Source organism: Falco rusticolus, chromosome 7 (assembly GCF_015220075.1).
Source record: "Falco rusticolus isolate bFalRus1 chromosome 7, bFalRus1.pri, whole genome shotgun sequence".
NCBI classification, from domain to species: Eukaryota; Metazoa; Chordata; class Aves; order Falconiformes; family Falconidae; genus Falco; species Falco rusticolus.
The window spans coordinates 9,895,009-10,036,314 of record NC_051193.1 but is presented as its reverse complement, the minus strand read 5'-3'; the positions used below and the strand labels follow the sequence as shown (position 1 = coordinate 10,036,314).

Sequence of the window (141,306 nt, the reverse complement as noted above, 5' to 3'; positions counted from 1 at the left end):
GATTGAGTTAATATTTTCCATGCTGGGAGTCGGAGCCATAGAACCGATGTGGCACAAGGGAGGGAAGCATGAGTCCGGCTCTGCGGACCGAGGGGGAGGCAGGCAGCAGGGACCAGTAAACCCTTGCAACTGTGGGCAAATTGCTCCCAGTCCAGTGTTTTCCCGGGCGAGGTACCTTCACCTCGGTGGTTGTACTCCTGCTTATAGGATTTTTCAAGGCCCGTGACCCTCTCATTACTGCGGTGGCTTTGAGGGAGCAGGAACTCAGTGCCTGCTCTGCACAATCCATCTTGCATGCTCGCTGAGCCCTGCTTTCCTCGGATTTTTGCTGTTGGGCTTGCTAGCCTTTGAGGTGAAGACATTCCTCCTTGCCAGAAAAATTGCTTGATGGTTGCTCTTTGGTGCTACTGCATAAATACCAGGTCCCACGTGGCAAAGCCCAGAGAGATCCAGGGACAGGAGAAGAGGCACAGAGAGAGGGCAGAGAGAGGAAGGACTCAGAGGAGCCAAGGCAGGCATGGGGAATCCTCATACGATGGCAGAAAATCAGGAATTACAGGAGGAACTGCTCATTGTCCCACTTCTCCACTGCACACTGGGATTCAGGCAGAGATTTGTGGCATGAAGGTTAAATTAGGAGGGCAGCTACAGCCATCTCTCATACCTTCCTTGGGCTGGCTGCTGTCTCCTCTCAGCATCCTGCAGACACCCCCTGGGCTGGCAGCTCACCTCCTTTACCCCCAAACGCAGCCCTGTTTCTTCAGCCCACCATACAGGCAACTGCCCGTACTTATCACTATAGTGTGTGTAAGAAAGAGAAATAATACCTGTATTTACCTTTTACTTTAGAGTATTGTTGCAGGCCCTAAGTAATTAATATCTGAGCAGCTCAGATCCTTGCGTGGCAATCATCACACAAGAGAAAAGTGTTCTTATGAAAAATACAACAAAGCCCTTACATTTAAACCACGGCAGCTTTCTTGTAAGAGACACTCTGTGGCAGGATTCTGCAACATAGCAATCAGTCTCGCTTTAATATACAGGCCAGGGTAATGTAAGAAATACTTGGAGAGCAGCCACAGCTTTCACAGCAGCTGCTGCTACATTTTTGTCAGGATTAAGTTCATTTCAATTATAGAAAAGGCTTGTGATCACCTGCTAGGAGGTTTTCAGCAGTTCAGGAGGCTGAGGGTGTGTATACAGCTATATTTAAATACCAAATGCGTAGCATACTCCGGCACCATCCCATTTGCAGAGCACTCTGCAGACATCCCCTAAGTAAGTGTTTAAGCATAGATTTCTTCTTCCTTTATGGTGTGATATGAGCAGATCTTTTTAAAGATCCACGTAAATCCTCATTTAATTTGGAGACAATGTAAAAGGAAGTGAGGAGAGTGAATAAAATGGACATCATGCCACGCAGCCCTTTGTTCCTGCTGCATTGCTCAGGCTGTGCCAGAAGAGGGCTAAACATTGTACCTTTTGGGGCCGCTTCAAGCCTTCACCTCATTCCATGAAGCCATGAAATGTTCTGTCCCCGTGTAAGTGCACAGATGGCAAGGCAAACCTCAAAAAGGAGAATTTTATTTTGTACGGTGGTCAATAGGCAATGCAGGCAGCAAAAAGGCCGACAAGCCAGTGTGGAAGCTTGGAGCCCCCCCCTGCAACCTCAGAGGGAGAAGAAGAGGCCCAGGAGCTGGGACAGAAAACAAATGTCCAAAAAGTGGTCTTGTTTCACATGGCCCTTCTGCCTGCCACTGACCCCGAAGGTCTCTTCCACAATGTAACTGGGCCCGAGCAGCCAGAGCCTTCCTGGCTTGCAGTGTGAAAGGGAAGAGGCTTACAGGGATTCTTCAAGGTTTTAAGTGAGTGTTTTGCACAGTCCTTGCAGCCTGTGCCATGTCCCTCCCCGCTCCAACCCAGGCACGACTGCAAACACAGACCTCTGGGGCTCCTGAAGTTTAATCGTATCAAGACTTTGCCCTTCCGTGCACCTGCCTGTAGGAGGTTTGCAGCATCAGCAGCAGATGGTCCCACGAGAAATACCAGTATCCCCGTTTGACTGCAGAAGGCAGGCATGGAGAGGGGCACCCATACACCTCCTGGTTTGCCTCCTGCTCCCCATCGAGTGGCCATAAGCAAGGCCAGCACTGATGCTTCCCCTTCCTACCATGCCTGTCTTGTCATTATCAGACCCTGCAATCACTGTGAAGGTGGCAAAAAAGGGACAGAAAACAAAGAGACCAGAGGACTCTGACGGCTCAGGCAGAAGGGAAACCTTCCAGGGAGGCAACAGCAAGGGCTTGGCAGCTGTGGGAAGTGTCTTCTGGTGAGAAGGTCTGGCACCTCATCTTCTGAGAGCAATGCTGGCAGGCAAGGCACATCTATCATCTGACCTGGGGAATGATGTGGTTTAATTGTCCTTTTAAAAATAAATTAGGAAATGGCTAATGCCAATTTTTAAGAAGTGTCAGAACAACAGAAGCTTCCTTGCACTTCCCAATGTGCTGCCAGAAGGTTGTTCTCAAAGGAATTAATTTTGTCTAATTAAATATCTCCACAGAGCTCTCGAAGTACCAAACCAAAACATCAACACACAGCACTTTGCAGACTCATCGGAATCACACTGGAGATGGGCATCATGTGCTGAAGTGTTAACAGATGGAGTGGATGGTCACGGTGGAGGAACGGGAAGGCAAGCTTCCCTTCTTTCCACCTCTGCCCCAAAAGACGCGCTTTATCTCCCACCTAAGCTTACCCATCTGTTAAATGCATGGAGAATAACTCCCATTGCGTGGGTCTACCCAGAGGGCAGGCTAGCTATGGTCACAGAGCGGTGCGGCAGAGGCTTTGAAGGAGCTGAGAGCTTTGGGTTTTTGGGATGAGGTTCAGTTGAGCAGGGGTAGAAGCCCTGGTGGGGTCTGGAGGGTTACATCTCGCTCTGCACTACAGCCGCAGGGCTGCCACTGCTTGCAAACCCTGAGCATTCAGGCCTGCCAGAGGCTGCCTCCCAGATCTCTCCATTTTGTTGTACATTGCAGCAGAGATGGACCGGCGGGTTGAGCTGCATCCTGGAGGCAGAGGGTTAACACCGAGTCCTGCCGTGGAGCATCCTCTTCTTGGATTGCTAACTCACACGAAAAATCAAGCAATTTTGCTTTCAGCCTGGTTCAGGTCCTGAATGGTCCTGGCTCCATTTGGTGAAGTCCCTAGGAAGTGGAAACCTTGTGTGTTACAGCCAGCTCTGTTGCTGCCCCCAAGTTGTTGTTCTCAACTCCTCCTCTTTATCAGAGAACAGTGTGTTTACATCCATGGCCATGTTTTGGCAAGCTGGAGAGATTTTTGACACTTGGAAAATAGAGCTATTTAAAACACTTCATACCTCAACACTTTCCATTTTATAAAACTGGGACTATTCATTACAAATCAGGTTAAATGAAAAAAACATGGGAAACAGCAAAGTCTTCAGAAAAGCATAAACAGCCAGTTGAAGCTGCTGGTGCAGCTTGGTACGCGGCATAACACAGCCATGCAGCAGAGGCTCTGTTATTTCTCAAACCGGTCTGAAAAGCCCACTAGCTTTGCTACCTATTATGGGCATTTATCCTATTTAATAGGAGACATTTCTACACAGTGCAAACTCTGGATGAGATTCGACGTGGTGGCTGCCCGATGGTCCTGGAAAGTCCTCTCTGAGTCAGCTGCTGCAGTTCGAAATGCAAATGTGGTGCCGTAGCACAGCGCAGGATCATCTGCCTGCCCGACAGGAGCATCTCGCCCTCTTTAAAACTGTCAGATTACTGATCCCTTGCAGCAGACAATAAAATTATTCCAGGATCGGGGCTTTTTTTTTTCTTTTTTAGTGAAATGCCAGACACTCAGATGAATCATTTGCATGCTGGATGATTTCTGTTGACAGAGACAATGTGGCTATGGTAGGAAAAACAAAAAATTACATTTTGTTTTGTAAAGCCAGTGCAAGTAATAAAGGAGATGAACGTAAGTTATCAGTGCTGTGCATCTATATCCATTTAAAATTTTTCCATTGATAGAATCGCACACCGCCGCCGGCCTGATCCCCATAAATGCTGGGTGATAGCAACAGGTCTCCCCGGGGTGGGTAGGGGCTAAAGGTGATGCTGAGCAGGAGGGGCAGCTCTCTCTGCACCAGCTGCTGTTTTTTTCAGGCAGAAAAAAAGTCAGGGGAAAAGCTGCGCTCACCATTGTGTCCCTTTACATGATTCCTCCCTCATACGTTTGCAGGAATTCCACAGGCTGTTTAATTGCAGTGATTAGGGTTTATATATATGGTAACGCTCTATAAATATTATAGTAAAACAAACTGCCCTGCAAAGTGTGCTTTCCCTTATGCCAAGGCACGCCTGCTTCGATGCAATGGCTTGAGGGCTTGGTGAAGCTCGGCACAGGAAGGTACCTTGTCACACCGCTCAGAGGTCTGCAGGTGGGAACCTTCCCCTTGTCGTTCCAAGAAGTTTACAGAATGGCAACAGCTGTGCAAGGCACGGCCCCGCTTGGTACCTGAATTTCCTACCTAGAAGTTCCGACCAGGTAAAAGCGTTGCTGCCCTGGGAAGGCGCGGGGCGGGTAATTTCTGTGACCCCGCGCTGTGTGCGCACAAGTGTACGGGACGCTCGCTCCCCGAGCAGCAGCGCCGCAGCAGCCGGGGCAGCTCCCCGCCGGCAGCCCCCCGCCCCCCGCTCCCCCCCGCAGGAACGGGGCCTCCCGCTGCCCGGCGCGTCCCGCCCCCTCCGGCCCGGCCCGGCTCCCGGTGCTCCAGCTGCGCCTCGTCCCCGCCGCGCCGGGCCCTCCCGCCACCAGGGGGCAGCAGCCGGTTTCCAGCGGGGCCGGGGCGGCAGCTCGCACCGCTCCTGCGTTCGCGCCCGGCGGCTGCGGGGCGGCCCCTCCGCGGCCCGGCCCGGCCCGGCCCGGCCTCCCGCCTGCCCGCCCGGCGCTCCGCCCGCCCGCCCGGCCCTCGCTGTCGCGGGGGCGATGTCGCGACAGGAGGCGGGGCGCTGGGGCGGGCTGGGGGCGGGTGTAGCGGGCCCGGGGTGAGGGCTCCTGTGGGGCCCCTGCGCGGATGAGGGGCGCGTTGCTGTATTGTCTCACGGTTGTTGAGCTCCACTGCATCCCGGCCCTCGGAGTGTCAGGCGCCGTTTAATCCCCTGGCTGTTCACACACAGAGCAAGTACGGCAAATTAGCGGCCTTTTCATTTGCCTTCCTAATTACTTTTCTTTTTTCTTTTTTTTTTTTTTTTTTTTTTTTTTGCCTTTGCAATAGCAACGCCTTAACTCACAAGGGAGAATCGGTTTCCAGTGTGCTGTCATGGACAGAGCAGTACAGGGCAGAGGTGCGTTTCCTTTTTGCACACTGTTGCTCTTGGCTGCATTTCAGGCCTGACCACTCCCTGTATGTGGGTGTATAGTAGATGTTCATGCACTGTTGTGGTTGGTGCCAGACAGCAAGCATTGCCAGGCAAGCAGACACCCAGTTCTCTCTTTTGCAAAGGCTTTCTCTTTGGCTCAGAGCTGGAGGGATTTAAGTCTGCTGGTATCAATTTGATTAAGAACACGGAACATTTTTCATCATTTCCTTTTTTGTTTCTTTGTTGGGATATTAGCAAGCCCTAGGAAATTACACAATCTGAATGACTGCTTAACTCATAATTGCAACAACTCATAATTGCAACAGCCTTTGGAGTCACCCTATGCCTGGCTGCTGAAGTAGTTTATTCACCAACAGAATATTTCTGCGTTTAAAGAAGAAAGCCTATGATACGTACTTCTAAAGCCATCACTTGCACTTCAATCTTGTAAGCAGAGGAGACCGTAGGGTTTGTTTTGGTTCTTAGCATAGGAGAGCTATTAACTCACCTCTCAGCTTTGGTCACAAAATCCCTGGCAGAGTAATGGCATTTCAGGACACCGGGGACCTCAGCATTTCACTGAGGACTGAGATGTGGACCCGCCTGTGCAAATCTCCCTCAGGCAGCAGCACATAAGGGTTTTGGGGCTACAGCAGTCCCAGACCCACCTAGAAGAAGGAAATGGGGCCAGGGTACCACATTATTAACCAGTTCCTGGCAAACCCCTCTCAAGAGAGGTCAGTACAACCCCTTCGGCCTCAGTTTCCAAAGGTGCATGTGCAAGACTTGCATTTACACACCCAGGTGAGATGGCAAGGAGACACCACACATCTCATCATAGGCCAGGCTCCAAAGGTGTGTTGGGCAGCAGTGTGCCAAGTGACCGCCTTTCTCTTTAACGGTAACTTTAACAGAAGCTGGAACAGCAGGGATGAAAATCAAAGCAACTTTCCCAGCAGGTCAGTGGTCTCATTAGGTACATATTTAACAGGAGTAAATTCCAGCCCTGAGCCAAACCACAGCATTAGAGGTGAAGTCATAGTCCCCGCAAAACCCAATGTCCTCTGAGTCCTGCTTTAATCTCTCACCTACCTTTGGTATTTACATTAATTTCTTCATTAAAGGGTTTTTGTTCACCTAGGGTAATATGTCATTCTTGCCAGTGGCGCTCAAATTTTAGCCAGGTACAGGTCATGGCAGAACTTTGCCAAACAATGTGCTGCACTGCACTTGATGACACAGGAAAAAACAGTTCTTCAGTGGAAGAGAAGCCCTGGTGCAGCCACGCTAACAGCAGAACGCAGAGATAACTCTGGGATGCCGATGTTTGACCCAGCCTACTGAGGGACCTCCCAATCTTCTAATTCCCTCACGATGGAGGGCATCAGCCAAAATACTGGTTACCCCTTACAGGTGTTCTTGGGGGTGCTACATCGGCATTATGCAAAGGAATATGCGTCCTCTGGTGTATTCCCCCAGATTTACACAATTGAAGCAGACAAGCGGGACATGATTCTCCATGAGCAGGAAGTAAAGCCTCACTCCCTGCAAATTCCTGTCTTGTATTACTAGACTCCACTGCAAAAAAAATCCCCTCCGCATGTCTCCTGTCACACCCACACCAAGCAGAGAGTATATGATATGATGATACGCACACTAATTAGCAGGCTAAAATGCACATGCAGGCTGGCCGGGCAGCTGCCGCCACGCGGGCTGGCAGATGGCCGTGCTTGCAGTCTTCCTACCCCGAGCTCGAGTGTTTGGAGGTCGAGTGGGGGAAGGGGTTCTCAGGAGACACGTAGAAACTTCTCTTTGGTTCTTCTACGCATCTTTCAAGTGTGGTTGGATACAGTAACGGAGCTGAAAGTGTTGTAGGAGGCACTGCCAGATCGTACAGCACAGCGTTCCCATAGGAAGGAGGGATAGCAGGACTGGGGTGGGCTGCACTAGCTGCTGTCCCACCTGATTCCACAAGATCTCTACCTTCCGCATCTCCTAAACATCCTCAACAAGTCTGGAGGTGCAGATGTCACACTAGAACAAGCTCCCATTGGCTGAAGCCTGTAGCAGTTTCCAGTCTCTGCCTTTTCTGGGATAACACAGAAGTACTTGCTGGAGTTAGGAAATGTATAAACAGTGAAACCAGAGTGGCGTAACTTCTTTGTGAAAGAGTTGGTAGGCTTCCTACTGTAGTTCCTCTTCCCAGAGTTCCTCTGTACCTACCTGCCCCTGTAGACAGTCATTTCCTCTGGCATTAAGGCAGTGCAGAGTAAGCTATAGGCTCTTCCTCTTCCCCTGCTGATCTTGCAGTGCACTCGCTGTGTGCTGCCTCGGGAGAGAGAAACCGGCCGAGCCCGGAGCTGTGGCACTACGGGGCTGTTTCAGGGTCAGCCCTGTGCACCCACCCAAGACCTTGGTGCTGCTGGCAGGAGGCATCTTGCGCTCCTCTGTCCCAGTCCTATTCCCACTCTGTGTTCTGGCCCTCGTACTCAGGGACATGATCCAGCTGTAAAGCAGAGAAAAAAGGAAAAATATGGAGTTTGAGTCTGGATGAATTCATGGCTCTGGCTGACAGCATGGCCACTCAATAGCCACAAGAGAAGGGGCCGCTTTTGCTTTGAGCAGCAGCTGATATAGAAGCCAGTTAATAAAAACCATCTTCCATAGGCACAAGCGCTGGTGCCAAGAGCAACCCTGCTTTCCTCCAGCCCTGGCCGCTGTTTCCCAACACCACAGTGCCCTCGCCTCATGCTGCCAGGTGGGTTTAGCCAGTTCTGGGCTGGCTGGAAGCTCCTGGTTAGTTGTCAGCTAAATTAGTTCCCTGACCTAGCACCCTGGGTGGCTGCGTGTGGCCGAGGGTGGTGAGAAGGACATCCGTCTCTCCCATTCAACACTACCACGGATTTGTGCCCAATTAAAATGACTGTTAACTGTGGCCTTCGTTACTAGGATTGACAACGACAACTTTTTAATCAAGCGTTTGGCTTGCGGAAGAGGCGGAGGAGGGAGAGGATCACTTCTGCATTTACCACGGCTATGTTTAAAAAACAAAAACCCTAAAGAAAATTCCCCATGAGTAATTTGAGTGTGATACAGCTGGATTTCAAAATTCAGTATTTAAGCATGGGAGGGATAAAATGTATTTTAAATCCCTACTTTCTCTCCCCATCCAGATGAAGTTTAGCAGGGATCAGGTTAAAGTGGTGACTGTTTTCCATGCTGGCTCTTGAATGTTTCTGCCAGAACTGGATTTTTATGCCCCATTTATAACGGGGCTGGAACAGGGGAAAAGTGCTGTAATGGAAGTGCTGACACCACTTCATTGCACGGCAGCCCTGCTAACGATGCCCACGGAGCCGGAGGTGCTGACTTGGCAGCTTATACGGGGCCAAGCCTGACAGAAAGTCTCTTTGAAAATAACTTACTGCTCTAAAAATAAACACGAAAGGAGTAACCTTCTTTGCACTGAATGGGCGGCAAGATTGCTCTCTGCTTTACTGGAGTCCCATGTTCAGGCTTCCCCAGCCAGCACTGCCACGGGATGGGGTTAATTGCTTGAGGTGTGGTGGGAATTGTTGGGTGTGATTTATTAACACTCTTTATCTAATATAGGAGGTACCTGAAGGAAACTGGAAAAACTAGCTAAACTGGAGCAGCCCTGGCCTTGCTGAGGGTGGAGGTGAAGTAGGGTGCAAGACTAAAGGTGTCTTATTCATGCCACATCCTTCCGTCCCTGTGGGACTGCAGGAGGAGAGCTGCTGGCCACCAAGTGTCCTCCCAGCCTCACACCCCAGCCCTCCAGGACTGTAACAGGCTGGCGTGTCCCTGCTCTGGGCTTCCTCACCCATTTTTCATGACTGTGATGCCTTCTGCTTGTTTGGAGTGGAAATCTGTTCCGAGGGAGGAGGAACAAAGGCTGGGTGTTTTAAGCCACCGTGCTGTGGTCTTCAGGGAGTTTCTGATTATGCTCTTGGAGGAGCTGCCTTTCTCTTCTCTCCCATTGAAATGCACGTTGTGCCACAAACCACAGGGCAAACCGACAGCAGGTGTAGGCAGCAACCGCTCTGCTCAGCGCAGGGTGCACAGCTCCGGGAGGGGTGGTACTACCAAAAAGAAGTTGTTATTTAACACCATGTGAAAGCACTTCAGCTGGAGATGCCACCATTTATCTTGATTTTTCAAGAAACCAAGTCTAAAGCTGAGTTTTGGGCAGAGCTGAACTCAGTTGTTTGCGGTGGGAAGAACTATGCAAAAATCAGGAAGTTCTGAGGCCTGCTGGAGCAGAAACGCTTGTTCAAACTGCAAAATCTAAGGGGAAATGTAAAGCAGCCTGGGGCTTTTAATAAGAAATTGTTCTTTTTACATAATGACAGTTTTTCATAGCAATGCACCAATGTTTCAGGGAGAGGTGACACCTAGCCATCAGGACCCAGAGCACTGGAAATGCAAGGGATATTCAGGAGGTGGGAGGGCAATGGGGACATCACAAGAGCTGGGAAAATTAACTAAAAATGTGTATTTCAAGTGCACTGCTACAGTTTGGAAAAGCATAGCGGTTGCTTGAAAAGCAGGCTATGAACAGATGTTTTAAAATCAAAACATGCTAAGGTGAAAAGCGCCAACACAGCTGTGCTCAGCGAGGCCCCTGGCATGGTGTGGCACATCCCTCACTGCAGTGCACTGCCTCGCTTCTGAAAATGTGTTTATTTAGTGGCAGCTAGTGGCAGTGTTTACTCATTCCCCTGTGACAACTGTGTGGAAACCCAGGTTGCATTAGTAAAGCTAGAAGGCTGACAAAGCCGAGGCACCTTTGCATTCACTCCCTTGTGTGTGTTTACTGAGCTCAAACCCTTTGGCTTTCTTTGTCTCAGACCACAGCCTTGGAAATGCAGTAGAAAATTCCAGCAATTCCCTCCAGCCCAGCAAAGGCTGCCACGTGGGCAGGTCCATGCACAACCACAGGTCCTCTCCACCATCAGATGTCTTTACATAACTCCAGACTCAGTCCCAGATTAGCTTTCACCCGGTGTGCATATTTGCAGTTCTTCCAGGGAGGCTCTGTAGGAGGCCTTGTGTGCTGTTGAAGGGTTTAATTTCATTTCTCTATACAGCTTGTAAAAGGCTTCTTGGAAACCAGATCTTTGCATTTTACTTGAGTTCACTTATCTGCCAAAAGCTGTTTCAAGTTACTCTTTCCAAGCCATATTGAATGAATCCTTAGGCAAGAAGGAGGTAGCAACAACAAGTACTGTATATCTCTGTTGAGAAGTCACCGCTTCTGATTATGTTCCCTCCTTATAAGCTTTAATATCGAGGACTACACAATGAGGTCAACCTCTATTAAATGTAATGACTTTCCCTGTGGAGCTTGCAATGAAAGCAGCTTCACAACAAAGGTTTCTGTTGGGGGGGCGAGTGGGGCATCTATTACAAAGAAGTCCTCTAACTCGGTGCAGGGGCTTCCTTTCCATTTGCTGGCTCCAATAAAATGGAAAGATTTGGGTTGAGACTTTAAGCAGTGCTTATCTGAGAAAAACAGACAGAAGAAGAAGAGTTAAAACACAAAGATGGGAAAGAGCAAAAGCCATGTTGTTGCAGGAGCTGCCTAGAACATGTCTGTCAAGCTACACCTGAAATTGCGGGCAGCTCCAGGGAGGGCAGAAAGCACAGCTGCATTCTTGAGCAACACCAAGGCCATCATGAGCTACAGCTGCATGCAGTGAACAAAAAAGGCTTATAGCAAGAGGGGCAGGTTTGCCTTTCTCTTTTTGCTGCAGGATAGATGCAGTTGGTTGCCCGTAGGTGCCCTGAGGAACAGGCAACGTGGTCTGCTCCTTGAGGAGGTGAAATGAAACTTGTAATGGCTACAGGAGCTAATTTTGAGTTCTGCAAAGAGCGCTGTTTGTGCAGCAGTGCTGTGACCCTCTTGCTGGCCAGCCCTTGTGGCTCTGTGCCTGTCAGGCAGATGTTGCCCTGCCCAACCGGTAAGTTTGCAGATTGCTGATTTTCACATGGCAAAAGTGTAGTAGCTTGAATGGGCTGTTTGGTGCTACTGTAGCTATCTGTATGGCACTTTAGTATTTTAAGCTAGGTAAACGTAATGCTGTCTTAAGAAGGAAGCTTTCCTTTGCACTAGAAACCGGAGGTAAACATGGGCATGATTTTTAAAAATTGCTGTTGCCCCGTTAATAGTCTAACAACTGGCAAAGTAAGTTTGCTCTTTCTTTAAAGGCATTTTTACTTCCTGCAGCCTTGCAGGCAGAAATTTGCCAGGCAGTTGTTAAAACATCATGCCTGCCAAGTGCAAGAGGATTATTTTGGCATCAGCTCTCAGCTAATATTAACTGCGCTGCATTAAGGTCGCCATGTTTGGGGCTGTGTCGAAAGCAGGTTTAGAAAGGCAGCTGCTGGCTCATTCACCTCCTGCCTCTGGCTGCTCAGCCCCCCCCCCCCCCCCCCCCCCCCGCAGCTTAGCTCTCTGTTTTACATTTTTTATCACTGCAGTCAGTTGAAATATCATGCAAATGATATCTGCCTTTATTAACGCCCCGGCGTGCTAGTGACGCACTGCAGCCTTTCTCGCAGGAAATAAAAAATTACCCTGGGGCGAGCTGGGAAGGGGGATGCAGACCAACCTTCTCCACCAACGGAGATTCTCGCCCTTTAAGAAAAAGCCTGCAGTAATTTTCCATTACCCTGCGCGCTCTTGTCTACGTGGCAAGAATTGTTTGTGGAGCTGGAGCATCACGGGTGAGGCGCAAGCCCCAATCTGGCTGCCGTTGCTTGGCTACACGCTCGGCATGCCGGCAGCACGCCAGGCTCCTGGGAAGCACCTTTGTTCCCGAGAAGGGATTTGAGTTGTGTTTTCATGCTGAAGGCAGGGGACAAATGCTGCCTTTCTCAAGCAGCCTGGCAGAACCAAGGTTTCCAAATAGTACAAGCCAGCCAAAATACTCAGTAATAATAATATGCTCGGGGTCCATCTCCTGTGATGGTTTCTCTGCCTTTGCACAAGGAAACATCTTGTTACAGCTTGTGTTGGTTTTCTGCTGTTGTGCTGATCGTAACAGGAACTTAATCAAGGCACCGTGTTGAATTGGGGAGAGCTAATGTCAGCAAAATATTCCCCTGCTTTTGTTGTTTCCATCTAATAAACTAGACTGCTAGCTGCTGTTCTGCAACTTGATAAGCAAGCAGATCTTTATTTTTTTTTATAATGTAAGCTCTGGAGTCCCAAAGGGTAAGTCTCTGCTCTAGTTGAGGATTGTCTGAAATGCCTGAAATATTTCAAATGCCACCAGCAAAATCTGCAGCTGTATGGAGGATCGGGTTTGTGTGCCTTCCCTGCTCGCTGGGGCTAGGCTTCAAATACAACAGCAGCATTACTGCAACAGGCATTTTCATGATGTCTGGAGTGTGGCTTCAGCTCTGAGATGGCTTATTTTATTTGTGTGAGGCTTGATACTTCCATTAATGACACAGATTTGTGTTCTGTTAGCAGCCTGCATTGTCAAGGGCTGTCCCTACACCAGCAACCAAACCCACACCGCTAGCTGTTGAGCGAGAAAGCCGTCCCCGTTAGGTAATGCTGCCATTTGCTTTTTGCAGCAGCTCCAGACACCCTCAGGAGCTGACCCCCAGGAGGAATGAAATGAACATGTTGTTTTGGGGGGTCTGGCTACTGCTGGAAACCTGAGAATTGAAATACGTGGTATAGGGTGGAACACACAGAGTGTCAGACTTCATTTTGCTTCCTGGAGTATGAAGCCAGAAGGGAATTTTACGCTCATAATCTAGCATCTTTCATCACACAGATGAACAAGCCTTACCCAGCAGAGCCCTGGCACAGTTACAGAGGGGACCACCTACCCAGCCCCGCTCCCTGGGGGGGCTCCAGATGAATCGTGGCTTTGAGGCATCCCTCCCTGGGCACTGGCATAGCCCTACCTGCAGCCCTCCCTGTAGCCCTGTCACCCTGCAGTGTTTGCCTCCTAACCACAACCTCTCTGAGGTTTATAGTTTAAAGATGTTGGCTTCCTGTAGTTTCTCTTTAAAATTAGCAATGTTCTCTGCTTTCTGTGCTGCTTTTCCTTTTGGTCCTGTACCCTTACATCCAGCCTTCCTACCACCTCGTTCTCATCCCTGCTGCTGATGGCTCTGTTGCTGCCTCCCAGCAGCTCTGCTGATGCCCCTGCCATCTGGGGACCTGCACAGTGTGCCCCGTGTCCAGGAAAGCCACGCAGGAAGGATGGAGCTGGGCATGTTCAGCAGCTTGGCTACATGTTGTTTGTCACCTGGAATATGCTTGTCCTTCATCAGTGAAGTCTGCCTTGTATATTGGGAATGACTGAGCAGATGTTTGGGATGGCAAATCTCCATATCCCTAGGTCAAATTCTCCCATAGGGATGACTTGATGGTTACCAATGGCACCTTATCCACCTTACACGCTGCTTGGCTCTCTGTTCAGTTAACTTTTTGACTTGTCTTTTCTGTCCTTGGATTGTTTTCTTTGTGTTTTGTTTTTTGTTGTGGTTTTTTTTTTTTAAAAAAAAGTCAACTACTGCCTCAGCAATCTGAGTATCTAAGAAAAAAATGAATTTGGCTCTTGAAAAGCAATTGTTAGTAGTAGCCCTTTTTCTTTTCATTGTGTTTTCCCATGTGAAAAGCAGAACTTCTGAACTCTTAATGTTTTCAAGAAGGCAAGCTAAGGCAGAGGCTTGCAAAAAGGGTCCCTTTCCGAAACACATTTGGCCCTGTGCTGTGTCTATTACAATGTGCCACCGCCACAGCTTGCTTTGGCGTGGGATTTGCTCCTCACAGTAAAATGCAGAGGATCTGGTCTGCCAGGAAGAGGCCTCCCTTGTTTGAGCAGTTCGGAATGTGGGTGAGTCACTGCCTTATTTGAGGAATGAAGCCTTCCATCCCAGTTTCTTATGCCTTTGTTTGCTTTTAGAACTGCAGTGTTGTTGAAGGTAACTCGCACACCCGTGGCTTCTCTGTGGCTCAGTCTTAATATCTGGTTTCACATTTTGTATTTCCTTCTTGAAAGCGCATAGATGAGACTACATCTTTCTACATGTGCTCAGAAATCCATAGGATCCAGCAGACCGTATGAGATCAGAGGAGGCAGCACCGCTTCTGTCCCCAGCGAACAAGGCTCATTTTCAGTACAACCGGTGCAGCAGGGTGTAGTTCTTCTACAGCAATGTCGCTAATTAAAATAGTGGCAGTTTCCAAATACAAATTTAGAACAGTCCTTGAGAACAATGTGTTTCAGGAAGGCAAGAAAAGCAAAGAAGGAAAGAAAGTGTAGGCAAGGCACAAAAAACACAGCACAACCTTCTGACTTTTATAGCTTTCAACTATTTGACTAAGCTTAGGGACCTGTGACCGTTTTGTGAATGAATGATCTGATTTCAGAGGTTTTTTAAATACCTCAAATAATATTACTACCTTTTGAAAATAAGGTCCTTAGTTTATGTGGATGCCTAAGTATGAGTTTAGGCTCTTTCTTTAATGTTTTGCAGATTGAAAAAAGGAGATATTAAAAGACACTTCCTACATAATCGTGCCATTTTCCTTAACTGCAATTTGATAACTAAGGTGGATCTTTTTTCCTTACATAATAGATAGCTTTCATTCTTGAGGGGTTTTTTTGTCTTTGACATAAGTCTGCCAGTTATTCCCAAAAGCTCAGTATTTATATTTATTCCACAGCAAGCATGTGACTCATGTGACTGCATAATTATATCAAAAAGAATTTGGGTTCCTTTTGTAGCAAAATGTTCTAGTGCTACAGATATGATCTGAATGCATGATAAACCCAGAGTATTGAGATTACAGGAAAAACGATCTACAAAATACTATGGATTAAGGTCATGCATGAGATATTTAATTCTCCCTCCTGTGAGGTTCAATTGCAAGATACAGTCTGCTCCCACTGACTTCTTAAAATAAGAAAGCTTGAAAAATTGACCAGATTCTGTCAAATGTGCTTCGCTGCTAGAGAAGATGGAGGTGTTGAAGAAATAGGGAACTGTGAGGAAAGGAAGAAGCAGGGACCAGGAGGGTCAAAATCCCAGCTGGCTCACAGCTTGAGAAGCAAGGAGAGCCACCAAGATCACTCTTTTTACCAGAACTTGATCCTATATAGAATTAACTGTATCAGAAGGACCAGCTCTTCCTCTTCTTTGCTGCTGTGACTGCAGCAGTGTTTTGAGAATGTGGCTGGGACCATGGATCTGTTGTGCCAGGCCAAAGAATATGTGTCCTTGCAAGTAAAAGATGCAAGGCGAGGACAGGAGAGAAGCACAGAGCAGAATGGAGGTCATGGGGGAAGCACCTTAGCCCTGTAGATGTTCAGTCGTAGAGGCTGGATATATGATCAGATGGTATGTCTCAGAGCCTTGACTTGATAGAAGGCAAAACTGGGATTGCTCTCTGTGGGCCAGCCAGTCCCTGAGGTACTGAAGACCACTGCTCACCTCTAAATCTGCCAGGAGCTGATTTGTGGGTTGTTTGTTTTTTTTTTCATAGAAGTGGCCATTCTGCTTTGAATTTGTTCTGAGATCACAGTTCTTTTTTTCCAGAAGCTACTGAAAATTATCTGATGGAAATAACTTCCCGTAACTGATTCTGACATACAAATGGGGTGTATCATTATGGAGAACAAACCACCCTGGTTTTAACAGTTGAATATCGATCCGCTGCACATGCTACTTCTTGAAATAACCTGTAGACGTAACAATTTCACCCTCTTGCAGACGACATTAGTTACTTCTGTCCTTTATGATGCCTGTAACTAGGGCATCGCTGCTGCCTGCCTGCATGTCCCAAGGGAGCCTGGTGGTGTTTGTGCAAACCTGATTGGGCTGAGGAAGGGGTGGAGAAATGCAGCTCTCTGCCCAGGATATATTTAGTGAATGCAGCTGTGGGAGGCAACAGGAACAAGAGAGCCCTTGTATTGCCAGAGCTCTGACAGCTCACATGCCTAAATAATCTGCCACTTTCTTAGCAGTGCATTTGCCGCCCCCCCCCCCCTCCCCCCCATGTTTTTAATTTGAATGGTAAGAATGGTAAATTATACTCTCATGTATTCAGAATTCTTCCTGGAGCTTAAAAGTGGGACGCGTTATGGTGCCAGCCTTGCTGTAGGGCTGCAAGGGGAGCAGCACGCAACTGCCATATGCACTGGACTCTCCTCATGGCAAACAGGGAGATTTAACTCTGTTTCCGTCCATTAGGGAGGTTGGTGGTGTAGGAATATGCCTTTCACGTGCACTGCAGCGCTTGCTCGGACTGGAAGCAGACCTGCAGAGCTAGTATGGCCCCTCCCAAGCAAATAAACCCTGCTTCTTGCTAGGGCTGAGGAACTGGGCAGGAGAGCCCGCTTATGGTATGCCAGGGCACTTCATTGTGCTGTGCAAACTCTGCTGGTCTTCCTGGCATCCCTGAGAGTCCGATCCTGTATTCACTGGTATGCCATGGAATAAAAAAAGAGCACAAAAATAGGTTTGCCGACCTGCCAGGTCAAGTGGGAGCATGTTACTGGGGCTCTGCATTAGGACTAATTTGTCTGTACTCTCTGGCCATGTTCAGGCTTGATTCTGGAGAAAAAGACCAAGGCTGGGAATTCCCCATGCATCTTCTTCCCTGGCTTGTTCTGCAGCACACAAGCCGTGAGCTAGTCTGCCTCAGGCAGTAAAAGTTTATGACAAATTAAACGGCAGAATATAAAAAGAACTTTTTTGGGTGTGTCTTGTTCTAATGCAGTTAAGGTGTTAGAAAAACAAGACTGGTGCAGGGAGGTCCAAAGTACACGTTTGTGTCTGGGCACAGCCTGGGGATGATGGAGACACAACTGTGCCATCATGTTCTTGGAGCTTGCCCCACCTTACAGGGTTTGGTGTTTTTCCATTCTCAGCAGCGTTGCTGGGAGATGCTGCAGTGACACAGCGAGCTCTCCTCTGCCAGGGCAGCACTGTGGTGGGCAGCACGGCTTTGACATTCATGTGGCAGGGACTTGTACCCACCCAAAATCCATATTGGAAATGCAGCTCCTGTGGGTAGCTTTCATGGTTCCACCACAGGCTGGCACAGATGCTGAAACACATCCAGCTTTTATTAAAGTTGTGTGATTATATATGTTCTGGATATAGCTGTCCCACCTTTGCATGGCTGTGACCTAAAGGAGTTTCAGTGGTCAGTTTGTGTGTCAAAAATATTTAGTACTAAAGTAAAAAAATACATCTGTGAACAAATCTGCACTGAGCTTGATGCCACAGGTACCCATGCAGTCTTTTCTGTCCCTAACCTCACCGAGTCTGTCTGAGACTTGAGTTTTTTTCAGCAGTTAAATGGTTAACTTCAGGACTAATTGGCTCTCAGAGCTCCAGTCCTTTGCAACAGATTATTGGCATGCTGGTAAGAGCAGCTCCCTTCCTTCCCTTCCCCCATCATTATAAAAACATGTACTGTAGTGAGAAACCAAATACCACATGGCGCCCTACACGGAGCCCATCAGTGCTCCAGCTCGGTATTTAGCACAAAAAGTCCTTTTATATTTGGGAAGCGGAGGGAGAAAATTCTGGAAACGCAAGATCGCAATGATTCCGGCTGAATCAGCACATTTATTTGCACTGTACTGGGCGCTGGAGTCCAGAGCCCGGAGTACCAGCCCAGCCTGCCTGCACCCAGTCACCCCAGTGCAGCCTGGGGATGAGTCCCGGGTGTTTCCCGAAAGCTGGGGGCAGATGGAAGCAGCTGCTCTCTGCACAAGGAGAGCTATACGTTCCCCATCACTTCTGCGTTTGTCAGGTTACGGCTTTGCGGAGGGCTCTCGGGAGTCCTGGAGGGGCTGAATGTAAAGAGAGAAAAATGAAAGCTTAAAAAAAAAAAATAAAAAAAATGTTGAGTTTCTGATTTCCTGCGGGGATGTGTGCATTTTTAGGCAGCTGTCGACGGAGGCAGTCGCCATTTCGTGAACTGGCATTAATGCAGCAGGAGGAGACATGTTGTGTTCATGGGAGTTTGTATTTCAAGGTTTTTCTCCTTGGTTTTTTAATCAAGAGGCTTATTAATTTCACCTTTCCCCTCCTTTCAGTCCAAAGGCTGTAATTTTTACACTCAAGGTAAAAAAGTAATAATGGCAAGTAAGAAAAATGAGGAAAAAGGGGAAGCATTCTCCTGAGGGGATTGCAGCGTACAACGAAAATCAGGTCTCTCCAGGACACTTAAAAAATTTTAAAGGCGTAACATGGTTCCAAAAATGCCACCAAGCCTGCAGCAAGGATAACCAGGGCGATAACGTGGCTGTGCACTCAGCATCGTGGGGGCATGGCTGAGGTGTTCAGGGAAAGTGTAGTACATCAAGCATGTTTTAAATGGAGTATTTTTCCCAGTATAAAGAGATGTCTGACCGGTCTGTGCACATGTGATACTGGCCCTTTTTGAGTTGCGCAGGGTGACTTGACTTCCAGGTATTGATATACTAGTTTTCATCTAAAATCTCAGACCATCGCTAGTGCTGCTGAACCACTCGTTTGATCAAAACAGAAAATATGGGTTGTGGCAGGAGCGAGGTCAGACCGAATCCCCTTCAGTGCTAAACTCTTTGAGCAAGCAAGAGCCTTTTTAAGGGTCTTTGGTGTTGGAGTTTACTATTTCCACTCCAGGACCTTTCACTTGCAAAACACATTATAAGGCTCGTTTGTTTAACAGATCTCTGGGAGCTGGGAAAGGGAGCATTAACGCTGGTGTTTTGGAATATGAGCGATACTATTGCATTTGATTTTGGTTTCATGTCATTATTTTCTGGTTTCAGAGTCGGGAAAAGCTGCTCATTTATTTTTCATGTAGCTGTATTTTTATCCTGACTTCTTAAGGAGGCAGGGCTTATGAAATCATGCTGTTGGAGGCCTTGAGCTTTTGATCTGATCTTCAGTTTCAACAAATTCCAGTTCTAGAGTTTCTGCACTTCAGGGGAGGCTGCAGGTTACAGAGGCAAATTAGAGCTTCTGCTAAAGGAAAAACTACAGAATGGGTACAAAGGCTATTTTTTCTGCTTTCCTTGCTGAACAAGCAATCAGCATCTATGTGCCAGTTGACTGGTCAGAAATATCGCAGCCTCTGCCTGAATATGGCACCGGAGGGGGGATGCTGCAGTAGCGCAGCGCTAGTTGGGTATGCGACTGTCGACTGTCAGGAGAGCAGGACTCTGTTTCAGCTGCTCACAGTACACCCAATAACTTCTGTGATATTAAAATCCAGACTAGGATCGCAAAAAGTATTAGTCATATTTAAAACCAAGAGGAAGTGCGATTCCTCCATGTTAGCTGCAGCTGAATTGTGCAAGGTCTTTGATCTCCTTGCTCTGGGTCTGAAAGAGAATCTCCTTTTCGAGCCTGTCACCTGCAAAGATTTCTCTGAGACAGTGATTCCTTCGTTACAGAAAAGCAATGTAAAGAAAACTTCTTGCCACCTCAAGATCATTGTTTTCTTCATTGCCCTTTTTTATTTTGCTAAGGTTACATTAAATCCACAGGTCAAAGGTAACCTGGATGCAGTGTGCAGCGACGACAGCAATACATGCAGTACAGAGCTCTAGTATGAAGTTGTGCACATCTTTGATTTGATCATGTAGGAATGTCCATTATAATGATAATAAAAAGCACTAAATAATTTTCGTATGTAAAAGTAACTTTTCCAGCATATACTGATGTGCCCTTCTGAACCTCTTAATTATGCTATATTTTTGCCTAAACTTAATTCCATTTTATTAACAATACTTGAGTAGACTTCAGCTTCATTTTTGGTTCCAATTTTCATTTACTTTAGTGTGTGTGTGTGTATACGTATATAAAAAAAGAGAATCCTTTATTAATCTTTTGAACAGAACAGTTTTCATTCATGCAGTAAAAGTACTGTCCCTGAATGTTCATTATCAGCACCTTACATACTAGCCAGGAGCACAATGTCTTAATAATTGGAGTTTAATAAAAAAGTACCAGTTATTAAAGTCCCAGTGTTTCATTTTTGTTAATATCATGATTATAAATTATTTAAGCTTTTGACTTTACCTCTTACACATACAAACCCGTGTTCCCCATACATTTTTTCCTTCAAAGTGTTCTAAAGTCACCTCCATCTTACACACTAGGTCAGAGTATTCAAACATACTATTTAATACCAGTAATGAGTGGCTTATTACAAGAAAATTTTAGATAGTTTCCCAATTAAAGGTATTTTATTTTGACCTGTTTGGTCTCTTGATAGACAATATTCTGTTTTATGGAAAGGTTTAAAAGGTGTATGGAAGGAGAAATAAGAGGTGAAGTACCCAGAACGATTTAATTTATATTATTCCTTTTGCCATTATTAATAAAAATAGGTAAGATAAAATAAATGTAAGGAAAATACAAGGAACAGTGATGCATTAATACCTGCATGTGCAAAACTATGTGGGCTTGCTCTCATTCTTGAAATTTAGGCCTCTGCTTTTTGTTATCTTTCCCTTCTGCAGAGTGGGTTAGTTCATTCCAGTTGCATTTTCCAAGTACTGACATACATGTTCATTCCTAAATTCACTTCATATGCTTCCAAATCCTTAGGACAACATTTGGTTTAGACACACCAAGAAAAACCTGGAGTGATTCCACTGACCTAAATGTAATTACTCAGTGCTGAATTAAAGGCACAGGCGCATAACTTAAGACCCATGTGTTTGCCGTAACAAGAATAGATCAAAGTCTCAGCTTTTGTCATGAAATTAGACATTTCTAGACCTTACAACAAGACAGATCTGTAGAGAGAGGTAATAGCTTCTTATTAAATTCACTATTGAATCTTGAAGAAAGTAAGTGACGTTTTGGGTATGTCGCACCTTGCTTGGGTCTTCCACTGGGTGAAATTGCAATGGAAGTTGCAGTGAGAGTTTTCAGACAGTGATGAAGTGCTGTGGATGGCTCGCCCAAGGTGTCTTGCATTCCCTCTGCTCCTTTAATCGTACAAAAAGCCATTGACCTCATTTTGTGACAGGCCTGTACCAACAGTGTTTCCTTGGGTTGCTCACATTTTCTTACCAGCTCACCTTCTAATACTAATCTTGGACTAAATATAAAAAAAACCCAATACACTATGAATGCTTTCAAGCTGAGACAAGATTGTCACCATTAACAGCTTGCCCAGAGAGAAAGAGTATTTGTTTCAGCATGCAAATCCGTCGCCTGCAACAGTTAAAGCTGCCAGTTGTGGAGTTTAGATGGACGACATGCCTGACGTACACAAAACTGCTCTAGTCCCTAGGTTGATGAGCTCTCCTAGCTGGATAAAGCCCTGGCAGGAGCCAGTTTATAGTGAGTCGACTGTAGGAAGAAAATATAAAAGCTCTTGGGAAATACCAGTCTGACACAGAAGCTATTTCTGTTTCAGATGACATTCTAATCCAAGTGTGTCCCTGATAAAGTGTCACTCCATCAAAAATTGATGGGACTCCACACCTAACAAGTCTTGACAAATATGAAGAACTTTGTTTTGAGCTACAGATATAAGGGGTCTTCTCTTTTATATATATTTTTACATAATTTTTTTTTACAATAGGGTGATTCAGTGCTTCGTTAGACTGTCTATAAAATAAAAAAAAAGTATACACTTGTAAGATTTCAGAAAAAAAGGCACGCACAGCTTTTCACTGCATGTGACAATTTGCTGAATAATGCATCATTTTGTCAACTATTATACAGCAATCAATAAAATGCCCTATGGTGTTACCTGCACACAGGAGACAAGAATGAGGATTGTTATGGAAACAGGCTTGAAACTTGCTTGAAATTTAAATCCCACTTCTATACTTGCAGTTATGGAGGCCTGGGTTGTTTTTCTTTTCATTCTAGAGTAGCTGTAATTCATCTTGTTCAGTTTGAGTGAAATTCATCATGTTCACAAGGCTAGTATGAATGCCTTTATCTCCAAGGAGATTTACCAAGAAGGTATACTTGCTGTTATGTTCGTCATCTAAACTTTCCAAATGTCCACTAGAACTCAAATGGAGAGTTATTAAAAAATAAAAATTAGAGCTTATAGTTGGGGGTTATTTTTGTCCTTGATTTTGATGTGTAAAATCTCTTTTCCCTTTTCTGATCACATTCCTCAAACACTTAAGCAATCAAGCTTTACTGGCTCATGTTTGCAGCTAATAAATTTCAAGGATGGACAGATGAACGCCTTTGGAAAGCAAACTTTAAATCTGCACAAGGAAGTAATCATGCTAGAATTTTGAATTATCTGACTTTAAAAAACACCCCTAAAATTATTAATTTAATTGTCTAGATCTTCTAAAAATGTGTTCTTCCCTAGCTACATTTAAAATCCAAATATTATGAAGGTATTACTTAAAAGTTATAAAATGTACTCTTCTGAATCTACGTAACAATTGTATAATATATTGTAAAATGGGAGAACAGTATCTTTATTTTGAAACGTAAGACTGGGTATGGCTCTCTTAATCTTGCCAATGCCTTTTTTTTTTTTTTTGAACAGACTTTTGACAAAACAATGACCATCTCCCAGCTCAGCAGAACACTCCTATGACCGTATTTACAGCCAGAATGGTAGCATAACAAACACTGTTCGCAGCTTCTACCTTTCAAAGAGATTTAAAACCTTAGCAATATGTCTTAACCCTTGTGTGTTTCCAAACAGCAGACCTTGTCAGTACAGAGAAGTTAACACGTGGAAGTCAGGTCACAGAACCTGCCTTTGCGCACTGGTAGCTGTGGGTATTAAAGTTCCTGGGAAGGTGCACATTAGTTTCTTACTTGCTTTCAAAGGTGATTTCAGTAATAAACAAGTTCTTCTTTTTCATGAAAGGAGACATGTAATACCTTATTAGCATTTCTATAAATTGTAGTGTCTAAGTAGGTACAGGCAAAATGGTCGATCAGTATTTTTTCTGCTATGTTCAAGCCTCCTATAAAAGTTTGCCAACCCAGGCAGAATAGTTTGTTACCTAAAAGCTGACTTTAAAAGAACAGATCATTTCATACAAGTACCAGAGGTTAAAGAAAGGGGATAAAGGAACAGATTTGTTGTTCCAAGCTCCAATGGCTTACTTTAGGAAGCAATTAAATATGTTATTAAACAGTCACCCAAATTCTGTAAGTTTGAAACAGCCTGCAGTTTTAAACTGGCATGAGATTTTTTTTTCAAAATAAGGGCTACTGTATCTTCCCATTTTTCTTCTATCTCTAAGACTGCTATTTCAGGCAATCACTTATTATGGTTAAATATTGACCAAATACAGCGTAAGTCCCTTGACTGAAATCATTAAAATTTCTTACAGTCAAGCTGGCAACAAGGGATAACTTGAAGCTGATATGTTATAATAACAAGGAAGTTCAAGTTTCAAACCTTCTTAAGATAAGTGGACTTGATTTTCTCAAGAAAAATACACGTATATTCCTTAGTCATGTAAATATAAAGCACAATAATTAATCCTCTCACTAGACTATAGTTACTGGTCTTTTATTTGCCTCATTGTATACAGGAACTCATGCAAAACTGAAATAGCGAGGTGGGTAGGTTGTTCAGGAGCTCTTAGATCTAAAATTTGAGCTCAGGCCGCAAGATCACATGTACAGAAACAGTACTGCGTTGTGACCGACAAGTTAAAAATTTGTTTAGGAAAGACTGTTAAATCCCAGAAAAGATATTGGTTCCATTTCTCACTTCCATTACGTCTTTGTACTTTTTATTGATAACTTATTTTTCTTTGAAAAGAGAAATAAAAAGAGTGAATTGTGGTTAAAATTGCTTCATTTTGAATATACTGAAAAAGCACTGTAGTTTGGCTTAGCAGACTGGAAGATTCTTTACCATATGTTTGTGCCATTGATAAGAATTTGTTTCTAATTATTTTTGGTAATAAATCTTTTTTTTCTTGCTGCTCACAAGGTTCATCGTTCTAAACATGAGCACCAAAAAAGTGCTAGCAAAACCACCACATTAACATAATCTTAGTTTTCAGTGTTAAATCACGGAAATAAAAAGGGCATATGTAAAAGTTCTCTCCATGTGTGTAGATGTGCTTGCAATTATTCATTATAGGTTGGAACAAAAGTCTGGATTTGAATTCCAGTTCCAGACCCAGAGCAGAATGAACAGCACAAGCTGGTTGCTGGAAGTGTATTTTATCCTTGCTGCTGCTGCTGTTATCGCTTGTCTTGTGACAGGAGCAAAAAACTTTAGCTAGGATCAATAGACCCTCGTCGTCTTCAGCAGTCACACAGGGAAGCTGGTTCTGTGCTTAAAGAACTTTGTCTTTATTTATGTTTCTGTCTGTTGATGTTACTCTGTGTCACTGCTATGAGAAGGCCACAGATGACAGCAGTGCGGGCATAGCTGTACTCTTGCAGTGTCTCTGTGCACGTTGCTCCAAAATCCCAGGTTTTCAGAAGTGTGATAGAAGGTAGTTTTTATCTGCCTGTACAATTACTGTGATTTTAATAGTGAACTGCTAAGGAAGGAAACAGAAAGGAAAAAAAAAAAAAAAAAAGATTGTTTTAGCAACATGTTACAGGTTACATAGAAAAAAAGAAAATAGAGCTATACTTTATTCAGGACACTGTGACAATTTCTGTGAGCACCCAGTGCGCAGGAAGTTAAATGCCTACCACAGAACAGCTTGCTGTGTTCAAAGGGCATTTGGTATCCTGTTTGCATATTCTCTATCGAAATAATCCAAACTATTATGTTTGGCTTAGGGCCTAGAAAATTGTTATTGATTTCTCCTGAAAAGCGATAGAGTTTTGGTTGAAGAAAGGTTTGGTGACATTGCACATCTCTCAGTCTTGTTTAGACTCCTGTTTTCCACTTCAAAAGGCAGATACAATACTTAACCATTTTGTCAAATATCAGTGTCAGGTCTCCGGCCTTTCTACAGTACTTGTGTCTCCAAAGAGCTGTACGCTACATTTGCACCTCATGTGTTGCAACAAGCAAGCTGCTTCACCAACTTTTTGGTACCCTCTGGTACTGAGGGCATGTTGGAGCAGGCAGGGAAAGGGACACTGCCCTGTGAAATTAAAGTGTGCTTTTGCATGCTGTCCCTAAGGGATGATAACAATCTTCGTGGGAGCTGGGGGGAAGGAAAAAAGGTTGTAGAAGAAAATAGTTTGGGTGAGTACCAGAAAGTGAGATTGTGTGCCTCCATCTGGAATTCTAGCCGCAGATGCAGTCTCAGAAAATAGTTCCCAAATTAGTAATGGAAACATTAAGTTGTCTCATTATTATCAGACATGTGGTTCATAAAACATGGCTGAAGTATCTGGCCTAATGCTACACAAAGCAGGAAGCCTGTCATCTAAAAGAGAAGAAATAAATTGTATGAAGGACTTTGCAGTTGTGTAGAAATGCTGAATTTAGAAGGAAAAATAAAATGGGGTAACTGCAGAGGCAGTAGGAATGAGAATGTTGTATTTATACAGAGAGGACCATGGGAGATAAAAAACGTGAAAAAGGAGACTAGCACCGTTCTGCTGTTCATTAGGCAGGAAGAATGCAAACAGGTAGACTGTGACTGGTACAGGAACAGCAAAGTTGTGTGATGAGTGCTGCAGCTCTGGAGAGAGTGACTGTACTTAGGTTCACATACGTACAACTCACTTGAATCCAAGAAACGGAAGAGGTGATGGATACTTGTGCAAGCTTTTTTTGGAGCTGCTTTAGGCCTTGGTAGCCAGGAAGCAAAACAGCAGCACTGAAAATATTTAATGAGGATATTGGACTTCCAGTAATTTTTTGGTTACATGTAACAGCAATACAGTAAGTGACTTTCAAAAACATTTCTGTCTGTAAATGTACAGGATTAATTTTTTTTTAAAGAGGAATAGTCTAGTATACTAGACAGTTTGGTATAGCTAGAGAAAAGTAAATACAACCTTAAACTCTTCTGGCTGGAATCATATGACTCTTAAAGAGTGCAATTATGTCTTGGATGCCTGATCTCTTTTCTCCCTTTCATGCGGTTATTACAAGTGATCACACTTAATATAATTTTTCTAGAAATGTACTTGTGTTCTGGAAAGAAGCAATAGAAAGGCTGGAAATTGTACTCTGAACTTCTAATCTTGGTCCTTGCTGTGAAGTCATACCTTGTAGTTGGCTGAAAATGCCGACATAAGTAGAAGTGCTTTTGCTGCACCCTACTTTCATCTAGTTCCTGCCTTATCCTTGGTTGCCTTTCCCCTTTCTTCACTGTTGGTAGTTTTCTAAGGAGGACAGCATCTGGGTTCTGTTCATGCAAGCACCTTTATGCACAGTTATGTGTGAGTGGTTCCACCGAGAGCAAGAGGATTAGCCTTTGCAGGAATCAGAACGGGAATGAAGTTGCAGACCAGGCTTCCTGCTCTCCGTAGGCTCTGTAGACCAGAACTTCATTTCTTCTTCTTGTGGGAAAACAAACCCAAAGGCCTTTTTGCCCTTTTTCCCAGCTGAGAAGCAGTATCTGCAGTTTTGCTCCACCGTTAATTCCTTAGCTGGAGGCTCCCATGCTGAGGTACCTTTATGCCACTATCCTTTTTTGAAGACTGTAACCATCTTATCACCACTGTCTACAAGTCAGTAGGTATGTTTGTTCCTCCCCTGCTATCCTGTACAAGGAGGTCAGCTTTTCTCTGTATTTTGAAAGGAAGTACATCTCAAACTCAACGTGGTTTTTCCTCAAGGGCGTTAGTTGACTGATTCTTTTCAGCTGACCAGCTGCTTCTGGCTTTTCCAGGACCCAGCTCAGGAGATGGCTGCTGAAGTCCAACTGCACAACTTCAAGCGCCAGGCTAGCTGCTGAGGCCTTCCATTATGATTTTAAACATTGTTGGTTTAATTGCTGCCATAACTGCCCACATGCTTTGTATAAAAAAGGAAGATCGGGACCCCTTTCTCTCTGCTTTTAGCGGAGTAAGCTGTGCGAATGAAAAAGGAGAAAGGCATGTGTATCATTCAAAGTGACTGCTGAAGTATGTAAATATTAATTACGCTGTTCAGTCGTGTTTGCTGGGTGTGCCTCTTCAGAGGAACATCCTAACCCACTGGCTGGGGACAGGCATTTATGACAAGTGACCAAAAATGTGGGGGATGCCCCTCAATCCTGCTGATATCTGAATTGGTTTCCATGGCAGTAGTCAAAATAGGAGACAATGTCCTGTTGAGGTTGGCATACAAGACAGTTTCTATGGAGTCGGCTAAAAAAAGCACCATACCTAGTTTTATTTGGGTGTCTGTGGTGCTTTTGAGAGGTACTAATGAGGACTGGGACTACAGGCAGGTAGCACGGTGGTGCTGGCTCTTCCCACCAGCGGGGTCAGGAGCAGGTTGAGGGCGCACGGGCCGTGGGCCGTACGCAGGTCAAGGGAGCCAAGGGCTTTGCGGCACCACGTTCTGCGGTGAGGTGGAGCTGGTGCCCAGGCCTGCCCGGTGGATGGGCAGCGCCAGGGCCCAGGCCAGGCTGCTGCATAGGTACTGTGAGAGAAACGAGGTGCTTATCGTGGGAATGGCAGCACAGGGTGCAACAGCAAACCGGGCCGTTGGGCGAGGGGCTCCTAACGAGCCAGGCCAGGGGGGCTGCGCCTCGCTGTAGGCGGCCACAGGTTAGCGAGGGGCGCCCTAGGCACCCCGAGGGATGACGGGACTTCTGAAGCGGGGGTTAGCAGCGAAGGCGGCGCTCGGACGAAGCGGGGTCACTGCTGCCACGAGGCGGGGTGTGCCTCTTCAGAGGAACATCCTAACCCCGGCCAGGTGGGGCTGGGGAGGGGGTGGCAGCGGGGCCCGGGGCCGCCGGCGGGGCGGGAGCTGCGGGGCGGGAGCGCCGGCCCAGCTCCCCGCCGCCCTCCACCCCCTGAGGGGCAGCTTGTGCGCACTGGGCGCGAGCCCGCGGCGGGCGGGGCGGGCGCGCGAGGAGCCGGGCGGGAGCCAATGGGGAGCGGCCGGCCGCCGCTCGCCAATACTCGGCGGCGGGCGCTGAGGCGGGGAGCGCAGCCAATGGGAGGCCGCGGCCGCGGTGCGCGCGGGCCCGGGGTGGGGAGGTCGAAGGAGGGCGCGGCGCGGCCAATAGGAGCGGGGCGCGCGCGCTCGGGCCTGGCGGGGAGGGCGCGGCGTGGCCAATGGGGAGCGGCGCGCGGCGCGCGCGCAGCCGAGGGCGGGCCGGGAGGGGGGGCGCAGCGCGCCGCGGGTAGGGGGCAGGGGCCCGGGCCCGCCCCTTCCTCGCCGCAGTGAGTAGTAAGCGGGCGGCCATGTTGTGCGGGGGGGAGGGGAGGAAGGAGTTGAGAGGAGACGGGAGAGACTCTCACACATACGGCACAAGATGGCCGGGGAAGCAGCCGCAGCTGCAGCCGTGCTCCCGGGCGCTCTCCCCGCGGCTCGGAGCGGGGACGCCCGGCGAGCGCCCCGTGTGCCGGTCTCGGGAGCCAAGTCGGGCCCGGCACTCTGGGGGTTCCGGGGCGACGGAGGGCGGCGAGCTGGGCTGCCGTGCGGGGCTGCCGACGGGCGGAGGGCAATGGCGCCGGGCGACGAAGCGCTGCCCGCGCCTCTCCCTTGCCGGGCGGGCGCGGGGCCGTCCATCGCCGCCGGCAGGGCGAGGAGGGGAGCAGCGTCCCGTTCTCAGGGCCCCCGTTGCCAGCCAGCGGGCTGCTCTTCGCTGGGTAAGTGCCTGAGTCTCCTCGCTTCTCATTGTCCTTTGTCCTTGGGAGGAAAAACAAAATGTCCTTGGAGCCGGGAGGGGGAGGGGGCGCCTGCCTCTCCCTGCCCCCCCTCGCCGCTCCCTGAGGGGAGCCTCGGGGACCCCCGCTCGTCTCCGTGACCCCTTTTGGGTGCGGGGGGAGCCGCGGGGTTCGGGGAGGGAGCGGCGGGAGAAGGGGTGCCGCAGAGGGAGCCCGGCTCGGCGGCCGCCCCGGTGACACTCGTCGGCTCCTGGGCTGCAGAGCGCTCCCCCTCCCCCCTGCTCATGCAGCACCGAGGGGGCTCCGCACACCCCGGCCCCCGATGCAGCACGGAGGATGGGGGGAGCTGCAGACGGGTTCCCCAGTGCAGCAGTGAGGAGAGGGGGGGCTGCAGACCTGTTCCCCTCAGCGCAGCATGGAAGGGGGGCATCTGCAAACCAGCTTATAACTCCAATGCAGCAGTAAAGGGGGGGGGGGGGTGGTGGTGGGGGGAGAGGTGAAGACTGTACTACATCATCAGTTAAATGTTTAGCCCCAAGCCCGTACCTGTTCAAAGAGCGTTTGGTGCCCGTTGCTGCTCAGATGGGGATATGTTTTCGTAGTTTGTAAGAACAAAGACGCCATGTCCTTTTCTCTTAAAAATAAAACTTGGTGGTTTTTTTGTGGGGTGTTGGCTTTTAACTCTTTCTAAACCAGTAAGAAAAAACAGGCTGCGGATGAGACAGCTTAGTACTTTACTGAAACAATAGATAGAAATTTACTTCACTTGAAAAACAGCAGTTCAGGTGCAGAACTTTAAGGAAAAGTCTTAAGAATTAGATACGATATGATTTTTGCAATTAAAACAACAATACAAAAACTTAACAAGCTTAAAAAAACAAAGCTCGGTCATGCCAAGTCTACAGTTTAAAGTTGGCAAAATACTACAGTTGTGATTTAGAAGGCACTACGGGAAGAAAAGGTAGTTACTTAAATATGAATTACACGACAAGGAAGCGAATGGGCTTGTGTGTGACATTAAAAGCTTTTAAAAATAATTAATTGGGTGTCAGTTTTGTTTTTAGTATTCAGTTTATGCATTTTTCAGGGAACTCGCAGTCATTTCTGTTCATGTAGCATTTTTATCGTTCTTTTCGATGGTTAATAATTTAGAAGTTGTACGACGCTATTGCAGGACTCTAAAAACGCAAGTTTAAATGGAATGCCTGATGTTTGTTTTGCGCTGGCTCGCATTCAGCAATTACCAATTTAAGGGTGAAGTTGTAATTCCAATTGTATTAAAAGTCACTGTAGTAGGGCAAGAGGTAAATATTAAGAACTTCAGTTTTAATTTGAGATTGTGTGTAGCCATATTAGTTGGATTTATCTGGTGCACACTTGTACAGGATCATAAAACTCCGTGCAGGTTTTAAATACTGCCATTGGAGGTAAATCAACATTTTTCGGTACTTCCTCTGCACATATAAATCTGTCATTACAACAATGAAAGCTGGCTTTTGTTGGAAATAAAAATACAAGTTTCAGCAACCATTGGACTTCTATCACCTCTGTGCAAAGTCTTCGGTATCTTTATGTTAGATTTGGATTATGGTGGTTTTATAACCTCAGCAACAGTTCTGCAGTGTAGAACAGGTTCTGACATACACACTTTGCTGAAAAGAAAGTTCTAGCTTTAGGTGGGTGTCTGCTGTATTTTTCTTTTTTTAATATATTGGGTGATAATTTTTAAATAGCTTTGACTTGTTTCTTTCAGCTACTGAAAATGAAATAGCTAAGTTTCTGAAAATTAACTGCTCTTAATTTTTATCATATTTATTCAATGATTCTGCGTTTTTATGTATATAAGATGTAGGAATTTCATTTATGTTTAGTATCTTTTAATGTAATGTTAAAATGTTTTTTTTTTAATTACCCACGTATTTACAGAATGATTCCAGACTTCTGCTAGAGTATGAAATAGTGGTGATAAATGTAACTGGTGCAAAATAGAACGTTAAGCCTTTTCACAAAAGGCAAGAAAAGTTGGCTAGAGGTAGTGCAAATATGGTGTTCCTTGTGTTAAAGAGCATAGTTTGGGATCTGATTAAAGGTTAAAGAAGCTGAATGCTTAAAAAGTGTGTTCTGAAGGGCAAAAAAGATACCTTTCTAGGGGAGATCAAGTAACTTAGGACTTAAAATTTTGAGAAGCTGATGGCAGAAGCCATTTTAAAATTACTTTGCTATCACTAGAGATTTTATTAGATTTTGCATAGCCTACTTCTGAAGACACTAATGTGGAAAAAAAAGTACAAGGACTGTGAGGTATTGTGTGATAAATTACTCTTAAGAAGAATTGACCAGACATTTGATCTTTAAGTCATTCTAAATTAAAGGGAGACAGAAGAGCAGATTGCAGGTATTCATGCAAAAATATAGATCATACATGTTCTATGTCAGTCACTCTTCCATCTCCAGTGTTTTTTTTCAGCCAAGTATGTGCAGCCACCCGTACTTTTATTTTTAGAGTTGAGTTGTAAAGATACAGTTACTGCTATCATAAGTTTTTCCTAACTTAATAATTACCTAAAGATCAATAAATTTCAAGCATCTGACTTGTTCTGCTTTTCTAAAGCAAAATGTTGAAAATTTTCATACTTTCTTTTTCTTTAGGTAGAATTCCATGAACAATATCTTATTTCCTGACTGGCTTCCAGAAGAGTCATTCATACCTTATTTTCTTAGGTAAGAGTGGTTATAACTTGTGATAGTATGTTTATTTCCTTGTTATTTTTTTGATCTTGGGATTTGCCTTTTTGTTATTGCGCAGATGGAGAGGAAAAAAAAAAAACCAAAACATTTTTTAAATTGGAGAGGACACATTTTATAAATTATCTGGACTATTTAAAAACCTTTTTTTGCACATATGGGGAGAATGCCTTAAAATAATGTGATGTTCATGCTGCAGCTTCCATATAAATTTTATTTTACTAAGGCTGTTTAGTAAGTAGATTATTTTTTTAATATATGTATGCGCATACATGTGCATTGTTGTTGCTGGAAAGTAAAGTATTTTCATATAAACCTAGAAGTTCCATTTGTCCCAGGAAAAACGTACATTGAACTTTAACAATTTTTCAGGTTTTGTATTTAATGAGTTGGTAGCATTAATACTTGGGGATATTGTAGAATTTGTGTATGACAGTAATAATCCTAGACTTCAGGTTTTCATACAGAAGATTTTTGGGCTCTGTTACTCAGTTTTGGAGACCTGAATGCCAGTGCTTGGCAAGGATAGAATATTATGGTTTTGTACTGTAGGTAAAATTTTTATTAATCGTAAGACACCTTGTATGTATTTTGAAAAAGTTTCTGTCAGTTGAGAATGTTAGAATTGTAGGTAAAATCTGTATACACCTTTGTTTTCAGTCAAACATGGTGGTTTTTTTTTTTCTTTAAAGGCTATTATTACTCTGGATATTGTTCTTACTTCCAAAGATTCAGATGGCTGGTTGGGTAAAAGACCTTGAACAAAATTCTGTACTGTACATACCAGGTATGTTATTCTGTGTTGTGTTTCCTTGTTTCTTTTGTTTTTAAATATTTTGGAGGATAATGGGGGGGTTGCAGCAAAATAAACATTGAACATTTAAGCTGCAATGTTTTACCTTCTTGAATTTTCTTTTCAAGTTTTAGTGCATTTGAAATCTGTTAGTGTGTACTGAATACAGTAATGGCTCCTTACACATCTTCTGAGATTTTTTTTTTTGTGCTCACTTATTTATAAGACTTTTTTAAGAATCTGACATTACCATGCCAACATGCTGTAAACTAAAGCTGTGCTTATGAGGACTGACTGCCATCTCTGCTAAGGACATACGGTCTAATCAAACTTCACAAATGCTTTTCTTTCCATTCAAGGTATTGGTTCATTAGCAAGTGACACTCATAAGCTTTTCTTTTCCAATAAGTTGTTTTTATACAATAAACATAGAAATTCTTTTTTCAGTGTAAATTTTACTCTAAAAGCCTAAACCTGCACCTAGCTGTTATGAAGTGTCTTGCTGTCCTTGCAGTATAAAAAAAATCGGCTTTCTAATGTTTGATTGGTTTTATTATTTTTTTTTTTCACTTTAAGGCTCTGCATTTAGAGACAGAGCAACATGTTATATTTGAGTCATGCTTTTACCACTGTGTAACTAAAAGTTGGGATCTTGTTTGCCTGTCTTAACTGGTTCCTTTTCACAGCTTACCATGCTAATGTACTTCAGTATGTATTCAGGAGCTCAGAGTGTAGGGTATCTTCATGAAGATGTGTATCAGGATTTTCAAAAATACGCCTGATAATTTGCATTTTAAAATTACATAATTTATCACGATAATTTAAGAATGCAGATCTTGTGAACCCCTGCCTGAGTGCCGCTGTTCTCTTTGGCTTGGATGAACGCTTCAGCCTGTTCATATAAGAAAAATCATGTACTGGTTTTGCATAAGCTTTTTCAAAATGTCTCTCCACGTTGTAATAAACCTTCATATGCAGTAAGTCACTACTAATATGCAAGGCAGGTTTCAAGTAATATTTATAGGTATTAGACTACTGTTCACCATGGATGTCCTGCAAAAAAACACAGCTAACGAGCAAGGCTGTTAAGTGTGTTCTAGAACTTCTTTGTGTAACTGCCTGCTGTGAAGTTTAAGAATTAGAAGTTTGTGTTAGAAATTATCTGGTACCTTGAGAGGAACAGCAGAGCATACTTGAAATCCCACGTGAATTTTCAATTCAGAGAGTCAAAGTCACCAGATACTGCATGATCTGTTACGATAAAGGCAAGACTAGCCTGATTCACATAAAAGACTTGTAGTGATGATGGGACTGATCTTGTCTTAACTCAAAACTTGTTTTCCTAATGTGTAATCCTTAAATGTCTAAAGCTGCAACTTCTAATTGGATCTGCTTTCATAAAAAAATTACAACCACCGTGCACGGTGCTCAAGAGCAGAGTCATCTTGACTAACCTGGGCGTTTTGCAATGAGTACAAAATGGAGCACTTTGGTCTTAAAGGTCTTACTTATTTTCTATGTTGTCATGATGCTATTTGTGCTGAACAGGTATTATAATAAAAACAGTTTTAAATGTCCCTTGTTACTTTTGTGAGCTCTTTGGAGCTGCCTTTTCTTCTAAGAACAGCATGTTTTAATCTTGTAAATGGCAGCTTGATCTTTAGGTTGGGTAGACCTTTAGTAGGCTAGCGGCACACTGCTGGGGACTTAAAACTGGGAAAGTTTTAAGTTCATGACCACACTGCAGCATACTGATGAGGACTGACGAGGTCAGAAGAATGCTCTCTGGTCGAATCTTGGTAACTTTTTCAGTAGAGGAAGCTGTTCCTCTGGTGGTACAAAGTCATGTTAAGTATTCTCATAGAATTGATCTGTAACATTGGTAGCTTATATGGAAAAACATCAGTGTGCTGGTATATATTATCTTTGCTGAAATACTTCAGTTTATCCTGAGAGACTCTGTTACCAGGTTGATAGCTTTAGAGCATTTGACCTCACCTCTTGCTGTAAAAGGTGTGCTTTCCTGATTCTCTGGAGCTAGCAGTGCCAGTCTTTTGGTGAAGGAGTCATGGACCTATGATGCACGGTGTGTTTTATGTGGTGTAGGCCATACTGTGCTTACAACATCTCATTCTATAATTTAAAACCAAATATAAGCCACAACTGTAAAACTACTTAAAAAGAAGAAAAACGTGTTTATTTTTAAATAGGGCGTGGATTTTTTAATCACACAGGGGCTACAACAATTACTGAGAGTAGTCTGATGAAAATATTTTTAGTTTGACATTTATTAAATAAATTGAATGTTAAAGAGGAAATACAGGTGTTAATCTGAAAGACTAAATTTTTTCAGCTGAAACCTGTGTTTACTGGCTCTGTAGTTCATGGCTCTTGGTGTAAACCTTCAGTGTTTGTGATGTGTTCTATAGTTCGTGAGTGAGTTTTGGATACTAAAATTCAAAAACTCAGAATGTAGCGGTCTATTTTATAATGGTGGAAAACGATCACTTGTGTGATCGTATGAATGAAATGTAATATGTTAGTAAGATCTTTGTGCTATTTTTACAAAACTCAATGGTTTATTTGTTCACTTCAGAGTGGAGAAGTTTTACTGCTACTAGGTGTTACCACTCTGACAGATACTAGATTCCTTTTGCAAAATTCTGCTGAGGTCAGAAGAACGCACTCTGGTCGAGTCTTAGTAACTCTTTCAGTAGAGGAGGCTGTTCCTCTGTGTGGTACAAAGCCATATTAAGTATCCTCATTAAAGTTTCTGTGAAATTACCATAACTGGATGCTACTTCTAGAATTGAAGACAACAAGAATGAACTTGAATGCAGTGATACATGTTTAGCTGTGCTGTAAATTATTTAAAATGGCCAAGACTCGCAAGCTGAAAATTTTGCGGTCATTAATGCTATGTAGTCTTCATATATTAAATTGTAGCTTCTAAGTGTTTTTTCTTTTTTTTTTTTTTTGAGTAAAATGGGACATATAGGACAGAAGGAGATTTAATGGGCATAAGTAAACCTCTTTACCTGGTTAATTTCTTAGGCTTTGCGTGACTGATAGATGCCTCTTGGATTATTAAAGTCCAGCAACCATGTTGTTTCATCTACAAAGTGCCTGTCCGCCATTTTGAAGTATTTCAGTTTTGTGCCTCCATTTAATAGCAGCTGTTGGATCACATTTAAATGCATGTTTTGAAGCTCTAAATTTCCTGTTCATTTGGATATTCTACATGTTTTTGCCACTTTACTACTACAACTTTTTACTGTTTCCCCTTCCTAAAGGGATCTTTTTCCATATTAAGTTTCAAGTAAATTATATCAGCAAAGAAACTACAATTCTGTTCATCACAGCTTGCTTTCTACACATCTGAGTAGCTATCAGTTTGAAGAGTATTTAGAATATTGTAGAAAATCATGCACAGTATGGTATCACTGAATAGGTTCATTAATTTTTACATATTTGAGGCTATATGCCAAGATAAGTAGATTCTGAGAGATCACGAGAGAAGCAGTTTGCTTGTACAGGTTAGGAAGATAACTTGTGTGGCTCATGATAGTGGATGACTTCACACAGTTGAGATTTACAGTAAAATAAGGGGGTTTCATGAGTTGTAGAGTTTTAGGTCTTACTTTAATTCTGTTGCCTCTGCTTAAGGTAATTTTGATTAAATGTTACTGATGTGGATTGCCAATAAGCTTTTTCATAGTTAAGTTTTCAAATTTGGGCCTTACCCATACGTGGGATAACTTTGAGATATAAAAAACTTATTCCATATCAGTGTTAAATATTTTCACAGCATCTAGCTGATAGCACCTCTCAGTAAAAATGAGTATTTTAGTTATTTTTATGTGAAGGGCAGATCAGTTCGTGTAAGCATACTTTCATTTGCCCAATTTCTCTTTTTCAAAAACTTACAAAATTATTTTTGTTGTTTTGTTTCTCAAGGGATTTGTGTACAGGACTGGGTCTGACTTTCTTGGGTGGTTTGCACAGGTTCTTTGATAATAGGTTGCCTAGTGATACTTAAAATTATTTATTAAAATGTCTCTTGTGCCGTATGCTGTGATCTGCTGGGAATGTGCTTTTTGAATTTTATTTTATTTGAGGATAGGGATTTTTGTAATATTCCTAGGCTAGTGCTCTGGTCTTGTAGATCTTTAATGTTTTAAAATTATTTTAATTTTTTTATTTCAAGTGTTTAATATACCATTTTCCCTACAGATGTGTTGAGGAATTGATTTACTCACTGTAACCAAAATAACTGCTCTTGGTTGAAGCACTGGTAAGTTGTGTTATTCCTAATAACATTTTCTACTTAGCTTTTAAAAAAACAGCAACACACGTGGCTATAATGTTTAACTTGATGAAGTTTTTGGCTGGATACATCCTGAAGTTCCTTAAAGTGTGTCTGTGAGCACATGTTTCTAGAAGGTTCAGTTAGAAGGGCCACATGATGATTCTTGCTGGGCTCTTTAGGAGAGGAAGCTATACTTGGATGGTGCTCTCAACCTGTCTCACTGGAGAACAGCTTTCATATCTAATTGTAGGTCTTTGATTTTCTGTGATTTGACTCCGTATTTCATTTAGAACATTAAGTCACAGATTTAATGCTTGTTCAGAAGGATTTGGTACACAATGTCTGTCTCTACAGAGAAGTACTACACAAAATTTGGATAACAAATGGTGTGTAAGATATAGCAGGAAGAACTTGTCTTACAAGCGTCTAGTGTTGTCCTTTTATGCTTCTGTCAGGATCTGTGAGAGTCTGAGCACATAGGAACTGTTCTATGATTTTTCTGTTTCTGTTCATTTTTGAAGCTTCAGCTTTGCAGAAAATGGTATGTAATGCTGGTAACAGCTTCCTATATTAAACTGCTAGCATATAGACTTTGTTTAGGAATCATTCCTCATGGTGTCAAAATGCAAAATTGGCAGGCTTGAGTAGAAAAATTAATTCAGTTCTGTGCTGGATGAATATGGGGATAGGATTTTCTCCATTTTCCTTATCTAAAAGGAATTTGGTCCTGATGACCTTTTGCTGTCTCTGGCATGTTCTGTAACTCTTGGGAGCTGTCTCTGGAAAGACCCCAAGTCCTTTTGTCTTCCTGTCTGCTTAAAATTCAGACTCCTTTATTTGACATTTTTAATTGGGGCATCCATTGCGTTTTGTGTACATGAATTAACTTTTTTTTATTTAGTGGGAAGCTCTGTTCCTGTAGAGCTATGCTTTGGAATAGATGCTTTTCTTTAAAAGAGACAGTTTCTTGGAGACAGTTCTTTCAGTATGACATGCTACCTGATTGAGTAATGCCAGCCTCAGACTGCAGACAGCTTGAGAAAATGTGTTCCAGGATGCAGATATTCTTGTTTCAGTGGATAGATGATAGATAGTGATTTTTAACTGTCTGGTGGCTACGTGTGTTAGCAGAGACCTTCAGCAGCCATGCTTACCATGTACAAACTGCTGTCTATGCTGCCTTGGCTGCTAGAAAAGCAGCTTCTCCCTGTTTGTACTCTAAAGTCCCGTGCTTTCTTGGGGTCTCTGTCTACTCATGTGATGTAGAAACCAATGTAGAGCTCTTTTGAAAGGAAAAAGGAGTAGTGGGGGTAAGGTGCAAACCTTGCTAGGCCCACATTATCGTGGCCTTTTTCTACTTTTAGGTACAGCTCGTTTTGAATCAATTTTATCACTAAGACTACAGCTCTGAAGCAAAACAATAGAATTCACAAACTTTGAGCAATTCAGTTCTTAATGTGTGTACATGTGCTCAGTTTTGATGATCTTTGATTACTGTTTCATCTTCTTCTGCTGTGTTCTGTGAGTTTTATTACTTTTTCTGAAGTCTTAGGCTATTTTTCACACTACAGGTGTGTGTAGAACAGCATATTTCTTGCTATGTTAGAAGTAATTATTACTCCTTCCAGCTGTTCCTCAAAACTCTCCCTATGCTGTCCACTGATGCCTTTTTTCCTCAGTAACCTGCTATAATCTGTAAACATGTGATTTGTGTTCCATTTTTGTATTAATCTGCATCTGTTTCCTACATCTTTCTGTGTACTTTTTTCTGTTTTCTCTCATTGGATTGTAAATTAGTTGTTGTCAGATCTGGTTTCTTGAGCAGGAGCCTGACTTTTCAGTTACAGACCAAGGAATGCTTCCACTTTCCTGTTTTCTAATCCTTACCCAATGTAAAGGGTGAAAGTGAAACTCTTAATTGGCTTAAAGAAACAGTTTTCTTCAAAATGTGTTTGTAAAAACATCCAGATGTATGGATCTTGAAAGATCTAGTATTACTGTCTCTGGTTTTGAAGCACTGATTTTAATTACTTTTTTTTGATAGAAGGGGCAAATATTTGAAAATGGGAGCCTTACTGCAGTTGGCATGCTTTATTATATAAAAATAACATCCACAAAAGAGTGCATAAAGTCACATCTTACTTGAAAATTAATCTCAAAACCTGGCAAACAACCTTTCTTAAGTAAGAATACCTGGTCTTACATGAGTTGTGCTTTTACTCCTGTGCTTGCTGAACATCTGATAGTGGTAAAAGCAGGCTTAGGACTGTCCAGAGTACTTAGTTACTTTTAAAGATGTCTTTTGGTGGACTTAAAGGTGGACTTTTGATGTCGGTAAAGGACAGGTCTGCTTTTCCCTCTGGTGTGAGAGTTACCAGAGACGTGTCTTGGAGAATAAAATCTTGCATTAATGAACTTCGAAGTGTAGAACTTCAGGTTTGGTTGCTCAGAACTTCCATTCTGTCCATTCAGCTCCCTCTGTTGGAGTGAATTTCCCTTTACTAACAGTATGTCATCTCGATTTTTAAGTTTAAGCTTCAGAGCGTGAGAGTTTTTCACTCTGGAAAACTTTGTAGATGTAGTGGTGTTTTAGGCACTTGCACTGATGCATGGGTGTGTTACATGTTGTTACAGGCCTTCAATCTCACACTTCAGGAACACAAGGTTTCAATAGACATGAAATAGCTGAAGCCATGTTTTTGGCCATAAGAGATGTCTTTTATTGCTGTGGTCTCTTAATAGGTAGAGCAACAAATAATTAGAAAAAAACTGAAGAGAAAAATTTTGTAAACTGAAGATGTTTCAAAACTGCTGCCTTAAACCTTTAGGCATGTGTTTGAATTCTGTCTGTTGACATGGAGTGTCAATATGTTACCAGTGATGTGAAGGAAACCTTGAAAGTATTACATGACTATGCAAGCCCCTTAATCGTTATGAGCAAAATACTGTGTTTGGAAACAAATACAGTAAATAGTAGATAATAGAAGTTTGAAAAATGGGATGATGCCTTATTGATTCTACAAAAGGAGCAAAAGGCTCATGTCATTAGCAAAAAAATAGGGTTCTTCAATGGCTACCTGAAGTATGGGATCACTGCATATGTCTTGGTGGAGGAGTATTTTTTTTGCAACATTATTGAAACCTCTTAAGAAAATGTGCCTTAATTCATAAGTAAACAACTGCTGTGAAATCTTTTAAAGCAAATGTAGATTTCACATGAAAAAGTGTACAGATTGCTATTAATATTTTGGCTGTTACTGTAGCATCTTTTTGATGTATGAATAAGTTACAACAAGGATTGTTGTAGCATGTTCTTAATTATAATATATCATCAGTTCCGTTGACTGCTAATTATTTTACAAGGTCAAGAGAAGAGTTTAACATGAATGTGGCAGGATTACTTGCAGAGTTTTGGTACAACCAAATGTAGGTGAACCTAGTAGGGAAACTTGCCCTCAAATTGCTTTTGGCAGATCTCATTAGTGTCTAAGGCAGGAGGCTAACCCAACTGAAAAGGGCCTTTCAAGGTTGACTAATATGTAACTAAATTACATTTTTGAGAGGTGGGGATAGCTGATACCAGTAATTAAATTTCCTTATGTTAAGACCGTTTAAATTATTTTTATACTTATTGTAAGAAGCTTATTTATGGGGTTTCTACTGTGCTCATGTCAGTACTTTGAGTACTTGATTGTGACAATAATTGACAACTCTGTGGTGACTTGTTTTTCATGTTTTGGTACCTCAGTCAAGGCATTAGCATTAAAAAAAATACTCAAAGTTTTAATTTGTCTTCAGATGCCTAACTGAATTTGAAATTAGGCTAATGTAACAATTGGAACTAAAAAACCCCCCAAAAACAAAACAACCCCCAAAACTGTTCATTCAGTTTACTATGGGGAAGAAAAAATATGTTTCAAAATATTTCATTCTATCTTAACTGAGGGTGAGTTGAATGCTTGAAACAAAGAACTTCTGCAAACTTGAATGCTCAATTTCTGGTTCTGAAAATGTGATGATCCTGTGGTTGAATACTATTACAACTATGTACATTGCACAGTACAAGGCAAAGTGAATTACCAGATCCTGTGTTCCACTTCTGTGTGCTGCTTCCATTGTATTTAAAACAAGGAAGTCTATAAAGTAATATGGAACAGGACATATGGGCAGTTGTGAAAGTCAGACTGAGGCTTGTTGTACTGGTTCCATTGCTGTTTGCTTTGTTGTAACTGGTTATTTTGAAATGAGAATGGGGAAACTGGAATGAGGAGGCAGAGACCACTAGATGGCTCCACGATTTTTGCTGTACTGTGGGTAATTTCTGCATCATGTGTAAGAATCTGCCCAGGATTACCAGGGGAACAATGTAGAGGTGAAGTTGGGTTTCAGACTAAAATGGGGTTAAAGCTATACACATTCAAAAGAGTAAATTGGCACTGGAGTGCAGATACTCAAAATCATGAAGACATCTAAAAAACCCTTTTTGTATGTTGGTCTCTTCTACACATAGCATTGTTTTAAAATTATGTTCTTAACACTTAATAACTTCCTGTACTTGATTTTTGCATGCTAGGAGAGTAGTAGAGGGGTTTTTTAAGTACATGAGCTTATTTTCTTGGATGACAGTGTAAAGATGGGGACACTTGGTTTGTATTTATCCATGTGGAAGTCATTTGATCACTTTGGCTCGTCACTCACCTGTGGTCTTAGTTGCTGTTACTTGAAGAGTACAGTTGGAATACAGAGCAGGGCTAGTATGGCGGCCTTGCTAAAGACAACTAGTGTAACGTTACCATTTTCATCTGACTTTTGACGTGTCCTTTCCCACCAGTAACTAAACCAGTCATTCTATTTGTTTATAATTGTGTGTTTGCTGTTGCACTGTATGTCTTCCATGAGCTGGGAAACTGGGTTAAGGTGGTGTTCAGTCACTGTCTTTATATAGGAAACCAGTTTTCATGTCTGTTACCTTGGTTTTGATGCATCTATGTCTTTGAAGAAAGGAGCATGGACAGTAGTTAAAAAATTTGGCTTATTATAATGAACATGGTTTTCCACTAAGCAGCGTCAGCTTTAGTAGGTGGGTTAGTCCAATAAAGATGGTTGCCAGAGCAAATATCTCTGATTTCCCACTATTGATTTCTCTAGTGTTTTAACGCTATGCAGAAATTTCAAAAGGAATTTATGGAGCCTGAAAGGGTTCTTGAACTTCTAATACTTCCTCCCCTACTTCTTCATAGTTTTGGTTAAAATTTATAATTTTTGACTCTTGAACTGATGATTTGACATTGTCCATGGTAAAAGTAGGTGTTCTGGAATGTGTAATATAGAATGCAGCATCAGTTATATGTTTAAACTATCTTCAGGGTGCAGTACTTGAATGTCTTAGTTTAAAGATATGATCTGTATTCCAACAGCATTTTTCTTTTAATTTTCCATAAAGAATCCAATCACATGAAGAGTGTCAAAAGGAGTCTACGAATGGGACACCAAGATGGCAGTTCCACTGTTGATTGAGAGGTTGAGGAAATGGACTAATGCATGAGTGCTGTGATATGTCTGTCCAAGAAAACGATGTTAAAACATGGACTCTCGTGTTATTAAACCAGAGAAGATCTGGGTTGTGATCATCCTATCAGAATGGACTTTGCACTTGAATTAAGCAGGGGACGGTATCAGTGGCTATCCAATGATGGATCTGTTTGAGGACTGGGTGGCAAAATTTTACTTCGGGGTTGTATGTGCATAACAGGCAAATTCATTTGGTAAGAGATCTGTTGCTACCCCTTTGGAGAAAATGTAATGTTTTTTCAAGTGACTTAATAAAAGGTTTTGGTTTCTTTCACACTTTGTGTTTGTCCTTTCTGGCTGGTATTTTTTTGTTTTTTGTTTTTGTTTTTTTTTTATTGTGTTGATGCTGAAGTGGGTTATGTTTTTTGGTTGCTGTTAAAGTGAGAAATACTTTAGCTGCTAAGCACTAAAAGGCAAGGTAAAATTTTGCGCTATACTTGATTTAAAATGTGGTTTTCGTTTGCAAATTATGTTCACTTTGCCATGACTTCCAATGAATTTTTATTCACTGGTTGGTTCACTCAGGTGCTTAATGTTAGGGGTTTTTCAGTACTTGGCCTATTGTCAGGGTACTTCTGCTGAACTTTCTGAAGTTATTTTAAGATGGAATTGATACTGATTGAAGGCTGAGTAAATACGACAATAAAGGAGTGCCTGAGTATTTTGTGTAACTTTTTTAGGTATGCTTGTTTGGATGTATATGGGTACAGAAACTTTTCAACAGATTTCCTGGACAGCATACTTCCTAAATGGTGTTTTCGGTCTTAAAATTGTTCCGTACAAGTGTCCAGTCGGCTTCACTGCTATTTAATGTAGACTTAGATGCGTGATCCTGTACCATGTATTTGATAAGAAAAAATTGAGTTGTTACGGGTACTGCTACAGATGACATGTTAACCTTTACAAATGAATTTTAAAATGGTTCTAATGTTCAAAAATCAATTTCCTTTCAAGTTTCTTGGGGATCAGGTAGTTAAACTGTAGCCATCTTCCTATGTATGTTTCACCTGAAATTTTTGGCTGTCTTTGTTTTATGCTGGAGGGGCAAGATGACAAAGGTGGTACTGATCTAACTTAGGTGTTTTCTCCTAAAAACAAACAAAACCCCATTGTGTATATTTAACCATGTGGCTTGCCCAGTCTTTGTAAATATCCATTTTTACCATGATGGATTGTTCATACCCGTTTAATCCAGCCATTTTGATGATGCATGCTTGCTGAAGTTTGGTTTTGCCATGTTATATGGTGGAGTTGGGTACTGGGACCAACCTGAAGGGATCCCCGTTCAGATGAGTGGATTTCCTTAGCATTACCCTGGATTGCTTGGAATGGTCTTGCATTGTGTTCAGGTGCAAGGGGTTGTCTGTAAATAATCAGGAAAATGACATTCTTTAAAATGGGCTGTGGCAACAGAGCGTTCCTACCCAAATCCATTGATGTGGGAGGATGATAGGTTGTTGGAGGATGTGCATGGCAAGTGTGTGGAGGAATTTGAAGGGGACTATCTTGGACCTACTGGTAGAAGCCAGTGTTGTCAGGCTGTTGGGATGCTGTGCCATGGGTGTTCATAGAAACCCAAACTAGCCTGGTACCCCTTTCCCCCCGCAGTGGTCCCCCAATGTCCAATTTCACTGTCTTGTTGTGTTGCTTACGAATACGCAAGATGTCCTTGCGCTTCAAGGTGTCTGTTGCTTGTGGGAAGACAACGGGTAGTCAGAATACTAGGCTAGGGGATCCTTGGGTCTCCTCCATTTCCTCTCTGATGCATCGTCTCCACACTAGGATATTGTATTTGAGATACTGCTTGATTTCCAGTTCTACAGCTCGGCTATTGTACGGCTTTAAAATTAATTTGTTGTGTTAAAATCTCTTAATGCCCATTAATGGGTTAAGAAAGTGAAGTAGAAATAACCCTTTTAATAGTGTCAGCCTTGTTTTGCAGTAGTGCCTTCACATAACTGATGGAAATTGTGTAGCTGTTGGATTTTTGTTGTTGGGGAGAACCAGCAGGGAGGCGCTGTTGAGCTGGCGGGTGTTACCAGTGATGCAGGGCTTGCTTAGGAGCGGGTGACGCTTCTGTCCCAAGCTTTAAGCGCAAGTGTTGGGTGACGAATGGAAGAGCTATTGTCTGGGGATACTGCCACTGAACTGAAAAAAAGCTACCCCTTGGGTGGGGTGACCCCCAAGGTGGGTTGCTGCTGGCTGCATGGCTGGCAGCTCCACTTCCATTCTTTCAAAATGGCTTGTAACAGCACCACTTCCTGTCCAGGGAGGAAGTAATTTTAGCCCAGGCACTGGAATATTTAGCAAATCTTTAAAACAAAAGGCACAAATTCCATTTCTTTCTGGTTTCAAAAGGGTGCCTGAGCCACATGGGGTTAAGGTGCCCCTTCAGCTGGGGTAGTTGGAAGAAGCCAGGGCTGTGGGGGTAGCAGGCACCCTTTAGGTGGAGGCTATCTCTTTTTTTGGTAGAAATGAAGGGGTGGGTCTATGGTACATCACCTGAGTTGTGGGGTAAATGTAGAGAGTGTCAATCAAAGGCAGAGCTCAGAGCTGGGAAGGAGCTCTAGATGGCGGCTGTGCCTTAGAGAGAGCGCGCTCAGCTCCGTGCCTTCCCCAACACTTTACGCAACTTTCCCTAACTTTCGGGCAGCCTCAGGGGGCCCCCACAGCCCCTTGCCTCTCCTAGGCACTAATCGGGGGCCGAGCGGACCTTTTTCGGGCAGAAAAGCAGCTTTTGAGGGCTCCCTTTTCGTGCCTTGCTGGAAAGAAGAAGCCGTGGAGAGAGCCCAGGTCGTTGTTTTTCCAGCTTAGAAGCCATGGCGTACCTCCATTTTTGTGCGCTCTCCTAATGAGCTTTTTCCCCCGGACATTTTTGTACTAATTACCGCTTCTTTTGCTTTATCAGCAGCATATTTTTGGGATTAGAATATATATTTTTTTTCATTCTCTGAAATTCGTATTTTATCGTTATAACTCTAAATATTTTGGATCTAATGTTTTTCCACTACCCGAAACTAATATCGACTTGGTCCTGGTGGCGGTGCATGGATCAGGTAGGTGAGCAATTAATAATGATAATTTTTAGATTTCTGCTGTTTTAAATACTTAGATTTTCGACCGATTTGAGCTGTATTGGGATGACGCAATAAGATACAGAGATTATTTGCATCCAGTGTTACTTTGGGAAAGTTTGCAGGATGCTCCTCTACTGTGTTTATTCTCGGATTTTTCTTCTAAAAACGATTATTTGTTTTAAATCTCCGTTTTGCCGTGTTGATCAGTGTTGTGTATTGTTATAACAATATCATTGCAGCGTCAGGACTTTGTTCCTGATAATGAAAGCCAGTGAAACGAGCTGGGACCTTACCTTTCTTTCAACTTTTGACAGTAAATACCTGGGCACAGGACTTCAAAGCAAACAGACACCCCTGACCCCCTCTTAATATTTAAGAATAAAAAGATGATGAGAAATAAGGACAAAAGCCAAGGAGAGGAGGGTTCAGTCCACAGCAATGCATCGAGGTATGACCTATCAACTTTCTTTTTTTTTTTTTTTTGTAAAACCTGTGAATACACTGTTTACTTTGACAGCCTTGGATTACTGTCAGTGCTTAATACAAAACATTTTACTGATTTTGCTTCCTTTTTAAGGAATGACCTTGAGATTGTTAGCATGCCACACCCTAATTTTTTTTGGTAGCAATTTCTGAAAGTTGTGTTGTGACTTAAGGGCCCATGTCAGAGTCAAAAGGTACTGTACCTTTATTCAGGGGAGCCCTTTCCTCTGTATTATGTTTTTCCAGCTTTTGAATTTCAGTTTTTAGGTTTTTTGTGCTGTGAAAAATGACCTTGTCGGTTTAGCCATTGCTGCATTGCACCATTTTACATACAAGGCAAATTTTTCTTTGAAGAATCTCAGAAGTCTAAACTTTAACTGAGGGCCATACAGAAGCCTGGTGTAGTAGTAAATTATAGTAAATAGACACAAGAAAAAGTTACATGAATGAAAAAAAGCTCATTTTAAAATATAAACTGAAAAATGCCTGTTTGTCTGATACCCCTTACTTCAAATTTTATTTGAGCTTGTAGAACTTTTGATACTGTTTAGGTATTTTAGAATATTTTTATACAATTTAACCAGACTTTCTCCTGCTGGGGATAGCATTTTGTATCATAAAATATACACTGGTACTGTTAACAAGAGGCTCCAAATGCTTTGCTTGTTTGTTTAATGTATTTTTGCTCAGAGTGTTTTTATTTACTTTTGTTGAGTAATGAGATTCTTTACAGATTTTTATAAACTTAATCTTGATGTGGAAAAAATGCGAAATACTGGAAATGTTTGTTTGCTGGGAATGCAGAAGTATAATTACTGGATTGCTCATTTTGTATTTAAAGGGTCGGCTTTTTCAGAAATTGGAAATTAAACTATATGCATTTTTTTCCTAGTTTGTAAATACAGTTGAGTTTTGCATTTTGTTAATTTTAATTGAATTGTGGCCTGTTTATTTTTCTCTGGTGTTGTCTTCAGTAATTTTTAACCAACATTAATAAAAAAGAATTCTGAACTGTCTGTTGTATCACATGTGCTCTGTGTGATGTTTGCAGGTGTTTGAGTAGTATTCTTGATGTCCAGTATTTAACCTTCCTTAAACACACAAACATGAAATACCGTGGGAGTATATATCTATTATCAAATTACTGTACCCTTCTAGTATAAACGTGGATGGTATTCTGGATGTATTAAAATTGCAGTCAAATTTTAAATCCTAAAATGGATATGGGTAAGTTTGTTTAATTTGAAATTATTATTAACTAAATTAGCCTCAGGGACTGTTGGAGCATTACATATAGCACCTGTACAGAGCTTTTATAATGCAGGTTTAAAAACACATCAGTCTTTCAAACAGTGTTACCTTTACTGTAAATACGACACACAAAATATTGCTGGAAAAGCCAGGCTTTTTTTAGAAATTACTTACGAGTTCTCTTACTTAAATCTTCATGCTTTTTTTTGAAGTGCACATTATCAGCAAGAGCAATAATGGGTATAATTTGTTCAGGAAATTTAAATTAAGGTATTTTATTGGTGTTAGAAATATCATGCTAAACAGGAGGTGTAATTGGAGACATCTAGCAGTAGTTCCAGAGAAAGAAGACCTTTGGGGTTTTTGTCCTTAGCAGTATTAACATATGCATGGTGTGTCTTTATGTGTGCTTTTGGTGTTTTGGTTGAAAGATTTTGTGGTAATTGATCAATTTACATGTAGCACCTGTTGTGTGAGATCACCCTTTTCCCCCTTTACAATTTTTTTTTTTTCTCAAAATAAACTTGCTGTGGGTAACGTCCACTCACCTGAAGTGTGGCAACAACTGAGCACAGGATATTTGTAAGTGAACCCCATCGAGCTTATTTCTGAGCTGTGAGTCAGCTGAATGTCATAAAATGGGCTTTACTTCCTGAGGTTGACTTGAAGTTGTAGGGGAAATGATTTCTAGGAAGTAAAGCCACCACTTTGCTGTGCTTTAGCCCAGAAATGCATTGATGTCTGCATTTCACGTGCTGCTGGCCAGCTTTCTCCCCAGTTGTGAGACCAGCTCAGCATCTGTGGAAATACATGAAGTCCTGTTAGATAAATCCCTGTTTGGAGGCCTGGGTGATGGCGATGGGTGGAAAAGGTAGATATGGTTGGTGCCATTCACCTGGGCAGGAGAAGTGAAAATGCAGGACTAGAAAAAGGTGTTAAAGCAGAAGAAAATACAATTCCTGTGTACCACCTTAGTGTCCTAACTGGGGAGTATGTTTGCAATTGACTACCTCTCCAGTCCTAAGGAAATGCAAAGGCATGTGCTGAATAAGAATACCTGAGAGTTGTCCCAAAATAGGTGATTCCTCCTGGGGAGGGTAATGGTGTTAACTCTTTGCAGTTTGTAAGGTGAGGGGTGTAACTTGGTGCCTTTCTAGCCAAACAGCCAACACCTGTCCTTTGTATATTGACAGTAAATCTTTCCAAACTTGAAGCTGATTGATTTTTTGTGCAACTTTCTCCACCTAGGAAAAAAGTTGGTATGCTGCGTTTACTAATAACCACCACCTGTGTACCTGGGACTTGCATTAAATAATTGAACAAAATCCTGGTGTGTTTTCTAGCATTTTCTGTGCTGCATTTCTGAAAGGCAGGTGGTGTGAGAGGGTACATCCCTGGTGCAACCCTAATGTGAACTTCAGAGGTGAGAGGTAGGCTGGGGGTCCCCCTGAAGTCCAGGAGTGAGTTTTGTAGGGGATAGTAAGTAACACGCAGTGGATACGTTGTTCTTCCAGTTTCCCCTGGCCTGAATCTGTTGCAGTTGCTCTTGCACCTCTTAAGTAACACCGGTGTGGGAACGGTTTCTGCTACAGAAGCAGCAGGGCTGAAGAAACCCTTGTGTCTGTATCCAGCTTTTGGCGTCTCTAGCACTAAAACATCATTTTGGGGGAGAGGGAAAAAATAAAGGTTGTGGTGGGTTAGATCTCAGCCCGTCTTCTGTTCAGAGAGCTGGAGGGCTGAGGTCTGAAATGGTGGTTTTTTTGCTCGGCAGCCACCTTACAGAGGCAGAGTGCTCTGCGGTGTGTGCTGCAGCCTTTGCAGAGCAGAACGCCCTCGTTTGACGTGGCAGCCATTTTATGAAGATGTAGTTACATGCGAAAGAGGATTTGGAGGGGGGGGAGGAGGGAAATGAAGATGTTAAATAAAAATTGCCCTCCCTGGCCGCCGATGAAAGCGGAGGGCATCCCTTTCTTGTTTCGCTGGCGCTGGGGGAGCCCCGATTCCCTGTGAAAGGAGAGGGGAAGGCTGCACCGCCTGGCATTTTGGTGCGGGTCCAGTTCAGTCACAAAATGGCTGTTCCTTTGTGCCGCATAGCTGACAGACATACTGCATTGCACTGTGTGTACTCTAAAAACAGCAGGAAGTTGCTGGTGGGGAGTTCAAAGGCCATCTTGTGCTCGCTGGGGACGGCGATTGGCTGCGCTCGCTTGGTAACAGGCGGCTGGTGCGGAGGCAGAGCCCTGCCTGCGCGTGATGGCTGCGCACGCCGCACGGCCTCTCCCACGCCTGCCCCAGACACTGGACTGGGCTGCACTGGGCTGCGCTGGGCTGCACTGGGAGCGTGGCCGTGGAGCGCGCGGCCGCTGCTGCCTTCCCTCGCTTCGTCTCATCTGGCAGGCGCTGGCTTTTATTTTATTATTTTTTTTTAATAGTGCGGGCTATTTTGAGAACCAAGTGACTTGAAAAGGAACAGGGTTATTTTTGGTGTGGCGCTTTTTCTTTTTTTAAACTTCAAAAGGAATTGCAGAATATCATAGTATTCCTGGAACATCTGGCTTTTTTTTTTATAGCGTTACGGCTTTCAGCATTCTTAAATCACTAAAACTCACTCTTGCTTTCAGCGTGCGTTTTGCAACTCATTTTCTTTGAGCCGAGTGGAACGTTAAACACATTTATTAAAATGCTGCTAACCGGGTTTCAACTTTCCGTCCGGGCTGAGGGGGTTACTTTTTAGCTGTTGCAACCATCCTGTATGCACTGAGTCTTTCAGTTTCATTTGCACTGCTGGCTTCTCTAACAAGGATTTTTTATTTCCTCCTTTTTAAGCTTTAACCCCTTCCGAAACTGGAGGCTTTTTTGAAAAGGGAAAATGCTTGATCAGTGCAGAGCATGAAAGGAATAATGTGCAAGGAATTCAGATGAATAATGATGTAACGTGTGCAGCACAAAGGAGATTGTTCTTGGTTTGCTTTGTTACTTCTGTTTCACATTACCCTCTCGAAGGAAATGTCTCTTCTAATTACGAATACACAATTCTGAGACTTTCAACTTCTCTGTTTCCTGTTTAGTGATTGCTGCCAGGAACGGATACGATACATACAGTGCTATAAAAAGGGCTCACTAACTGCAAGAAGCTACATTTAGCTGAAATTTAGTATCTTCTGGACTTTTCTTTTTAGGCATCTTAAGCTAATTAGTCAAATTTTACATATTCTTCAAATGCATGACTTTTGCTGAATAAAAATGGGAAAATAGGAATAAAGAGCTCACCTGGGTAATCCTGTAACCCTGCAAAAATGCTTCCGTGGCACGCAGCGTGTGCTGCTGCCGGGGCATTGCTATCCTTGCGTACACGTGTGTGCACGCATGCTCCCACACCACTCCTGCCTACATTTATTTGTGCCTTAGCCAAGAGAAGTTGATGTGGCTGAGTTTGTAGATTAGAGTCTGTTCCGCTTTCTGTTGGGTTGATGTTTCACCTGCTGTACTTTGAGGGCAACAGTTGCCCTTATCTGCACCTTCCCCCATTTCCTACATGAGCTGAAGCTGAACTCTCCCATGGCTCACGGAGAAAAATCTGTTGCAGTGCCACAGGGTCATACCCCGACCGCTTGTAAGGGATGGCACTTCTGAGAACACAGGATCTCACCCCTGCATCTTGGGAGCAGTGTGTCTGCCCCCATTTGGGCTAAAACAACCGCACTTCATTTGCATTAAAACAAGCATTTCCACTGTTAACTTAAGAGTTTTGAGCAGCCCCTGAGGGAGGACTGGGAAGGTGGTGGCGTTTGGTTGTAATTTCTCCAACTCGGTATAGGGAGAAACCAGGTCCCATCTTTGTTTTCATGTTGCACTCCTTGTCTCAGAAAGCTGTTGCTATCATCAGCAGGTTACTGAGTTGCTAAACCTGTCTCTGAGGAATTTTTATACTGGCAGGCCTCTATTCAGGCTTATCTCTCCTAGTTTTAAGGAGCAGATGAGGGTACCAGTTGGCAGATCCAGTGAGATTAGCCACGGGGTTAAGGACCTGGGCCTGTGAACAGGAGTGTAGGGACTGAACTGAAGCTTCTGATGCCATGGCCTTGCTTCTTTTGAACTCAAGACAGTTAAAATCTACTTTGGGTGGGTCTGCATCTCCTGATACATAACCTGGAGGTGTATATATATCCACTGTACCTTGTTCCACGTTGCAGACAACAGTTCCAGCAGGAATTGCAATGTTGTCAAATTAGGCTGCTAAGATCTGAAGATGGAGAAGTATTTCTAAATCTCCAGTTTTCCCTAGCTGAAATCCAGCTCGGGAAGCTGGTGATAATGGATGGGGGAAGATCCTGTTCTGCATTATTCCCCCTCCTCAAGGAAAATAAATAAAACCACCACCACTGGTGGGAGGGGATGGCCTGGATTACCATAATTATACACAAGCAGCCTTCTAGCAAAGGATGTACTGTTCTACTGACATGGTTTTATGTAAATTTTTCTGATGTGTTTTCATTAAAAGATGAGTGCTGAAGTGCCATTTGAAGATGCTTTTTCAACAGGTGGTGGTGGTGTGCTTGTAAAGTCTGCCTTTCTGTCCTGTAAAGCATCCTTGAAACGAAAGCGAAAAAGCCTAGATGAAAAATTCACACCTAGTGACTTGCAGTAAAGTTTTTATAAGCCTGTCACGCTGTTAATGCCTTCTTTTCTTGGAGCAGGGAATGTCTTTTGGATATAATAAGCAAGACGTTGATGAGTCTTTCCAAATGTGCAGTAGCTTTTACTACATCGCCACTTGTGCAGCAGTGCTGCTGCATTACAATTCTCAATATAAAGCTTGCTTTATATTTACCTGTGGGCTGAGATCGTCTATGCTGCAGTATATATGTTTTCTTGGCCTTGACTTCTAAGGTTAAAAAAAAAAAAAAAAAAGTTTGAAACGGTGATCTCGGATTCCCTGCTGGTATTGTGCTGGTTTCGTCTTTGGCAGGGCTTCTGTGGAGTGTGTTGGCCAAGCACCCGGTGCTTCACGGACAGGATGCTGAACACTTCATTGCTCATGAACCTTTACCCTGGCTGTGAACAAGTGTGTTGCAATGTCAAGAATCCACTGACTCCAGAACACTTCACTCCTTAGGAAAAAGTTGTGTTGTACCTATTTGTGTTTCTTGCAAGTTTTATTGCTAGGTATAGATGACTTAATAGAATTGCTAATAGATTAATTATAGGAGTCATTTGCATCTCTTTCATGGGGAGGAACCTCTGCTCTTAACTACAGAGTTGTGACCAGTTGAGAGCTTTGAATGCCTTGTGCTGTCGTTAAAATGGAGTCTTAACTATGGCCCCTAAATTTTTTGGCTAAAACCAGCCTTTAGCAACAGTCACTTGAAATAAAACCCTCAAGCCAGGTCAGGCTCCCCTCTTCTGAACTGCAGGTCGTCTGGAACCAGAAACGAATGTGTGCACCTTCGTGTTCTTGTTAATGATTCTGGGTCCTAAGTGTCCATATTACTGCATTTTTCTAATGTTAGGACCTAAAGGAACCTTGGAAACGTTAAGGGAGAAAAAAACAATTGCCTCTTCTGTACTAATTTAAACCAAAATTGTGTGTGTGAACCCTAGCCCTTCCCCCGCTGCATCTAACATCTCCTTTACAAAAGGTCGGATGCTGCCTGTGGCCGGAGTTCCCTTTGTGCTGCCATGGAGCTTTAGTTGAGCTGTCCCCTGCTGTGACAAAGCAGAAGCTGTGGCTGGAATGGCAGAGGGGCACAAGGAGTTAACTGCCACCACTGTCTTGGCCTTAGGGGAAGGTGTGTGCCCCTGGGCTCCTTTCACTTCGAACTTTGGTGGTGGGTGCTGCCAGGAGCCAGCCTGCGCCCTCCCACAAGTGGTGGATGTGGAGCTGAAACGCTTGGCTGCTTCTTTGGGAGGGAAAGACCGGCCCTTTTCAGCAGTCTGGGAACGGCCGTTGTCCTTTCCTTTCTGTGCAGGGAAGGAAAAGGATGCTGCCTTTGGAGGTTCTCAATGGTGCTCCTTAATCAAGCAGACAGGTTTTGACTCCTTTTGTCCCCGTGCTGTTTTTTTTTCTTTTTCTTTTTTTTCTTTTCCCACTAAACATCCCAAGCATTTTCAGCCTCTGGCTCATAGATCAGAGAGTGAGCGAGCCAGCTCTCCCAGTCATGAATGAACTGCTCGTTTTGCTTGCTTATGCAAGCATAATGTGGTGTCTTTGTAGTGGAGGGGAAAAAAAACACCCCACTTTTGGAAAATACTTGTCATTCATGATAGCTCGATGTGCTTTACAGGGAGCTGCAGCAGAGCAGCAAAGGTGGTATTTAGCTGGCAGTGTGCTCAGGATTGGCTTGCCTCTGGCATTTGGGAGTCCTGTGCTGGGGCAAGGAGTGGTGGCCAGAATGGGCTGGAAATCCCACAGCCCAATTCAGATGGTTATTTGGCTAGGATACCTGCCGAGTGCATAATCCCTGACTGTTACAGTTAGCACCATGGCCCTATTGTGCCTCTTGATGTGTAAATGTAATTAACACCCACTCTCTGCAAGCAGAGATTGTAGTCAGGTGTGGAAGGAATATGTGCTCTCTATGGTAGTTCTTCTCACTTGCCTATTTAAGAAAAAAAATTGCAGGTCACAGATGAGTTTGGGGAAACATTTTTCTGGTTTTTTGAAGGACACATTGGTTATCTGGAAAGGGCAAGCCTGTAACCTTAGGAGCGTTTGTTGTGCCCCTTGAAAGCCTGCCCAGAGTTGGCCAAATTATATTGTGAGTATTCAAAGTTGTTTGCGTTTACTATCTTCTAGTTTAAATTCCTGCTTTGAGACAGATCACCGCTAGAAATACATACCATGCGTGGGTACAAATAGTAGAGTAGCAGGAATATTTTTCTTCCCTCCCTTCCCCTGTTTCCACTTTTGCCTGCAGGAAAAATAAGTTGTGAAAAACTCTTTGACTGACCCTTCCAAATGCTTATCACTCAGAGAATCTTTGCCTTGGGAGACTGGCAAGCACCAATCGCTTTTTTAAATAACTTTCAGAATAAAGGGAATTAAAAATGCTAGGAATTAATTTATCTTCGGTACCACAATCTGAGTGTCATTGACTTGGCTCTCCTACGAACTCTGTGTACTGTATATATGGCCTTGGCTACGCTTAGAGTGCTTGCTCATGTTTTTTCCCAAGGCAAGAGATGGATCACATGAACTGTTCTTCTCAGCCCTCTGTGGTCCACATATTATCCCCTCTGTCAAATGTGATCCCCTCTTCAGGTGATCTATAGCCAGAATCAGTTTTGTTTCCTTCCCATGCTTGTTTGGCCTAGAGTTGAAATGTAATGTGGTTTGGTGCTTGTTTTACAACTACTGTACAACCCGAGTGCATGCATCAACGTTAACTGTTGGTGCTCATTTGCAATATATGTAGAAATTTCATACATGTATATATATAATAAGGAACGTTACATTTATAGATCAGATATTCAAAGGAAATGTTTAACGGCAACATGGTATCCAGCTGAGATGGTCCGTTAACGGCTTCTGTGGTTTGCCACCATCCCTTTATGCGTACAAAAGTTTGTACGTAGTTTGCTTTAAGAAGACACATCTGTTTAAATAGTTTTAAATTGGTGGCCTGCCCTGGCTTTGGTGGTGTGTTGTTTTGGAGTAAATCTTGGGCCACTACCACTGGTGGACAGGTGAGGCTGGCAGCCATTGCTGAAGAGCTGTGGGGGCTGAAAAGCCTCTTTCACTGGTAGAACTGGGTCTGACCGGTAGGTATGGTCTGGAGAAGACATCCCGCTCATTCGAGAGTTGCAGCTTGGCTGCTATTGGTCAGTGGTGACCAATGGCAGCGGGTCAGGTGGGCTGACCTTAGAGTTCCATCAGGTGATGTCACCAGCCTGTTGCCATGGCATTGGAATGTTTGGGTCGCCGGCGGGCAGTTGGCTTCCAACTGCCACGGAGAGAGGTTGAGCGCCCGCAGGTGGCCAGGCCCAGCAGTTGGCTTGCTGCTGCCCCAGCACTGGGGTCTTGCGCGCACCTTTTCTCCTCCGCAGCCCACCTGCGCTGCCAGCTGTGATACGCTTCCACAGGCTTTGGTTCCTGTAGCCTGGCTGGCGATTTTACTTGCTAAGCCGGCAGAAGCGTGTTTTGCTCTTTCTCTGGATTAGTCTTCTGACGTGTCAGCATGTTCAAACATCTCATTGAGGAGTCCATCAGCCCAACCTATGCTGGCCTATGGACAAAGTGAGTACTGGGAAGATGGGGGAGGAGAGGGGCTGTCTCGCAGCTGCCTGCCTTTGGCCTTACAGTGGCAGCAAGCCAAGATGTGGATGGACGTCTGGGTGTCAGTTATCCACAGGACACGTGAAGCTGTGTCCAAGAACCCATACGGGTTAAGCTTGTGTTTGCTTATTTTTTAAAATTTATTTTATTATTATTATGTTGTGGGTAACAATAAACTTGGTTTCTGGTATTACCTAGTCTCTGATATTATCCAGCCTTGGGAGTTTGTGCCGAGGACCTTGTCAAGCCTGCATGGGTTGGTTTCAGTGGTGCTGAGGCCTTGCTGAGCTTGTGAAGCCCAATAGAACATTGCTGTTTGGATTCAAACTTGTTTGCATTTGAAATGTTACAACAATTCTTACAGCTAGGAGGAGTTTGGCTTGTAGGAGGATCTTGGGTCATTAATCCTCCTTTATCCCCTGGGCTGAATTCAAGTCGTGTCCATCAAAAGCCAAATTTTAAAAGTCCAGGCAAAGAGGTGCCCGTTAGAGCCATTTCCTTGTCAGCTCTTGGTTGCAGCAATGCATATTGGGTAATTTTTTCAGCTCGTCTTCCACCTTCTGGAAACATCTACTGTTTGTACTTGTTGAGAACTTACAAAATGTTTTGTTGCTTTTAGCCAGGGGTCCTCAAACTTTTTAAAGAGGGGGCGGCGCGCGGGTGAAGTGGCAGGCAGTCATCTGCTGCTGCTTGGTTTCCCCTCCCCAAACCCCCAGCGGGGGGTGTCTGTAAATACCGGGGGCCGGATTGAGGACCCTGGGGGGCCGTATCTGGCCCGTGGGCTGTAGTTTGAGGACCCCTGCTCTTAGAAAAGATGGTCCCCTATAAAATGAAGTTGTATGTGAAATATTAAACTCTAAGGCTGGAGGCTTCAGGCACGTTGTAATTGCCTTGTAAACTGAGATGCCTGATTGTAAAGGGTCTTATCAGTGCTGTTCAGCTACTTACTTCTTGGAAGGAACATGTCCTTCTTGGTAAGGGATGATTTGGTTTTCTTCCCCCTCAAGTCAGGAGCAGGCTCTTAATTAAAATGGAGTTATAGCCTGAAGTATTTCTTAGAAACCAGTTAGATGTATTTGGCTGAGTCTTGGCAGATCTCAATTTTTATAGGAGTTTCTCACTTTAAAGGAGTTACCAATGGTGCAGCTGTAGCTTTCTTGATGTTCACAAGTGTTTCTGTGCTGAATTTGGAGGAGTGTGGACTGGTTGAATCATGATTTTTGTGAGAATTAATTATAGGTTATCTCCGCTTACAGTTGAGTTGAAAGTGGGACTCGTTTGGTTTTTAACTTAGGGGCATTAAAGCAGGGCATATTCTAAAAACAGTTTCTGAAAAGAGGACTTAAATCTCATATATGTACTGTGTAAGGCCTGACTTGACATACAATGTTGCTAGTCCTTTATACTCTGTTGGCAGGCAGATATGCTGCCTGATCGTTGTTGTGATAGTTAGAAAGGATTATTTTATGGAATTAGCCTTTTCAGTTCTCTTATTTGATTGTATCAAGGTAGAAACAAAGACAAGCACATACCCTTTTGCCTTGATAACAGGCTGTTCGTTAAAAAAGAATTACTTGCAACAGCCTTCAAAAGGACATACGTCGTCTCATGTATATTTCTTATTAGGGCAAGCGCACACATACCTGTGTGTGCAGACGTGTGTGTCATCTGTCTGTCACTAGAGAAGTCCTCTTTTCAGACGATACAGTTCACATCTTGGAAAAAAAGAATTAAAAGTGCCCAGATAATGTGGATAAAGCACATGAATCATGGCTATAGATGTGCAGAAAGGCTGTGTCCCTGTGTCCTTGAAATAAAGCTTAGGGCCTTGAGAAGCAAAGAGCTCGGGAGTGGGAGGAGGCCAGTAATTATTGTTCTGCCTTTAAACAAATACTGCCAAAGCTGCCTGCCCTCAGTCTAGCCTGGGTGGTTAGAATTTCTTCCAGCTATTGCTAGTAAATCTGATTGAAGAAAAGTGTCTTCTTTTGTGTGTTCCCGTGGAACATGGGACACCAACGTGACTCAAACAGAGCCTGATGTTGCCAGTTTGTGCTGTGACACTAGCAGTTTGGATGAGTTCAGGTCTCATTCTTCTGTGGAGGCTGAGTCTCCATCTCCACAGGAGGCTCTGTGGGACTGGGTCCTGCCAGGCCCTGCCTGTGGAAACCGGCTGTCCCTAGAGCTGCAGGAGCATCCTTTCCCTAAGTGTTATGGCAGCGCTTCCTAATAAAATTCCCATGGTTTTCTTGGGGGAGAAAAAAAAACCACAACCAAACAACCCAAAAAAACCCACCCACCCTGGAACTCTGAAAATTCTCCAGCGGGGAAGTGTCATCACTTGCTCTGAGTAGCCTCGGTTGCAAAGCGATGTGTTTGAGTGGGCCGTTGGTAGCAGATGTCAGCAGGTCTGTGAACGTGCTTGACGAGAAGCTGCACGGAAGCTGCAGGGTGGTGGGCGAGTGGGGAGAGAGACGGTGGACGGTGCTGGCAGGGTGCAGCGGGAGAGCACAGCGATGGAGGGCTGCAGGGGAGAAGAGGGGGCTGAATGCTGCAGAAAACATCGAGGAAGGGCCAGGCGGCAGCAGGCTGTAGCGAGATGGCTGGGCCTTTGGTTATCGCAGACAGGGAGTGGGACAGGCAGGAGTGACCGGCCGGCCTGGAACAGTGGTAGTTCAGCTTGATTTTCCAACCCTGCTAGGACGAAATGCCACGATACCCCCGTCTCCTTTGAAGCCAAGCTGGGCTAATGAAACCAGCAGCCACCAGTGACAGCTCGCCCTCTGCGCCTTGCTGGAAAAAGGCTCTGTTTCTGTTACTTCAGCCTTAGAAATTTTCGCTCGCAACTGTTTCTTTTTTTCCCTGGAAAAAAAAAAAAAAAAAAAAAGGCTGTGCCTCTTCCATTTTAGGAGTTTGCCAAGAGGCCCAGAGCTGCAGCCACCACTGCAACGAAACCGCAAGATGGTGGAAGAGGGAGGGTTGTAAAATGGCGGCCGGGAGCCGGGCTGCGGCCCCGCGCGGCGATTGGTGGAGCCGGTTCCCGCCGCGCTCGGCTGCTGCCCTCTGCCCGCTCCCGCCGACACGGCAGCCGGGAGCCGCTGCTGCCCGAGCGCGTAGATACTTTAAGAATTCTTTTCCGAGAGCGGAAGACTTACTTCCGTGGTGTAAATTAGCCCTATTTGCATGGGGGTGTACCAGCGAATAGGAGCTGAATCAAAAATCCCGTCTCTGTAGCGTGCGTTGATCTCTATAGAGATGTATGCAATTGTACATGAGCTTTTGCTTTTTTGTCTATTATTTCTTTTTTGGACTGGGAAATCTGAGCCTTTGACGCAGCTCTTTACTTTTGTAGTTTTGTACAAAAGGAGAAAAATAAAAAAAAAAAATCTGGTTTTCCTCTGCAGAGTTTTCCTGACTCTTTCTTTCTTGACGTTACATTTGCAGTATGCCCTTAAATATTATGAAAGTGTTTCGCTGGACATCAAGAGCTGACTTGGAAAGAGATGCTCCTTGTTCTAAAAGTTTGTAGCATTGTTATTGCCGCGCTGCGTTTTGGTTTGCGAAGCGTGGGATTTGTAATAATACCTTACTAGCATGTATGGTATATGCTGTAATGAGTTTTAAATTTTCTTTAATTGGATTTTAAATGAAAAAGAGGTGTTGGAGTGATTGGACAAAGGTATTTGAGTATACTGGCCACCTAAAATAGTCCGGCCTCTCATTGTTTTGTTGAGGTGCCTGCATTTAAGTGAATATTCTGTACATAAACCTATTTTAACGTAAAGGGGGGGAAGGTGAATTCACCTATTTGATGTTCTGCTTTCCTGTTATTGGCTACTTGAGAGATGCAGCCTGCACAGCATTGGTGTAACCCTTTAAACAGGACCTGCCTCAGCCGCATAGATATGCCTGTATAAGCTCCTTACTGCTGCTTTGTTGCTGAATTTATTATTTTTAGAAGAAACATGGTATTTACTATAATAAATAGTATTATGCATACGATATTTGGTGCTGGCCTCTTTCAGAAATTGAATGTTGGATTTTTGAATGGCTGGCCATACTAGGATGTAGTGGAGCGGCATGCTGGAACAGCTGCTTATCTTTAATACAGCAGGATGGTCTCTGCATGCTCCAGCACCCAGCATAGCTTACTCTTGCTCGCTCTGAATGAGCCAGATCCTCCCAGTAGGACCTGTGCTACTGGTATTGCTAGTGCTTCTCTTCATGGTACCACCACTCTTTTTGTTCTGGTTGATGAGCAGGAGATACTGGACAGTGCTTTTTTGAGGCTGTGCTCAGGCCCATGCGTTCAGTGCCTGTCCTGAGAAGGAATTGCTTCTGGTTCGGTATGCCAGTTTGGGACCGCACAGGTCACACCTGAATGTAGGCTGTTCCAAGCCTATTGTTGTAGGACATGGCTCAGGTTTGCTCACTGCGTATTTCAAAGCTGTGACGGTACAGTTAAAATGTAATCTCTTCTTTCTCTACCATCAGTCACTCGGCATCCGAAGAAGCCTCTGGCTCTGACTCCGCAAGCCAGTCTGAAAGTGAGCAGGGCAGCGAGCAGGGCAGCGAGTCAAACAGCAGCTCGGAGTCCTCTGAAAGTCAGTCTGAATCAGAAAGTGAATCAACGGGTTCAAAATCTCAGCAGACCCCTCCTGAAACCAAAGAAAAACCAGCCTCTAAGAAGGAAAGGATAGCAGATGTTAAAAAGGTATTGCCTCTGCTGCTCTGCATAGCTGTGTTACCCCTGTACTTGCCATGAAAGAGCAGGCAGCAGGACCTTAACAAAGCTGTCTTCAACATCCCTGCCTCTTTGCACATTGACCCAACAGCCTCCAACCTCTGGTGTCCCCAGGACGCTCGTTGGTTATTTGGGCCCGGTGCCGTGCTTGTGCCCTGCTGGTGTCATCCTTGTTGTGATGGGACAGCCCTTTGGGCACCAGAGGGTGATGGGGCTGACCGATGCGAATGAGGGGCAGGTTTGCCCTCCACCTCTTGCTGCCCAGGAGGAAAAGGGTTTGCAGGTGTTTAATGCATGTGGTGTCCCGCTGGTTGCTGAGCACCTCCGCTGTACCAAAGCTGTGCCTTCAGTACCTACTTCACCTGAGGGATGGAGGCACCCGAGTAACACAGTGTGGTGTGAGGCGAGAAAGAGGAGTCCAAGAACCCATTTGGAGACAGGAACTTGGTGAACTGAATTTACTTGAAGGGAAGAAAATCAGGTTAGGTCAGGTCTGGGGTTTTTTTGTGTGTGCGTTTTTTGGTGGTAACTATCCTGTTCTTCTGAGCTGTGGTTTGCACTTAGCACAGCTTGCTCATGAGAGGGTTTTATGGAGAAAGTTGCTATGTACGTAAAGACTGAGAAGGAAGGGCAGTGCTTTCAGCCTGCACTCCCCACATACCTGCAGGGGAGAAGGGAAGGATTGTGTTACCAGCTTCTCCCTCTCACAAATCTCTAGGCTGCCAGCTCAGCTCGTGTTCAGATGGGCAAGGAAAGATGTGTTTATAAGGCAGTTGTGGTAACACGATATTCAAATTTCTGTTTCATTGTTGATAAGTGGGGACTGAAGGAAGTTTTCCTCTGTGGGGTTCCAAGAGCATGTCCCTTACAATAAACATTAAAATTATCCTGTGAAGGAGCGCATCCATACAGAAGGTGATAATTAGCATGGATGAGGCATGAAAAGGTCAGGGCACCCTCTAATAAGAAAGCCTCTCCCCTTGCTTAATTTCTCTGTTAATGGGCGTTTTCCTTAGCTAGGCTTAACCTAGGCATGTTGATACCTGTTCCCCTTGAATAAGCAATGCAATTAATTATTACATTACTGTTTATTTTGTATTTCTGTCTAGATACACCCGTGCAGGTGAGGTTAATTTGTATTAGATGCTATTCAGATTTGTCATGGGAGTCGATCCCTCATCCAAAACCTGTGCCATTTAAAAGATGAAAAGACAAGTTGTTCAGATGGTTTGGGGAGTATTTTGATGTTTTCTGTGGTGTGAATTTTTCTCTCTTCACTCGCGTGCCCAACAGATAAACACCTTCGCAATCTGTCTGTTGCAGTGTTACCCCATTCCTCCTTTAACAGTAGCAGAAAAATTGCTGGGCTGTAGCCTTCTATTCATCATGCTCTCAATCCCAAGTTACTGCTGCATCTGGCAGTGTCTTTTGATTTCTTTTTCCTGCTAGTGGCTTGCAGAGACATTTCAGGACTGGAGGGAGAGAGAAGCAGAAGGAGAATGAATAGGCTTAGAAAACTTAAGAGGATCAGGTCTGCCGCGGGAGAGAGGGATTGTTGGTGTAGGTGTTTGAGAGGCACATTGGTGGTTTCTGTCTACCCTGTAAATCATCTGTGTCCTGTGTCACCAGCACAGCTCTGCATTCATATCCCTCAGGGCATCAGTTCCTGTCTCCCCCTTGTCCTCCTGTTCATCCAGCAAGAAGAGATGCCTGCTGTTAGGCAAAGTGTATTAAACAGTTGAGGGCCTGGTTACAACAAATAGAGCACAACCATTCCCAGTAGTCGGCTCTGCACATCCACATGTCCTGCGCTGCCAAACTGCATTTGCATCAGTCCATCCTGGAGAAGAACCGGCAGCACCGCTGCCTTGCCTTGCCTTGCCAAAGGACGGGGTGCCCTGGTCCATTTGCTGTCCACGCTGGGCCACAGAATTCACTTTTGAAGGTGGTGCTGGGCTCCTCAGGCAGCTGGTGGGGTTTTCCCAATGGAAGGGAATTGTGGTGGAAGCTGTTGGCGACATTAAATTTTTCTTTTGGGTTGATACGTCCATTCATTCCACATGCAAGGTGTTGCCTCCTTACCTTCAGCACCGTTGCTTGCAGAGCACTGGCTATCTCAACACTCTGTCCTTCAGCCTAAGTGAGCTGGAGGGTAATTTGTACACTGGTGGAAAGGTGGACCGTTGTAAAGATAATGCTCAGATAAAATATGCTGCTTTAGCGTGTTGCCAAATACCCCAGAATAACCATAATCTTTTTTCAGCCAGTTTTTTAAAGGGTCTGTCTACTGGTTGCTAATTCCCTAATGGTCTTACATTGATTTTTGAAAAAAAAAAAACCACAAACCACCATTCACCATCAAACTTTTCGAAAATGTTAGAAATAATTGGGGTGAAGCAGGCCTTCTGATGGTCTGTTTATTTTGCAGATGTGGGAAGAATATCCTGATGTTTATGGGGTTAGGAGGTCAAACCGAAGCAGACAAGAACCGTCACGATTTAATATAAAAGATGAGGTAAGGAAAAAAAAAACAAATGAGGGATTACTGCACATATAAAAACAACCAAACCCAAAGAGCAGAGGGAGGTCTCGTCTGCATTGCCTTGTAAACACCGAGTCCTGGCTTGGTGCATGGATGGAGCTCACAGTTAAGGTCCCAGTCCTGCGGTTGGATCCGCTTGGCCTGAGACCTCTGGAGTCAGCGGGACACGGTGTGGGCTGAGATCTGCATGCACTGGTCTGATTGCTGGAATGGGGTGTAATGCGAATCATGCTCTGCTGTAGAAATGTCCTGGAGATAAATGAGTCTGTAAAAAAAAACAAAAAACAAACAAACAAAAAAAACCAAACCAAAAACCAAAACAACCCCAAAACACCAAAACAAAAACAACCAAAAAACCAGAACCAGAAAACCAAAACCACAACACAACACAGATCCAACCAGGAATAAAGGAAACCTCTCAGAAACACCTTATAACAACAAAACAGTCATTGTTGTACATCCTGGAATGGATCATGCTGATAAATGCGTTTGTGTGCGTTCCGCTTTGTGAACTATCACTTTTCTTTTGTTGAATATTGGGAAGTCTTTCATGCTTCAGCTGGAGGTGACAAGTGGTCAAAGCCTGGCAGACAAACCTTCTAATTGTTGCTTTTCCTGTTTTTTTTTTCTGAAGATTTAGGAATTAGCTACCACCTTGACTTGCATCCAGCAGGCTTTCTGCATACAGCTGTTCATCTGTAGGTCTTCAGGAAGGTTGAGTAGCTGTAGCAGAGGGGAAAGAAAAAAAGAGAGAAGTTTAGACTGAAAGTAGAGCCTGGAGCTTAAAGCTAGGTGCAGGACCACGTGGTTGGGAATCTGAAGATAAAGCTTTTCAGCTGAGCAGGAGCCCAGTGGTGCTCTCTGACCATAGGGCTACTTGTGCTTTGCCACTGAAATGTGCGTTTTGATGCTCGAGGGGTCTGAGTCATGTGGCAAATGCAAGTCTCCAGCTCCTCGCTCTGTGCATTATTGAGCCTTGTGGCACCTGCAGTACCACCACCTGCCCCCCCCTCCCGACTCCTGTGCTGGATGTCCCACATAGCAGCAGGTTAGGAAGGGGCTTGGGGCACATCATTGACTTAGCTTTTGTTTTCCTTTTCAAGTTCGGCAAAGCCCAAGCTTACTGGCCGCCTCTCTGTGCGATGCCCCGGCATGCACTGTGCTGGCGATGTCACACCCACCACCGACCTCCACTGCAGACCCAAGTGCCCTGTTAGGGGCTCAGGTAAGTCCCATCTTTTTTTGTTTTACAATATTACGTGGTTTTGCAAATGTTGTTTTCTTTTTCGAGATCTTTATTTCCTACTACTTAAGGTACGATAAAGTTTTTTTTAAAAAAATAAATCTGAGATGTAAAAACTTTGCTATACCACAAAATATTGTAAAAAACAAAAAAAAAAAGTCCTTCCAATGAGCCCAATGATCCCATCGCCACCTTTGTGGAATGGAAAGCCAAATTCAACAAAATTGGACCCACCCCTTCCCCTCTCTCTCCCCAAAGGAGCACTGGTCCCCATAGGGCAACTCCCATCTGCAGCAGAGTCCGGTGGAGGGTGTGACGTGTCAGGAGCACAGTGCTGAGGCCTCGTGAAGAGCAGGAGGAGATGGAAAGTCTTGCTTTTGGAAGACCTAAACGCCAAGAGGGAGGAAGTAGCGTAGCTCGAGCCTGCATGGTGCTGAGGCCTCCTTGCTGCTGCTGGAGCTGGCAGAAACCCAAGGCGCTTGACACCTCTTAAGTTTGCTTTTTACCTTTACAGGGTTAATCCTGTCGCCAGTGACCTGCTCTTGTTCCTTGCTGCTTGGGACTTCCAGCACAGTGTCTAGGAGCTTTTAATTGCCTTCTTCCCTAACGCTTCTCTGCAGTGTTAGCAAACAGCATCGCTTAGGCAGCGTGGCAGGCTCAGAGCGCAGAATGAGAATCACCCATCACACCTGCCCGTGTGCTGCCCCGTGACTCACCCTGTTCGGGGGAGATGTTGCGTAGGTGGGGGTGGTTCAGTTCTTTGGGGCACTGTTCAGTCACTGGTCTGTCCTCTTGAGACCAGCAGTTTGGGTAGGGTTATTTCTGTGTTAGAAATGATTGCCTTCTGGGAACTGCCCGTAAGGCCACCAGCACGTTGTGTCGGTCTCCGAGCTGTAGTCGGGGAGGGTGAAACCCAGCGATCGATGCGAAGGCGTGGGCTGAAAGATGAGGAAGCGAAAGCGGAGTTTTGCATGGGGGCACAGAGCGGCTCAGAGAGCTAGAGCTGTCTCCAGGAATAAGGGCACACGTGAGTTTTTTAGTAAAAACAGTACTTGCACATGCATTTTCTCTGCAGTTAATGAATTGGCTTGAAGTTTCAGCAAGGGGATGTGAGACATGCAGGGCCAGGTGCCTTTCAGAGTGTTCTGGGGCAGTCAAGAAATAAACGTGCCCAAAACAGGCACAGTCTTCTTGCTGTAAAAAGGGTGGTTTCAGGCTGGAGTTGGCAATAAATGGCGTGGTGCATCTTTTCTGTGAGAGGCCGTAAGTCATGCACCAGAGGTGTTCCCAAAATACAGTTGGTTTTATTATTGAGAAAAATATCTGCTCATTTGCATTTTGATCGGTGCTTCACCTCACATATTTGCTGAAAGTTCAAACACTGCCAGTATCACAGGGAAAGAGAAGTTTGGCAGACATAAGAAAACTTAACGGGGTGAGCTGAGATTCTCCAGCTTTTCTGGAGTGCTAGAGCTTGGCCTCTGTTAAGCCTGCAATGAGCAAATCCTCACTTTGACTTTACTCTGAAATATTTCTTGCCTCTGTTTAAGCAAGTCTTCATCTCTCCTAGTAGGCAGCATGAGCTCAAGAGGCTCAGCTGGACCATGCCCATGGCCTTGAGTCTCCATTTCTCCTGTTCTGAGCTAGCAGCAAGGATGCTCACGGACAGCCTGTGGGACTAGAACATTTAGACTGCTGCTGCATTGCTCTGCTTGGTGCTACGTGTGCAGTATCATTATGTTTTGTGCAGCGTTACTCCATGGCAGAATACAGCATATTTAGTCTAGTAAAAGTGCGCACACTTTATGCACTGGGAGAAAGAATAAATTGGATGGGAGGAGTCAGGCATGGAGAGGGAGGGCTGGTCCCTTCAGCTGGAGGTGGGAAAGCACGTTTTAAGAGTCTAATTGCTGGTCCAGTTGGAAATGGTGGTGCAGGAGTAAGATGGGCACATCTGTAGTGTTTGGTAGGGAAAGGGGGATCTAGGAAGGCAAGGCATCTTCCCCCTTGGCCACAGCAGCAGCACCCTAGAGGGGCAGCCTGAGCCCAGCTGGGTTTTGCCAGTGCTGGTAGGCAGGCTCTGAGAGCCAGCAGTGTGTGCCCCCAGCGTCTCTTGCTGGGCTGAACAAAAACCCTGGTGGGGACTGGAGACCGATTGTGTCAGCTTGAGCTTGTGTCGTTCAGGGATGTGATGTTACTAAAATTCAAGTTGCGTGTGATTTCCCAGCCAGTCTGCTTCCCGGCGATGGTGGGTGGCAGGCTGGAGCGCGGATGGGACCTCAGGTGTGTGCTCTGGACCTGGCATGCTCCCAGCTCTCTGGTTATCAGCTGTGCTTCCTTAACTGAGGAATTTGCCACCAGCCAGAGCCTGTGGGTTGATGTCGATAACGGTGTTTACAAGCACAAGCTCTGTTTGTGCTGTAGAGTCCAGGGCCGAGGTGCAGATCTCAGCCTTGGGCTGATTGGAGCAAGTCCACGTAGAGTTTTGCAGCTGGGTCCTCAAATGTGGATTTAAGCAGAATTAAGAGGTTGCTAAAACATGCATGTGCTTTTTTAAAACAAAATTTGTTATTATTTCTGTATAAGATGGTAGAAAGCAGCTTTCAGCCAGGGGCTGGAGCCTGGCACCCCGGGGTCAGGAGTTGGTGAGAAGGAGACACGGGTTGGAGGTAGGTGATGGAGTGGGGAGGAGATGCTGCGTCAGTGGGGCTGCAGGGCTGCAGGCATGGCACTTCCCAGCACTTGGGACAGCGAGGATGTGGGAGCACGAGGCAGGCAGATGACTCAGGCTGGGGATGGGGACTGGCTGTGTCAGAGGAGATAGAGCTGGGCTTGACACGCATCCAAAAAAGACAGTGATGCCTTTGAAAAATGTAACTGAAGGCGGCTGAATTGCAGTCGTGAGTTAAATGTTTCAAGGCAGGAAGAGGTAAGGAAAAGACACGTCATTAAGAGATAGCATCAGCTTTGTAGAGACAGTGATAGAGCAGGGGGAGAGTAGAGGCATGAGGAAAATGGACAAAAGAAACTTGGAAAATGGGATTTTTGGCAAAAAAGTGGAGTTAGTTTCAGAGAGCCAAAGGTTGTATTTGGTTTTCTCCAAATCTGATCATCTGTGACGCAGAGCAGAAATAAAATCCACCTCTTTCTACTTGTGGTTTGCCAAAAGACAGCGAAAAATAAACATGCGTTGACGGACAGCTCTCAAAAAACCATGCCAAAATTGGAATGGCAAAGCAGCACGCTTCAGAAAGCAGATAAGACATTAAAAGGGGGGGGGGGGGCGGGGGCGTAAGGAAGACTTTTAAACTTTGCTTGTTGAAACTGAAATCTGTGGAATGCTTGGCTTGTGTTGCAAAGGGTAGGTAGGTCTCTCTGCGGTGTTTGCCAGTCACGTGCTTCCTGGATGCTTGGTAAATGAGACAGGGATTTCATGCAGGGCCTTGAAACAGGTGGATGAACACGTGTTTGTAGTAAGATACGGTTCAAAAGGTGCTGTTGTGTCACGTGTAAATCTGACCCCAAACCACAGTGAAATTCAGCAAAGCTCTTGGTCTAGTGTGGCATCCAGTATTTCAGTATATTTTAATGGAAACAGTGATGCAAGTGAGAGGGAAAATTCTGTTGGTGGAAGGGAAACTGGAAAGTGGAAATAAAGGATCTAGAAAGCAATCAGGAGGGTGGGCCATGCCTCTCCAGAGCCTGGAGTTTTTCATGTTGCAGCTCACACCATTTCAAAAAATTACTGCGAACAGCTCTTGGTTGTAAGCTTTGCTAGCTGTATCCAGGAGGGTGGTAGGGGTACCAGGAGATGCAAACTGGGGTACTGGTGGTGAGCAGGCATTACCTGGAGCTAAAGCTCAGTACTGCTGCAAAAAGCAGCATGAAGCAGATTTCCAGTAAGCGTGTAGAACAAGGTGTCTTGGAGGCTGCTTCTGTCATTTTAATACTCCTTTAGAAATCTCACATTGGTTTCTTCAGTTTTCTCCCTGCTGGTTTGCATTTTCTAGAGCAAGTGTATAAGGCAAAGTAATCTTTTGGTTGACGGGTGTCATTTGTGTGGTAATCTGTTTTTTATGGTTGACTAGTTTTCACGAAAATGGGGTTGTGTACAACCAGCCTAAAGGTTGGGGGGGTTGGGTGGTTTTTTTTTAGCTGTCTTGGTCTGTAGGAGTTAATGACGCCCACATTTAAAATAGTACAGCAAGGAGTTAGAATATCTCTGGATATATTTAGCCAGCGAGACTTCACTGGTGGAGACTGGAGGATTAGGAGGAAGGAAAGCAGCAGGACACGGCCCTGATGCAGTCAGGTCCTCAGTCACTTTTGCTGTGGGAGGAAAAAAAAACCCAACAGGAAAGCAGGGACACTCCTGTGATGAGAATATTGTCTGTTTATGAGAATTTCCTTCCTTATAGGAAGTTTCTTTAATGAAGGAAGAGAAGATAATGCATTTGTTGTGAAAGTGCAGCCACAGAATCACAGAAACCAAACCCAAACAACCCCAAATACTGCAGGTTCCTGCTGAAATGGCAGGTATGGGCGCTCTTGAAAGTACATGCAGCCACTGCACCTTCAGTTAAAAGCCTTGTAAAACAGCTAAGCCTTAGCACTGTGGCAAGCCCTGAAAGCGCGAAGTCACACTGCTGCCTGATTTTCGAGCATCAGGCAGGAGAGAGGCTCACCTTGCAACGCAGGTTGCAACAGCGCCTGGGCGGTGCGAGGTTTGGTGGGTTCAATTCACCCTGTGGTTTTGTAATCCAGGGGGTGTTGCACTGTCCGCTGAGATGGCATCTGCCAGGTGTTGGAGGTTGATGCTGAGGGGTAGGTGGGTCGCAGCCTTGTGCATCCCCAGCTCAGGGACTCCAGGACAGCTGTTGTAGTAGATTTCTCCAGCCTTTCTGCAGAGAGTTACCTTCTTCATGCTGAGAGTGCAGCAGCAGTAACCAGACTGGTGCCGGGGGGCTGGCTGCTCTCTTGCAGCCCCGTCACACCAAAGCATCCTTCCAGCACTGCAGTGAAAGAGCAGGCAGGCTGTGTCCGAGCTCAGACCACGTGCATGCGTTTCAGTTGTATCCTTGAGGAGACAGTCCAGAGCAAAGCCTACAACCTGATTTTCTTTCTTTTCAATTAAAGGCAAGTAGCGAATCTGAAAATGACAGCCCAAAAAGAAGAGGCCAGAAGCAAATGAAAAAACCGTAAGTTTCTAGGGAAAGGGTTTTGAATGGTGATACTTGGCTTTGTTTTGTTTTTCAGAATAGTAGTATTTGATTGATTGCTAGGTGTTGTCAACACGGTGAGCTTGTAAAATAAGTTCTTTAATATTTCCAGTAATAATAGTTCGGATGACTGAAACTTCAGTATGAATATGGATCTACAGATGGGTAGAATTTCCCAACTTTTCTTTCATTTATATTTTCCCACTTGCCTGTGATGGAATCTGGACAAGTCAGGTTCGCTTTCTGTTGTCAGTCTTCCAGTTCTCCGTCAGGTTACTTACTCTCCTTCGGATGTACTTAAAATAGTTTAACCCCTTCTCCATCCACCTTTTTGATTAACAGAGGATAAGAAGTCAAATTATTGTCCTCTTTTATCTTTTATAACCCTCTATTAAAACAAAAGAACTTCCATAAAGGATATTTTGGATGTCTGATCACCATAACCGAGTTCACCTACAGTCATATTTTACTGCTCTTTTCCATCTAAGTACCTTTTTGTTTTTCCAAACACTAAAGTGAACTGAAGGGGCTACAAGTTGCCTGTTGGAGAGAACTTACACGGCCACATGATCCTGCTCCCTTTCTCCTGTTTCTTGTCTTTTAATTTTTCATTTAGTTGTACACATCAGTGCAGGAGGGAAGGTAATAAAGCACAGGTCCTCCCTGTTGTAGTATGGACCTCTCTGGGCAAGGGGAATAATCCCTGTGGACTCTCCATGTCCCCTTGGAGAGAGGAGGGGCTCCTTCAAAGGGCATTTCAGAGCTGCAGCTTTGCTCTGACCTGTCCACGGAGAACATGCTTCCTTCCACTAATGGTACAGTATGATTTGCCTTCACACTTGGAAACTTTAATTGCCTGAATTTGGATGGCAGGAGACTTCTTGCTCCATTTTCCAGGCTACAAGGAAGTCATATAACTGTGCACATTGTGGCTTGTACGCCATAAGTGAAAGTGAGCACTTCTCTTAAGATTTTTCCAGCCCATTTCAGAAACAGAAAAGAAAATTAAATAAATCAAAGCACTTTTCCACCCAGCTGTAAGAAGTACAACTCTGCCACAAGCACTGTTGTAGTATGTGTTAAGAGCCACTCTTACTCAAGATACGCTGCCCAATACCTGAACTGAAACCTAGGTGACTGAGGCTTCTTCCTAAAAGCAGACAATCACACCATAAAATCACCCGTGCATTGCACTGGCCAACCGAGAGTGCAGTTTTGACCTTTGCCTCGTAACTGTGGCCTGCTAGCATTAACCTAGACGGCTTGGGTGTCTGTTTATCCAAGTATTTGTGTTGAAATCCGATTGCCCTTCATGACCTACATTTCTGACTCTAGAAGTAAATGGAAAAGAGATGTTTCTGGTGAAGAGGAGGATGAAGATGGAGGGGAGCAAGGCACCAGTGGAGAGAGTGAGCCTGAACCGAAGAAAGTTAAAGCAAGAAGACCTGCTCAAAGGAGGTAAGGAGCGGTTGGTTCAGTCTTGTCTGTCTTTCTGCATGTCTTTTCTGCCTGTGCTTGGCAGGGAGGTAATCTGTAGTTGTCACTAAATAATGTGGTTTTATTTCCTGCGATATTGCCCTTGTTTACAACCTAGTAAACCTAGGACCTAGTTACTGTCTTTACCTATTTCATGCTCCAGTGAGTGATGCATTGGGTTTTGTGGTAGTTAACAGCGACTGTGTCTCTAGGAGTCCAATATTTGAGATTCATGCTTTCTTAAAGATTTACTAAAATGGATCTTCATGTAAAACACGCTGTATTATGGCTTTTATTAATTCTGATTTTAGAACAGTGGCCAAAACCAATGTTAAAAAGCCTCACAAACCCCTGCGTGGGAAGAAGAGAAAGAGGCCAGACTCATCTGAAGATGACGATGACGACGAAGATGATGAGACTCCCAAGAGACAAACTCGCCGAAGAGCAGCCAAAAATGTCAGGTATCAACAAGTGTGGGGCTGCTTGGTGATGCGGGTTGGCTGGCTGGGGAAGGGGGGGCACCAGTGGGCCCTGACTGCCCGTGTGACCCTGCAGAGACCCTGCCCTCCCCTGCAGGTAGCTCTTGGCAGAGATGTGATTCTTTTGATGGGTTCATGCTGCAAACACAGGACTTCTCTTTACCTTGTTTTGCCACCTGTAAAGGAGGAAATATTTACCAGTCCCTCTTAGAGAAATGTGAGGAGGTTTGCATAATGTTTCTAACACACTCTCAGATGAGATTAAGAACTGCAATTAATAGATCAAAATGAGTGAAAGGGAGCATCTGTGCTCGACTGGACCAAGTGTCTGGAAGTGGCTGATAGGTACTGTCTTGGGACAGAGTATCAAGACATGGTGGAGGTAAACCATTATCCGTTCCCCAGTGTGCCTTCTCACCTTTTGGCAGTCCTAATAAAGGACTTGCAAAGAGCCACTCAAATAATATTTTTTGGTAGTTAAACGCTCATCAAAGATGAGAAGTTTAGCTCCTAGGGTGGTATAGGCACCCACGTAGCCTTTTGATACTCTGCAACCTCCATTGTTAAACATAAAATAATCTTTCATTGGATAGAGGAGACTTGCTCTGTTGATGACCTTGCTTCTGCTGCAGGGGTTGTTCCATCTCATTATGGAGCATCTGGTGTTGGCCACAGTCAGAAAAACTATATGGACAAGATAGACTATTAGTCTGATAAAGTATAGCTATCTGAGCGGGGGAAAAACCACTGAACAGCTAAGATAAGAAATGCATGTGTGAATATGCAGTCAACCACAAGATAAATGCTGGAGAGGGTTTGCCCCAGTCCATGCCATTCTCTGTGTTTCTGGACTGGAAAGTCGAGGGCTTTTGATCAGTTTGGTTTTTATCTTGTTCAGTTACAAAGAAGATGATGATTTTGAGACGGATTCTGATGACCTGATAGAGATGACTGGGGAAGGAGCTGATGAACAGCAAGACAACAGTGAAACTATTGAGAAAGTCTTAGACATCAGGCTTGGAAAAAAAGGAGGTGCGTAGTTCTGGAAAAAGCCTTTATTTCTAACGTCAGTCATGTGCAATCACAGTTCCTCTTGAGCTGGTGCAATGCTGTTGCAACTTCAAAGTGGGGCCAAGGGTTTCAGCACTCTTTACCCTTTCCTCTAGGCCTCTTATTTATGTCTTCCAGCAGCTTTTGTAAAATGCACTATTGAAAAATCTAAAACGTCAAGTTTATGTGCTTGGCAGCTTTCATTTAGGGTGCATACATTTTAAAGATGCAGTCATTGTTCTGCAGTTCTTGCTTTTCCCTTCTTTGAAATACAGCATAAATCTTCTAGTAGAGTCAGTTTTCGTAGCTCCATTGACAAGGTCATAATGAAAATAAAGCCGATGTTTTGTTCTCGTAGCCTTACAGAAGTGTTTTTGTAAAACTGAATGGTTGTGAACATTTTCAGGAGACCTTTGAATTATACTTAAAGGCGTTTATAACAGAGAGACTTAAAAAGATTCTGTTATATAGAAAACTTCTGTGTGCCTGTCTTATGGGGTTGCAGAATCTGTAGGATATTCTTTGTGCTGTCACAAAAGATGTATTAGAAAAATAACTTTCTGCTCTAATGCAGTTCATGTCCAATACACGATAGCAAAGGTACTGACTGCAGCCTGATTTCTTTTGCAGCCACTGGTGCTTCCACTACAGTGTATGCAACTGAAGCCAACGGCAACCCGAGCGCTGACTTTGATCCTGAAAAGGATGAGGGAGAAGTTCAGTACCTGATCAAATGGAAAGGCTGGTCATACATCCATAGCACATGGGAGAGTGAAGAGTCCCTGCAGCAGCAGAAAGTGAAGGGCCTGAAAAAGCTGGAAAACTTCAAGAAAAAAGAGGAGGAGATCAAGCAATGGTATGCTTTACTTCAACCAGTGATTTGGCCTTGGGAAAATCTTTTTTAGGAGAGGTTTGCGGAGTCATGACTGAGAACATTTGATTTCTTCTTGAAAAGCACGTTTCATCCAAAGCAACTGTTTTCAGGGCACAACGCTCACATCTCTCTTTGCCTGCTGATGAGCATCCTCCCTCATAGAGGTGATGTCCGTGCTGTGGTCTTGAGAGAGGAAGGGACACAAAACCCACAATATTGCCACAACCCAGGCTTAAGAGTTGGGGTAGCTGACAAAAAAAAAGTGGTGCCCGCATTTACTTGGCCCTGGAGGTGACACGAGGGCTTACAGCCTTATTGACTCTTGCTAATTGTGGGCTTATCTGTGTGCAAGTTTTGGCATCAGTTTATGTCCAACCTCCGCGGGAATTGTAAGGGGAGCTATGGTGTGTTTCCAAAGTGTTAAAGCTGGAGTAGCAGCTTCCATCTGTGACTCTGGTATTGAGGCTGATTCTTGCTGCAGTATAAGGCATCACTTAATAAGGAGACAGTATGAACATCTGTGACGTTCGCTTCTCAGTAGTGATTTATAGTTAATAGTTTAAGAAACATATAAGCAGTAGTGTGCTTCAGTAACTTGTCTGAATGACAGGACCGTATAGGAAAGTAGAATTTCTATATGTGGCCTCAGAAGCATTATAGTGTGTTTTTGTTCTGGATTGTTTTTGCATCTAGGCTGGGCAAGGTATCACCTGAAGATGTAGAATATTTCAACTGCCAACAAGAGCTAGCTTCAGAGCTCAACAAACAATATCAAATTGTGGAGAGAGTAATTGGTAAGTGGACCCAACACTTTTGTAAAGGGGTGAAGTAGGAGTGGGAACTTTAATAGCTAGTGACAGCAGAATGACTGTATGGCACACTCTTCTTCCTGGTCCTTCAGTATCTCCAGAGAAAGAAACCTGGTGTTAACTGTATTTCAGTGTATGAAATCCACGGGTTTGAACAGGAGAAATGCAGGTTTACAAATCAGTCACTCTCCTTGCCTGAAGTGTGGGATGATACGGTAGTTTCCAAGAGGATGTTGAGGTTGCTGCTGCTGAAGTTCCTCAACTTCAGCCCTTTGGATGCAAGGTGTTTGCATCCAAAGCAGCAGTACAGGTCTGGCTTGTATGAGGACCGCTTTATGTGACGTGGTTGAGGATGTGGTTAGGCTGCAAGGCTGCACAGGGGTGAGATTTTCATGATCGCTACTAAAAATAAAACTGGGACTTCCTGAGCACTTCAGTAATACCACAGTCATGTCAGTCATAGGTGCCAGCATCCAGTTTCTTTGGGATTGGCTTGGAGAGCTATTTAACCCATTTCCAATGCAATTCCTGTAAAAACGGGTGGGGTGTCTGGCAGAGGCAGCCTGCCTGCCCTGCTCCATCTGCTGGCTGCCGGCACTCCAAACCCTTCCTTCCCTTCTGTCTCCACACACAGCTGTGAAGACCAGCAAGTCTGCCACGGGACATTCGGATTTCCCAGGTAAAGGAGTGTTTTTTGGTCCCTATAAACTTTTCCTACTGGTTGAGACCTGTCTTGTGGCTGTATGGGTGGTTCGGACTGCCCCTCTGTGAACCACTCTTGTGGTGCAGCCACAGAACCACAGTTGCTGAGGTTTGGGCTTTTTTGCATATTTTGCAGCAAACAGTCGCAAAACATCCTCAAATGACCCGGAATACCTCTGTAAGTGGATGGGGCTGCCCTATGCCGAGTGCAGCTGGGAAGATGAGGCTCTGATAAGCAAGAAATTTCAGCACTGCATTGACAGCTTCAACAACCGCAACAACTCCAAAACCATTCCCACCCGGGATTGCAAGGTTTGCTTAATTCTCTCCTGTTGCTGGGTTTCTTCAGGCTGGGTGATGACACGAGCGGTGGGGATGTGTAATTTTGTAAGGACAAATGCCAGAGACCATTTTCCTATCCTCCCACCAGTGTTTGAATGGTTGTTTGCCTTTCTTGTATTGTACTTCAGGCAGAGATGTGAACCCCTTTTAGTTTGATTTACTCCTTGCACAGTGAGAATGTTCCGTCCCCCCGGAGAGTGGGAGTCTTCATTAACCCTTGCAAAGTGCTTCCTCTTCAGAAGGAGCTGCAGCAGAAATGCAGAGTTTTAATATCAGTTGGATCAAATAACAGCGTACCTGGGAAAAGATGCAGTGGAGGAGAGGGATGGAAATAATGGGAGAAAACCCAAAAGAGGACAAAAAAGAAAGCAGAGTTTATTCCATCTGGTGTGCATTATGTACAGCTTACTGCACTGCTGGGGAGGCTCACGGCCCTGGTCGTCAGAACCAGAGGACAGCAGGCAGAACGTAACACTGTGGAGCTGTTATCTGAAATGCACACAATAAGCACTGGCTAGGAAAACGTGGACGGACTTTAACCGAGAAAATCTGCTGAATTGATAGATTTCGTTGCTGAATTTTCATTACTTAATTTGTCTTTTTCATCAGCGGACTTACGGCAGCATCTTTTTTTCAGGTATTGAAGCAGAGACCAAGGTTTGTTGCCTTGAAGAAACAGCCTCCTTACATTGGTGGGGAGAACCTGGAGCTGCGAGATTACCAGCTGGAGGGCCTCAACTGGCTCGCTCACTCGTGGTGCAAGTACGTACAGATGCTATGTATGTGGTCTTCGTTTTATGTCTCCTGGTTTTTGTCCCAGTAGGACATGACCCTCTTGTTTTCACCTGAGGTCTTTACCCAGCCTCCTTCTGCAGCTTGAAGGATTTTGAATGTTAACACACCCAGCTGCATTGCAGACACCGCAAGCAGGAGCTATCTGAAGCGTGAACTTAAGAAACCTTGTGTGAAAACAAAAAGCATTTGCCCTGGCTGGGCCTGTTCACGTGCTGGACTTGACTGTGGTGTCAGCCTACTACATATCAGCCCTCATTTTCTGTTGCCTTAACTGAAAAAAGGGGTTTCTGGCTCAGCATGCTTATACACTTGTTGAAGTCTTTGAGAAACGTCCATCCAAAATTAGGCCACTCACTCTCTTCTCCCTTTGCTTTTGTTTTTGCAAGTTATTGTGCCATGTGCAGTCTGGCTGTCCCTGGGATCCACTTGAAAGTCTTCAGATAAATGTTTTTGCACTGCCCCCTTTCTGTCCTGGTGGATTGCTATTCATGCTGGTGCACAGTGAATTAGTAGTGGGGGAAACGTGCACTCAGGCAGCATTTCTGTTCTTTCTCAGGAACAACAGCGTGATCCTGGCTGATGAAATGGGACTGGGCAAGACGATTCAGACAATATCATTCCTGTCGTACCTCTTCCATCAGCACCAGCTCTATGGCCCGTTCCTGGTGGTGGTGCCCTTGTCCACTCTCACCTCGTGGCAGAGGGAGTTTGAAGTGTGGGCACCTGAGATAAATGTGGTGGTTTACATCGGAGACCTCATGAGCAGGAACATGGTGTGTAATCGGAAAGCAAAGAGTGTGGGGTTGGGTAGAAATGCTGGGTGCAAAACAACAGCTTCTGTGTAACGTGTGACGTGTTCTGCTGGAGAGGCTGGTAGAGAGTACTGGCAGTACTGCAGGGGCTGGAGCTGGTGTAGCTGAGCACACGGGTGTAATTCACTGCTGCAAGGACTTTTCTACTTTTCTAACTTATTTCCTCTCTTAGAGTGAGCACAGGAGTACTGGCTTCTCTCAGAGAGTCTGGATAATACCACTCTTGTGCTGGGCTGAAGTGTGCTGCAGTAAGAAGTACAGCAGTATAAAAGTCCTTGCTTCCTATATGCTTAATTATTCACGTGACAAAGCACACAAATGTTGTGAGTCTTGCGGTGTCGATAGTGAGATGATGCGTACATTTGGCAGACAGGGTAATGTCACAACAGCAAGTTGTTTGACCTTATTTTTTCACCTGTGCGAGGGCAGTTGAACCATGTGTGCTCTAAAGCAAGCTGCTCCTTGGGCACCCCGAGCTCATCAAATGGCACCTTGAACACGAGGGTTTTGGACTTGGGGTTGCTGGCTATAGCTACATCAAAATAATGATTGCTAACTTTTCTTTTGGTAACAAAGTTAACGTTTGTCTCCTCTCGCCTCTCACAGATACGTGAATATGAGTGGATCCACTCTCAGTCTAAAAGGTTGAAATTCAATGCACTTATTACAACGTATGAGATTCTCCTGAAGGATAAGGTGAGTAATGCTTCAGGGATGTTTTTTAGACTTTCTTTTGCTTGCAAAGGGGGAAGCCAGGCCCTAGCTAGGGGGCTTCACCTCTTTCCTCTGTAGTGCTGGAGAACATACAGCTACTGTTTGCTTTTGCTGCCAGTAATGCAAAGGGAATGTGGGACACCTGTTACAGTGTTTTCGCTCTTGTACTGCACAGTTGTGGTGTTATTTTTACTTGTAAAACACCAGGCAGGGATTTTACCTGGCTTAATTTAGGCTAGTTAAGAGGACAAAATATTACACTGAACTGCTGGCCACAGTGTAAACAATACCTGGATTTTTACACTTCGAAGAAATCTGTCTGCTTAGGAAATGCTCATCATCCCTGTCAGTGCATCACTGAGTCCTAGCAGAAAACAAAAAAGCTTAATACTAATGTAAAAAAAAAAAAAAAAAAATCAGAACTCAGATTACCTTAACTTTATAGGCTTGTTTGTCTGCTCTCCTGCTGCTGCTCCAGTGCTACAGCAGGGCCGCAGGAGCATGGAGAAAAGGGAAGAGTAGGGGGCTGGGGGAGGACTCTGCTTTCTGGGTGAAGCGAAGGTGGATTAAAATAGATATACTTGCTGAAAGACTGTTGGATACGGCAGGAGTGCTATACAGCAGGAGCGCTATACAGCATGGCTACTTTTCACCTTTCCAGGGAGGCAAAACTAGCGTGGGTGCCTTGGTCACCAGATTTTGTGAACAACAAACTCTGTGAGCCCAGCTCCTTTGGTGGGTCCAGCACTGGGGCTGGGGCAGGACATCCTGGAAAGCAAACACTGCACTGCTTCCTGGCCATGGAGAGAGGGGCATGTGCAAGGTGGTGGGGCTTGTCTGACCCTGTGTCTCCTTGGGGGCTGTTTTTTTTTTCTTCTTTCCCTCCAGGCTGTTTTGGGAAGTATTAACTGGGCCTTTCTAGGCGTGGATGAAGCCCATCGGTTGAAAAATGATGACTCTTTGCTGTATAAAACATTGATTGATTTCAAGTCCAACCACAGGCTGCTGATTACCGGTACCCCACTTCAAAATTCACTCAAAGAGCTCTGGTCCCTGCTGCATTTCATCATGCCAGAGAAGTAAGTCTCCTCCTGGTCCTTTAGAAAATACCTCCGTGTCCATTCTTGTTTGTTAACTAGGCTCAAGGGAGTGCATAATAGCGGAGATCCCTGAATTAAATCCTTGAATTAAACTCAGTGGAGTTAGAGCAACAAAAGGGGAACAGACACGGGTGGGGAAAATCAGAGATTAAATGACTAACACAAGGAATATTTCTGGCAGCAGATTGAATGAGGAAACCTAATACATGCCTTTCAAATCTCTCTGCTGTCTTAGAGCCATCTCTAAAAAGCTAAACTTGTTTTAAGCAATCATCTCAACCATCTCTGAGGTTTCACTGTGGTTCAGCCACCCTCGCCAACCATTTTACGACAGTCTCTGGAAGTATTGCTTGAGGATGGGGCTGTCTAGCTGATCGTGTGTCTGCATTGTAACAAATGTTTTCTTTAAAACAAAATGGGCTATGTGCACTGCTAAGGCTTAGACAAGCATGCCCCAAAGCTTGCTAAAATTATACTTGACTCCAAAAAGAGCTGTCCCCCAAATTCTTTGGATCACAGAAAGTGTGAAGGATAGGGATGAGGTCTCCCTAGCGGAGGAGAAGAGCAGATCTCCACATTGGAGGAAGCAGCCATCCAGAAGAGCCTTCAGAGCAGTGTAAAGCGTAGTACTGTTGCCAAAACCCTGCTGAGTGAAGGGCACTGGGGAAAGTTCAGAAAATGCTGCCAGGTGAACATCAGCAGGAGGCAGCGGAGCAGAATACTGGAAAGCTTGGGATTTTGGGCCCTGGGAGTCAGCGTGGAGCTCAAGGACAAGATGTTAGGAAGGCACCTAAGGACAGAGAGCTTCTGGCTTTGCCACCAGTCTGTTTAGTTAGCCAGAGCAGAGTGAACCTTTTGTCCTCCGCCGTGTTTCCATTAAACTGGTGATCTCCTGTCTTGTGCAGTAGGAGCATATCCAATAGCTGCTGTTTGGTGCAATAAGACAAGGTATTCAGACCCTTCTCTGCTCCTTGTTTCTGTTGCTAGGTTTGAGTTCTGGGAGGATTTTGAAGAGGACCACGGGAAAGGTAGAGAGAATGGCTACCAGAGCCTTCACAAGGTCCTGGAACCATTTCTCCTACGCAGAGTGAAGAAGGATGTGGAGAAATCTTTGCCAGCCAAAGTGGAGCAGATCCTCCGGGTGGAAATGTCTGCTTTGCAGAAGCAGTATTACAAGTGAGTGATTTATTATGTTCCTGGGAGCGCCAGTAGAAGTGGGCACATCTTTCTGTGTGCCTTGGGAATGTGTTCCAGTATACTGTGTCCTTCAGAATGCAGTGTGGCAGCCATCACCTGTAGTACCAGGAGCTTCCCAGTAGGTATCTGAGGTAGGATAGTTGGTAACTTTTCTTCTAAAAGAGCATCTGCAGACCACTGGGGGTGCTTTTGTAGAGTGATACAATTCAGCTGGCTGGCTTTTCAGGACAGAGGCTATGTCTTTCCTGGGGGAGTAAAGCTCCCCACAAAGTTGTGGTGCTGTTTAATATTAAGCTGTAATAATGTCAATTGGAAAGTAAGATCAGGGTTTTTAGTGAGGTAACAGCAGTTTCCTGTAGAAGTAAAGAGAGATGGAGGGAGGGAAGTAGACTGATGCTTGAACAAGGTGTCCCCGAAGGTTTTGTCCCTCCAAGAATCCAGCATGCCCACTCTGCACTGTGAAATGATGTGGTCTTTTCATTTTCCTGCCTGCAGGTGGATTTTGACACGAAACTACAAAGCTCTTTCAAAGGGAACGAGAGGGAGCACATCTGGTTTCCTGAACATTGTGATGGAATTGAAAAAGTGCTGCAACCATTGCTACCTTATTAAACCTCCTGAGGAAAACGAGAGAGAGAATGGCCTTGAGACCCTGCAGGTGGGTCTTTGGTTACCACCTTTTTTCCTTAACTTTCCTCTGTCTTCTGGCCTCCCACCAAGAATGAGGTCTGGTGAAGCTTTAGCTTCTGTGGCATTTCCATTAGAAATAGTTCTCACAGCTAAGCCACTTGAGTCTAGAGCCCTTTGCTTCCACTGTAGGCAATGTTTTGTGGCCACCTAGAGTGGGAGTTGTATGCAATGTAAGATCTGTCTTGCATGATTCATTTTGTGTGTGGCCTCTGCTGTGTAAATCCAGATGATCTAATCAGAGATGTATGGGAGAAGCATGACCCCAAAAGAACCAGATCTCTGCATGTGTCTGTGTAACGGACATAAGGGTGAGATTGAAAAGCATCAGCTGAAATGACGGTTACTTGTTCAGTCTCTGATCAGGAGCAGTGGAAAGCTAATTCTTTTGGACAAGCTGCTGACCAGGCTGCGGGAGAGAGGCAACAGAGTGCTGATCTTCTCCCAGATGGTGAGGATGCTGGACATCTTGGCAGAGTACCTGACTATCAAACACTACCCTTTTCAGGTGAGAAACATCAGCGTGGAAAAGCGGGGTTCACTTGAAAACTTGAGAAAATGCCAAGGGCGGCGGGAGTCACAGCTTCCCAGAGATTGCTTGCTGGGATTACAAGTCGCACTGACTGAAATATACTGGAGGGAACTGGGAAGTCCTTTTGTTTCAGTGAAATTTCAGTTTCTCTGCAAAATGCTGCCTCTGACAGGCCCCTGCTTTGGGCTGTGTCCTGTGATAAACCCCGAGGATAGGATAGCCAGCGCAGAGACTCTGGCTGGGAGCCTGTAACGGGAGCTGCAGCGTCACTCTGTGTGACTGTTGCCTGAGCATACCCTGCTCCTACCCTTGCCACACGGTGGGCTAAGGCAGTGCAGTTATTTTTAATTGGTGGCTATTTTTAATGATTAAATGCTGCAGGCAGGGAAGGGGGCTGTAGGGCTCCCAGAACTTGAGCGCAGCGGTTTCTCAAGGCTCCTTTACCTTCTTTCTTTTATCATCGTTGATTTTTCCAGCGCTTGGACGGCTCGATCAAAGGGGAGATCCGAAAGCAGGCTCTGGACCACTTCAACGCTGACGGCTCTGAGGTACCACGGCTGGGGCTGTCCTGCCTCAGGAGGGTCTGGGTGGGCTGCCCGAGCGGCGGGTGTTTATGACTCAGTCGCAGGTTGTGACTGCCAAGAGGGGATTAGTTCAGTTCATTTCTTTTTACAGGACCCCAGATACTTTTAAAGACACAGATATAGCAGTTTTTGCAGCTAGCCATATTGCTTATTTTAAATCTCCTACATCCAAAGAACAGGGCTGCAGGTCACGTCTCCAGAAAGTCCTGAAGAGGCTGGGAAGAGCCAGAATTTAACAATTCTCTCCCCATGGCCTGGAGAATGAGGTGGTTGCTAAATGATTCCACCAGTCTGAAGCTGGTTTTGGATATGAAATGGCAGAGGCAAAAAGGAGATTTTAAGTGTTGGCAGGCAGTGGAGTCTGGTGTTGGATGTGAAAGTCTCCAGTGTAATAGGAGAGGGCACCTCAGACCTCTCGTCTGGGCTTGCTGACTCACGGTGACTGGTGCGAGACACTTGTTTTGTGCCACAGTCAGCCCAGCCGTGAGAAATACCTTTCCTCATTCCACAAGCCCAGACTGGAGGGGGATTCTGGGCTGACACAGGAGATAGATATAGTTAGATGCTTCATGGTTGTGGGAAAATGAGCAAATAAAAGTGAGGAGGAGACAGCTGTGTGGGTGGGAAAGGAGCAAGAATGCCCAAAGAAGCTGCCCTTTCCCCTCTCCTCTCTCCTGGGGGCATTCATGGGGGCTCGGGCATCTGAGCTCTAACCTGGCACCCCGTGCCCTACCCAAACAGTCTGTTTAGTGGCTGATCTCGGTCCCAGCAGGCCTCGGGCAACAAAAAGCATGTGTTTGCCTGCTGCCTTTGTAGGAGTCTGGTGGGCAGCATGGTCTGACCTTCAAAAGGGACTCCAGGGTGCCCTTGCTCTGAGCTGTTTGCATCCATAATGATGGATGCCAGGCCCTTCCTGGAATAGCACACCTTTCACCACTTCCAGCACTGCCTCGCCTTGTGCCAGTGGTGCTCAGCCTGCATGAGTAGGGTGTGTGGGAAGGAAATCCTTTTTCTGTTTTCTTAAGAAGCGACAGAGCCCTCCCTCCATTGCCTTGCATAGCTTTGAAGTCACCATTGCTATTTTACAGCCACAGTGGCTGGCTAACTCACAGATGCCTTGTTTTTCCCCCCTCCAGGACTTCTGTTTCTTGTTGTCAACGCGAGCTGGAGGGCTGGGAATTAATCTGGCCTCTGCTGATACTGTTGTTATCTTTGACTCGGACTGGAACCCCCAAAATGATCTTCAGGCTCAGGCTCGGGCTCACCGGATTGGACAAAAGAAGCAGGTCAGAAGAGTTACCTGAGTTGTTTTCCTGGTGGCCTCAGTGTGTGCATCTAAATGGGCCTCCCACCTCACCAGAGCTTCTGAAAACATGGTCTTTTTGCCCCCAGTCCTGACTCCAGAGAGTGCTGCCAACCCAAGGGAAGCTCATTTAAAAGCCATGAGACAAAAAGTCAACCCAAATTTACCAGATGCCAGGTCTTTCTGTTGGCTTTGGGTTCTGGGAAGGTTCAAAACCAAGAACCGAACCAAACTTCTCAGCCTAGCGCACTCTATTCTTTCTGGCCCTCAAAAGCTTAGAAAGTAAACATCCGTTTTTACTAGGGTCTTATTAGAGAAGTGAAAAGTTTTATGATAGTTTGGTTTTAGACTGATTGTTTCAGCAGATTTTTACTCTGTCCGTAGACACGCTACAGGATCTGTGATTTTTAACTGGTTCCCCTGAGATTTAAAAAGAATGTGCTTGTTTTTCTTCTAAAACACCACATATAGAACATGAAGAGATGTCAGCAGACCAGTCTGCTGAGGAAACAGCTGAGGGATGCATTGCCGTGTCGACAGAGCGTGTTTAGGTCCAGAAATAGCTCTGGTCTTTTTTTGCCCTTCAGGTTAATATTTACCGCCTGGTCACAAAGGGTACAGTAGAGGAGGAAATCATTGAGAGGGCCAAGAAGAAAATGGTGCTGGATCACTTGGTGATCCAGCGTATGGACACCACTGGCCGGACCGTTCTGGACAACAACTCTGGACGATCAAAGTAAGTGATTGTGACAGGAGGCAGGGATGTCTGGTACAGCATGTGGCATAACCAGCTTCACCTGCTGGTATTTCCCAATATTTATTTGATCGGGTACAGGGCATAAGGCTAATAAATAATGGCCATTGTCATGGATTTGGCTTATGCAAGCATTAATCTGGACACATAGGATAAAGGTGATCAGAAATAAAAACCTAGTTTTAATACATTACTTGTTTTTCCTTCTGTCTTCCTGCCAGAGGTCATCCTGGTCTGAGGGAACCTGGTGGTGGCTGTGGAACAGCTGCCATTGACGGTGACCTCAGACTCTCCCTGTTTCCCTCCAGTAGATGGAGGTGGTTCCCTTTACAGTAGCTGCCTGTGCTAGAGCAGGAAAGATGAACAGAAAAGCTTTCCAGAGTGCTGCATAGAAAACTTGCTCCTTGCTTTAATTAGGAAAAACTTTGGTACGGTTTTGTGCTGTAGCAGTGCTGACTTAACAGCTCAAACCACGTTTTCTTTCTCACTTGTTCTTGCAGCTCCAATCCTTTCAACAAAGAGGAGCTGACAGCTATTCTGAAGTTTGGAGCTGAAGATCTCTTCAAGGAGCTTGAAGGGGAAGAGTCAGAGCCTCAGGTAGTTTGAAACTGAAATTGCACAGCTGCTTGTAGTCCTTTGCAGGTCTGCATGGGGGATCGTGTGTGTCTGCTTCCTCTTTGTGCTTGCCCTGTGCATGAGAGCAGGTTGGTGAACAGGGCACATCCGAGTCTGGAGAAGCTGAAGAAAGAGAGCTCTTGGCCTTGGGGGATCAGGGGGTGGAGGAGAGCCTTGTTGTCAGAGCTTAAATAGTAATGGCTGCTGAGAGAATCTCTTGGCTCCTAAGGATTCATTAGCTAGTTATAGCACAGCCTGTTGAAAACTTCTCTCCCTGCCTCCTCGGAGCACTTCTTCAGGATCCTTTTTTGCTTGTTCACAGAGGCGCAGGAGTCGGCACAGTGAAGTTAAATAGCTTGCTCTCCCCTGCCTCAGTGCAGCATTACTTGACAGTTTAGTATTGAGTGCTTTGACCAATTCTCTTAATGGCCTGAGTAGCAGAGTTTCCCCCAAGGGAAACAGCCCACAGTTAACATATCTCACTGTCTGGAAATTTTCCCTGCTGCTCAGCCTTGATGTTCCTTATCTCCTGTCCCATCACCCTTACTTATACTCGTTTGTGGCACTTGAGATAGCTCATCCTTGCTCCCGGTGATGACACCTTGCAGATATTTGCACTTTCATTTAGCTCGCATCAGCACAGTGTGTGTTTAGCTATTGCACTCAACAAATCTGTCCTCAAAGTCTCCTATTTCCTGCTGTGCTCGGCACCCTCCACTTCATCACTCTTTCTGACTGGTAGGAGATGGACATTGATGAGATTTTACGTCTGGCTGAAACACGAGAGAATGAGGTGTCCACCAGTGCTACTGACGAGCTTCTTTCTCAGTTTAAGGTACGGACCCGCAGCTGTGTGGATGGGTGCAGGAATGTGGCTCTGCACATCTTGCCGTGGCGGTGAAGTTAGTAACAGACAGGGCAGATCAGGCTCGGTAAGAGGTGACTTGTACAAAGCTATATGCTGAGGGATTGTCTGGGTTTGGTAGCTGGCAAAATATGTAAGTATTAATTTCATTTCACTTAAGGTGGTTTTGAAGGCTGTGAATAAAATGCGGAATTTACCAAATTTGGAAACAAACCCAATAACTTACAGAGGCTCAGCAGTACTTATTAAACTGCACGTACTTCCTCAAAGGCTCTTAGCCCAAAGATGTGGCAAGAAACCAGGAATGTAGTGACATAGGGATCAATTATTAAGTAGTTATAGAAATGTTGGCAGAATTCCTATGTGGACGGAGTTGAAGCGTAGCAGACAGCTCTGAGGTATGCCTGCCAGGGGAGGGAATTTCTAAAAAGTGTTCCTTTGCTTATAAAAGGTGGCCAACTTTGCAACCATGGAGGAGGAAGAGACAGAGTTGGACGAGCGGTCGCAAAAGGACTGGGATGATATCATTCCAGAGGAGCAGAGGAAAAAGGTGGAGGAGGAAGAAAGGCAGAAAGAATTGGAGGAAATCTACATGCTGCCTCGAATCCGGAGCTCGACTAAAAAGGTACAGCCCATCTTGAGGACCTGAGAGGCAGAAGGCAAGAGCTGGCAAAGGCAACACTCAGGGGAAGCCTTCCTGCCACCTGAGTGCTGCTTTCCGTCCTCCGAAGTTGGTTAGGAGTAAAGCACAGAGGTAGCACACTGACCTCCTGTTGGCATAACGCATCGGGCCCCCTAGCTGGTAATGCAGTGTGAGGGCCCGCGTTGGGTTTGGTATGAATCATCTTGTCTTAGCAGAAAAAATGCAGAGAACCTGTAGTGAGCACAGGGCAAGTTTTCCAACTGTATAGTGCAGATTTTACTCCACTGTATGCCGTTTTCTGGCTGTTTCTTTTCCTTGGGTGCTCTAGCTGCCTGGAATGCTTTTGCCTAAATGTGGCTTTTGCAGGCAGAAGAGATGGTGTCTTTCCAAATTCTTCTTTTAGGTGATTGGATCTACCCCAATCCAACAGAAAGCAGACTGTGCAAGGAAACTCTTCTGGGATATGGGACTTTAAGGGGTTATGAACTGTGCTCTGGGATGAGCTGGGGGAAAACATTTAAGTTAAAGGTAGCGAGAAGGGTAATTCGTATCAGATGACTCCAGATTCATTTCTGAGATGTCCTGATTTTCAAAAGAGTCTAAGGGGCTGTGGCACAAAACCATGGTAATCAATATGTTTTAGTGTATCTTATACCTTAATAAATCAAAATGCAGTCGTGAAACTTCTGGGTAGAAGGCTGTAAAGGGAAGGATGGCCACCTTAACACCCTTAGCTAGCTGGAAACTACAAGACAGCCTCTCTGGGTTGGTTACGTGGGCTCCTGCATCTTCAGGAAGAGATGCTGAGGTGTTTTACAGTTGGAACATTAAACAGTGGCAGCTCATGGGAGGGACAGAAAAGGTTGGCAGATTAGCAGCTTTAACTGTACTGCTGTTTTTCTGGTACATACAGGCTCAGACGAATGACAGTGAATCAGATGCAGAAACTAAGAGAAGGCTTCAGAGGTCATCTGCATCAGAAAGTGAGACGGACGATACTGATGATGAGAAGAGACCAAAGCGCAGGGGGCGTCCTCGGAGTGTTAGAAAAGATACTGTGGAAGGATTTACTGATGCTGAGATCAGGAGGTCAGTGCTGAGCGTGAGACAGTTCAGAAAACAAATACAGAAATCCCATGCAGGTGGAGAAAACCCCTGATTAGTCCAGGAATTGTTCTCCTGTAAGCACGTCAGTAGTTGAGGTGTAGAGCTGGTTCATTGGGCCAGCTTCTGCACCTTTGTGTAATTCAGTTTGCTCCCAGCTGATGACCTTAACATTCAGGTCTGTGCAAAATGGACTGGATTGTCTTTAGTAGGCTACTTTAGTGAACCTGCTAACTTCCTGAAATTAGTCCTTTTTGTAAGTGCCCTTCCTGGGCTGAGTGGATTGAGCTAATTCAGTGTTACACGTGAGGTCTTAGGTGCTATGGGACACAGCTGGAAGTGCAGGACTCTGGCCTTCCTGACGTTTTTCTGGCAGTAGTCCTGCTGATTTAAGCTTTAAGTGAAAGACAAGCTCTGGCAAAATGACTCCATGAGAAGCCACTGGTCCTGTTTATCCCAGTGGTTGTGTGTCCTCTTCTGCGCTGTCAGTCCCTGAAGTGAGCTGCAGGCTGAATTCCAGAGCGTTACTTTCTTCTCGTATCTTCTGACTCTTGAGCTTTCCCAAATGTCTTTGCTTATGGCTCTGCCCAGATACCCAACCAAAGATGGAAAAGAGAGAGTTGTGACTTGACTCTCTCCATCTCTGAGTTAATGTGTTTTTTAACAGGAGGTTGGTCAGACTTTTTGGATTGTGGAAGCTGCCCCATATCCAGCCTGAAACCATAGAGAAGGAAGGAGGTGTTGCGATGTGAAATATATCAGCCATTTAGTTATTGTGATGTAGAACCTGAAAGAGCACAAGATGAAAAAAAAGAAGGGGAAAAAATTAACTAATTTTAAAAATGTGTAGTTGAAGCTGTTGGGTCTGCTCCCAGCACAAGGCACTGTTCAGTTGCAGCAACGGTGCCTGACTCTTGCCCTGAAGTTGTTAGCTATGGCAGTGATTTTCACAATAAAAACAAGACGTAAAAATATATAGCAATTTTTGTCTGCAAACCTCTGTGATGGATTGCACCACATTTGGCTCTTCTGTAATGGGTTGTTACACTTGTAGCCTGAGCGTTAAAAATACTGATGGCATTGATTTAATGCCTCTCTTCTCCTTGGAAAAATGAAGTTAATTACCAACATGGTGTGAGCCAATACTTTTAAAAATTTTTTTTACACTACAGTTATAACTCTTTCTATTTTTTTTTTTTTCTTTTCCCCGTCATCTGTCAAACATTCACAATAATGTTGTGTTCTTCTCCAGCCAAGGTCACAAAACTCTTTTTGGGGGCTAATGGATTAGGCTTCCCAGTGCTGAGTGATGCTTAGCCTAATCAGTATGGAATGCAAGGTTGATAACATGGCAGGCTGTAATTAATATGTTCAAGCATATTTGTGATATTGGAGACCTACTTTTTATGGCAGTTGGTTTAGTTTTTGTTTTCTCTCTCTTTTTTTTTTTTTTTTTTTTTTGCTTAGGTTTATCAAGGCTTACAAGAAGTTTGGACTGCCTCTTGAACGGTGAGTCCCAGCCTGGGCTTGCACCAGAGGGGAGTCACCGGGGGGATGTTGTATTCGTGAGCACAGCCATACACACATTGCTCTGGGTGTTTGATACAACCTCCATGGACAGCACAAAGCCTTGCTGTCGTGTGATCGGTAACGCTAGCACTGCTATGCAGCCCCTCATGTCTCGGTTGATGGTGCTGATGAATGTTGGCCAAAAAACAGCTAGAGCAGTAGTGGTGCTGGGCTGTACACAGCATCATCCTGCTGGCAGAGTCTGGCCCTTGGGGCATTTCCAGTCTGCCTAGAAAGGAGAGGTATCAGCTGTTTGAACAGCAAATGCTACCCAAAACGCTTGCCAAGCTTCTCTGTGTGTGTTAGTTTCAAGAATGAATTCAGAGCGTCTTTCTCTCACTGCCATATCCCTCTTGAAGGGAAGAGAGGCGCACGTCATCCTCGAGCGGGGGTCTGCAGAGCGCTGCATGAGTGCTGTGACCTGGTGTGAAGGAGGGAGGGAGACGGGCATGTCTGTTGGGTCTGGAAAGCTGTAGCCCTTGTTGAGGTCTCAGAGCTGAGGCAGGGATCCATATATGTTGTATGAGAAATGACTGTTTTTTCAGCTGGTTATACTCTTCTGTTGTGAAGCACAAGGTTTGTGTGTGGACCTTGATGTTACTAACTTCAGCCAGGCAAAAGGGACACCAGATGGCAGCTTTTGACCATCAAATGGAGTTAATGTGGAGCTGTGAGAATGTGAAAGAACACTGGACAGTCACAGAGGGCACCTGTTGTGCCCAAGATAGTTCTCACCTTGGGTTTAATACTGAAAGACCCAAAGGATTGGATGTTATACTACATCTGCACTGTACTGCAGCTGTTAGACCTAAAAAAAAAAGACTAAAACGGTGTTGTTTCTTGCATGAACTCGACTCATGCAGGTTTCATACATTCATAGATATATAGCATTGACTACTAAAAGCTATGAAACAATTGCTGAGGAAGTGACTGGGAGGAAATAAGCTGTATCAAATACAAAACTTTTTTCCCCTTTCGTAGGCTGGAGTGTATTGCCCGGGATGCTGAGCTGGTGGATAAGTCTGTGGCTGATCTGAAACGGTTAGGAGAACTCATCCACAATAGCTGTGTGTCAGCAATGCAAGAATATGAGGAGCAGCTGAAAGAAAACCCCAGTGAAGGTAAGCAAGAAGGTTGTGTGCTGCTGTTATGTTTTTGGGGGTGTTCTATGGAGCTGGTGAGAAAACCGTTCCCTTGCTGGATGGGGAGGCATGCCACACTGCGATTTAAAAGCGAAGAACAAGGACAAACTTAAACTGCCTTCTGCCGGGCAGCTGTCAGTGAGAAACCCTTGAGTTTTCTCAGACTGGAAGGTGCCATTTGGGTCTTTTGGCTTCTGCTGAACACGAGTTTTTGTGGGGAGAGGCTGAAGTAATCAGCTTATTTAATGCTGTGCCACAAGGCAAAGCAGATCATGTAATGCTGTGCCACAAGGCAAAGCAGATCATGTTTTAACTGCTGCTGAGACCAGGGAGTCGGAGCGGTGCCGTGTACTCTATGGTAAAGCTGCATCCACTGTTAGCCCTTCCCAGAGCTGGCATTGTCCCTGCTCTCTGTATGGCTGTTCTGTGCTGTGGGTCTGGAGAGACACGGTCTGGGCTGGATCTCCTGCTGGGTCCCTGCCTGTTGCAACTAAACAAAACTACTGAAGCAACAGCTCCAGCATGCTTAGATGTATTTTTAAGAAAATTGTACTGGGAGGTGTTTAGATTACAGAGCTAAGTAAGTTAGTGAAAGAAAACTTACATTTTAGGCCTGCCTTAGCAGACAGCCTTATGTTTGAACAGGAGATTGCAGGCAAGGCCTTGATCTCTGTGTGCCTAGACATTTTTAGAGGCGCTTCTTTCTGTCGGAGTTCTCTGAGTTGCTGTGTTTTATTGTTGAGCAGGGAAAGGACCTGGTAAAAGAAGAGGTCCTACTATCAAGATTTCTGGTGTCCAAGTCAATGTGAAATCCATCATCCAGCATGAAGAGGAGTTTGAAATGCTGCATAAATCCATTCCCACAGACCCAGAGGAAAGGAAGAAGTGAGTCTGGCTAAGCAGGCAATGTAGGAAGAGGTTCAGGGAATTTGGATTTTGTAGTGGAGAGAGCATAGCCTAGATATGTGGCTTTGCTTTATCCTCCACAGCATTAAAAGTAGCTTCTGTTTGAAATGCCTTCAGGTACCGCCTGACCTGCCGTGTCAAAGCTGCCCATTTTGATGTAGACTGGGGAGTGGAGGAGGATTCACGCTTGTTAGTGGGAATTTACGAGCATGGCTATGGAAACTGGGAGCTAATTAAAACAGATCCGGAACTGAAGTTATCTGATAAGGTGGGTCACTTTGCTTGTGCCTTACATTTTGGGTCCATTGCAGTGTCCATAGAGAGCATTTGATTCACTCCAGAAACAGATGTTTATGTTTGTAACCACTCCAAAAATAATAATAAATAATAATGAGGAAAACAGTGACCTCTATGGAATGTTGCAGGCTTAATGGAAAGCAGAGTTGTGTTATTTGATTGGCAGTAAATTTTCTCTGAACAGTACCATATGAACCACACTGAAATGATGCAGGAGGAAAACTGTAATGCTGACATGTGTGGTTACATGCACAGTATAGAGGGTGCATTGCATAATTGTGACTTAATATTTCCTTGAGCATCTCACAAGAAGCTGCGTCTGAATTTCTGTGTGGAAATAATTTTTCACAGATTTGACACTGCTTATGTCAAGACTGGTGTGTGTTAGCTTTGAGGGTATAGTTACATGACTGGCCACGGCAGCAAAGCCAGCTGGAAAGGCTCCATCTAGTTCCTCTGTTCTCAGTCATTCCCGTAAGAACTGTTTATGGGGTCCATGTTGAAATGATCCAGGTTAAAAATAAGCCTCCATCCGTTGTGTCAGCACAATGGAAGGAGAGCAAACTGCCGCACAGTGCTGAGGAACATCAAGAATCTCTACGCCAGCTTTGCTGCCCATGTGCTACGTTCTCATGACATCCCTGCTAGTGTTTTTAGCAAAGATCAGGCTGTGGCTGGGAGCCCTCCCACGTGAAGTGCAGAGAGGCCTTTTACAATGCGAACAATTGCTTGAGACATGCCAGCCAATTTCCAGTGAAGTATGAAGGTAACCTCGTGGGCAAGCTGAGATACTTCCTCCACAAAGTGACATCTTGCAGCCTTGTTTTCCGCTAAAAATTCTGCATCTGCATCATTGCTGTAGCAATGTCTCAGGTTACCGGAGGGGACCAGCCTGCTGTGGCAAGGCTGTCACGAACAAATCTGATGTGTCACGGAGAGGAGACTCAGTTTTGCAACTCAAGGTCCCAAATACAGTTTGCAGAGTTTTGGCATTTTTCTTTTCTTTTTGTTTTCACACACTTACAAGAAAGATTGTAGCAAATATAGAGCCGCCATGGGGTCTTTTCACTTATGCAAAAGGCCAAGGGGAGGGATGCTTGCTTGCTGGGAGCTTTGCTCTTGGCTAAACAGGGAGAATCTGTGTGGGAGCTGGAAGAAATGCTTGAATCTTCTTGTTCTGCCAGAAGGTGCAGCATCTCCAGCCCTTTGCTGGGCCTGGAAGGACTGCTGCTAGTGTGTATATCTCTTGTCAAGGTTTGATAGGTGCATGTGGATTTTTTTTTTTTTTTTTTTTTTTACTTCTTTATCAAAGATCCTGCCTGTTGAGACAGATAAGAAACCTCAGGGAAAACAGCTCCAGACCCGAGTTGATTATCTACTGAAACTGCTGAAGAAAGATCTGGACAAGAAAGAAAACATGAAAGATGGGGAAGAGGTGAGATGTGGCTGCTTGATTCTGGGGGTTTCAGGATGAGTGGTTGGCTGATAGTGCGAGACAGCCTGTGTTCTCAGGTCACCGAACATCATCTATGTGAAAGAGTATGGACTTGTCTGATTGTGTTGCGATACTAATTATCATTTCAGTAAGGGGCAGGTAATTACGACGCTTACCAAAGGGCTCGGGTTCATCAGGCTTCCTGCCACCCTGCCAAGATGTTCAGGACATAGGGTATGTCCCCGGGGTAGTAGCTGTAGCTGTTTTCTTGCCCTGACTTGTTCTGTGTTTTCGCCACCAGGGCAAGCTAAAGAAGAGGAAACCACGAGTAAAGAAAGAGAACAAGGCTCCCAAAGTCAAAGATGAGCATGGGAATGAACTCTCCTCTCCTCGGCACTCAGACAACCAGTCAGAAGAGGGTGAGGTCAAGGTGAGTCAACTTGGTGGATAATGGCTTTTCCAGGTTTTCTTGAGCTGTGTTGTGAGAAGCATGCCTAGCAAACGCTCTGTGGAGTTGGGGGACACTACGAGCTGTGTTTCCCAGGAGACTGGCAAACTTGCAAAACCATATCTACAGCTGTCAGGGTGAAAGAAGGACCTTTCCCACCCACTCCTTTAGGTTAGTGCCTGAAGTGTTTTGGGGGATCCTAGAATGGCCACACACATCCACATACTGACTTGGAGGAAAGGTCTTTTCAGGACAAAGTCTGTTGCCCTTATAAAGGGGAGAAAGAAGAATTGTTTCCCTCTTCAGTACGTCAGCCAGTGGTGAAGCTGGAGTTTACCAAGGTCATGCTGTTGCTTGGAAAACCTTCTGTCTTTGAGTGGTTTGGCTTGTAGTCTAAGGCTTTTTGTTTGTGTGCTGATCAGTATCTACCTTAGGGGCTAAGCGTTCTCCAGCGCAGCTGGCATGGGAAAGCAGTGCTTATCTACAGTTTGCCAGCTAGTTAGAGATTGGGGCTCCGTCTATTTTTTTTAATGCCCTTTTGTGAGGGCTTGGGTGGATCGCAGCTGGTTAAGCAGGGCTTGCTGTCTGGTTAAAGAGGTGTGAGGGCAATTTTGGATGGATCTCAAAAATTGCCTGTGTTTCAAGGATGTAAGCTTTATGGAAGAAAGTATATGTGAGGTGAGGGACTCCAACTTTGTGCCGCGACTGATTTTCTAGGAGGATGGCTTGGAAAAGAGCCCAGTGAAAAAGAAACAGAAGAAGAAAGAGAACAAAGAGAACAAGGAAAAACAGACTACCACTAAGAAGGAAAAGGAAAGCGATAAAGAAAAAAAGAAGACAAAAGACAAGAAAGAAAAGGTATGTGGTACTCTCAGGAGCAGTTTAAAGAGATAGAACAGAAGGGCAAGCTATGATTCATTAAATGCCCTGTGTGAAGAGACATCAGTGAAACACTGTGGGGGGAGGTATTAGCCCTTTTTCAGCCCTCCTGAATTCTTAACTGTGAAGAATTGCAATGAAAAGTAGAAAAGGCAATATATCGTAAAGCTTGGTGGAATGTGAGCAAAAAGGAAGAGATTTTGTCAGACTATCTTTAAAGTACTGCTGTCCCTGTGCCAGTGATATGGCCAAATAGCTGATGCTGAGGAAGGAAAAGGGAAGAGCCTGGAGCACTCGGATCAAAGTTGTGTTCAGCTGCCATTTATCACAGGATTGGCAGCTCCTTGTCTCTATTCCCCTTTAATTTAAACTCACCCTAAATAATCCAAGTGTCCACACCATCAAGACTGTAAGTTCTCCTTGTTGCTGTTCAGGACTCCCCAAAATGAGTGTTTCAACATCAATGGTATGTTGTGGACTAAAATGTCCCTTGAATTGTGGTACAGCTGCCCTGGGGCTGGGTTCAAATAAAGGCTTCTATAATAATGCCCTGAAGTACCTGTCCAAGCAACGGGTATGTGCTGCATTCCCAGTGTGTTTTGGCACTGAGGTCATAAGTGCAAACCAAGAAGTTTTGTTGCATATGTAGGGGACAGTTTGCTTTCCAGTGATTTTTGGTATGATGTTGACTCTAAAGGACTTTGACTTCAGATAAGTCATATAAATCAAAATTTACACTAGCAGGCCATGATTTGAGATTGCTTTCCGGAGGGTCTGAGGACTACTGACATCACATGAAGTTGCAGATCCTCATAGACATGAGGCTAGTCTGAGCTCTGTCCTTTGCAAGGGATATATATATTCTTTAGCTTAACCTCTTTTCCAAGTCTTCAGTGTTGGTTTTCTCTCCATGAGTATGAGTTTCATATTCATGTCCAAAATGTTAGCTCTGACTTCTCTACTCCCTCTGGGATGACGTAAAGCTAAATAGAGGCACTGCAGCTGAACAGTTTGAGATCTTGGGAGGAAAGCTGTAGGAGCAGTGCCCAGGATTTAACAGCTGCCAGTAACAATAGTGCAGAGGTTGTTAGTTGGGTCGCTTGGGATCCTGCAATCTGGCTCATCACGTGATGTGTGTAATTTGTCCTTGTAAAGCTTAAAGGTGGTGACGCTAAATCTGGAAGTAAAGGGAAGAGATCGCAAGGTCCTGTCCACATTACCGCTGGGAGTGAACCGATCCCCATTGGAGAAGATGAGGATGATGATCTGGACCAAGAAACATTCAGCATAGTAAGTGTTTTCCTCGGGAGATGGGAGAGTAGTGGTAGGGAGCTCAGCAAGGCAGCTGGGGTTTGATTACATGTTGTCCAAGGACGTGGTTTAGGTGTCAGGGTGTGAACCCCCTCCTAGTGCCCCACAGTGATTTCCTCTGCCCGATCTGTGAGCGCGGCAGAACAGCCCTGTGCGAGAGTGGTCCACCAGCCTCCTCTGTGCCAACCAGCTGACTGCTGCAAGTGGCACTTCAACTGGAAGAAACTTCAAACCTCTTCCAGCTCCTAGTTCTCACCAGGCGATTGCACTATTAAAGGATTCAGATTAACTCCCTTCACAATTCTGCTGTGCATGAGCGCACGTGTTCATCCCCTCCCTCTGCCAGGGATGCCAGCCAGGGCAGAAGGTGGCAGCATGTCAACAGAACATGCAGAAGGGCTCTCTTCTTCACCTGATAAGTTTCCACCACTCGTTTGGAAGCCCTGGGTTACAGAAGACCCTGCAGCCTTATGTGGCAGCGTGTCTCTCCTGTAGAAGCCAGGGAGCCATTGCAGCTCTTCCAGGTGGGGAAATACAGGAGAATTTTGAGGGCGGCCTTGTACGGCTGTAGGAGGTACAGAGTTGTCTGAGCTGTAAGCACGTCCCTGGTTGTGTAAATGCTCTTGCAGCAAACACACCTGCAAGGCTTGTTGTAAAAGTAGCCTTTCAGTAGAAGTGGTCATGGCAGACTCTCCTTGGCCTGACTTACACAGATTTGCGTTTACGGAACTGTTCTCAAAAAGTGGTATTTCAGCATTTCCCTGTACATTTGCTGCAGGTCCTGTGTTGTTTTTGTCTGGTTTTTTTCTTTAACTTTCCCTCTGTGATGCATGAAAGATCCAGTCAGGCAGTAGAAACCTGTCTGATCCGCTGTCTGTGCGCAGCGTTGATGCGCACAGCTGATAAAGATGGTGCTTTCATCTCATGTCTTCCAGTTTTGGTAAAAGCGATAGATTAAAGCAGCCACAGATGGGGGTGGACAGGGAGGCTATTGAGTGAGCGCTCCTCAGCTGGGGCTGTTGGTTCAGCATGTCGATGCTCTGTTACGCTTCCCTGCCTGCCGTGGGATCAGTGCAAGACACTGTGTGGTTATGGTTTGCAAAGCAAATTGTTCCCCTCTGAAAGGCAGGCGCAGTGGAAGTGGAGAGTCTCTCGGCTTTTCCTGATCATTTTCTGCAGCATGTCCAACAAATTGCTATTTTCATAGCTGATTTCTCCTTGCCTAATGGTCAGATAAAGTTAGTATCTCATGCTAATGAACTTCTTTCAGCTCTGTCTGATTAACAAGGGAACAGTGTAGACCCTTGTGCCAAATGGATCACTTTCTGCTCTCTATTGCTTTTTCAAGTGCAAGGAAAGGATGAGACCAGTCAAAAAAGCACTGAAGCAACTCGATAAGCCTGATAAGGGACTGACAGTTCAAGAACAGCTGGAGCACACACGCAACTGCCTCCTAAAAATTGGAGACCGCATCTCTGAGTGCCTTAAAGCCTACACTGACCAGGATCATATCAAGCTATGGAGAAGGTGGGGGATTATTTTGTCGTCTTTGGCTGGTCTGTGATATTTAAAAATGGTAGTCAGAGGCTGCTGGGTTTATGTGAATGAGTGTGCTATTTGCCTCTCATTTGATGTGTGAAATCTTGCGTTCTCTAGCCCGCTCAGTCCATGACCAGTCTTAGGTGAGGGCTTAGTCTGCAGTTTGTGCTGGTTTCATTTAAATTGGTTTCAGAGCTAGTTTAGACAAATGAGTGCAAACCTCTTTATTTTATTTCTAAGAACCTGGCTCCAGCTCTTCTGATCATCCCATCCTGAGCTGGGTTGAGACTGTTTTCCAGAGAGGGTGGAACTGATTTGGTGTTGGTCTGAAAGCAGTTGGCAGTTAAACTGCTGATGTAGCGATTAACAGAAAATGTTCGTGTCTTTCTAGGAACCTATGGATATTTGTGTCAAAATTCACAGAATTTGATGCCAGAAAACTGCACAAACTCTACAAGATGGCTCATAAGAAAAGATCGCAGGAAGAGGAGGTGAGATCTGAAGTACCTTCCCTCCAGTTGCTGTCTTAAAAGTTGTTGCACTTGGAAGTGTCAATACTTTCTTCCTCTTTATCATGGGCTTGCTTTATTGTTGTTGTGATTTTCTTAACAGTCTGGTTGCATTTGCCTCCTCTTTCAGGTGCCATTTCTCCCTTCACCTAACAACACTGGTCATTTTGTCCTGGCTGTTCTGACCAGGAAAAAGCCTTACTTGGTGTGGCACGTTGTGTTGAGTTGACCTTTAGAGAGACGAGCCTAGGAGTGCTGCCCTGTAGAGACAGGGCGTGGAAGCGGAGCTGCATGGGGCAGAACTGTGCCTGTCCTCCACCGCATCTGTGCCGCTGCCACTCACACCATGCTTGGGCACAGTTGGTTCACCAAGTCCTCAGGGGTGGGTGGCCCACAGTGTGCAGAGTCTACGGAAGAATCCAGAGCCTGACAGACAAGGCCATTGCTCACACAGTCTGAATCTTCTGGTGGAGTAGCAGTTGAGCTGTAACCCTCTCTTCTACCTTGCAGGAACAGAAGAAGAAGGAGGACATGTCCAGCATGAAGAAGCCATTCCGCCCAGAGCCTTCAGGCTCCAGCCGCGATTCTGTGATGTCCCAGTCTCACGTGCCTCACAATCCTCATTCCCAGAAGATCCACCTGCCCCCTTCCCATGCCCAGCAGCAGATGCACGGGCACCCACGTGACAACTATGGCCATCCAAACAAGAGACATTTCAGCAATACAGGTGAGCACGGGCAAGCCAGGAGAAACCATCTCTTCTGACCTAATGGCTGCTTGAAGTTGGACTGTTTGATCCTTCTGGCACTTGCGGCTGGTCAGGTTTAAAGGTGGAGGGATGGAACATACGTTACCACTGTAATTATTGCTGGACTAGAAGACACAATGATACAGTGATGTAAAGAGTATAAGAACAGGACAGAGTAAGATTTTCTAGAATAATGATAAACAAATTCAAAGAATAACATTGGGCCCATGTAGTTTAAGGAGGGGAAGGTTAAAGGGGCACAGCAATAGTTACAATTTCTTTGAGAATTCAGCAAAGTAATGGGCTTAAACTGAAGTATGAAAGACACTTACTGGTGCTTTCCTCACTGCAGACCGAGGAGAATGGCAGAGGGATCGAAAGTTCAGCTACGGTGGCAACAGCAACCAGATGTGGGGTGGGGAGCGGCATCACCAGTATGAGCAGCACTGGTACAAGGACCACCACTATGGGGATCGGCGATCTCGTGGAGAACCCCACCGGAGCTCTGGGAACTACAGACCAAATAACCTCTCCCGCAAGAGGCCATACGAACAGTACAACAGTGACCGAGACCACAGAGGCCATCGAGATTATTACGACAGGTAAGTCCCTTTCATCTCAGAAAGGCTGGGAGGAGTCTGTAGTGATGCATCTGGCCATGGCGGCCAGGCTTTCCTTGGGGAACTGATCTCCATCCACTTGTTTTCTCTCTGCAGACACCATCACGATTCTAAGCGTCGACGATCCGATGAGTTCAGGCCTCAGAACTACCACCAGCAGGATTTCCGACGGATGTCAGATCACAGGCCACCCATGGGATACCATGGCCAGGGACCTTCGGACCACTACCGGTCCTTCCACACAGACAAATCGGGAGATTACAAACAGCCTCTCCCTCCACCTCACCCTGCAGTATCGGACCCTCGCTCACCCCCCTCTCAGAAATCCCCTCACGATTCCAAGTCACCTCTCGATCACAGGTCACCTTTGGATAGGTCATTAGAACAGAAAAACAATCCAGATTATAACTGGAACATTCGGAAGACATAAGGTGACTGAGAGGGGGGGAAGCGCACGTCTGAAATACTTGGTTTGATGCAACAGAAACTTTGAACAAGCTGCTATCATCTTGCTGGGTCAAGGAGGATTTTGGGGGATTATAAATGGAGGAAGATTTTTCACTAGTTCTTTGTTCTAATTTGGATTCCCGTTTCCTTTTCCCTCTTCTACCATTGAACATTGGAACCAACCTTGCTGCCTCATTCTTGTTTTGTTTGCGTTTCGCCAGTCCAGTGGACCCAAGGGAATTTTTCCCAGCCAGTGTTTCCCCAAACTGAGAAGCTGGATCGATGCTGCTTAGGATTGTGTAGAAGGCTGTGTGCCTGCTCTGACTTGATGTTATGTGACAGATGCTGCTTTGGGATTGGGGATAAACTGGTTGGGATGGGCTTGTGTGTAACCGGTGTAGATGATGGGAGGATGTATTCAAGCAGGGACAGGGGAGTCCTTCAACAGCCAAGTGTGGTTGAAAGAGGGCCTCTCGATGTCCCTGCAGAGTCCCTCCAAAGGAGTTGGAGCTATGCTGGTGACAATCCATTGCTTTACTGGCCGTATTACCATTTCCATGTCTTCATCCATTTCAAGAAACTGGTTCTGCTTTGATTGCTTTTGTGTCCCCTGCAGCAAGAAGAGGTGTGGGGGCTCTTCCATCTCCAGGGCTAAAACTGGCAAATCTTGACTCCGTGGGCTTTGGAATATGTGGGAAAAAAACCCCCTACTTCCTTAGCAAAGACTTAGTTCACTTCTAACCAGTAGGAAAGAAACTGGGGTGAGAACAGTATTTCCTGGTGGACAGGGCTCAGGAATTCGTAACAAAACTCCTCTACTCTTCTGACATGGGCAGCTTGGATGGTCCAGAAACTAACAGTTGCTGGTTGGGAGCTGCAAGGTCAGAAGATGCCTGTGGACATCTTGGGGATCCTGAAGCTCCTAACCTCCCTGCGCCACTGAAGTGCTCTAGTCTTTGGGCAAGTTATTTTTTTTCTGTGCTTCATGAAACAGTGATCACAAACCTTTACTGCAGGCAAAGGATAAGGAATGTTAGAGCAGAGTTAAATAGTAATCCATTGGACTGGTGACTGTTCAGTGAGTGGTCACCTTCCTGCCACCATTTCAGCAGTAACTGAATTGCTAAAGGTACCTACGCCGAAAGACCTTCTGTCTGTCTAAATTGGAAATAACGCCTGGGGCCTTAGCACCTAAGTGAGCAGGGAGGGAATGAGGATTTCAGGATTGGGTCCCTAAAAATCCTGGGAACAAATGTCTTAAGAGCCCAGCATGGCAAAGGGGAAAGAGGAGTCTGCAGCCCAGCTCAGTGAACTTCAGAGCAAACCCTTCTCCGAGTATTTGAGCCACAGCGTGTGATGCAGAACAGTGTCCAGCCTGGTGAGCGGTGTGGTGAGAGGGGTTGCACACAAATTGCTGGCCAGAAGTAGCTTGGGTGGTGGTTTTTCATGTCCTAGGTCTTTGTCCATAGAGTCGCATCCCTGGAGACCACAAAACTCCCCCAGCAGCCGGGCTGCCGGGGGCCTGGTGTCTGGGGATGCGTCATCTCCCAGAGCTCAGTATTAAAGACCAGGCTGTTCCAGACTCCTCTTTTTGGTTGGGAATAGAAGCTGGGCCTCCTATTAAGATGCCAGTATCTGACCCTAACAAGCTGTGATGTCCTTGCCCTGAAAGACTGAGGGGAGATGGGTGTTCAGGGCCGGCTTCCTGACTCCAGCCAGTGCCTTGGCAGGTGCACACAAAGCAACACTAATACCCCCATGTGCCCCCCTCCATATAGTGCATCCCCTGAATCTGCTGCTGTCACTCCTTCCTGAGCCTACTGCTGTAACGGGACACACGGGAAGTGTTTTGCTCCCCTTTTTGTTTTTATTTCGCAAGTTTTCCACCAAATGCAGGTCAGTTTTGCTTCATTAGGGGCACTGTACTGCCCTGAGAAAGTGTTACGCTTCTGTTTACCTGTGCGAGAGGAGGTGAAGGGAAGTCTTCCACAGTCCCCCTTGGAGCTGCCGGGGCGATGGGAGCTGTTGAGACAGCATGTTTCTGCAGTGTTTCTCACTAAGCTGTGATTGCAGGCGCGCTGGCTGTGGTATTCAACAAAGAGGTCCTTTCTTTTCAGCGGTATTAGCTTTTAATGTGAAAATGGAAGAAACATCGATGGGCAAAGAGAATTGCTCTTTTTGTTCACCAAGCGGTGCTATCGTGATGGAAGGTTTGTGCCATACACCTGTAGCAAAAGGCAATACTGGCCAGACCAGTGTTACGGTTGGTGCAGGAAAACTTTGAACCCCAGCAAGAGGCATTTTCTACGTCCAGATGTGGAAATTTCTGCTCATCCTGGGCTCCAGGTATGAGGTTGGTTGGGGTTTCCTTCTTGTGCAAACAGCAAAAGCTCTACCCACATCCACTGAAGAGCTGTCCCTGCTGTCACGTTAGCCTGACACTGAAGTCATGTGGTTTTGTTCCCTGGTGGTGGGTGGTCTTCTCTGAGTTTGCTTTTAATGAAGCTGGAGAATTAGATTTGAGAGAAAGTCCTCCCTGTGCGCACACACACATACATTTTATGTCCCCTCAACGTAAGCACCATAACAAGACACGGTCACTTGGGTGTGAGTGGGATCAGAGGGGACAGGTCCACAGCCATAAATTTCACTGCAGTATTTGTGTCAACATTTGGTACAGCTTTTCCTTCCAAGACAGCTGCGAGATTCCATCTAGCCTCTTTGCAGGAAAAAGTAGCAACTTGCTGGGCTTTTATTTAAAAAAAAAAAAAAAAAAAAAAAAAAAAAGGTTTTCAGCCTAACCCCTTTGGAAATGGTGTAAAGTTGTGATTTCATAGGATAGGAATCCAGCGAACTGAACCTGCTGCTGGGACAGGTGATGTGGTGCCCAACCAAAATGGATACTTGACAGCACTCTGAAGTCCTCACGTGAACAGTTAAATGATCCACACAAAAATACTACTCTGCTTTCACCCATTTCCTCCGGACCTCTGCCTCCCCTCTGGGGAGAGAAGGACTCTTACTGTAAAAAAATTGGACTTTTAAACCTGTTGACTAAAAACAGTAATTAATATTAATTTATATTTGTGAAAAAAAAAAAAATGCCACTGTCCTAGTGATTTCTGATGTAAATACGTTGTTTATATAGTATGTATTAAATTTTCCTACATTGTAAAACTGCTGTACTTTTGATTCTTGTATATTAAAAAGTGTTACTGAGATTTTCAGAACCGTGCCAGCGTGGTGTGTCTGGGGAGGTCCCGCAGCCCCTCGGTGCAGCAGCAGGTCTGGTGGAAGCGCAGGGTGAGCATGGAACCCCGGGGCTGTCTGGGGCTTGCAGGGCCCTTCCCTGCCCGCTGCGGCCGTGCTGCCGTGGCTATGGTTATCGTGCAGGAATAAGCTTGTTCTTCTCGGCTGGTTTATGTAGTTTCACAGTCTGCAGTGACAGGGACCTGGGAGCCCCTTTGGATGGGAATTTCTGCCCAATCAGAAGCGGTGCATTTCCACCAGGATTTCACTGGGATGGTTACTGATGTTGATGTGTTTTTCCAATCTCCATCTCTTCTGGCTCTCTGGAGGTGCGTAAACTTCTTTTTGACCCTTTCTGGGGAGAATTCCCCTTTTCTCTAGAAGTGCTGCTCCTGCTGCATCAGCGGAGTTCTCCGCTCTGTCCCCAGCCCCTCCTGGGCAGGCCATGCCTCTCCCCAGGTGGGATGTGGTGGCATCCTGCAGGCTGCTTACCCTACACCCACGCACACCGAGGCCCGCGCGGCAGGACAGCGCAGGGATTGAAGCCGTTCCTCCCAAGTTAGAAAAGCTCATTGTAAAAAGTGCTTTTCGCACCTGTAACCACTGGGTCCGGCCCTTCCCAGCCCTCTCTGCTGCTGCTGAGCCGAGTTCCAGCCCAGAGTGAAATTTCACGGCTGTGTTACATGCCCCTGAAAGATGGATCCCCTCATGGGAAGAGTGACTGGCTGTTGGCGGGGGGGCTGCGGGGGGAGGAGGGGGCTCGGCAGGAGGGAGGCGCAGGGGCCATGGGGAGCTGGTGCAGGTGTCCCTGCCCTGGGGACAGCACCCCGCCTGAGGCAGGTGAAGGTGTCTGCTTAGCTCTGTGCTGGCTCATCTCTTACCCAGGGGTGGGTGCCGCGGGAAGGCTGGAGACGCGGGGGCCCGAGGAACTGGAGCAGGGGGCGGGTAGGGCTACGGGCACCCCGATGCCAGGGCCGTGGGCGTCCCCCTGCCAGCCCCCAGCCACAGCACCGCGCTGCCAACACTTACCGAGGGCCTCGAGGTCGAAGCCGACGGGGACGTGACCCCTTGGCGTGATGCAGCTTCCCACATCTCCTGCTTGTGGTCCAGTCGGTCCCATGGGAGGGTCTCCTCCGTAAAGGCACGGTGCGTGCAGCGCGGCGGCCGCCCCCGGTGGCTGCTGCTGGCCCCCGGTGGCTGCTGCTGGCCCCCGGTGGCCGGCAGGGCCGCTGTGCAGCGCGGGGGTCCCAGCCCGGCCCCGCCACCCCTTTTTCCTCAGGCCGCACCGGAGCGGACCCTCTAGAGGGCAGCCGGTTCCCAGCAAAACGCCGTTTCTCGGTGCGCTCTGCTCCGTGGTGGTGCCGTTCCCAGGCGGCCGGGTGTGAGGGGCGGGTGGCCGCCGCGTCCCACGCACCCCGAGCGAGCGGTCGGACATGAAGCTGGGAGCAGCCGAGGCTGCGGCCCGGGGCCCGGGGCCGGGCTGGGGCCCCCCGGCTCGGGGATGATGGGCTGGGGCCCGGGAATGATGGGCTGGGGCCAGGGGCCGGGGACGACGGGCTGGGGCCTGGGGACGGGCAGGTGCCGCCAAAACGGGCCTTAAGGGCCTGTCCGGGACACCCGGCTGTGGCACCTCAGCCACCGTGCTTCAGGGAGGGCCGGGGCGGGACAGGACCCTGGAGCACCCAGGGGCCTGCAGAGGCTGGGGCTGCACCCTCACCGGCCATGGCCTGGAGAGCAGTGTGAACCTCTCCCAGATGCCACAGGGACATTGCTGCCACCGCTGCCCCGGTGTCCCTGCGCGGCCTGTGCCTTCCCCACTGCCCGCCCGGGGAAAGCTCAGTGCCGCACAAGGATGGGGTGCTGTGGTCACCCGGGGGTCACCATCCCCTTCCATTGGCACTTTCTCCCACCAGCAGATGCAGGTGTCGCTTGCTGCCTGAGGCTGATGAGCGGGGGACCACTGGTGACCTACGGGCAGGCGGACCCCCGGCCCCCGGGCAGCTTTTACGTGACTTTGCAGATTCAGCTAAAGCCAAGCTCCGTCAGCACTGCGAGCAGCGGCAGGAGGAGCGGGTTTGGCTCTTCCCAAAAGCTGCCGGTTCTTCAGGGCTCTGAGGGAGGGGAGGCTGGGTCTCCGACCGCTGGTGCTGGGCGTCTGTGCATGGATTTGCCCAAATAACATGTTTTCCGTTGGTGCTGGTGGCCCGGCCTCAGCATCTCCCCGGACCCAGCGCCTGGGGCAAGGAGTTTTTCACCTTTTTTTAAAAGAAGAAAACTAATTAAATTGCAGTTTTGGTTTTCTTCATTAGAGGGCAGTAACAGACCCAACTGGGGCCAAGAGTGATGCCCAGGAAAGGGGAGATCATCAGGAGGGGAAATCATTGGGGTGCACGTCCCTGCTGCCGGGTGAGCAGGGAAAGGGCGATGGTACCCAGTGGGACTCCATCGCCCACATCTCCTTTCCTTAGCTCCAGTAGTTTATTTGTATTTTCTCAGCCCACCCCTTTTTTGGTTTTCTCATTTGGCTACAGACAGAGCGCCAGAGTGAAATTCTTCAGAATTCAGGACAGAAATGAGCTCTTCAAAGGCTCTCTGGGTTACAGGCAGAAGACGGCTGCTTTAGAGCGAATGCAGAAATGGGGCAGCATTCACACCCTGCACGGTGAACAGCACCATCCAACACACTGGGAACAAAATGAGACCCACTCATTTATTGTCAAAAAACCTCAAACTTTACTTGCGTTTCTCTCAATAAATAATTTACAGTATATACACACGGTGACACTCCCGTGGGTCTCAACACAGGGAGGAGGTGGTGGGGGGGCCTTCTTGTACTGCCCCCCCCGCCTTTGCCTACGTTTGTTTGGGGGTTTTTTTCCAAGTATCGGGTCTTTCTTGGCCACACTTCACCTTTAACCAGAACTGGGTCAAACACAACCAAAATAAAGTGCTTCACTGTTTGCTTCCAAAATAGGGATACCCCAACCACCATACAACAGCTGGCCACCACTGGAGTGCTCACCTGGACAGTGGGACTGCGCCACACCATAATTAAACAGACTCTCCTTGGCTGGAAATTACCACCCTTAAACCACAGTGCATTGTGCCGTAGGGTGACTGCTTTATAGGAAGGGGAGGTCTTAAGGGAAGCATTGACTTGTTGGCACGCTGTGGCTTGGCCAGCTAAGACCGCTTTCAAGAAGCACTGTGTTTTCAGAGGGATGCTTTGCAGAGCTGCTGTTATCTATGGGGTAGCACAGCAAGAAATAAATGTTTCCTCTTACTTAGTGACAAATTTTGGCTTTTAAAACTTGTGGTTTGAATTTCCAGGGAAGACAAAAACTTGGTTCATCGTTGAACAAAGGAAACAAAAAGTCCAAATGGGCCTAGCTGAGCAGTTAGTGCATTGGGAAACTAAACTGTCCTGTGCCGTGATCCAGTGGTTGCTCTCCTCAGCGCTTCCAAACTGTGATATCCTTATTTCAAAATCTCCCCTAAACAGAATACCTGGGGCACCAGCAAACAAAGCAAGGAGCAAAGTAGTAAACACATATTTTCGTTTCGTTTCTTTCCTTAAACATTTAAAAACCAATTACATCTCTTCATCTGTACAGTCACACGAGATCAATGCCAGGGCTCTATATATTAAAGAGACAATATAAATTACATCCATTGACACAATTTTGCATTTCTCTGCTGCTTTACAAATGGAGCTCTAGAGCTGTTAGGACACAATGAATAGTCACGTTGAGTATTTACACCAGGCTGCCTCTTGGCACCAGTTCAGACTGCCAAATGTAGCCTGTTCCCACCTCTTTTGGTGCTAGCTTGTCTCATCATGCTCAGAGACCTCCCTTGAGAGCAGGAGGTGCCCCCAACAGTAACACGTTTTGGGGCTTGCTTCTGGGAACTTCCCCCTGAGGAAAGGAGGGGAAACCCATCAGGAGGTCTCCAAGATGCAGACCAAAGGTGGTCTTGCTGTTTGTTCAGCGAGTGATGAGGTGAACCACAGAGGATCATGGACAGGAGGAGATGGGCAGCACTACGTGGAGGGGGAAGGAGATTATTGATGGTTTCAAGGCAGGGAACAGACATTTAGAGGCATTTGGGGGGGGTGGGGGGGTGGTGCTCTGCTGCCTCCCATCTCCTGGCTGGATTTCTAACATTGCCCCATTTCTGATTCAAGCCCAGAAGGGCTTAAGGTGCAACTGGTCTGCAATGGGGTTGCAGGTTGCGTCCCCAGGATGAGGAGCGGAGCAGAGACCTAGCAGCAAACAAACAGAGCGCGACACTCCTGCTCCATCCCAGGGCCCGGCCGAGCCGCAGGCAGGCGAGTGGGTGCAGGGCTGGAGGGAGGTGCGGATCGGGTCTCCCACTGAGCAGCCTCCCCACTGCCAGCTTTAGGGGACCAGAGAGCAAATGGTGTGAGGAACTCATCCAACGCTGGGCAGAAGTTGCAGAAACCACTTGGGTACTGGCCAGGTTTCTCCCGTTGCCATCAAGAGTCCTCAGTGGGTCCAGGTAGAGACAAGGGAGCCAGGAATAAAACTACTGAGTGAATCAGCCAAATGAGCTGGCTAAAACAGGAGATGCCCTTTGAACCACAGCAAATGCAAGCTGAGGCTTGAGGACTGTGTCCTCCTTCCACCCAGAAGATGACTGGCACCAGTGGCCAGGCAAGCATGGGACCGTTCCCAATCATTTCTTCAGCCCCTTGTACCACTTTCTGCAACTTGGGGCTGTGGGCAGAGCAGGACATGCCTGAAAAGCGGAGCACGGCCCCAGTGAGCAGAAAGCCCACCCTGCTGTGCTGGCCAGGTCTGGCCTCATCTGGCTGCTCTGTGCCCTCCCCATGGGCTCTGCTCTCTGAAGACAAAGCCATGTTCATGCACGCCAAGGTCACAGTCACCACGTGCATTTTTGGGACGTGGGAGAGCGCTACAGGGAGTTGGGGGCTCCTCAGCACCCACACTACTGGGAGGAGGAGGAAGAGGAAGAGGAGGAGAGGGGGAGGCGAGGAAGGTCCAGACAAGGTACAGTTCAGCAAAAACTCCTGACTGGTCCCATCGGCAGCATGTTCCTCCCAGGCAAGAGCTGGGAAGGTGGAGGACCTGGTGCCAAAGAGAGGGGCTGAGGTTTGAGGACAACCCATGTGGCCCTGATACCCAGCCTCCCATGGTCCAGCATGATCATCTCATCCCTGGTTCCTCCTGCTCCCCTTTCCCCACTCTCCGTGGCGTGAAGGAGCAAACCTCTACAACAAGTACAACCAACCCTGACTCAAACACAGCAGTGCTACCCAGAGGGCGGGGGGTCCCCCCGAGGGAGCCGTGTTGCCCGGGGCGAGGTCCCGTGTCCTTTCATAGAGGTGCAGCTTGTCTTTGTTGGAGTGAAGCATCTTCACATCCTCAAAGGCATAGTAAGCAGCCAACATGAAGTTGACGTCCCCTGTGGTGAGGAGGTCAAAGACGCAGGACTGAAAGTAGAGGTCCTCCACGGGCAGCTTTTCCCTGCACTTGGCCGTGGCCGTTTCATACGTGAAGGCCTCAGGGGGGGCTGGCAGGCTGGGCCCCTTCCTGCGAGCACGACCCTCTGTGGTCTGAGCCGAGCGGATGGTCTGGAAGTCAATCTGTTGGTTGAGCGGACAACCGCGGAGGCACAGGTAGAGGCCCTGACTGTCCCGGTCCTCCACGGCATTGACCACCTCCTCCGGCATGCGCACAGCAAAGGTGAGGTACCGGCCCACCTGCCTCACCACGATGGTGGTGCCAATGTACTTGGCCTGGATCTCGATGTGTTGGCCAGACACTTTCTCAGTGATCTTCAGACTGTTGGCTCCGTGCTTGTCCCCACCATTCTTGGAGCCATCAGCAAAGGCAGCGGGGAGCTCGTCCATCTCTGCCTGGTAGACTTTCTGGTCCACACACTCCTGGAAGCTCTTGAAGATGATGGTGAGCTGTCGGGGAGGAAAGAAAGGAACACGGTTACCACGAGCAATGACCACCTGAGAGCATATGGCCACCACCGGGAGCATGGGAGGTGGAGGAGCTGTCTGCTCAGCCTGGCTGGGCATGTGGCTTTCAGCTCATAGGTCAGTGCTTCATCCTAAGAAGTTGCCTCAACGTTCAGGCACCCAGGCATGGCCATCCTGCTTCAGCACAGGGATGAGGACACTGTGTATGGAGGCAAGACCCAGAGGCTGGACTGAACGTACCACCTGGATGATCTGCGCTGTTATCTCGAGGCCCAACACTCCTTTGTAGCTAGAGCTGGGTGGAGTATCACTACTCACAGGCCTGTGGCAGCATGCCCATGCATGCAGCGCTGTCTTGCCTCCAGGGCCTGGCAGATGGCAGAGGGGGACAAGCCCTGACTCTCCCAAAGGTGGTGGAGCTTCTCCTGTGGCTCCCATGGCATTTACATCCCAAGGGCTGGGCCTCTTCCTTTCCCTGCTCACTTGCAGATCAACAAGAGTCTTCTCCTCTGGACCTCAGAACACGTCATGCTCCATCTCAACCATGCAGACACACAGGTGTTCGACATATTCAAGTGGGCAGGCCCTTCTAGGGGTGATAAGGGCGCAGACTGAGCCCACCATGCCTCCCCACCCTTTTCTGGGCTCAAACACAGATCCCTTGCAGGAGGAAGGACCTCATAGTGCTTGCTTTTCCCTTGCTGACCCGGCTTTGGTGGGACGGCTTGATGAGAAGGAGGAAGAGTAAATGCAACTTGCTCTTCTTCCCATGCAAACTATGCTTCCTCTTCACTTCTTGCAGACTTGCTCTTCATCTTGTGTTTCTTTCCATGAAGGAGGAGTGGTAGGGGGAGCCTCCTGCCACATGGCACCCATGGAGGGGCAGACTGAGACCTGGCCAGTGGGGCAGGACTGGAGTAGAGACAGTTCCAGCAGCCTCAGGGCAGGTACGCCCAAAGGCTGAGTGTGAAGGGAAAAACAGGCTCCCCAAGGACTGGGCTGGGCACGCTGGTGGCTCCCAGCACCTCTGCTCCCAGTGGTGCTGGTGAGGAGCCCAGAGCTGTCCAAAGCCCTGGCAATGTCCCTCTCCCCCACCCACTCCTCTGCTGAGTGCCCAGATGCTCCCAGCCCTGCAGCAGCCCTTCTCTCCCCTCCTCGGCCCTGTCATGAGGCACCACCGTGTGCTGGGTTTCAACTGCACTACCCCTTGCATGGACCTCCTGCTACCTCCTCTGGGTCCGGCCCTGCCTCTGGCTGGCGGAAGAAGGGCACACCAGAGAACATGGGGTTTTGTGCAAAAACACAAAAGAGCCCTATGGACCGAGAGGCTCCCATCCTTTCCAGCAGCACATGGTCCTCTATCAATGACCCAGTAGCGCTTTCCACAGCTCATGCTGCAGATCTCATGACTAACTCCTCACCGCAAGCCCGTGAGGCAGATAATGGTGAAAAGGCTCAATTAAGATGGTGACCCTGGGATCCAGCCTAGAAGCTGCAGTTCCCTGGGGTCCTTAAGGACCAGTTTCCTCAAGCCAGACTTCCTTTCAAGTTTCAGCAGGTTTTGATGTCTTCTGGTAGGTAAGGAGTTGCGAACATCATTAAGTATCTTTAAGGTTTATTAGGGACAGGCCAAAACCAAAATGCCAGCTCTAGTTCAAGCTAAAAAGGTCAAACAGAGCTGAGAAGCAGTCCCTGCCCTAAATTTGCTTCTCTCCTCTCCCCACATGCAGGGAGAAGCAGAAGTCCCAGCCACAGCAGGACAGGACACTTCCAAAAGCAAGAGGGTGCTTCCTGCTAAGCCTCCCCTTTTTTGGCATACCAAGTGGCCTGTTAACTTCAGAGCTTGTGCACCATGGAGCAACACTAATAGTTCATCAGCTCCAGGTTCCTCCTGAAGCTGAGGCCGTGCCACACAAGTCCTGCACATTTTCACAGCAGCATATTTTCACTTGGGTTTTCTCAGTGTTTGCCTTGTACCTTCAGGATGTTTATTTCAGGCTGTCAAAGCACATCCAGAACAGACTGTGCCCCACAAAAAGCCTCGACTGGGCTGCAAACCACAGAGACAATAACGAGCCTGGGCAGAGGGGAACACAGCGTGAGGAGCTCAGCTCTCTCCAGGGTTTTTCCTGCAATCTGGAAACTCCCTGGAGGGCAGTCCTGGGTTTGCTTGGACCTTGGGTGTCCTCCAAAAGATGCCACCATCATTCCTGGTCTGGCTGTTCACAACCACCTGGTAGTCGCCCAGGTGGAGCCCTTTAATTTGCAATCCCTTGCTCTGGCCGTGATGGCCCTCTGAGCTGCAGCATCTCAGCCTGCTAACCGTGATGGGGCTGGATGTGCTCCGGGAGAAACCACAGGCCATTTACGTGAAGGTGGGGACAAAGGAAGGATGGGTGTCTGCTATTTAGGGCCAAATGCTCAAATTCAGAGGAGCCCCCACCTGGTCTTACCCTCCCCAAGGAGATGTGCGAATGGCAGAGGAGAGAGACAGTGGAAAGAAAGGCTGCTCAGAAGCACCTCTGCCCTTGCCCACCTCTGCGCACAGGGACATGCCCAAGGCTCACCTTGCTGGTGGCGGTGGCCGTGGAGCCAGGCAGCACCGGCGTGTTGGTGACCTGAACGTTCAGGTAGTTATTGTCTATGAGCGGCCAAGCCCCTTGCACCTTGCAGGTTTGGAAAGTGTCTGTGAAAGTCCTGAGGTGAGGGTCCCCGAAGAGCCCACAGTGGGTGTAGTTGGGGGTGGCCGAGTGTTTGTGAAAGCTCTTCTCGTAGTGGCAGATTTCAGGGCTATCAGAGCGCTCCTGGCTATCCCCGGGGGGCAACGTCCGGAGGCGGGGCTGGGATGTGGGGCCATCCTTGGAGCAGTTGTGTTGCCCCATGAGATCGTCTATGCCATGCACGGCGGAGTGGTAGGCCAGGTCACCCCTGCAGGTGCGGGCAGTGCGGCGGGTGCAGTGCGCGTAGGCGCGCAGCGCCGTGCAGAATTCAGGCACCTCCTCCGCGCCCAGGTGGTGGGAGCCCGATGTGGCCGCCCAGAACTCAGAGTTGCACTTGAGGATCTTGCATGGAGAAGTCACTGCGGGAGGGGGAGGAAAACAAAGGTGGTCAATGCTTGCACGCCTGCGTGTGGGACACCCAACCCTACCCCCGGCAAGAGGTTGGTGTCCTCCTCCCACAGACCAAACTCATGACATTGGCTCTACCGCGTGACAAGGCCTCGCTCGCCAGTTGTGACCCTCTCACATGACCCAACTCTCATGCATCAAAGCCAAAGAAACCAACAGGATCTGCCCCAATTTCAGCCAAGAAAGCAAAGAGCATCCCCCTTTTAGATTAATGCTCCTGGGGGAAAACCAGGGTGTGGAAGAATGGGCCATAGTCATTAGCAGCGATAAGACAGCATCATTAATGCGGGGGGAGATGCAGCTGGGTTTTTAATGCCTTTTTAGGGTTTGAAATTCACAGCTCTGTGCTGCACAAATTCCCGTGCACTGTGTCCAGACCGAGCTCTACCAGTGCAAAAATCCGTCCACCTTCCTTTTCCTCCTTCGTGGGCATGGGGAAACTGAGCCCCAGCACGGCCGCTGTGCCCCAGCCACACGTCAACGTGCAGAGGTTAGAGCAGGATCTGTACGTGACCACCCCTGCAGCAGAGCCAGCGGCCACCTCACCATCCTCATGGCTGCAGCAGCGCTGGGAGCAGCGCCTGCCAGTAACCCCGTGCCCCTGGAAAGAACCAGGAGCCAAAAAACCTCTTTCTTGACTGCTGCACACCTCTGCCCAGCCCCAGGAGCCCATTCCCCACCACAGCCCACTGAGAGAGAACAAGAGGTGGAGGAGAAAAACCGGTGCGGCAGGGTGCAGGGATGCCAGCTGAGCCCCCGCCTCCCCTTTGTGCCCGCCTGCGTTGCCCACGCGGAGGCGAAGGCGAAGGCAGCAGGGCTTTTGCCCAGCCAGAGCCCCAGTGCTTGCTGGCAAGGCGGAGTAAGGCAAAGAAAATTCAAATCCTGCTTTTTCCCTCCACAGCCTCTGCCCCCTGGGGCCTCCCTGGAGCAGCCTCGAAAGCAGCTGTATGAAAAGCACATGGGCATCGCTGCACACCGCACAGACACCGCTCTGCCCCTGCCAATTTGGAGTCTTGTTGGGCCAACCCAGGCTCACACCACTTAAAATTCACGGTGTTTTCCTTCATCTCCTCTTAATGGACCCCCTCGGAGGGCTTGGAGACAGGATGGGCTTAGGCACAAAAGGCAGCAGAAAGAAGGAAAGCCCCACCATTTCCAGATGCTTTCATGGTGCCTCTCGCAGGCATATACGTATATTACTGTCTCGGGGTTTGCTTAGAAGGAGGCTGGCAAGGCATCTGTGCCAAAACCATTTCAGATTTGTTTAAAAAGAAAGTTACAAACCCCAGTATTGTTTCAGGGAAAACAGTATGTTTTAGTTTTAAACATCGCAGTGCTGGAAACCTAAACACAGTTGGTGCTGGAAAATCAGAAAGGGAGACCGGGGCCATAAAACACTAAGCAGTCCAGCTTTAAGAAACAAGCCTGTCTCCTCTCCCTTTCCAAGAAGAGTCAAGCGCAAATAGGAAATGGTGACAGGTTCCTCACAGTTTTAAAACTCGTGTTTAATAAACTCAGATGCTAGCAACAGCACCAAGAACCCAGGAGCTGTTTTGTCTTGGCAGCATCTCATTTAAACCTGCAAGAAGCTCTGTGGAAAGCCTTTAACTCGTCATTGACCAGAGGTGACTTGGTCACAGGCTTTTGACCTGGGACATGGGCTCATGTTTCTGCTAAGCCTTCTGCACTGTATGGCTCAAATTTAGAAATATTTATTATTTCATACCGCTTTCTTTTCTACCCCAAGAGTGTGGTTTTCCACCAAAGACATTTTGCTTATCAGCGGGCTTCCCATCACAGCCAGCTGGGTTGCAAAGGAGTATTATTGCTTCTCCCAGGTGAGAAATGGGATGCAAACAATGTCTTGTTACCAGCACGCAAAAAAGCCCGGCTCCCCAGTGCTGCCCACCTTGGCTCGGAAGGTTATACATTCAAACATGGCTGTTGCAATACGCTACAGCTAACACAGTGCCTAAACCCAGAGGGAGAAGTAAGGGATGGTATTTAATGCTGGCAGCTGCACACAGTAGCACAGTCAGAGTGACAGGAGCAAGCGAGTTTGCTGGCACAGGGAGTGCAAGCAGGGGCGTCTCAGGGCAAGATGCTCGTGGTGTGGGTGTGGGTTTATCAGGGCGGAAAATAAGGAAAATGCATCTCACTCCCTGTGATGAGATACTGTGAGCGTAGCTTTGCAGATGCCCCAGGACCCTCCCAGTGGAAGGCAGGAGTCAAAAAAGCGTGCAGGAGCGTGACTAGTCCCACTATTGCCAGTTATCCCAAACAGTTGTGGCATGAGGCAATTAAAATCATTGCTTTCCTAGTAGTTATGCTAATGTACAGCTAGAGGATACCTTGAGGTTGCATGCGGCCGAACACGCTGTCACTGCAGTCAGACTTGCCAGCATAGCCCCAGGAGGAGCTGGAAGACATGTCCCTGGCCGTGCAGGACCCACACCCCCCACTTCACCTGACAGCTCGCTCAGGCACCAGGATGCAGCGTGCAAAGCATCCCACCCAGCCAGCCGTCTGCAGAGCCCAGGCTGCTGCACGCTCTGGCTGCTCCAGCCCTTCAGCTGCTGCATACAGGGGACTTTTTTTTAATAGGAACGAAGCCATAGCCTGTTGTTCTTTAAGGACATGCTTAATTCGCTTGAATCAGGAGATTCAGGCATGAGCTTGTGGCAGCCTACAGACAGAGCAGCCCTCCAACACCCAGCGCTGAACGCGTCCCCATGCCGAGCATCCCCCACTGCAACACTGCCCAGGGTCACGCGTGACTTTATAAGGTACCGAGTTTAAAAAAATCCAACAGAACTGAGGGCAGGGAAGCCCATCTCCTTCCTCCCTGGGCCTGAAGGGGGAGCGTTCTTCTTTAAGATGTTATCGCTCCGGTTTTGGCACCCATTCCCTTTTTGCTGTTTCGCTCAGGGCCCCATATAAGGCCAGATTTCCAAAGCCAGGTGCCGCAGCAGCAGAGGCAGCCTGCGAGCAGGGCTGCACGCCCTCCCGGGCTGCTCACGCCTGGGCTTTCCCATAGACATTTCTCCAACCACACCAGTGGCCACCGAGTTTGGCAACCCCCTCCCGCTGCTGGGGAGGGACCGTGGCCGATAAAGGCTGTGGAGGAGAGCAAACACAACCCTCTCCCCCTCCTGACAAGCACGCCTTGCCTCGTCCCTTCTGGCAGCAGCTTTGGCACAGCGGTGCAGGCTCATCTGTACCCAGGCCAAGAAATGATGTTTATTCAATTTCGCATAATCTATTTTCCATCGACTCACAATGGATCTGCTTTTCAACCACAGATGACTTAGCACGGAAATAAATCCCTCTCAAGCAGGAACCCAGCAAGGCTCTCCTGGGATCTGAGAGGCACCCCTGGGTCTGGGTGATGCCACCACCCTTGTCCATCGCAAAGGGGTCCTTCATCCCAGGGACGGGTGACTTCAACCCCTGGTAGCTCAGCCACCTCCCAACCTCCCTATCACCTTCTCCTTTCAAGGCCTTGGTGCCACTTAAACCAAGGACAGAATTTCCTTCAGTATCTTGAAACCAATGGTTTCAGTAAGTTTAACGCCAGAAGTAATCATTAAATCATCGGGACTAAGACAGCCCCCTGTGCGTAGCCCCCTGCCCCATGTTTGTTCAGGTATACCTCCCATGAGGACTTCTGTGGTCTGCATGGGCTGAAAAGCCACCCCTTTCCTCAGCAGGCTGTTTCAGGAGTTTATCACCTTTACAAAACACGGGTCTTGGTCCTAAGTGGATTTTATCTGACTTCATTGTAAGGACATAAAAAGAACCAGTGATTTTCTCCGAAGCAGTAAAAGGTCCGCTAGTAACCAGTATGTTTCCCACAAAGATATTTACACGTTGCAATCGAGTCACTTGTCAATCTTCTAGATAAGCTAAACGGTTTGCACTTTTAAGTTCTCACTGGAAGGTGTTTGCCCAGCTCTACCATCAGACCTCCCTCCAGCAGGCTTGTTTCCTGCAAAACCTACCACCCCGCCAGGCGACACCGATGCTGGACACACGCTCACTGCTCTCCCAAGGTCACCCCTTTCGCCGGGCCACTGCACCGCAGCAGGCACCAAGATGTGCTGCTTGGCCAAGACCTTTTCCAGAGCACCCGGTTTGCAAAGCACCAGTCCTCCATCCAGCAAGCATCCCATGGCCCACCAAACGCATGCTCAGGAGCCTGGGGTATCATGCGACCCCAGCCCCACTGCTCTGCCCTTGTCGTTGGTACATGATATTACATGCTGTTAAAATTAAGTGTTCAAACATATTATATGCACACATCTAACCTTAACAGCCTTTTAATTATCAGTGCCCCCCTCTTTTCCCTTCAGCTGGTATCAGGTTACCTGGATTTCTTCTACCCAAATCACGCTCTTTCAGAAAACCAGTACAAAATCAACAATTCATCTGTTCTCCTGTAATTTCTGTAGCAAAGAGAATTACTGGAAATTAATTTCAGTAATCAAAAGCCAATTCTTTTAAGACTCTTGGGTGTATGTTAACCAGACCTGTTAATTTTAAAGTGCTCACTGCTAAGAGATGTTGTTTAATATCCTCTTGGTTACTAACGGGCTGGAAAGTATTTCATCACCCACATGTGATGCAAATACATCATCCCGCGTCTTTCCAAATACATAGATTGAAGTGTAGATGTGCAAGCCTCACACATGCAGTAAAAGGCTTTTTTTGAGAACACAGTAAAATGTAATTGCCTTTGGCCTCAGATCTGAGCACCTAGACTTAGGCTCCTGAACACATATTTATTTAAGTAATCTAAATAAACATATTTATGCTGACACCTCAATAGGAAAGGCGCAATTCTTGGAGGTGCTAAATACCTGCAACATCTACCAGATTCAAGGTGTGGGCTGCTCAACTCCTGGGCAGACAGCAGTCACCACCAACACCAAGATGACCCCCAAAGAGTTAAAAAAAAAAAAAAAAAAATCACATTGCTCCTCAAAAGCCTGGCTGATGCGATCCCTTCCAGCAAGGCTTCAGAAGTCCAAAACAAAACCAAAGGGGATGGAAAACATCAGCCCTTTGCGTCCAGCCCCTCGCACTGTCCCTGTCCTAGCAGGGAAGTCTACACAAGCCACCTCATGTGCCAGCCATCTCGATGCCCGTTGAGACTAGATATAAAGAATAAATTTTTTACAATGAGGGTGGTGAGGCACTGGAACAGGTTGCCCAGAGAGGTGGTAGATGCCCCATCCCTGTAAACATTCAAGGTCAGGTTGGACTTTGAGCAACCTGCTCTTGCTGGAGACGCCCCTGCTCACTGCGGGGAGGTGGACTAGATGGCCTTTAGAGGTCCCTTCCAACCCAGACTATTCTATGGTTCTACGACACGCATCAGCCGGCGCCTTATCACACCAGGGAGAGCAAGAAGCCCATCGGAGCGGTCCGCAGCCCTGATGGATGGGGTGCCATGGGCAGGGGCAGCTCTCCCGCAGCCCCCCCGGGCACCGCGGGGCCAGGGGGACCCAAGGGCCACCTGACCCAAGCTGCGGGAAGGGATTTGTGCGCGATGGCAGCACGGGGCTCTTCCAGCGACCTCCTTTGAACTGTTAATCAAGCACAATCTTGCAGAATAATAGCCTGGTTATTATTGCCTTGTTTGCATAACAAAGAGGCCCAATAAAACTGATTTGGCTGTGCTCAGAGGGGGTGTGAAAGATCAGCCCTGAGAAAAGAGCTGCAGGAATGCAGCAAACTGCTCCAAAGCCTCAACCCAGGAAGAAAGACAATGCAATTTGCCATCAAGAAAAGCCCAATAGACCAATAAATTACCCATGTGCAAAGGGATTAGATCAGGTTTCAGTTGCACTGAAGTGGGGGGAGGACCCGGAGGAGGGAACTGAAGGAGAAAAATAAACCTGACTCTTAAAGAGCTGGAGCTCATATTTTGCAAGGGCGTGTGTGGGGAGGGTGGCTCGGAGGGGCCACCTTCCCCGCGGGGGTTTGGGCTCTCTTCCACCGGCAACAGCAGCCGATGCGTTAAATCCAGGCAAAGGACGCACTGACAGCGTGACTCGGGATGTCCCTGCCACCACAGCTCCAGCCACGCAGCATCTCCTAACCCGGTCCTTGTCTTGCTGGGGAAAGGCTCTCTCCAGATCCTTTTAAGTCAAAAGAGGGACACAGAAGGAGTTTTCCCGTTTCAGCCTGTGTCAGTCACTAAAGCATCTGCAGGACCTGCCGCGGCCAACTCCCTTTTGTCCTCAGTGCCGGGTTCACGGCCCCCATCTCTCCTCTCCAGGCGTGCGGAGACACGGGGCAAGCACAGGCAGGAAAAAAGCAGAGTCAGTGTCTTCGCCAGCTACGGCACAAACCGTTGGATGCTGCCGAAGGAGCCCTTGATTGTTCCTGTCACTTAGTCAGCTCTTTTGACTCAGAGTCAGCTTACCACTGACCCGGCATGCTCAGCGGGGGCGAATGCATCTCTCCCAGCCCCCCTCCCTGCTCCTTCAGGCTCTCTCCACATCCCCACGCAGGGAGAAGGGGGAGCAGACACCATTGGAGAGGGCATCAATCATGGAGCTTGCAGCTGAGGCCACGAGTGGCTGACGATGCTGCTCTGAGAATTACCAGCAACCCTTGGGAAGTTCAGGAGGCGTGATGGGCTGAAAGGAGGAACCAGCCTTCACAGCCGGAGCAGCCACAGTCACACACAGACTTTGCTTGTAAAACTTCATCCTGGGATTCAGGCTTCAGCGTTGCCTTTGCCGCAACTGTTGAGCTTTCACCTGCTCAGAGGAAGGATGGTTCAGAGGATGCAGGTTTTGCTCCACCACAAGCTGACAGATGGAGGACAAGGAGAGAGGGAAGCAATCTCTGATTCTCCATCTGCAGAAGGGTGCTAAGGAAGCTGGCTGCCCGCCATGGCGTGCTGTGGGCTGGGAAGCGGTGCTGGAGCTGCACACCTGACTTTCCCAGCTGGGGAGGGCCTAGCTGCTTTCACCAACAGTCCTCAAGAGCCGGCAAATCTCCTTGAGGGGAGTGGTCCATTTTACAGATGAGGATGTTGAGGACGTGAAGGGTTTCACCCAAGATGAGCCCACTGGGAAGAGAGGTGGATTCGCTCTCTTCCTGTGCATGAAGCATTACCCACCGCTCCCTCCCCCAGCCAACACCACCCATGTCCCCATCTCTCTGAAGCAGTGGTACCCAGGCAAGGCCACCTCTGCCAGCCACCCCCATCGCCGAGTACTTTGGGTTTGCAGCAGACATCACTCTCCCCACGCCTAAGCTGTTTTCCCAGGGTGCCTTTGAAGGCACGGCTGCCACCCACCAGCGCCCCAGGGCCCCCCAGGTGTGGCAGTGGGTCCCTCACCCTCCTCCCCCTCGCCCGGGCCGCGGCAGGGCTGGCAAGGAAACGCTTTCTGCTCACAGGTGTGGATTCCCTCTAGGAATAATCATCCCCACCGTGTTCTTGTGAAATTTCAACCCTTCAAACGGAGAGGTAAATGAGACACGAAACAAGTAGATGGAGAGAAGCCCGGAGCACATAAATCTGGATGAGGCAAATTTATACAATTAAATGCCTGCCAAAAAACTGCGGCATCTCAATCGGAGGCGTTGGTTTGCGCACAGGGCGTGGGGTGGCAGCTGCCCGGCTGACAAGCAGCAGCCCCATGAGCCCACTGAAAACCCAAGTGGGCACCTGACTGATGCTGGAGCTGCACCCGGGCACACAGGGGATCTAGTGGATCCCCTCTTGTAGGCTAGCTCCACCTGGCACCAGACTCACTCACCATCACTCATGCCCCACGGAAGCCACAATATCTGTTCCTCCTTCACAGCCACAGACCTTCAGAGGTTTATTTATTTTCAAATGCATCCGATTGCTGGCCCTCCTGGGCTCAGGTTTTCGTTTTAAGAGAAAAAGTAACTTTCTAACTGGAGCCCACCCCTCCAGTCCCGCTGCTCCCCACCTTCCCATCCCCAGCACAGTGATGCTCTCACATCGCTGTGGGCCGGCAAAGCCCAGAGCCAAGATCTGTCCCTAATATGCCCTGCCACATGTCCCTGTCATCTCAGAGAGGGCCGGCTGAAACGTGTCACACAGCGAGAAAAAAAGGTAGCTTGTCTGAAAACCAAAATGCCATAGATCATTACTAGGGCTTTGGGGACCAAAGTCAACAGCTGTCCAGGAAGGAGAGGAAACCGAGGGAGGAGAAAATACTTTGGGCTCAAGTGAAGCTTGCTCTCTGCCTGACCCATAAAAACCACGCACATGCAGGGACAGCTCTGCTTGCTGGGAATTAAATGGCCAGACTGCCTTGGATGCTCATGCAGTGGAAAGCGGGACTCGACACCCTTCTGGTGCTCCACCCTGAAGGACTTACTGTTCTCGCATCGGCAGAAGTGCCAGCCTCCAGCTGCCCCGCACACCACGGCTGAGCTGTTAGACAGAGCGGCTCAGTCTGCGCCTACGAGGGCTGCGTGTGTGTAGGAGCCAGCTTGTTCTCTGCAGTAAGAGCCCGATGACTTCATCAAGGGGATGGCATCTGGTTTTGCAGTTGGCCATAATTCAATTCTCCCCCTTGCTGCAGGAATTTCAGCTGGTGAAGCAGTGATTTACTCAGCCGGACTGCACTTGAGTGCAAAGCAATCTTGAGGCTACAATCGAACGCCCTGTTATTTTGAGAGCCCAGGGACAAGGGAATAAATATCTTCTTCTTTTCATCCCAGTAGTTGCCAAGTGCAGGGTACAAAGCTTTTTAAAGGCATTTAGGGGCTCTCCTCTTACAAGAGCGCTCCGGGTGCTCTGCACAGCCAGGCAGGGCTCTGCCTGCACAGCTCACTTCTGATCTGCAGCATCAGGACAGCATTTGCTAGGGCAGCCAGAAAAAGGCCAGGGCGTCCCATCACCTGCCCCACCACAGCCGCATCTCCAAGCATCCCTCATCCTCCCCCAAACCCCTCCCCCATCGCCTCAGCATGCATCACTCCTGGCTTGCAGCAGCCTTAGTTCACCCCAGCCCCCTCCACACCACCTGGGACCCCAATGCTCTTTTGCTCGTGGGTTCCCACACTCCCCCTTATTCCTGCTTCAGAGTCTGCTCCAATGGGAAAAGCAAATCAAACCCAATCAAACCCAACCAGATGGACCAACCCCCCTTGTCTTTGACCTTCTTTGCTGTCCCACTAGCACTTATCCTTTGGTAGCTGTAGGGCTCAGCTGTGGGGTCCCCAGAGGGACTGATGGGCTGAGGAGGGGCTCGCTTGGGCCATACACCACCCTGCCAGAGCCTACGGTTATTTTATGGGATGTGCCCATCAGGAAGCCAGAAGAGAGCCAGCAAAACTTGTTGTCACTGGGGCCAGATCCAGCACTGCAGCCTGGCTCTCTGGGGACAGCAGGTTGGTGCAGGGAGATCAGAGCCCCCAGGTTAGTAAGTTTTTATGGCTGCCCAGCCCTGTGAGCGCTTTCATGTGCACATCCAACTCAACACAGCTGTTCAGGCCACAAAGAAGGAAACCTCAGCTGCTGCCATGATAAATCCAAAGTCATTCTTAACATTCCCCCTGTTCTCAGTAACCAAGGGCTGGGAATTTCAGGATTTTCTGTGGAAAAAAGCAACATATCCACCCCATCTGCATTAAACGTAAGGCGCCTCCTTCCAGCCCCACAACGAGCCTTGCTGGCAATTGCAGAGAACTCCCTGTTCCAAGTACGAGACCAGCTCCGAGTAAGCAACAAAACAGGGAAGCCAAAATATTTCCAGGTTTACGTTTGAAATCCTCCCTTCTTCTCTGCCCTGACAACAACCCGCAGAGGCGCGCTCCTCCTCTGCCACCACCTTCCCCGGCCCCCAGCCCGACTCCCCATTTGCAGCATTGGGGGGGGGGGGGGTTGTTTTAACAGCTTCTAAGCCCCCCTGCTCAATTTCGGCTTAATGCTGTGATCACTTCCCTCCCTGCCACCGAGACAAAAGCCATTTATCAACCGATCCAATACACCTCCAGTAGGGAGGGATCCTTATCTGGAATCAACCACATTGCCTGGATAGACCAAGGGCAGAAAATCCCAAATTTTTTTTTGGAGGCCGGAGTGTATTACAGCCAGAACAGCAAAACTAAAGACAAACGGGGAAAGCCAAAGCAAACCAGAGTACGAGGGGGAGAGCAAAGGCTGACATCTGCGGCAAGACACGCAGGGCCAGATTTTGAAAGCACAAAGGGTACAAAAGGATTTGCAAGAAAACTCAGCCCAGCCCTTAATGGGAGGCAGGGGCTGGGGTCTGCCAACCCCCCCCGGGGAAAGCAGGGTCTCAGCTGGGAGGGGAGAGCACCCATGAGCACCCGATGCTGGGACTGGGCACTGAGCAGGACTTCTGTCAGGGAAACTGTCCGCAGTGGCCTGCTCTGCCCAAACCTCCTTCTCCAGCTGCCCCACGCTCAGCGGCCACCCTGACCCACGCAGAGATGACCCACGCTGGTGACCCCAGCCCAAGGGTGCTCGAAGGTGGGGGCTGCCCAGGAGGCAGCAGGGTGAAGCCACTGGTGTGAGAGCAGCACAAGCGGGAATCCAGCCTGGGGGGTGTATGTGGGGGGGTTAAGCAAATAAATAAATAGGGCAGGACTCAGCGAGACACTGATCTGACATGCCAAGCGCCCGCTTGGGCAGCCTCCAGCAGTCCCGCTCACCCAGGGCTCTCAGGAGGAGCGCGAAGCTTCCTCAGGGCTGGGAACCTGCTGGGAACCCACAAATTCCCAGGAAGCACAGGCAAAAAGGGGCAAAGGATATGCCATGGAATAAATCCCCTCCTTTTCCTATCTTCCCACCCCAAAAAGCTTTCAACGAAAGCCCCCGGCATGCTCCCAGCCCTGCGCATGGGGAGCACCGTCTCCGCCTGCACCCCGCTCCCGCGGGCTCCGGATCGCCTCGTTCTGCCAGTTCTTTGCACCTTATTTGACTGCTGAAGGGAGAATCAAACAAAGCAGCCAGCCAGATCTCCTATCAAGTTCTTTCTTGCACCGTAAATCTCACAGCCTCAACGCTTTGCAACTCAACTGCTCCGAAAAGGGCGTTAAGCAACACATATGGGAGCAGTTCCAGAGTTTCCAGAAAAAAAAAAGAAAAAAAACCAAGGGGTTCAGCTTCCAGCCTGCTGGGAAGTCCCTCGGGAGAAGTGGGGTCCGCAGGGACACCTCAGTCTTAAGGGCAGAGCTGAAAAGGCTCGCTCTCCTGCTGTAAGGCTAAGAGGGCAAAGGGGGGGGGGGGGAAGGAAGGGCGTAAAGCAGTTATTTATTTATTTACTACATGTGTCTGCAAGACGGCTTCACCTACGGTTATGCAAAAGAAAGGCAGAGGCGATTTAAAAATTAATAAATGAAAAAAAAAAAAAGACAGGGAAAGGTTTACTAAACTAGCAAGATAAACGGGGAGATTTAAGCGTTAAAGCTTTTCTTTCTCACTCCTGCTTTCTCCCCTTTCCCCCCCCACCCCTTGCAAATGAAAAAAAAAAAAAAAAAAAAAAGGAGGTAAAGAAACTGGAGAGTTTTGGAAGGAACAAATCCGCCTCTGTGGACTGGGTTTCCCCTCCCCCAACAAAAACAAGCACTCAGGGCTTGAAGGAATTTGCAGGCAGAGATCTGCCAAAAACATTGTGAAAAACTATGGGGGATTCATTGGAAACAGATGGCGTTTTCAGCTGTAATTCTGAAATTCTCTCCTTTTCTGACACAATACAAACAAACCGGGGGTGGGGAGGGGGGCGCGGGGACCCGCAGTAGGTGCGAGCGGCCGGGGGTGCGCGGGGAGGGCTCGGCCGGGCAGCCGATGCTTGCGGGACCATTTGGTTGCCATCCCACCCCCGGACAGCACAACGGCTCCGGTGCTCTGGCCCGAGAGGGTGTTTTCCAACGAAATAATGGTGCTAAGCCCCCCGAAACGCCCGGCCCGAGGCCGGGAAGGGGGGCAGCGCGGCGCGGGGGGCGCTCCATGCCGCCCGCGCATCCTCCGCCGCCCGCCGCGCTGCCTGGCCCAGGTGAGCCCCGGGCCGTGCTCCCTCCTCCGCGGGGCCCTGCGACCCCCCCGGACCCCCCACCTTCCCGCAATCACAAAGCAACGACCCCCCCTTACCCCCTCCGCAACAGCTTTCTGGCTCTTCCCTTCCAGGCGGGCTCGGAGCGGGGACCCCCCACCGCACTCACGGGCAGGAATTTGGCATCTGGGGCGTTCACGTGGGGGTCCCGCGTCCTGTGCTCCCCCCGCCCCCCCCCGCCAGGCACAGAGCACACCCGGGAACGGGAGAACAACGTAACCTGCCTGCCGCTGTCAGCAACAACCCCCGGCTGCCTCCGCCCGGGATCGCTTTGCTTTCCACCATCTCCTTCCTTGTGGGATGAGGCAGCGGGGAGACAAAGAAGATGAGGTCAAGGAAAAACACCCAGCGCAAATGCTTTGGGAAAAGGGATTGGGGGGGGGGGGGGGGGGGGGCACCACCAAAACTGAGCCCCACTTGCTTATTTTAAACATGTGGCAAACTGCTGCAGAGAGGGGGAGAAAGAGGCCCAGAGACGGGGAATGGAGGCGGCTGTCCAAAGGCTGCGAGAAATACAGGAAAAAATTCTTCAAAATAAAGAGGCTGTTCCTTACCTGAAGGGAAGATGCAGAGAAAGACAGGGAGGATTTGGAAAAGTCCCAGGGCTGTGGATCCTGCCCCTCTCCCCATACCCATCCATCCAGCTCGAGCTTTAACCACTATCCTCTCCCTGGAAGAAGAGTTTAAAAAGAAAGAAAAAAAAAAAGAAAAAAAAAAAGAGAAGGGAGAGGGGGAATAAAAAACAAAAGGGAAAAATAAATCAATCGAAAGAAAAGAATTGGGGAGGGGGAAATCAAAAGCCCCACATGGCTCCGAGGAGCGATGCAGGGACGGGCGGCCCCAGCTCCGGGCTCCGGTGGCCTCCGCACTGAAAGATTACACGGACTTTTTCTCCTTCTCCTCCTCCTCTCCTTCCCCTCCCATTACAAAACAGCTCAAACCATCAATCATCCCGGCTGCCTTCCAATGTCTGCATCCTCTCCGTGCGCCTCCTCCCCTCCGGAGCGCGGCCGCCCGCCTCCCCGGCCATGCTCCTGCGGCGGGCGGGCGGGGCGGGGGAGCCGGCGCCGCGCTGCGCACCGGGGGCGGCGGGGAGGGGGCGCTGGGACACCCGCACGGGGGGGTACGGCCGTGCCTGCAGCCCCACAGGGATGGGGGTCGGGGTGGGGGGTGGCGGGGGTCCCACGCCGCGGGGGTGGGCAGCGGGAAGGGCTTTGGCGATTTTGCCCTGTCTGCCCGCCGCCGTGCGCCGCAGCGCTGTTGCTGTTTGGGGGGGGGGGGCTTCCTCCCGCCCCATCGAGGTCGCAGCAGCCAGCGCGCCCTCCCTGGCTCTCTCCCCTGGGCCTAACAAGAGCACTTCGCTTTGGGTTTCTTCCAGATTAAGCCGTTTGGAGCAAAGAGGCCACCGTAGAGCAAAGGGGGGAAACTGAGGCAAGGAGATGCTGGGCAGCTCGTGCAGGGCAGGGATGCGAGAGCCATGCTGTGACCCCCGCCTGCTGGGGCACGGCCAGCCCCCCCGGCACAGGGAGCTCCTCCATGCTGTCCCAGCCCCAGCTGCGCCGTAAGTGTGAGCATTTCACAACCTTTCCAGGTCATTCACCCACACGGGCACTGGCAGTGGCACTGGCAGCAGTGAGGTAATCCCCGATGACTAAGGAACGGCAAGTCTTATAGATCCTTATCATTAGACCAATAGTCCTCAGAAAGGGGGACAAGGGTTCGGAGTCCCCAAATCCAGCTGCCAGCCTGCTGAGGACTGATGGAGAGGACTAACATGTACCTACACTCTCTCAGGACCTCAGCCTGGTCTGCAGCCTGCGTATAGGCCTGGATGTTCCGCTTTCGCTGGGAGAAAGTCTCAGCAGTTGTGTTGGTACCGTTGTTCTGGGGCTCTCACTTCATAAGCACCCCTTAGAGACCCTCTGAGCAGCCCCCGGGCAGATGGCAGCCCTGGGAGCACCCTCCCTGCTCACAGACCAAGCAGGTGGAGCAGCAGCTCAAAGCACACAGGCGTTGGGCTGCTGGGCTTAAAAATCCTGCTCTTGTCCACCTCCTGCGATGCCACAGGAGCGGTGAGCAGATTGGATCCGAAGCTCCACCATGCAGTGGGGCTGCTCCACCCAGGAGGCCAGGAGGGAGGCATCACCTTAACAGCCCACTTGGATCTCTTTAAAATTTCCCTTGAAGGATGTTTTAGCCACAGTGAATTAAGACACCTTCACTTCTGAATGAGATTGCCTACGGGTGTAATACGCTTTAATTAATACGCTTTAACTTCCCTGCTTTAGATCATTAGCTCTCCTTTGATTAAGTCCCCCCTTGCCATCCTAATGTTTCATCTCCTTTTTCTTGGGGACCTTATGCAAAGAAAAGGATGCTGTTATTTTTACCCAATCCTCCCAACTCTGTAAATGCCCTTTAACAACGTGTTTTTCCTCCTGCAGCTTGGTATAGGCCTGGGATGCTCTTTGACTTTACATCTAGCTGTCCTGGGAAATCCCCTTCTCTTCTGCCTCACAAATACCCTTAAGGATGCTTTTTGGAGTGATGGTAGCTTAAAGTCTCCAGTGACAGCTTGTGATCTCCCTGTCGCAGATTGGATCTTGATTTAGCTATAACAGGTATCCCATGGAGGGTGAGGCGAGGAAGAGGAAATGGGAGCAAATATCCAAGAAGGAACGATAACTATTAATACCTATCTAGTTCTCCTTGTGGGGTTTGAGCCCTTTAGCCTCCAAACGAAGGAGGAACATCACTGGGGCTTTATCTAGGCTGCAACAGGAATTACAATGCTGAAGCTTTTCCACCTGGGGACCCAGATGGGATCCAAAAATCCTGGGGCCTTGCCTGCTTGACTTGGAGATGTGTTTTGGTCCTGATCCTCCTACAGCTGCGCTCAGATGATGTCCACTAAAGTCAGAGGGAGCTCTGTGTGCAGAAGAACTGCCAGACAGTGCCAGACTGTGCTGGGCAGAAGATGAAAGCTGGCAGGCCAGATCCAGACCCGTAGCAAAGGCAGCATGGGAGGAATGCCTACTCGAAGCACCTCGTTGTGGGGGATATCAAACAGGGGCAAGCATGTCCAAACCCTGCCAGCTGCTGCTATCGCCCAAGAAAAAATGCCTGCTGATGGGATGTGTAGGGAGCTGGAGCCGGAAAAGGCCCGGGGAAGCTGGAACGGGCCTGGTGGGAGGAGGGAGAAGGTCCATGAGCTGGGGAGAGCCCAGGCAGGGGGAAAAGATCCAGGAGATGGGATTTCAGACCCCAAATCCCTTCCTCTTGCTCTCACCCCATCCTCTTGCAATGCAACTTTTGCTTTTATTTCAATCTGAAAAACATCACTTCTGCTGTTATCCCAGCTGATAACATATAGCATGATCTATTTATTTTTAACTCAAAAAAACATCTGAATTACAAACTTCTAAAAGCCAGCTGCTAAATAGCTGCTGGGAGGCTGGTTTTATTGTTTGACCTAAAGTGCCACTTCGGTATTGCCATTTTGTGGCAAGCTAACACATTGCAATGATAGACTGGAATCCAGTTTGAAGCATTATTTTTAAAATAAGACCCTTGTTGGATCTTCTGCCTTTGGTGAAGGGAAAACTGCACTGCCATAAAGCAACGGTCCAATGCCCCTGGCGCCAGTTTGTAAAAATTTCTCCTTGATTTTGCTCAGTTGCATCATGCATTGCAAATGGGATTGCTGTTTTTGGCACCGATCAAAGCAGTGGATTTCGCTGGAGAAAACAACAGATGTGTCCAAACTGTAACTGCAGAGCAGGAAAAGGCCCCAAATAAGGTGTGTTTCTGAAATCCTGCTCCCCCTCCTACGTTTTTCAAATTACCTTTACCTTTCTGATTAGCTGAATCAAAGACCTGGACTTTAAATCACCTACTGAAATCGCTGTCTATGGGAAATTCAGATCCCTGCCTTGCTTAACAGGGATATCTAGGCTTGGAAACATGGAGCGACTGCATTTTCCCCAGCTTCTTTCCTTCTCAGAGCCTGGCTGGGGCTCCCCATTTGGGCAGTGCCGAGCCTGATGCTCTTTGCAAGCAGTATGTGGGAAACCGCCCACCGCTAAAATGCAAACACCTCTGAGGCACACCGGAGTTACGCTGAGCAGCGGCTCAGCTCCGGGAGCAAAGGCACCTCCGTGGTCAGCTGCGCGTTGATTCTCGTGTTTGGTGGTGTTATGGAGGGGTGAAGAGCTGATAGCATTCTCGGAGGTATTTGCAGGATGAGCAGAAAGATTCCCAGTTCCCAGGGGAAACACAGCTGGAATCACTCGTCTGAACTTTTCTCTGCCCTGCATCACACCGTGTATGGCCGTGGGCTTCAACAGGGCTGAATGAACATGTCTAATTTGAACCCTAAGGTTTACAGATGATACCTCCCCTTACAGCCTTCCTAATGGAATTATTCACTACCTGTAATTATATGGCTAAAATAGTAAACATGGGTATTTCTGAGGACTGTAACTAGTAGTTAGAGAAATGGATGTCAGGGCTCCTGGTCTGCTCCTGACTCTCCCATGAACTTTCTGCGTGGCCACTCTTCACACAACTATCTCCACACAGCTTCAGCACGTGCCTTTGCCTGCTCTGCCTCAGGACAAGGCTTTCAACGGGCTCTGCTCATGGCTGGGCTGGGGTAAGGCACGGTCACCTGCGCAGGAAGCTAATCCTGAAATGTGGTGCAATGATACGTGTTTGGGGTGAGCGGCAAAATGCAAATTGCTCCCTAAAGGAGGAAGAAAGGAAGTTTGGAGTGGAAATCCCCAAACTGTTGTCTAGGGAGGTTTGACAACTGATCCCGAAATGTTCGTGGAAGTAAACCCAAACACCTGTGCTCTGAAAAGTTCCCTTACTAAAGAAAAAGATCTCTGAGCAAGAAAAACAAACAAAAAAACCCCTCTTCATCTTTCTAAAGTAACAGCCACAGCTCTGATGTTTGCAATACTGGGAAACGCTGCAGTTCATTTTAAAGACCTTCCTTTTACTCATCATACAGGGTTTTTTATCATCATTTTACAGTTTCCCTGGCTGACAGCACCAGCAGACGCTCTCCCTGAGCTGTACGCCTTGAAGCTGCTGAAGATGCGTCTAAACCCCCTTCCCTACAAACCTTTTGCCTTGCAGTACAATTCCTGGTAGGGCAGCTGACAGGGAAAGTGTCCCCCCAAGGTTTCATTAGTGCCCCACGCTGAACTTTTGCAGTAACTGGATGGGGCAGGCGGAGGTGATGGCATGGAGCTGGGCTTTGAAGGCCAACACACTCCTGTGCAGCGAAGTGCAGAGAAGAGTTTGCTGGTTTAAGCTAATCCACCTCCCCGCAGCTGCCCCTGTGAGCACTAGATTCACCAATCTGGCTGTGTAAAAAAAGGCCAGTGGGTTGAAGGTGGAATAAAATAAAATTTTATAACTCCAATAAATAAAATAGTGGGAATATTTTGTTGACCTGCACCTTTGCATCCTCAGATTAACTGATTAACAGCAGCCCCAACTGAAGTCGCTGTGGGTAACCCTGCTGTGCGCGCCCCCTTCAAAATGCCTGTTCCAAGCTCACAGCCATAAAAATCACCCCTAAATGCTCACAGCCAGGCAGGCTGGACAAGGGGAAGGGAAGATGGACTGGTGGAAAGCTTCCAGTTTCACCCATGACAGAAAGTGAAACAAGCAGGGATATTTTCAGGCAAAGAGAGTTCATCCCATCAACCTTTTTTTTTTTTTTTTTTTTTTTTTTTTTTTGACTGGTGGCATTCATTCGTGTCTCTCCCTTGCTTGCAAAGCCCTGTGGGGTGAGGCCTGACTCCTACACAGGGGAGGATGTAACCATCCCTTGTTCGGCAGTGTTTGGAGGGCTGGCTGGAATTCACCATTTGTATATTTACTTCCCTGCAGGGAGCTGGTCTTCCTGGCCCAGTCTCATCTTTGGGGTAAATATAAAGCACTATCTCTTTAGTGTAACTTCTTCACATCTGGGCTCCCCTCTAAAAAAAAAAAATAATAAAAGAAGAAGGTGGGCTGGGAGGTTCCCAAGAGCAAGTTCAAATGGCCAAAAGTCAGCTCAGCAGAAAAGATGGATAAATCTGAACTGCCAAAAAATAAGCAGCACGGAAGAATTGCAGAGAACTGGGTGTTTTATCAGCAGAGACAGAAAACACTCCATGTAATGGGACAGCTTTTCTCTGCTGCTTTTAAAAGCTACTGGTATCTTGAGAAAGTGCAAACATAGCTCCCTAATTCTCCCCCGTCTAACCGACAGGTCAGCTAAGGACATCTCCTGGATCTCATTTAAAGGTGGGAGATAGCATCGAGTGTTTGCAAATCTACATCTTCAGCCCTTTGACAAAGGGGTGTTTAAAGTATCCTATGGAAAAAGCTTTGTGAAACCCAACTGCCTTTCCCAGGTCTTCTTTTGTGAATTCCTGACAGCAGTGGCCAGAAATACAGCCCACTGCAGGACCCCTTTCCTGCGCTCTTGGTAGTGGAACCCTAAGCAACAGTGTCCTCAGCCGATTTAAAACTTTTTGCTGAATATCTGAGAAAGAGAACATTCCTTCTTATGGGGAAAAAAAATAATTAAACAACCTTAATCCAGCACCTCTATAGGTGTTTTGGCAAATGAAAGTGGGAGTTTTTTTTGGGGGGGGGACGGAGCAGCTCAGAGGTGGCACCAGGAGTCCTCCCAGGTGTGCCCAGCTCCGGGCTGGGCTGGGACCGGGACTGAGGCTGGAATTGGGCTGGGACTAGGCTGGACTGGGGCTGGGGCAGGGCTTGGGTCTGGGTTTGGGCTTGGATTTGGGCTGGGCTGGGCCGGGGCTGCGGCCCCACTGGGTGGTGCTGTTATCCCTGCGCCGCCTGCAAAACTATCCAATTTATAAAATAAATGCAATCCAACGCCGCCTTAAACCACATGACATAACAGCAGCTTGCGAGCTCCCATTAAAATCTCAATTTGGGGAAATTGATTCTACCTCTGAGCAATTGCGATGCAATTACTCCAACAGGCAGCAATCAAGAATCACATCAAAACACCACCAAACTTTCATCTCCTGCCTTGCAACCACCACCACAACAAAAAGCACCTGTCTTGCAAACACAGCCCGGTTTCCTTAAATATATATAATATTTAGGAAGGGCAACGTGCAGGTCCCAAGAGTGGAAACAAGCCTCAACAGGGGCTGCTAGGGCTGGTGCCTCCAGAATGTCCTGGCTGAGGACTATGTTGTGCCCCTGCCTCGGCTCCTGGCTGAGGTTATGGGCTATTTACGGACTCGGTTCAGCAGCAGCAAAGTCTCCCCCCGGCCAGACACGCTCCAGCTGCCCGTCCTCTCCCTGCGCACAGATGTGGCCGTCCCTGCCCATGTCCCACATCTGTCCAGCTGTCACCCCCTCTTTCTTTCCCTCGGAGCCTGCGAACACCCCAGCGCTTTGCAGCCACGGGAGTTAAGGGAAAGCTTTGTGTCTCCGCAAATGAAGCGCTCCGGTCTCGATAATCACGATCAGCCCCGTGATGAGCTATCCAAAGGAAAGGGGAAAATCCTGGGGAGGGTATTTTTGGTTCTCATCAGTGGTCTGCAAGGAATTATTCCATTGACTTAGCCCAGCAGGGTGCATTTTTAGTGGCAACCATCAGAAGGAAGGATAAATGAATAACCGCATGCACGCCAGGCTAGCATCAAGCCGGACGGAGGGAGCGAGCTGGGCAGAGAAAACGGGAAGAATCGTGGTTCCTGTCGGCTGGGGAGGGAGCAGGCAGCCGGGGACCGGGAGCGACAGCCTCAACAGGTCCCGCGGAGGAAGGGCCATGCAGGGAGCCGGGGGCAGCGTGCTGCCGGGGGGCCCCGCGCAGCCCCCCGCCCCCGCTTACCTTAGCGGCCGCATCAGCCTCTCCAGCCCGCCGCGGGGGTCGGTGCAGGGAGCGGCGGCTTTTTTTTTTTTTTTCCCAGGAGGGGTAAATAAAACAAAAATAAACCCGAGCCGAATAAACCCCGATAAAATAAAACAAAATAAAATAAAATAGTACAAAACGAAAAAAAGGAAAAAGAAAAGACCCCGCCCACGGGTGGAAGCGGCGGTGGCGGGGGGGAAGGGCCCGCCGCGGCGCAGGCAGCCCCCCCTGCCCGGCGCAGGGCAGCCCCGGCGCGGTGCAGCGCGGCCTCGCTCAGCGGGACGCGGGGAGCCGCATCGCCCGCCCGGAGCATGTGAGCGGCGGCGGCGGAGATAGAGCCAGATAGGGAGGTCCCCTCCCTCCTCCTCCTCCCTCCTGCCCTCCGCACACGAGCAGCGTCGTTAGCATGCGGCGGCGGAGGGAGGGCAGGCGCGGCCCCTGGCCGGGCGGAGGGGCGGCTGGGGGAGGGGGTCCCCCCGCTGCAGACCCTCCGCCACCACCCCCGCACCCCCGTGCCGGCGGTCGGGGCTGGGGGAGGCGGAGGGGGCTTGCAGGGGACAGCGCTCCCGGGGGGGGGGTGCGGAGGCTCCACCTGCAGCGGGAGGGTATGGAGGGGAAGGGGGGTTTGGGGGGGCACCCCCTGTCCTGCGACTGGGGCATGCGTAGGTGCCGGGAGCATCTTTGCGTTGGCGGGGGATTGTGGCGAGGACTGGGGCTGGGAGCAGGAAGAGGACCCTCTGCACGGCTGTGTTCATGTGATGGGGAAGGGATGGAGACCCCAGGCTGTCCTAACAGCCCCTGGGTGTAGCCCCCCCGGCCCCAGCTGCCCCAGCACCCGGCATCGCCTGGAGCCGGGCAGTGTGGCAGCCCCCACTGCAGCATCCACCACCACAGGGTGAGCCTGGGGCCGGCACCCACCTCCCACCTCCCGTAGAGGCCTGGGGGGGCTGATTCTGGCACGCACGGGTACCAGGGTGCCTGCTTCTTTTCTGCCGCTGGGATGGGAAAGCTCTGGGTGCAAGGCTGTGCCTGCCAGAGTGTCAGACACACATTTAATTACTGCAGCTCCAGAGTCACAAACGTGCTAAAGCTGTCGCCGTAGTGCATGGATAATAGCAGCCCTTTGCAAAGCATTTCTTCCTCCCCTTCCCCCCCCCCACCCCGAGCAAGACACAATTGCAGAGAGCACACAGCAGCTCTCCGCTGCTTGATTAAGTCAGCAGTGAAGACGAAATGTGCCTGTACAGCTCGGGCTTAAGAAGGGATTTGAGTGTGTGTTAGGTACAAATTAGAAAATGGATGTGATTTAATCACAACAAACCTAAACAGCCCTGCTAGGGAAACCCTGCCACCAAAGAGGTCTTTTTCTTAAATGTGGATACACTGGGTTTTTAGTCCTGACAAAGGCACGTGTTTGGGGATGAATTGTTAAAGCAGGAGCAGAGAAAAGACTGGGGAAAACCTGATGTATACCAGATAAGTTATCAGCTATAGAAGGAACGGCTTCCTTCCGTAATTATTATTTGCAAATCAGTTCACAGTTCTGGATACTGTGGGGTCTGGATACTGTAGCACAGACAGAGCCGCTTCTGTCAGGCCTGGGACGCTGCGCAGACAGGAAACCAGGCACAAACCCTGCCCGAGAGAAGGTAAACTGCTTGTTGGGAGAAGCCTCAGTGAAAGCAGCAGACAAAGAGGAAGGGGGGAGAAGTGATCGCAAGCCCAGGCCTTCCTGCAGGTGTGCACAGTGGGTCGGGCTCCAGGCCCAGGCTGTAAAATGCTGTACGGTGGAGCGTTACTAATCTGAGCACTTGGGGACTGTGCCACCACTGTTTGGGGGGGGATGGATTGCCACCGCAAACGCATTAGTTGTGGTTGTGCTGGGGAAGTGCTTCCCTGGGAAGACAAAGCACAAGACAGAAGAAATGCTAATGCACAGGGCGCTGGAAGTGCCTTGGTAACAGCGACAGAGCATCGCGGTGGCAGCAAGTTGGTGCTGAGCCTGGTTCCTGTCGGGAATCAGGAGCCCCGGAGCAGGCAGGCTCCCAGCAAAGCACAGCCGTGCTCGTGGGAACTCTCAGAAGTCCCTGCCGGCCACTTCCTCCAGTTCTTATCAGTGTGCTGTTAATCTTTGGCATGCCAGCAGGAGTTGGCACCTTCAGTTCCAGGTGCAAGGTGCGTGTCTTGGACCTTGCCATTTCCTCCTCCAGCAAGGTGCAGAGCGTAGGTGTAGGTGTAATGGCACTCCTCCATGGACACTCTCCTGCATGACCTTCACCTCTGGGGTGAGCGCAACACCCAGCTAACAGGGCAGTAACGTAGATACAGCAGATAGATAACTGCAGATCGTGGGAGAAGAGAAGGACTCGTCTGAGAATAGACTACTGGCCTTTTAGATAGGCTCCAAGAGCAGTGGTGCAAATTTGCTCCCTGTGTGTAAAGTACAGCTAGGTGAAAATTCAACCTAAGAGTATTCAGCTTTCCCTTTTCTTTCTTTGTCCCAGGAGTCCCCAGTTTAGTGCCTGTGACCAGTTTCACCTATTTGTACTGAAGATTAATTTGACCCTTTCCCTGCACGGGGACCTGCTTGGCCACAAAACAAACACAGCAACTGTACAGTGCCGGTACACTTTGTCCTTCCAGAAACAATTAAGACGGCACAACTGAGCAGGCAGTTAAAGGAGGAGCGTGGCCATGGAAGAAGAGGGACAGTAGTGCAAGATCCCTCATCAGCAGGCAGGTAGGTGGCTGTCCTGAGGAGCCAGAGGGTTCAGGTGACCTGGGTAATGTCGATGGGTTGGGGCATGTGGCAGAGATGACTCCACAGCTCACTGAAACAGATGGAAGTCATTTTCAAGGCTTGTGGGCATCACCAGGTTGAGATGCAGGCAACGGAGAGTACAAGACACACAAGCTTTTCATTTGCCATTTTCATCTGTGCACAAGAGTTGCCTAAACCTATTATTTTGAAGGCATTTTCCATGCTGCAGCTATCTTCCTTGACCTCTAAAAGATCTGGCTGATCCTGATCTCAAGATGAAAGATTGCCACCTCATGGGCCGTGAACACCCGTCCGTGAGATTAGGCTCTGAATTATTAATACAATCAATGACTACCTCTTTTCATCCTAGAAGAGGCACAAAGAAAAGCTACAGGGGCCTTGAAAGGGAGGGAGGGAGGATTCTCGAGCAAGGGGGGAGAAGTCACCAGTGGAAACTGGTTTTCTTTGGGTGGAAACGCCTCCTGTGTCTGTTTTATTTTGGAGGCAGGAACAATGGCACCATTCAGGAGGTGATGACGCAGCTGCATTGGTCAGCCCGATGGTGACACTGAGAAAACCCCCATGGGGACCATGTGCCTGAGGAAGGACACCCTTCCCTCCAGCTCCTTTCCTGTATTCAGTGCATCACGGGCTAAACCATAATGGGGTCACCAGGAGCCTAAGCTGCAGAGCCCAGAGCTAAATCGTGTGGAACCATCGAGGAGAGGAAGGGCTGTGTTCATCCTTCCAGTGCCACAGAGCTGCTGGCACTGACACTATGTTACCCATGCAAGGAGGTGAGACCTGGCCCCCAGGCAGGTGATGGTGCCTGTGTTTTGTGGGGTGTGTTTAGCTCTGTATGGGTTTTCTTCACCATGGGGAGGACAAGGATGTCTCCAGACTGGAGCCTGGCAGTGAACCAGCGCAGGATGGACCACGGGGCTGCCCTGTGAACGTTTCATTATGGAGGTGCTGTCAACTTGTACTGTTGGGTCTCTGTTCTGATCTTTACACTTTTCCTTGGCTTGGGCCTGACCTACCTATTTGGGACATCTCAGTGAAATTGGTTCCTTTCTTTTCCTTTCCCTGTTGCATTGGGAAGAAGGTACTATGGCCCCGTCCTGATCAAGGACCAGGGAAAAGGCACAGCTCCCCAGTTCTGAGCCCCATGTAGAAAATGAAGCCAACTGGAAACCAAAAATAAAATGCTATCTTCACTCCATTTTTCAAGAGGTTAAAAAAAAAAAAAAAAAGCTATTGTGCTAACAAAGATATTCTTTCTGGGTAGATAATGCAAAGCATTGCTTCAGAGCTGGCCAAAATGTCTGAGAAACATTTTTTTCCTCATTTTCATTAAAGTTCGTATCAACGTTGCAAATGAGATAAGAAAAGAAGTGTACAGTTACAATTATCTAGTGCTTTGTGATCACAAACAGATTCTGTAATCCCTACTCAGGGGGTTTTAGAGCTGAATTTAGCTTATTTCAGAGCACAAAGTTGAGCTCAGCCAAGACTGTTCTCCTACTCCGTATGATCCTCATCTGTGCTCTGGTCACACAAGAGACCCGTGGCAAGCCAGGCTGCGCAGCCAAGCAAAATCTCACAGCTGCATCAGCCGCCCTGGCTGGGGACCAAGCCTCCTTTTTCCCTATGCAGCCATTTATTAATATTCTTCTATCTATTACTTTTAAATTGACGCCTCCTTTAAGCATCAAAACCTGATATTGGTTCAACTGCAGCCTGAGCAGTAAATGCACAGCATGGCTATTGAGGAACACCAAAAGCCCTTTCTGCTACCGGGTATTGCTAGAGAAAATATTTAAGCTTTGGTTCAACAGAGAACTTATAATTCTGCCATGCCAGGAGTTCACCGCTGCTGAAAAGCCGCGTGTGGGCACATTGCTTGTCTGCCAGGCTTCCCACTGAAAAATGTGAAGATCTGGCAAAGATACTGTGGAAAAGTCTGTTGAGCTTCACATCTCCGGGAATGAGCCCATCAGTGGCTGCAGCCGAGGAGTCCTCCTCACCGTGAGTGAGCATTTATGGACTCTGACCTGGTCAATCCTGTCCTCTCCTGAGCGGGGCCATGGCCCATGGTCAAAGGCAGGATCCTGAGCAGATGGAAATACCCCTCCTCCCTCGCCTGTGCTTCTAAACCATCTGACCTCAAGGTATTTTCAGCAGGCGTGGGAGTCCTCCGTTGGGTCCGGTGCAGCCATCCTGTGTTTAAATTTAGGCGTGCATTGAAATACCTGGCTGAGTGGGGGCCTTAGCATAACATTTTTAGTAGAGCATCTCCTGTCGCTTATGTCACTCAATGGCACGATGAAATCGACAGCAAACATGAAACAGTGCCAGGCTTCGCACAGATAAAGCTATAGAGACAGAGAGATGGACAGGGGTCAAGTGCATCTGGGGTTCTGCGGAGCAACCCCAGCTGCTCATGGCTTCTGCTGCCATCCCTTGACTTTACATCACAAGACGGACAGAGCAAAGGATATAAGCTCAGTGGAGGATGCCCCCTCAGCAAAAATAGTCCCTCACTGTGGTACAGAGCTCTGCCTCCATTTCCAGGCTGCTGATAGACTAGAGAAACATTTTTATATCGTTGTATCTCCTAGAGCAATCTGCGAAGAGTAGCTTAGGGAGGCATTTAATTTTTATGTGAATTTAGGTTGCAGTTTGCAGAAGTGCTTAGTTTTTAAAATGCTGATTAGGTTTACTGCAGAGGCTGGTACATTCGAGGCAAGTCTGGCTAGAAGGTCCGTAAAATGTTACCTGCCAAGCAGTTTGGAGAACATAAACCTCTCCCTAGATAATTCAGTCCCATTAGGTGCCTCATGCAGGACACCAGCCTGTACAGTCTTCAGTTCAGAAGGCTACACCTGAAGAGAGAGCATCAGGGGAAAATTAAACTCAATTAGAAAGTTCAATTAAGGATTTTGGTGTTGTTCTGGAAAGATGGTGTTAACTTCAGTCTCAGTCACTTCCAGAGTTGATGACTTAAATCTAGAAACAAAGAGTAATGAAGGCTGGAGCTCCAAAAAGCAAAGGAGCTGTGTGGAGGAGTTCGATGCCAGCAAAACAGCAGGAAGACCCTGAAGAAGCATTGAACGATTAATGGGTGAAGGCATCTACGACCCTTCTCCCCAAAGCAGCTTTTTTCAGGCTGGGTGCTGCCCACCCCATCAGAGAGGTTTGCCTAGCACCCCCACCCCCAGCAGCTCAGCGTGGAGCCCCACCGTACACGGCAGAGATGTCCCCCTCCCCAGGACCAGCCACCCTCGGCAGCGATGTCCCCCTCCCCAGGACCAGCCACCCTCCCCTCGCCGTTGCTGGTGGCTGGCTATCGCTCGCCGCTCCGCTCCAGCGCCTCCTCACCCGGGGAATACAAATTGGGCAGCGCTGAAGCATATGGAGGGGAAGAATGCTCAGCTGTGAATTTCAGAGATGGGTATTATACAAACCCAGCCACCAGCACATCACCTTTTCAAAGGCTTCAAATCCGCTACAAATTGCTTCTGAATGACAATGGGAATTTCTCACCCTTCACAAAGCCCCCTGTATTAGCATCTTTATTGGAATAAACTAGCTAATTTCTCCAGTTGGAGGGCTGGTCTGGAGAATCCCTGATTCCAATTAGATGGATATTCATCAGAACCCTGACGCTTGCGGGGCGGCGGGAGGGCTGCTGTCTGGTCCAGCCAGTGGCTCGCCACCTGCCCAAGTCCCGATCAGAGACAAAGAGAAGGGGAGCACATGGTCCCCAGGGCCAGCAGCAAAGCAGGACATCGCAGGGACCAAGGGGTCCTTTTAATCCTCAATTTGTTCTTTGTGGCATTTGGCAATTCCCAGGCACAGGGTGGGGAGGCTGAACCTGTACTTGCAAGAATAATGCTAAATCTGTGCCCTTCACTATCCTTCAGGTCCCTCTATGACGAATATACCTACAGCTAAGCCAGGCTACTGACTGCAGCTGGGCTGAAATTGTCTGTCTGTCTATCCATCCTTAACAACTGTACGGCAGCCTGTCATTAGGTTTAGCATTTATCTTGTAAAATGGTTAATGGGATTTCTCCAAACCAAGGGCTGATGCCTCGCAGTTGGCCGTGTTGCAAAGATGAAATTACTTTGTTGCTAACAATAGGTTCCATAAAGAAAAAGGAAAAAAAGAAGAGAAATGCCAAACTCCATAAATATAAATATCCCAAATCTAAAACTAGATGACCTTGCAGGTAAGCAGAGTGCATTTCTCACTATGGTTTGAAAATGTAAGGACTTGGGAGGGCTTTTCCTAGATGTGTGCTTCCTGGAGCAGGTTTTAGGTATTCACAGTACAGCACTGGCCTGGCTTATAGCTGGGATGGCTCAGGACTGTCCCAGGACTGTTCCCACAAATAACCCTGAGCTATAGCCCAGGTACCAGCCATGCTGTAGCAAATGCAGTGTTATCAGAGGGAGCAAGGAGAATCGGCAGTATGCCTTCTTGCCTGTAGCAGGTATCATTCATCTCTGATCTCTTTGGCCAGAAGTGGCTCAGATCAGTTGGATTCAGCAGCTCTGACTGTCAGCAGGATAATGTCTCTCCTTTGTTTTTATGTTAAACTCTTGGATTTAACCCATGGGGTATGGTTGTCCAGGAGCACTGAGTCTCCATGGTGTCATCTGGGGGGTGGGGTGGGGAGAAGGTCCTATGGATTTTATTCTCTTACAAGGTCAGACTGGGAGGAGGAATTCTGAAAATGTCTCATCTCTGTGCTGAATAAACACCGCCCGAAGGCAGAGTGGGGCTAGTTTTGACACCATCTGTCTAATCATCAGAACAGCAAAAGCCCCCCAAGGTGCTCAACATCGGAGGCAAAGCTGGCGACTTCAGAGTCGTTATGAACGCCCTGTCCCTCCCATGTGCTGCGTGCCAGGCAAAGCAGCGAGCCCATGCCAGGTTGCCATCTCCGTGCTTCCCCCACGGACAAATATTGGCTCAATCTCCCCCCGTGGTGTTGCCTGCATGCAGCTTGCTGCCCTTCCTCAGGGCACCAGTGTGACGATCTTGCTCCTTTATCTCCCCCCCCACCTCTTCTGAGGGTTAATGGAAACAGGAGATGGGCTGCCGAAATACCAGTAAACAAGGCTCAGCTGCTGGGATGGGGGGGGGGGGTAGGGTAGGGGGTCAAAGGACAAAAATGAGAACAAGTCTGTACACAGCCCCGGTGGCTGCTGCCACCACCTGCCCCAGCCCCAGCCCCAGGATGGAAACTGCTGCTTGACTCTCCCTTCCTCCCATTGAAGATGTCACCCTTCATCTAGACTGTGTCTATTTGTATTTAGTTTTATTTGTTAGAGGGTTTCTTCTCCCCTAGACAAGTGGTTCATGAAATTCCCATGGATGCAAGTTATCTTTTCTGGTTTTTTTTTCTGAGGTGGAAGCACAGGGGTTCCTGCCGAGGAGGAGATTTGACCCAACTCGTGCAGAGCAGTGTGTATATGCTGCCCACCACCCAAACCGCCCGCCACCTTCCTGCCCTGTACAACGTTACACAAGCAGATCGCGGAGTCTGAACCACGGTGCTGTGTGCTTTGTGATCACGAATGAACCTTGCTGTGGACTTACTTACGCTGGGCAAATTATATGTGAGAATTGCTTCACCAACCACTGATAGACAGCTACTGCTGGGGTGGGATGTGGGAGCCTTGATAAGGCTATAGGCTCTCCTACTCCTTGCCAGTGCTCCTATCCCAAGTATCAACCATCTTTCAGCAGCGCTCTGGTGATGGGATTAACGTGCATTAGGAGCTTTTGTTCTCATCTCTCCCAGGGAGGATCGAATGCAGTGAAATATCTTATTTTGCTGGATGCTTTTTGAAAAATGTGTGGTATGTGTTAATGCTGGAAAGGCAAGGTCAAAGGAACAGGACCAGAGGACACAGGGCTGGAAAAACCCTTTTAGGATGTAGAATTCGGTCCATGTTTTCGTAGTCCTGTTTGCACTGTTTTAAAAGTAGTGCAGTTGTTTACCCTCAGCACATGTGCTGCAAGGCTGTTCCTGGATCACAACCGTTTTCTGTGAAGAAATGTGGAAGAAGAATTGTGGGTCTTGTGTCACGTGTCCTTCAACAAAAGACCAAGCCCTGTGCCAGCTCCGTGTGAGCTCTGTCTCCTGCACCCACAGGCATTATCCTTCCTGGGGGGGGTTCCACTCTGCCCAAGGAACACAAGTTGTGGCTGATCTTTATGCCAGAGTTTTACATTGGCCATTTGGGCTGGAGGAACTTGGAACTGGTGCTTGAGCAGTGTTTCAGCAGAAGTCAGCACTGAATAGAGACTAACTTCAGTTTGTAGGAGACTACTATGGGATGGTTTAGGAAGGAAGTTGAGAGTATCATATTCAGCTGAAAGAAGCACTAGTGAGGGCAAGTTTAAGCACAAAAAGCTATTTAGCCAGAACAAATATGTGAAATCCATGGCTACTGGCATCAGATACAGCTGTTAACTGAGACCTTTGATGGACAAAATGTCCCATGTGACGTCCCTACCAACTGCCTCCTGTACACTTGGATTCCCCATCGATCTGTGACCCATTTCTCTTGTCGGGCTGATACCCCCAGCCTGACACACTTGAGCTCAGTCATCCCAGCCCAAAACTGTTCCTCGTGTGGAGGCAGACGGTCAGCTGCTTGGAGGTAACTTTATGCTATGGTACTTCTAGTTTGGTACGTGTAGTACCAGAGCTTTGGAAAAGTCCCCTTGTAATGGTACCTCACATATTGCTTGTCTTGTCTTTTCCATCCTGAAGTTCATCCTTCTTCCCGGATTGCAGTAGTGCTGGGGTGGATTGGTGTCCAAAAAGGGCACCTTCCTCTGAGCAGATGTGACGCTTAGCAGCAACTAGAGGTGACCACCGAGTGGATCTGCATCACGCACTTGCTGTATGACTTGAAGTGAGTCCCACAGTGAATGGTGCAAATGGGAGGGTTATAAACCCCTTCAGGAAACAGATGTACAAAGACAGGGGTTGTTTTACAAGCGATGGAGTGAAATTAGTGGTAGCAGTGGCAGAAACATTGTTTTTGTGGTGAAGAAAATATTGTGTGGATAATGCCAACACAGCTCAACCAGCTTCCTGGAAGACTCTTCTCAGCAGGTTGTCTCACTTTGGCTGTTGGCACCATCTCCCAGACTTATTCTGTCCGCTAGGGATTTTAGCTGAGCTGGTGAGTTTTCAAAAGCCAAACCTTCAAACCCAATGTTGTTGCTGAATCAGAGGTAGATTTGCCAGAAATGCCTGGACTCAAACCTGACTGTGAGCTCTCTCCAAAGTGTCCTGGACCAGAGCTGATGTCCGATCCAAGTCAGCAGCCATGGATGGAATGGATGAGGTGCCATGGTGGTGTTGGCCGATGTCTTGGCTGCCAGGCTGGGGTGGGAAGGCACAGGTTATGTTTTGAGAGATGACACTTCTTTCCCCGTGGCATGAGTACTGTTGGCTCCAGCTGCCTCATGCTGAAACTTTTAAAGGTCTGATTGCACGCTGGGTACTTGACAGGCACCCCTGGCCATGGACACTGGGCAGACCCTTCTGCAGCACTTCTTTTA

At 47.2% G+C, this 141,306-nt stretch overlaps 2 protein-coding genes across 13 annotated transcripts; one reads left to right on the top strand and one right to left on the bottom strand.

Annotated features, from left to right (window-relative positions):
* The first annotated feature begins 28,649 nt into the window (after positions 1 to 28,649).
* On the top strand, positions 28,650 to 101,424 carry CHD2 (chromodomain helicase DNA binding protein 2). Of its 12 annotated transcripts, XM_037394803.1 has the most exons (42): positions 28,650 to 29,072; positions 31,740 to 31,811; positions 32,528 to 32,622; positions 36,862 to 36,922; positions 45,900 to 46,033; positions 60,086 to 60,305; positions 62,764 to 62,850; positions 69,257 to 69,318; positions 70,675 to 70,797; positions 71,127 to 71,276; positions 72,193 to 72,326; positions 72,975 to 73,200; positions 73,912 to 74,012; positions 74,662 to 74,706; positions 74,866 to 75,041; positions 75,709 to 75,833; positions 76,423 to 76,639; positions 77,285 to 77,374; positions 78,281 to 78,471; positions 79,480 to 79,668; positions 80,185 to 80,347; positions 80,732 to 80,884; positions 81,385 to 81,456; positions 82,629 to 82,778; positions 83,383 to 83,531; positions 84,050 to 84,146; positions 84,907 to 84,999; positions 85,481 to 85,654; positions 86,586 to 86,761; positions 88,244 to 88,285; positions 89,327 to 89,466; positions 90,234 to 90,372; positions 90,511 to 90,661; positions 92,003 to 92,125; positions 92,427 to 92,555; positions 93,291 to 93,431; positions 94,608 to 94,742; positions 96,112 to 96,290; positions 96,694 to 96,793; positions 97,322 to 97,538; positions 97,912 to 98,161; positions 98,276 to 101,424. In XM_037394803.1, the coding sequence occupies exons 5-42, from the start codon at positions 45,972 to 45,974 to the stop codon at positions 98,607 to 98,609; spliced, it is 5,505 nt and encodes a 1,834-aa protein (XP_037250700.1). In that variant the 5' UTR covers positions 28,650 to 29,072; positions 31,740 to 31,811; positions 32,528 to 32,622; positions 36,862 to 36,922; positions 45,900 to 45,971; the 3' UTR covers positions 98,610 to 101,424. The 12 variants fall into 12 exon arrangements, with proteins under 12 accessions (XP_037250700.1, XP_037250702.1, XP_037250704.1 ...); XM_037394805.1 differs by lacking the exons at positions 28,650 to 29,072; positions 31,740 to 31,811; positions 32,528 to 32,622; positions 36,862 to 36,922 and adding an exon at positions 43,866 to 45,564 and having other exon boundaries at positions 70,678 to 70,797; positions 98,276 to 101,411; XM_037394807.1 differs by lacking the exons at positions 28,650 to 29,072; positions 31,740 to 31,811; positions 32,528 to 32,622; positions 36,862 to 36,922 and adding an exon at positions 43,866 to 45,564 and having other exon boundaries at positions 84,994 to 84,999; positions 98,276 to 101,411.
* A 2,871-nt stretch (positions 101,425 to 104,295) lies between these two features.
* Positions 104,296 to 131,035, bottom strand: RGMA (repulsive guidance molecule BMP co-receptor a). The gene is made up of 4 exons (XM_037395977.1): positions 130,931 to 131,035; positions 123,609 to 123,724; positions 110,417 to 110,928; positions 104,296 to 107,831 (listed from the first exon to the last, which is right to left on the bottom strand). Exons 1-4 carry the CDS (start codon positions 130,942 to 130,944, stop codon positions 107,130 to 107,132), a joined length of 1,344 nt encoding a protein of 447 aa, XP_037251874.1. The 5' UTR covers positions 130,945 to 131,035; the 3' UTR covers positions 104,296 to 107,129.
* Positions 131,036 to 141,306: the final 10,271 nt, after the last annotated feature.

What these genes read in the sequence shown, in the direction of transcription:
- CHD2 (XM_037394803.1), top strand. Translation starts at nt 45,972, where the DNA reads ATGATGAGAAATAAGGACAAAAGCCAAGGAGAGGAGGGTTCAGTCCAC. An exon ending in CAAAAGACAAGAAAGAAAAG is followed by an intron (nt 93,432 to 94,607) that starts GTATGTGGTACT and finishes GTCCTTGTAAAG; the next exon opens with CTTAAAGGTGGTGACGCTAA. An exon ending in AAAGATCGCAGGAAGAGGAG is followed by an intron (nt 96,794 to 97,321) that starts GTGAGATCTGAA and finishes TCTACCTTGCAG; the next exon opens with GAACAGAAGAAGAAGGAGGA.
- RGMA (XM_037395977.1), bottom strand. An exon ending in TCTCTGCATCTTCCCTTCAG is followed by an intron (nt 110,929 to 123,608) that starts GTAAGGAACAGC and finishes CCCCTCCCGCAG; the next exon opens with TGACTTCTCCATGCAAGATC. An exon ending in CGGCCACCGCCACCAGCAAG is followed by an intron (nt 107,832 to 110,416) that starts GTGAGCCTTGGG and finishes CCTCCCCGACAG; the next exon opens with CTCACCATCATCTTCAAGAG.